The sequence below is a fragment of the Lutjanus erythropterus genome, chromosome 12 (assembly GCF_056507025.1).
Source record: "Lutjanus erythropterus isolate fLutEry1 chromosome 12, fLutEry1.hap2, whole genome shotgun sequence".
NCBI classification, from domain to species: Eukaryota; Metazoa; Chordata; class Actinopteri; order Lutjaniformes; family Lutjanidae; genus Lutjanus; species Lutjanus erythropterus.
Window position 1 is genome coordinate 10,248,904 of NC_139328.1, and position 141,713 is coordinate 10,390,616.

The 141,713-nt window shown below is 39.2% G+C and overlaps 12 protein-coding genes across 16 annotated transcripts in view; 6 read left to right on the plus strand and 6 right to left on the minus strand.

Annotated features, from left to right (window-relative positions):
- The first annotated feature begins 16,026 nt into the window (after positions 1-16,026).
- Positions 16,027-24,060, plus strand: parla (presenilin associated, rhomboid-like a). Of its 2 annotated transcripts, XR_014771682.1 has the most exons (11): positions 16,027-16,183; positions 17,701-17,884; positions 17,989-18,093; positions 18,184-18,316; positions 18,941-19,036; positions 19,184-19,333; positions 19,777-19,847; positions 19,938-20,039; positions 20,254-20,315; positions 20,405-20,502; positions 21,755-21,796. XR_014771682.1 is itself a non-coding variant. In XM_084732808.1 (10 exons), exons 1-10 carry the CDS (start codon positions 16,104-16,106, stop codon positions 21,912-21,914), a joined length of 1,179 nt encoding a protein of 392 aa, XP_084588934.1. In that variant the 5' UTR covers positions 16,027-16,103; the 3' UTR covers positions 21,915-24,060. The 2 variants fall into 2 exon arrangements, 1 of the variants encoding a protein (XP_084588934.1); XM_084732808.1 differs by lacking the exon at positions 20,254-20,315 and having other exon boundaries at positions 21,755-24,060.
- Positions 23,329-27,729, minus strand: extl2 (exostosin-like glycosyltransferase 2). The gene is made up of 6 exons (XM_084732809.1): positions 27,511-27,729; positions 25,731-26,182; positions 25,579-25,649; positions 24,796-24,911; positions 24,212-24,665; positions 23,329-23,888 (listed from the first exon to the last, which is right to left on the minus strand). The coding sequence occupies exons 1-5, from the start codon at positions 27,537-27,539 to the stop codon at positions 24,272-24,274; spliced, it is 1,062 nt and encodes a 353-aa protein (XP_084588935.1). The 5' UTR covers positions 27,540-27,729; the 3' UTR covers positions 23,329-23,888; positions 24,212-24,271.
- A 416-nt stretch (positions 27,730-28,145) lies between these two features.
- Positions 28,146-30,814, plus strand: LOC146317616 (uncharacterized). The gene is made up of 7 exons (XM_084732817.1): positions 28,146-28,221; positions 29,008-29,256; positions 29,377-29,481; positions 29,571-29,662; positions 29,824-30,006; positions 30,108-30,167; positions 30,502-30,814. Exons 1-7 carry the CDS (start codon positions 28,146-28,148, stop codon positions 30,595-30,597), a joined length of 861 nt encoding a protein of 286 aa, XP_084588943.1. The 3' UTR covers positions 30,598-30,814.
- A 907-nt stretch (positions 30,815-31,721) lies between these two features.
- On the minus strand, positions 31,722-53,111 carry rc3h1b (ring finger and CCCH-type domains 1b). 2 transcript variants are annotated; one of them, XM_084732804.1, is made up of 20 exons: positions 52,937-53,111; positions 50,575-50,992; positions 48,118-48,238; positions 45,609-45,848; positions 45,328-45,503; positions 44,855-45,055; positions 44,523-44,655; positions 43,719-43,837; positions 43,383-43,495; positions 43,022-43,267; positions 41,660-41,871; positions 41,012-41,421; positions 40,741-40,899; positions 39,878-40,033; positions 38,608-38,830; positions 38,390-38,474; positions 38,151-38,247; positions 36,883-37,104; positions 36,324-36,427; positions 31,722-36,210 (listed from the first exon to the last, which is right to left on the minus strand). In XM_084732804.1, the coding sequence occupies exons 2-20, from the start codon at positions 50,803-50,805 to the stop codon at positions 36,054-36,056; spliced, it is 3,405 nt and encodes a 1,134-aa protein (XP_084588930.1). In that variant the 5' UTR covers positions 50,806-50,992; positions 52,937-53,111; the 3' UTR covers positions 31,722-36,053. The 2 variants fall into 2 exon arrangements, with proteins under 2 accessions (XP_084588930.1, XP_084588929.1); XM_084732803.1 differs by having other exon boundaries at positions 38,390-38,477; positions 52,937-53,108.
- Positions 53,112-55,146: 2,035 nt separating this feature from the next.
- LOC146317618 (uncharacterized) lies at positions 55,147-70,435 on the plus strand. Its single transcript, XM_084732816.1, has 10 exons — positions 55,147-55,794; positions 57,129-58,304; positions 60,413-60,485; positions 62,333-62,485; positions 63,786-64,960; positions 66,115-66,265; positions 67,773-67,992; positions 68,566-68,678; positions 68,762-68,952; positions 70,242-70,435. The coding sequence occupies exons 2-10, from the start codon at positions 57,164-57,166 to the stop codon at positions 70,433-70,435; spliced, it is 3,411 nt and encodes a 1,136-aa protein (XP_084588942.1). The 5' UTR covers positions 55,147-55,794; positions 57,129-57,163.
- Positions 70,436-73,632: 3,197 nt separating this feature from the next.
- LOC146317619 (T-cell acute lymphocytic leukemia protein 1-like) lies at positions 73,633-77,946 on the plus strand. 2 transcript variants are annotated; one of them, XM_084732806.1, is made up of 4 exons: positions 73,633-74,083; positions 75,361-75,966; positions 76,375-76,493; positions 77,417-77,946. In XM_084732806.1, exons 2-4 carry the CDS (start codon positions 75,398-75,400, stop codon positions 77,938-77,940), a joined length of 1,212 nt encoding a protein of 403 aa, XP_084588932.1. In that variant the 5' UTR covers positions 73,633-74,083; positions 75,361-75,397; the 3' UTR covers positions 77,941-77,946. The 2 variants fall into 2 exon arrangements, with proteins under 2 accessions (XP_084588932.1, XP_084588933.1); XM_084732807.1 differs by having other exon boundaries at positions 73,657-74,083; positions 76,375-76,463.
- A 9,949-nt stretch (positions 77,947-87,895) lies between these two features.
- On the minus strand, positions 87,896-94,914 carry otol1a (otolin 1a). The gene is made up of 6 exons (XM_084732805.1): positions 94,637-94,914; positions 92,166-92,267; positions 90,936-91,408; positions 89,817-89,906; positions 89,598-89,669; positions 87,896-89,217 (listed from the first exon to the last, which is right to left on the minus strand). Exons 3-6 carry the CDS (start codon positions 91,384-91,386, stop codon positions 88,340-88,342), a joined length of 1,491 nt encoding a protein of 496 aa, XP_084588931.1. The 5' UTR covers positions 91,387-91,408; positions 92,166-92,267; positions 94,637-94,914; the 3' UTR covers positions 87,896-88,339.
- A 649-nt stretch (positions 94,915-95,563) lies between these two features.
- Positions 95,564-108,365, plus strand: ppm1la (protein phosphatase, Mg2+/Mn2+ dependent, 1La). The gene is made up of 4 exons (XM_084732870.1): positions 95,564-96,511; positions 103,490-103,664; positions 106,535-106,696; positions 107,262-108,365. The coding sequence occupies exons 1-4, from the start codon at positions 96,113-96,115 to the stop codon at positions 107,615-107,617; spliced, it is 1,092 nt and encodes a 363-aa protein (XP_084588996.1). The 5' UTR covers positions 95,564-96,112; the 3' UTR covers positions 107,618-108,365.
- Positions 108,366-113,785: 5,420 nt separating this feature from the next.
- On the plus strand, positions 113,786-115,798 carry arl14 (ADP-ribosylation factor-like 14). Its single transcript, XM_084732779.1, has one exon. The coding sequence runs from the start codon at positions 114,797-114,799 to the stop codon at positions 115,400-115,402; it is 606 nt and encodes a 201-aa protein (XP_084588905.1). The 5' UTR covers positions 113,786-114,796; the 3' UTR covers positions 115,403-115,798.
- Positions 115,799-122,876: 7,078 nt separating this feature from the next.
- zp3b (zona pellucida glycoprotein 3b) lies at positions 122,877-126,429 on the minus strand. Its single transcript, XM_084732478.1, has 7 exons — positions 125,965-126,429; positions 124,702-124,817; positions 124,444-124,547; positions 124,129-124,306; positions 123,551-123,668; positions 123,260-123,345; positions 122,877-123,168 (listed from the first exon to the last, which is right to left on the minus strand). Exons 1-7 carry the CDS (start codon positions 126,355-126,357, stop codon positions 122,877-122,879), a joined length of 1,287 nt encoding a protein of 428 aa, XP_084588604.1. The 5' UTR covers positions 126,358-126,429.
- Positions 126,430-129,317: 2,888 nt separating this feature from the next.
- Positions 129,318-132,563, minus strand: LOC146317624 (interleukin-12 subunit alpha-like). Its single transcript, XM_084732338.1, has 6 exons — positions 131,789-132,563; positions 131,604-131,690; positions 131,286-131,327; positions 130,514-130,621; positions 129,807-129,863; positions 129,318-129,588 (listed from the first exon to the last, which is right to left on the minus strand). Exons 1-6 carry the CDS (start codon positions 131,876-131,878, stop codon positions 129,457-129,459), a joined length of 516 nt encoding a protein of 171 aa, XP_084588464.1. The 5' UTR covers positions 131,879-132,563; the 3' UTR covers positions 129,318-129,456.
- Positions 132,564-133,340: 777 nt separating this feature from the next.
- LOC146317625 (schwannomin-interacting protein 1-like) overlaps positions 133,341-141,713 on the minus strand; it is a 13,902-nt gene continuing 5,529 nt past the window's right edge. For both annotated transcript variants that reach the window (XM_084732522.1, XM_084732523.1), the window contains exons 3-7: positions 136,180-136,297; positions 135,831-136,037; positions 135,247-135,370; positions 134,741-134,834; positions 133,341-134,604 (exon numbers count right to left, since the gene is read on the minus strand). In XM_084732522.1, coding sequence (XP_084588648.1) covers positions 134,553-134,604; positions 134,741-134,834; positions 135,247-135,370; positions 135,831-136,037; positions 136,180-136,297 — 595 coding nt within the window. In that variant the 3' untranslated portion in view covers positions 133,341-134,552. The remainder of the gene's footprint in view (positions 134,605-134,740; positions 134,835-135,246; positions 135,371-135,830; positions 136,038-136,179; positions 136,298-141,713) is intronic.

Genomic DNA, 141,713 nt, shown 5'->3' on the forward strand with positions numbered 1-141,713 from the left:
TGTTGATTCCACTAAATTTCTGTATGACTTTTTACAGCAGCTTGCATAAGTGCATCCACAACAGCAGTGCATTTACACTGATTTACCATACATGATGTAAATGATAAATATAAGTGAAAGGGTTGGTCAAGTCCTGTGGCAACAGACAAAACGGCCGAGTGTGGTTGTCACTTGTTGACAGTAACATGTACAAAGTAACACAAATAATGCATTATGGTTTTCAGAGATGGAGAAACTATTCTGATCCTTTACTTAAAAGTAGAAATACCACACTGTGGAAATAGTACAAGTCCTGCATTGACAGTGTCATTATGTAAAAGCAGGTATTATATTATAAGAAAAATGTACTTATATATGTAAAAAAAAAAAAAAACGAACAAACGAAACTCTAAAAGTACTTAAGGCAGAAAAATTAGCCCTGTGAGTGCTATAGTATTATAAATTGTGTAATTATTGTTAGTGATGGATCAATGCATGCACTAGATGTGTAAGTCACATTTCACTGCTGTTGTTGGTCAACTATTTTATGTATTGAGTTGTTTAAACTACAACAAAACATCATATTTTATAACATCGTATGTATGTTCAGAATGTAACTGAAGCTGTCTAATAACTGTCGTGTAGTAAAGTACAGTATTTTCCTCTGAATTACAGTGGAGCCGAAGTTTAAAGTAGAATAAAATGGAAATACTCAGCTTAGAAGCGCTTTAAAATTGTGCTTAACCACTGTTTGTTGTACCTGCTATAATTCAAAACTACAGACATCTAAATAAGTAGGCAAGTGCTTTTTTAAAAAAAAAAGTTAAAAAGTACATCATAATAATAAAGGAAACAAATAATTAAGCAAGCAGATTAGAAATACATAGAAGAAGAACAAAATTAGATTAAATGGGATGAATGATCATTTGAGGATCAATCTTGGCTACCATGTGAAATTAATAAGTTAGTTACAAGTGTGACTCAGTACTTATTGTTAGAGCATTACAGAAAAACAATAACATGTTACACTTGTGAAAAACACAGTACTATAGCACAAAACAACACTCTTGTAATGCATGGAGAAACAGAAACTCAAACATGTCAACAAGCATATGTGATTCTAAGTACACAAATTTGCCCCATTTAGTTTTGCATGTTTACTAATCGTGATTCAAAAACCCAAGATTCAAAATCTCACTATGTAATCTGGCCCAGAATGATGAGTGTTGCATCGAGTTGTCATAAGAGGCTAACTGTGTGCAGCTTTCTACTCTAGAGGGTGCCATAACACAAAGTACTCAGGCTAAAACAAGATGAAGAGAGACTGAGATTTGACCATGAAGCAGTGAGAAATGAGACATCGTCACTAGTTTTTAAAGTATTCAGATTCACTCAAAGATGTTTGGATTTGCTGTGTACCAAGATATTATTGTTCTTGAAGTTAAAGCTCTACTGTAGCATTAAATTAACACACTGCTTACAGTTTATCACCGAGCATTTTTTTTTTCACAAAATAACCTTGCACCATAAAATAACAACAAATTATATGGCAACAACTACCTTGGGAACACGCCCTTATAATGTATAATATATACAATGTGCATAAAAGGACGTTTTAGGTCAGCAGAATGCCTCAACAACAGCATCCATGCAAATAAGGAAAGGTCAGAGAGGAGTAAAGAGAGAATAAGAGGAGGGAGGGAGCTGGCATCAAACCCAGAGTCACAGATATGGTGATGGTGCTGTATATTCAGCTCCCACTATACTGTCCTACTGCAGAGCCAATCACCACTATATGCAGCGAGAGCATGAGGGGAAAAAAAGAGGAAAAGGGGACGATAGAACAGAGGGCGCAGGCAGGAACTACAAGCATTCAAAATCAGCTAAAATTTATAAGACAGATTTATGACCGAAATATAACACAAACACACAGGCTGTAAAATCACTTTATAGCCTTTATGTACAGTGTGTTTTATATTTATAGCATAATTAACTAGAGTTAGAGAACCACAATTACACATGTAAAGAAGGGCTTAAGAACGGCTTAAAATACAAATACTGGTTAGAGGTAAGGTGTAAAGGTTTAGGATTCATTTCTCTAATCTCCACTCAATGAAATTACATGAATACCAAAGCAAAAAGGCATCCATCTGTGCCATGTTATGAAGTAAGGAATAATGCACGACAAGGTTTCCATTATCAGGAATTAATGGACACCCTGCAGCCAATCAGAATGGAGGCTTAAGGTTAACCTTCTCCAGGTCCCAAACATTTAAATCATCATTGCCACACCAAATATAAAACTGCCCCTCCAACTCCACAATTAGTAATAAATTATCCAGTACTAACGTGAGCATTTTAAATATTAACCCTACTTAAAGATACACTATGCAGGATTTCCCCCAAAAAGCAATGTATGGAATAAACTGACCAACTAGAAGTGTGTGGCGTGTCTGTATTGGCAGAGACCCTGCCCTCTTGTTTTGTTGTATCTGGAACATCTGTGGGGTGTCAACCTTTGAGTAGTGATGTGTTACCCTCAGCCAATGACAGTAAACAGAGTCTGAGGTCGGGACTCAATAAAAATCTAGCGACCAGGTTACTGGTTGCTGTCTCCGTGTCCCTCTCTTCACTGCTCTCTGTCTGTGTCATGGACAGCGTTGGGGTAATTTAATTCCACTACTTTTGGTAGTAACTAGACATGTAGCCATGAGCGCCTTGAGCCCTTTGGTTGGGGGGGTACAAAAAATGCTGTCCTGTGTAATGGTGGTGGCGATGGTGTGATTTCAGCTTGCTCAAACACAGCTGCTCTCTCTGTCTCACTCACTGAGCTGGAGAGGAGGGGACAACTTTGAATGTTGTATTTACAAACAGCAACTGAAAAATCCTACATAGTACTTCATTTTTAGTTTCCTTTCATTTTGTACTTGCAGCTGCACTGTGTTTTCACAACCCCATGTTTAACTGATATTAAATTCTGGTATCCTTTCAGGAGAATATTAACTGTGAACAAAACTGGAGATTATTTGATTTTCAACCTAAAAAGTGCACGCAGCCCTGACATCCTCCACCAATAAAGTAAGGCAGACTGTATGTAGCCTGACAGGCAAAATCAAGGGCAAAAAAATAATTTCCCATTGCTTTGAGCACAAAGAAATAACTGAAGGTGACTCAGATTAGTGTAGCAACATTTTTTATCTGTTCTTCTCTTCTCTCATCTGGACTGTGGTGGCTGAGCAGCGAGAGGACAATGTTCAGAGAGATTTTATAAGACAATGAAGGGGGAAGGAAGTGAGGAAGAGAACAACTGGATTTTTAAAAGTCAGGGGCACATTTCTCCTGCAACCCCAGTGGAAATTATGCCACTAATTTCAGAAGTAGGATGCCCCCTCCTTGGTAGATGACCTGTCTTCATTCACTCAACATGTGTCATAACTACCTTGTCCAAAAAAAAAAAAACAAAAAAAAAAAGCTAACTCAGACGTGTCTGTGATGACACTGTGGAAAGATACTCAACAAGCCAGCTCTCATTTCACCCGCCTATAAATGTCAACAGAAGAGAGGTTAAAATATTCACCTTGTAAGGTGATACCATCTTTCAGTGTAACTGCAATAGAAATGTAGAATGTATTGCTATCAAATATTAAAAGACAATAAAAACAGATGCCTTATTTAGAAAAATAACGCATATTGACATTTGTACATTTTCTTCCAGATCACTTTCAATGAAAGAAAAAAAGTTGCGTGCTTTTAGTCTAAAAGTATGGTTTAATTTATTATTTCTGAATAAGAGGTTTGGTTATTTTTTTTTGCATTCAAAGCAAAACTACTGTATCTCAAGAATATTTAACCTCAAACTATTCAACCCAACAAATGCTTTGATGGCTTCATCATTACAAATTCATGCTGTGCAGCCAAGCATCGATCAAACATCATGACGCAGAAATATGTATAAAACAGTGCACAAAACATCTATAACCTGACTTTGCACACGATACAACCATTAAAAATGCATTTTAGATCTGATTGAGGTTTCACTGAGCTCATACACATATACTCTACATATACAGTACTGTAAGTTTTGTCAGTTTGTCCAACGGTGTGGAAAAATGATTTATCTAACATTAAAGGGCCACTCCATCTGGGTTCTTCTGTGGGTTTTTCAAATTATAACTCCTACTCAATCGTTAGCAAAAAAGTAGTGCCGTAGTTTAGAGTGCTGACGCCCTCCCTTCCCTCAGCCTTGGAGGTTTATATGTAGCAATGTCATCTTGCAACCATTTTTAGAGGGACTTCGGAAAATAGAATTCTGAAACCATAAAATATCTACCAAAATTTGATTGTGTGGATTTGAATACATGGGGAACACCACTGAGAAGCTACACAATGATAATAATACAATGATAATGACACAATTTAAGTGCAGCTTATGTTGTCAACAAAACTAATCTGAGTATAAAATTGGAGGGTGACTAAACTATTATGAATAGAGAACTGATTTATAATGACATAACGTGTCTGGGTCCTAATTTTAAATTCTTACATGTATTATATTGTTTATAAGTTCCCTAAAGTACCATACCAGTTGCATGTTTTAGCCCATTTACCAAAACTCAAAAATACTTTTACCATCACTGCTTAGTGGATTTTCTATTGATACTTTACTGTGTGCTGTGTTGCATGTTCCCCCTTCACTTCTTTTCTGTACACAATAAAAACTTGCTTGCCTGAGATAGAATCTGTCACAGTACAGACTTGACCTGTCAGACATGACGATAATAATGACAGTAGATGTCGTTCGAACTAAAAGAAAAAAAACAGAATGAGAAGAAGAAGAGCAACAACAACAAGACCTTTGATTCGGTAGAGGCCACTAAGATAAACACACACTATGTTGTACAACAGCACTGAGTCACTGCTGATGGTAACCACCATTTGCTGAAATGTCACAAACCATTCTCATATTCTGCAAAGCTACAGCACCGTGTGTGTTGCTAAAATCAGCAGCACCGCAAAACTGTTAATGGTTGCATTAAGTAAAGCTGCCAAGAATCTCTTGCAAAGTGACAAGTGTGCAAACTCGAGGTTAGGGGCTCAATCTGAGTACAACAAGACAGCAACAAGATACTTGTCACTGATAACATATCAGCAACGCAACATAAAGATACAACTAGCCTTTTCACTTCTCATGCACGGGCACAAGAGGTTTTTCTTGTGTATTTTGGCCCAACAGGGGTTTGCTATGTGTATATAATTGTGCATTTCGATTGGGCATGTATGTGGGCATCGCTTATAATTGTCTATATTGTTTCCTTTTACTAACAACTAGCAGAGCAAATCACAGCCAACAATGCAAAGAGATTTGTCATGTATATTGATGACAGAGGGAATAAGGAGAAAACAGAAAGAGGGAAAAGAAGGTGAGTTTTTAAATCATGCGATTGTCAAGCCTGCAAATATATAGAGAATAAGAAGCCAGAGGTTAAGATTGCTGTCGTGTGCATGGCAGAGAAAGAGGGGATTTAAAAGACGCGTGGAGCGAGAGGGAGTAGAAAGATGTGAAAAATGAATCAGCAGCAGCACTAAATGGCTGCGTGCACGTTTGTAAAGAGATTTTCCTCCTTTCTTAAAGAGGAGTGCATGAGGAAGACATCTGTGCCATGCCACATCTAACAGAGCACAGAAACACTGACATTAAACTTGATTTATCTTGACTTACACTGTGTATACAGCATGAAGGAGCCATCATGGCTGCATTAACCTGCTGGGGGGCTCCGGAGGACCCCTATTAACCCCTTATTCCTCCCTCTCTCAGTGCATTGTGTTCAGTATAACTATAATAGAATATTACATAACCCCAGGTTTAATGTGTGGTAATGCAGCATGTAAACTCAGTGTCAGTATCACCTTAAAACTAGCTTTTGACATGGATGCATCTTCAAAACAGGACCTCGAGATCAGGTAAAGCAGGTCCCACCTCAAGGCTTATTTATTATGTTTATTAAGTTTATTATGTCAGTGGATATTGTCCTTTATATTGGTGAATATTTCCTTAAAAAAAGAACTAAAAATTACATTTAATCTAATCATCAACAAACTAATGCCACACAGTGACCCTGGGTTCTGGGGGTCCCAGAGCAGTTTCCCCCTAGATGTTAATCCTGTGTTTACATTAGATTAGAAAACTTTATTAATCCTCACAAAGGAAACTATCTTGGTCACACATGCACAGCGACAAATAACAGATGAGACAGGCAGACAGGTCAAATATGAGGACATCCTGCCACAGTCACACGAAGACACAAAGTGACAGATATTCCTAAGGGACATAATTGTAGTTAAAGAGCACCAAATTAAAAAATATACACTCTATCAGTTAACTAGAGACCATCTTGTGATGGGATCACACACCATCCATGACATCCATCAACACACTGATGTTATGACTCATGAGTACTCAGCTGTCATTACTACATTATTACATGGTTGGAGCACGCCCATCTTCAAACTCCATCTTCTTTTTGATCTCAACTGCACACCTGTAAAGTTTCGTAAAAGTTAAGGCTGCTTTCTAATAGTCAATTTAACCTAGTCCCATGTTTTCATTTCTTAGTTGGTCACAGAAAACTGCTGCTAACTGTGCTGTAGCTGTCATTAGCATGTTAGCCCAGTTAGCGGTCCTATGGGATACAGCCTGCGAGGCCAGTGGAGGCCGGTTGACAGGGAATACAGCTGCTCTGACTAGACTCTGACTCCGAGGATGATGACAACACGGTGGGTTCAGGCAGGGAAAGGAGGTGTAAAGCAGTCATCAAAGTTATTTAATCCCGTGTTTTGAACAAGGAGACTTGTCGGAGGTTATACTGTGAAATAAATTAACAAAAGTTCAGTCTCCTGCTGGTTGTTCCCACACATACCGTCATTGGCCTTTTTTGCTGTTAGCATTCAACAAGCGGCTCGCTTCAAGCCCACAAAATATCTATTAAAATTTTTAAATTACTATCATAAACATGAGACAACTAGTTGACTTAAGGCTTGAACTGATAGCTGACTCCGAAAATATTTATTTTAGGGGTAGCCCTAATAAAAGCATCTTACATGGTGGTGATGCTATTATGTTAACAAAATCTTCCCAGAGATATATAAACACCTGCCAAGGTACTGTACACTGTGATAGTTCCCGCTAAAGTAGTTGGCTCCACGACCACATTTACCTGATGACACCACACACATGCACACACACACGCACACACTCACAAGGTGAAAACAGCAGGTGTTGCACCTAAAAACTGGATAACTGTGTGACATAAATAATATGAAATATTAAAATATAAATAAATAAGTCAGTAAATAAGCCTTGCTGTCACCACACAAGAGCCAGAGAGACACAAATACTGAGTCAGTGTCACAAAAAGAAACAGTGCAAACTGTTAAAGTAAGGTAGCTCATACTGTAGGGTCAGACTGAATATAACTTATTGAGTTAGCATTACTTTTTTATTGTCAGTATCAGACTTATAAGACCATTATAAATGATCCAACTGGTTTACATTGTCATAATCAGTGTTTTGTACCAGTTAGAATCAATGGTCCTGACCATGGCTCTGAAATATCAGAAGCCTCACAGTGCTGTCTATCCGTCTGTCTGTGTTTCATCTTGGATCTAATGTATTATTTAACCATGGACATAGCTACACAATGTCATCAGCTATACAGTCAGTTTAAATATGAACATATCGCCTGCTGGTAATAATTGTGGCAAGATATCGCCAATTGCTGATGAATGGGCTGATGATGGTCAGTTGGTCCCCCAACCCTGTGTCCAGCTTAAAGCGAACATGAAATGGTAAAATAAAGCAGATACCTGAAAGAACAAACAATGACAAAGAAGAGAAACCACTTCAAACCACAGAGATTAAGTTAGAAGCTACATAAATACTATGAGCTGAACACATAAAAACTTTCAAAAACATCTCCCCCTGCTCTCCTGCTGCACGGACATGAGTTGAGTCTTGAGTCTCAAAGGCTTGTTAGATGGGGAGAAAGGGGGACCATCAAGGGTTGGCTGCAGTGGACGAGACATCACCGCAGCCCGCTTGGAGGCAGGTTGGGTGCACTTTGGCCCCACACTGGAGAAGGTCCATCTTGGTTGCAACTCAACACAACTCAGCATGTTGTAAGTGGTAATGGAAATGCATATCAGCATGGCAAGATTTAAAAAAGTGCCAACTGAAAACCCCCAAAGCTCGTCTCTGATTGGTGTAACTGAGTGTGTTACAATTGCCCCCAGTCTCCCCTATTCCCTAATCACTTCTGGATTTTTCTTTACTGTAAACTGGGTAAAAACAGATCAGGGTGACCATAAGCGAGAAGGTTACCCTACTTAAACAAGGGCACCCTGTCCCTAATCCAAATATATCTAAAGAGAGAGAATGTGCCTCTGTTTTAGCTTTAACAGTCACCCCATGCATCCTTAAACGATCCTGCAAAACACTGCCAACACAACCACAACAATGAAGACACATGATGTTTGAGGGTGAGTTACATATTTTAGGCACTGTGCAGCATCTAGTGGCTCATGCAGTAGCCTCTGCATAGGATAAATTTATCCTATAGCTCTAAATAACAGCCCCCACAGCCTATTACCGGCAGAGTTGAAAAGCTTTGTCAACAACACGCATGCTGATCGTTGAGGCCACACCGCTGCCGCTGCACAGGGAATAGCAGCACATTCATCTCAACGGAAAAAAAAGTGGGGAGGCAGCAGTTTTTTGTCTAAATCAGCTGACAGCACCGATAGAGTGAAGGAAAGCTCCGGCAGGGAGACTAAAGCCGTTTACCATGCGCCACACTGGGGCTGAAAACAGTGTGATGCAGGATAATTTGTGTACAAGTTGCATTTCATGTGCAGTTTAGATGTTTTCCAGCATATTGTGCACGACTTGTGTTGATAAATGTGAAGTATACCCCGTGCTGGAGAGGTGTGAGTCGAGGCGGTGGACTGGGCTGCAAAGCCGGGGTACAGCAGCAGCAGCAGCACCGCTGCAGCACTGAAGCATGTGCTGATCTGTGGCCGGTTAACACACACATTCAGCATCACCCGCATCCTCAACTTTTAATCTCAGACTGTAAAAGTGCATCCCTGCTCTATTGCATGTGGTCTGCTGCATGCAAGTACTACAATAACAAAGTTAGAAGGGATATTTATGTGTTCCGCAGTCTGTGCACAAATATTTCACACAAATACGCAATGATACGTCCAAAAAACAACTTAACACCAGACAGAAGGAGCTCATAACTTATGCATACACAAACACGTGGAAGTTTCTTACCGGCGTTTTTATCACCCATGTCCCCTTGCGGTGCAGAAGTTGAAGATGCTGCCGACGGAGGCTGACAGGCAATGCGCTGCTTTGGAGCTGCTGCGCGCTTGTTTCTTCAGTTGGGACAGCCGAGCAGAGCAGCGCAGAGGGAGGCAAGTTGTTTGTTTCAAGTGATAAATGAGCAAAATGAGCTCCTTCTGACGAGGCCCCCCCCCGATACGACAAGGCAGCAGCGACGCTTGATCTCCTCAGAGAGCCCGTGTTCACCCCTCTGTGTTTGCAAGAGTTTCTGAGTAAGGTGCACTGAGGGCTCAGGTAAAGAAGGAGGGAGGGTTGAGACCTGGCGTGTGTGTGTGTGTGTTTTGTGTGTGGGGGGTGTGGGTGTGTGTGCAGGGGAGAGCGGATGTAGACTGAGCACTGTGTCTTGATGCAAAAGGAGCTTTTCTTTCACTGTTGTGCTGAAACACTGGAGCAAAGCAGGCAAGATTTTAATTTCCAACTGGCATGCTTACACTTTGTAGCCTATTGATTAAGCTGACAAAACAGTTCTAGTTTACTGACAATCAATTTGCTCCATTTAATGTGGTCTTGGAACTCTTCAGGTGGGTGCTGTTTCAATTTGTGGTTGTTGTCTTTGTTTTGTTTTGTTTTGTTTTGTTTTGTTGTGATAGCCAATGAGCATAATTTAAAAATGTAAGTTTGAGCAAACAATGAATAAGGAAATCATTGCATGTATAAAGTCCAGTGTGTAAGACTAAAAAGACATGAATTGAACATAATATTGATAAGTAGGTTTTAATTAGTGTGTAATCACCTGAAAATAACAATTAATGTGTTTTCAGTACCTTAGAATGATCTTTTTACATCTAGAGAGAGGATGGGTGCTCTTTCACTGAGGCAGCCATGTTGCACTGCCATAATGCACACTGACTTTGGATGCAGCCTTGAGGAGGTTTCACAGCCACCATAGGTTTCCCTACATGCTTGGAAGGGGAGAGTAAGGGACAAGGTATTTGCAATCTGCAAGCTCCCCACTAGATGCCACTAAATCCCACGCAGCCAGATACAGAATGCTGCTAATATTTCAGACCTTCACATCTACAACTAAGTCGTTCATAAAACAGGCACTGTGTAATACTGTAGAAATGAGACTACTCATAATGTGCCCCAAAGGGGGTTTATTATTAATTTTTTGCCGCATCGGCTCAAATTGCTGTGAGCTATAATGAGCCAGAAACATGAAACGGGGCGCATTAACTGTAAATGATGTGCAAGCACTTGGCAGGAAATATGAATCCAATCGGCCAGATGGTGGTGCTGTAAAAATGCACAAGACCACACCCCTCACACGTTAGTCCGAAACTGGACACACAAGTCCAGCGCTACCAAAAATCCTCTTGGACCATTAAAGTTCACTATGATACACTACTGCTTGCAGCTTTAATTTTGGCCTATCGGCTTATTGATTGCAAGAGGGCTTCAACTCGGAATTGCAGCTTGTGGCCGTAAGGCAGATGTTATTAGCAGCCAGGTGTCAGTGTCCAACTGACATAGATCATGACTTAGCGGAGAAAAATCACGACCTTTTTCTAAACTTAACCAAACTGCAGCTGAAGAGTGAAAGTCATAATAAAATTTAAAGAAAAAAACAACAGAAAAAACTGAGACTTAAAACTAAGACTACACAGACTTCAAGTTTCACACTGGACTCAAACTCCAGTATCCCACATCAGGACTTGAACCATTGTTATAGCTAAACTGTGGAGCTGCCTGTAGAGAGCCAAATAGCTGCCCTGTAACTGCTTTCACTCAGGTGCAAATAGACACTATGTTTAAGTGATCCATGTTGCCTTCTTTTCTAGACTTTAAGACAAAATTATTAAAGTTACACTTACCAAAATAAAAACGCCATGACACTTTTCAGCATACACTTTTCATTGTACACTTTCAGACATTTCAGTCTTTATCCTAAGTTCACAAAGTGCCAGCACACTCTTTCATGTTTTTCTTTCTTATTCTAAATTAATAATAAATAATTTCTACTTCCAGCCCACAGTGACGATCTCTGTCCTCAGACACCTGATGACCACCGTGCTGCTTTACCGTTAGCAAAGGCAGATGATATTTTGCTGAGAGACATCAATATTTAATGAATGAATCACAGATCAATAGCCGTGTCCTGAACATCTGACTCTTTATTGTGCCTGTTATTTGATTATACTGCAGCAGAATTCTGACAGACATTGTGTACAATATACAAAGACAGCTGCACTGTGCATTCACAATGAGCTGCCTGTTCCAGTGTGCTGTAATGGGTTTGTGCAAAAAGCTCTTGAGGAACTTGTTGTGTAATCAAATCAGTGTGAACTGTCGGGGCAGATATGTACACAAAGGTACAGTGTGTGCATGAGAGTGTGCTTCTCTGTGCACCTCTCATTTTTAACTCAAATTAAACAACGACAATGCTTTACTAAGACACCTTTTTATAAATACTGTTCATCAATTAGATCAGTGAGAGGTTGATGCTGTCACGCTGTGAGTCATCCTCTGTGGTATTTTAGGTAAAATAAACATGACTTTGCAGTAGTGGAGTTATCTAAAAATCACACTCAGTGTCCAGTCCACACAGCTCAATGGTGACAATCAGCTGCAGACTGCTTCTTAAAGGGACAGTACACCCCAAAATCAAAAATGCACATTTTTCCTCTTACCTTCAGTGCTGCTTATCCATCAAGACTGTTTTGTTCTGAGGTGCAGAGTTTTGGAGACATCACCTGTAAAGAACAACACATTATGTAATAATGCCGCATTATGGTATAACTTTACAAAATGTGATGAATTTTCACTTTGTGTAATAACACCCATATTTTGTAATAATAATATGGTGTGTTATGTAATAACCAACCAAACTGGATGTCTTCATTCATAAACGTCCTTAGGACATTAAAGTTTTATGCATTCTTAGTAGGAATCATAGTAAATCAAAATTAATTTAACAGGAAAACAGTTTCAGTCGATTTGTAGTATCTTTCATTGGCCAAAACTACATCAAGTGTCACTGTATTCCACAACTTAATAGAAACTGTACTTGAGAGTTCATAGAAACATAGAAACTGCACAACACTGAGTGTTATACTGACACAAACATCTGAGTCTCTTCTTTTTATGGTTTGAAGAAAGTATGATGAAAACTTGATTTTGAGGTGAACTGTTCCTTTAAAGAATGCCACAATCACACACTGACCACCAAGTCTCCAAATCTATACAGGAAAAAAAAAATAGAAAACAAGTGACAGTGTGGTATTATCTAACTGGCCCATTGATCCGTGTCTTAGAAAGCTCGTCGTCAGCACTCTGATGGGACGCTATGATAACAGCTAGAGTTTCCTCTGATGGTATAAAAAGACTGTGCTGCTGGTATTAGATGTTTCAAACCTTTGGGGCTGAAAGAGAAGCCTCAAGGCCAAATGACGTTCAGCATCACGCCTGTGGATCTGAATCACGGCATGCTGAAGTTTCTTTTATCATTCACTTCTCTATTTTAGATGTAGTTTCAGTAAGATGAATGAGTGTCCTACAGAAATGACACGTTACGGTCCAGACACCACACTTCCTGTCACATGACCGAGGCCCTGCTGCCCTGTCGCCGACACAGGCCGAATCCTGGCTGGCGTCGGTTCACAGCAAATCGATGAGAGGACCTGAAAGAGGACACCACTGCTGGGGGGAAAAAAAATGCCCTGCATTGATCAGAGAGAGGAACCTATAGTCCTCTACGGATTCAGCGGGAGATGAATGTGTGTGTTTGTGCGAGGGCTGTGTTTGCAGCATTGTGTGGCTCTTTTGCCAAAATCCAAATCACAAACAGCTTCTTTTTTTTTTCTACCTAAGTTAACTTTTGAGGCCGCTTAAATATTTATGATTCTCACCCCTTTTTTGTCTACTCTCCTCCCTCTTTCTGTTCCCCACCTCAATCCGTCCTGTCATCCCTCCCTTCCCTTCTCTCCTCTCTTTATCCCTCCTCCTCCTCCTCTCCCTGTCCTCCCCTGCCCCAGACCTGCACCCATAGGATATCATCTAACTTGGCAGTGTGTCCTTGGGTCCATACAGTGGCAAAGGCATATTGTTCTCCTTTCTTTGTACACTGTATCTTTGCCCTGAAACCTCTCCACACCCCCACTTCTCTGTAAAACTATATAATTTCCCCGCAGAAGTGGTGATATTGTATTATAATGTCTCCATGGGACACATCGCCTGCCTCAGTTAAGATTAATTACCCACCTTCTCTTAAACTTCTTTCAGTCTTTTCCAGCTCTATTACAGCATTTCTTTCTGTGCATTATTGTCTATATAAGCTAAAATAGCCCAGCGAGTCAAGTGCAGATATTGCATTGGAGGGGAGCCCTAGTTACTCTGCAGCCACTGCAGTGCAGCCTTCTCACTGTAAATTCTACCTTCTTCACCTATTTCTGGAGCCACTGGCAAGCTTATGAGAAGTTTGTGGAACTTGTCCAGATGCCAATAGCAACACCTAGTGTCATCAATACTGTTCAGCCAAAGCCCAAGACTCCCACTACTTTCTCTGTGGTTTTAATGAAAACAAACTTCAGTCTGCTTACCAAATGCTTTAATAAGAAGAAGAATAAAAAGAAAAAGAATCATTAATTATGATTTTGCCGATATTTTGACGCTCTGAAGAATACATCATGTCTCTCCACGCTCTTTGCAGTGCTCTCACTTTCTCCGTCTTCTTTTTCTCCTCTGTGCTAAAAGCTTTTGCATCCATTTTCTGTTCTTTCTTTCCATTTTCTTTAAGTAAAAGTAGCAAAACAATAATTCTTGTAAGAAAAAGTCAATGAATGATACAAAAGGAAAATTTTTACAAAGTTTAGGATAATTTCTTCCTGTTCATATGGATGCATTTGTAGAATGTTTTGTAATTGACTTTCTTTCTGTTTTAGTTTTGTTTGTTCTGTTTATGTTTTGTGTCGCTTGGGTTCTGTTTTCCCTTTCTTTTAGGATATGTATGTCTGGAAAAGCTGAATAATATTGATAAGACATTTCATGATTGTATGTAGACTGAAAGAAAACCAATTCAAACATGTAAGTAAGTACAAAAGTACTCAGTATTTCAGAGTGTGATATTCCTATATGATATTATCATATTGTTTTTACTGATCCGTGCTCTACATACTGTTTAAGGTGATACTAATAACATTAATAATGGCTCTGTTGTATTCAAATGTCCCACTTAGTCATGTCAGTATGTCAGTATGACATGAACAATACCAGGACCCTGAAACTGAAGCCATCATTTATTTTATTTATACCTGTGTTTTTCCTTTGTCAAAATGTGGACTGTGAAAAAGGCCTCTGTCTCATATTTTACAAAGTGAACATTAATAACAGAAATGTTCATCTGCATAGTCACAGGCTGTCAAATAAATGCAGTGGAGTAAAAAGTACAATATATCCCCCTAAAATGTAGTCGAGTGGAAGTATAAAATAGCACAAAACTGAAAGAAACAAGTTAAGTACATCAAAACTGTACTTAAGTTCATTACTTAAGTAAATATCGGTCTGTTTAGTTACTTTCCATCACTGTGACTTTACTAGGCTGCACTTATCACATCTGATAAATCTATACTATATTACGCCACTAGGGGGAAGTGAAATGCCACCAATGGAAAAACACAAATATGTTGTTGTGTCTGCTGCATTCAAGTTCTCCTAGCTATTATTTCAGCGTAAGAATCAACTTTATACTCGGCCATACAAGAAAGTTGGCACTTTGGTTTCCAGTAGCTCTCAGTAAACATTACCGGAAATGGAGAGTTAAATACATTATCTATATACATATTACACTTTTACTGTTAACTGTGTGTATATACTTAAAAATAGTACAATGGCACAAGGGTGTGTGGGGTTTATATTATAGTAGTATAAGTAATGTTGGCAGGTCATTTATTTAGGTATAGCAGAGTAGTAGTAAATATGTATAGTTTATGCACAGTATACATAGTCTATACATTTACATGTGTATGTATGTAGGCTACAGTAGATTATCTGCTCAGATCTGACAATAAATAGATATTGTGTAGGCTTCATGTTAATGCAGTTGCCTGCTATTTGCTATTCTTAAGCTTCACAGGAACTTTATGTGAGAATAATAGTTATTGATAATGTATAAACAGACATATGTCCAATCAATAATGTTAGCAGCATGCAATGTCTATATACAAGTCAAGTCTTTCTGTAAAGTGTAAACACACACAAATCTTGCAAATAAATAAATATTGAATTGATAAGGATCATTGTAATGTTGTATTTGTGCATTTTCACACTTTGTTTAATAATTAAGTAATTAAACAAAAACAATATATTTTTACTTGTAGCTAATACAAACAACCCCCTGCTTCTAGGGTTATCATAGTGTTGTATGTTTCTTTAGTTTTAACTTTTATTTCGTTTTCAATTTTTTATTTTTTTTTTTTACTTTAGTTTCAGTGAGTTTCCAGAGTATGTTTGCTTGGGCCAGTTTGATTTTTAATGCTGTAAAATGTTTTGATTCGTTTCAGAATTAGTTTAGTTTGTTTTAAAAATCTTAAATTGTATGTTTAGTTTTAGTTAATTGTAATAAACCTTCCTGCCCCTCCCCACTCCTCCACAAAAAAGTCACCTTTGTTACAACCAGAGCTCTTGTGTGACGGTCAGAAGTCGGAGCTTTTAGCGGAACCATTGAACGCAGCATGAGCCCCAGCCTGTCAGTGGGAGGGGCTTCAGGCAGGAGGTCATCACAAACATGGCGTGGAGAGGATGTGTAATGAAATGGGCCAAAACACAGTTCATTAGATGCTCCAACACCACCTCACGAAGCTCCAGGTGAGTACATTTAAAACTACGGAGGCCGCAGGGTCTGAATAAACAAGAATATCACCGACAGGACGGTGTGTGTGTGTTTATCTGTCGACCAGCAGTGTGTGGTTACCTAACTGTCATTGTACAGACAACCACGGGGCTGAAGAAAGTCTGCCCTGTTTCATTTATTCACCGTAAAAACATGAAAGACCGTTCCTGTGTTGTCTGTCTTTTACTGTTCAAATTAGCGGAGCTGTTCGGCCACCATATTTAATGTCTCGCTTTTCATACTGCCTGTTGTTTACCCTAATGAAAGGGTAGCCTAATAACAAATAGTTTGAACCAACAGGCTAGGAGTCAATGTAAAGTTAGGTTCCTGGATGCTATTCACCTAGAACAGATACAACTATACATTTTACCCGACAAAAAGGTGTTATTCAGGGGCGGATTTATTCATTTGAGGGCCTAAGTCAAACACATTCTTGGGGCCCTCCCCACCCCTGCTGTCCCCTTTTCAATCCTCAGACAAATAAAAAGTCATAACAGTAAACTTTAATTCATGGTGATGATGAATTAAGGAGTCTGATCAAGCTGCTCTGCAGTGGTACAGTAGTGGATACTTCTGTATCTCTTGGCAGATAGCAGTGGTGTGAACAGGCTGTGGCTGGGATGCATAACACGTGCGTTTCCAACCGGTTCTAGAAATGAATACTGAACAAAATAGGAATAAAAAAGATAATATAAATAGCTAAGTAAACATCAATTATTTACACCTGCCAGGTACCTCCTCTTGTCCTCATAAATATTCTCCATTGTGCTAAATCTAAATCACCCCAAGTGATGTTTTCCGCATTATATTAGCTGTTCAAAAAAGTTTTAATATCTGTGTATATCTTCCAACCAATATATTGGTTCTAAATATAATACAATAAAACTATTAAATACTAAACAATAGTTTCATCAACTACATAATTGACAGATTAGTCTACAACTATTTTGATAGCTAATGGGTTAATAGTGCAAGTGTTTTTTCCTGCTAAACTGCCAGATATTCATCGTTTCCAGCTTCTCTGTTGTGATGGTTTGATGGTTGGTTTGATGAATATGTTTGGGTTTTAGACTGTAGACAAAACAAGCTATTTGAAGACATTACCGTGGGCTGAAGGAAAGGGGATTTTCCACTATTTCTAAAACTAATTTTCATAGAGTTGAATCAACAGCTCAAGGCAATGTTAACATTACAAGCTTCCCGGTTTTCACTGCAGGACTGTTTGCTTTATATCGTTGTGTTGTTTATATCGTTGTTGATTATGGCCATATGCTAAAATATGTTGGTGGAACAGTAAAGTGGTTATACTACTGGTGTTGCTGGAGTTTTGACCTCTTCAGCGTTTTTCCCCTTTCCCATTTATCTTGGAAGCAGGTGAATTTGTGCCAGAAACCCTGACTCTCCATCTTCAAATTGCTTTATATTGTGCAGAGGTTCATGTTATTCTGTGTTTTTACCTCAGTGTCTTTTTGTTTGTTTGTTTTTTTTGCAGACTGAACCCCTGCTACCAACAGAGGTGCGGTTTCCGTCGAGAAGCCAAAAGGTCAGATACAAAGAAAGGAAATGTCACCCAAGAATCAAAAGTCTCACCCTCTGAGGCTGGCGCACCAGGTCCTCCGCCTCCTCCCAAAGCGCCCAGGCCGACACTCTTCAAACCGCTGATGTTCACAGTAGGGGTAGGTCCTCCTGTTTGTCTACTAGAATAAGGGGAAACAGACACATGCCGTATTGAGGTTTGGGACAGTATGATGTTGGTGGTTGTTGTCTGACTCCATGTCAGTTTACAGGCTGCTCCTTTGGTGCGGCGGCCATTCTGCAATATGAGACCCTGAAGTCGAGAGTTCAGTCTGCAAAAGATGAAGAGGAGGGAGGAAAATTGTTACAGGTGACATTTTAATGATTAAAAACTGCCATCTCTCTTCTCCACTGGTGTCAAACAATGTCAATAATAGGTTGAACCATCATATATTACCAGGGCTCGCAGGACATGGCATACTGGCATGACTGGTGGAACCAGCTGTCCAGCTTCCAGCGACAGCTCATCCTCGTGATGTCCATGGTGGACGACTTCTGGAGCAGCCTCACAGAAGGACAGAGGACCGTCACTGGTAACTTGTTTCAGCAACACAGACTCATTTTGTCCCAGCGTTTCTGCAGATTTCATGGCTAGCATCGACATCTCTACATGTGTTTAAAGGGATAGATCTGATTGTTTGAACTGGGGCTGTATGAGGTACTTATCAATAGTCAATATATTACTTACAGTAGATGCTGGTGGGCACGTCCCCAGTTTGGAGCAGCAGTGAGGAGTGCCAGCATGGAAGCTAAGCGATAATCTGCTGTGGACAGGGTCAGCAACAAAAAGTATTTTAGCTAATTTAAAAAGGTCCAACATCAGTTTAATTTTATGCTAGATTTGAAATATTCAGACAGCCTTTTCTGATGGGAAGCCGCCATTTAATGAGCCAAATATCGTTCTCACCAAACCAACCAAGCTCCATAGGCGAAATCAGTCATTTTATGCTGCATATCACGGGAGATGCTGGTCTACTGCTGCTTATATCTGTTACTTTGTTTTTGTTATTGTGTGACTTCACTTTATCCAAACAATCATTTTAAAACACATTAATAAGTACATCATGCAACTCCACTTCAAATGATCTTGGCTATCCCTTTAATTATAATCCCACATTTCTTTATAGTCAGGATCTTTCCTTATTACTGTTTCCCAGGAATCATTGCTGTAAATGCTGTTGTCCTGTGTTGCTGGCGGATCCCTTCAATGCAAAGAAGCATGATTAAGTATTTCACATCCAACCCAGCCTCCAGTGAGTTTACCTGTTCTACTCACTTTCTGAAAAATTAAATAAGTAGTACAAAGTGCCTACACAAGGACAATAATGGCATATCATCATTTTCTGAGTTATCCAAGGGCATATTTAATTTTCTGTCCATTTTTCTCTCCCCCCCACCAGAAACACGTTGCCTTCCCATGGTCCTGTCCTCCTTCAGCCACTACTCCATCATCCACATGGTGGCCAACATGTATGTCCTGTGGACATTCTCCTCAGGGATCGTCTCGCTGTTAGGGAAGGAGCAGTTTCTTGCAGTCTACATGTCCGCTGGTGAGTCCAATAAATAACATTTGATTGAATAAAAATCCAGTATTCAAACAGTATTAGATTTATCAAACCCAAATCCTTTTTAATGTCTTAAATAATCGTGTCAGACACTGACAATAATAAGTGTGTGAGCCTGTCAAAAACAAGCACTTAAAGTGGATGTACTTTGAGCTCAATTTCCCTTCAGAGGGCTGCAGCGCTCTCACTCATTGCTGGACCAATTTCTAAACTTGTTTTCCTCTTTAGTCACTTGGACACAAAAACATGGGAAAATAGCATCCAGGTTGAAAAATGTCCAAATGTAGTATCTTAACAGGTGGAACCATTTGGTAAAATATATATTCATTATGACTTAGAACATGGGAAATTAAAGTAATGAAGAGATTAATTGAGTTTTTTGGGAGAAGAACGAGTCTTAACATCTCTAACATAATGTGTATTTTCAGGTGTGATTTCCACTATGGTTAGCTACATGTGCAAAACAGCCACTGGACGTCTCCATCCATCATTAGGAGCGGTAAGATATTTGCTGAAACTTTCATACAGCGAAACACAAAAGGAGGACGTCAATCCTGATCTTTTGACTGATCTTTTGTTTGATCCACAGTCGGGTGCTGTCATGGCTGTACTGGCTGCAGTCTGTGCAAAGGTGCCAGAGGCCAAACTAGGCATCATCTTCCTCCCCATGGTCACTTTCACAGCAGGAAATGTAAGTGGCGTGCAGTATGTGTGTACATTAGTTTTGTATTTGTGCGTGTGTGTGTGTGTGTGTTTGCATTCTCAGCCTTGTATGTGTGTTATGGATGGTTTGAAAAAAAAATGCTCGTTCTGTAGATACACACCTCTGAAGGGTAATGTGAAATAAAAAGTTCACACATTTAAAAGCGTGTTGTTGACATTCCCATGTTGTGTTTTCGCTGCAGGCAAGAGATGTAAATCTGTGCATGAACGAAACGGACAAAGTCCAGTGTGTGTGAATGAATGTGTAAGTATGCATGTCTGAATGCATGGCAGAGTGACAGTAGTCAGTTTAGAGCAGTGCATTGTGTGTAACTTTAGGTTCCTTGTCTTTAGGCTCTGAAAGCACTCATCGCCATAGATACAGCAGGGCTTATAATGGGATGGCGGCTGTTTGACCACGCGGCTCATCTTGGCGGAGCCCTCTTTGGAATGTGAGTGGCTGATTACTTTTACATTGAAAAGAATGATTTAATGTATTTATGGTTTTTCGTAAACAACAAAGATTCAAAAACTTTACAGATGATGTATAAACGAAGGGCCGTAGACAAACATACAAAAGTGTTTGATATCGCAGAAGAATGTCCTTAAGGAGTTGGAGTTATAAGCTGAGGTTTAAGGGTCTTAAATTGTTTTGAAAAAAATTTAATTCAAAGACGTCATAATTCCATGACAGCATGGGCAAACTCCATCTGCTGTTGATGCAATCAAAAGCTCAGGAACTGATACTAAATGGACCTTGTGGTGAGATTGTTTAGCACATTTTTCTCAACTTGTACTTGTAGTTTGACAAAATAGTTATAACTCAAGGCAAGTTTATTTACACAGCACCATTCAGACACAAGGCAGCTCAAGGTGTGTTACTTAAGCATAGAAATATATTAAAATAGAACATTAAGAGAACATTAAATTGCATTTGAGATCATAAAAACAAAAGCAAAAGCAAACAAATACAAAAATAAGAGTTACAGGTTATCTTAACAAGATGTTGCAGTAAACAGTAATGTTTTAAGCCCTGATAAGACCTGCTAAACAGCTTTTTTGCCTCACCGATATATCGGTCAAACGATGATATTGGCCTGTCACAGCTATACTGGTATATCTATCAGTATCAGCAAATATGTTATCCAATATGTGCTTATATAAAAACTTAAAAAAAAAAAAAACATAATCCAGATTTTTATTTTTAGCTTTATAGGTAGTATTTTGTGTGTAACTGGTATTTTTTTCTTAATTCAGGTTGAATATATTTTGCTTTATTTGAGTGTTCCTTTATTATAATTATTTATAAAATACAGGTGAAAGTTAACTGTTGGAATGCATTGATATCATTCTGGAAAATACCATTTAATGTTAAACTGTAAATATCCTGCCCCTGTTACATATCTTTGTCACAGGTGTTTTAGGGATTATTGCAAAAAAATGTTTTATAGTATGTATTCTATATCCTGTATATTATATTCTGTTCAAATACTACTGACCAATATATCAATATAATGTTTTTTTAACTCCCTGAATGTTGACTGGATGATTTTAGGCATATTGATGTAGTTGGCAGTCCAGCGCTTCACTGCTTACAGTGGTGTAAATCTTAAAAGAGGATGTTAATGGGATTTAAATGTTGTTTGGTGGGATCCTGTCCTGCGGTCACCACATTTAACCATCTCCATATATTGTGTCCTACAGATGGTACGTGGCATATGGTCACAAACTGATCTGGAGGAAAAGGGAGCCTTTTGTGAAGCTGTGGCACGACATGCGCTCTCCAGGTGCTGGTGGATCCAGGCCAGGAGGCGGGCCTGGGGTCAGTGGTGGTGGTGGAAGTGGTGGACCCGGAGCACAATAAGACTCTGCAAGGGCTCTCGGATCCTTTTTGAAAGAACTGGAGTCCAGAGTTACCTCAGAATATGCAAGGACACGTTTATCCTCCAAGAAGGAGTCGGATGTTATTGTTTATTATTAAAGATAGTTTTTCATTCAAGATCAGTAATGAGCATAAGCTGTTTTAAAGGTCTGCAGAGACCTGGTCAGACCTCACACCTGGTGTTGCAATCCAGATGTTTACTGTGTTGACTCAACTTCTGCTGCTCTACAAGTAACACCTTCAAACTACAAAATATTATCACTCTCCTACCTCTTAATTATCTGAGGATGTTTAACCTTCAGCCTTCATGTCAAATTTTTCCTGTTCATATTATTTAAAGTAACCGTGTAAGCCTGGCAAGAAAAAACAGAGTGCTGATACAATTTAAGGGGTGAATCATTTGGTGAATTCAGTGTAAGATACAGTCCTGTGGGGCTGGTCTGATGTGGTTATTAAAATGGGAGTTTTAACAATAATTGACAGAATTTCACAATTATTTAATGAAAGAGGATCAGTCCTCACTGAAACAAGAATTTAGCACATCATTTTTGATAGGTGGGAACTTTACAATGTGCCACAGACATTGCAGGGACCTTGGTCTTTAATGGCTGGACAACATTTGAGATGGGGGAAAAAAATAGAGCAAAGGTTTCACGTGCATGTCTTGCACCATTACTTCTTCATTCCTTCAGTATGTGACCTCTGTTAACCCGTTTCAAGAATCAAAGGGACAGTTCTGATAATTTTAAGTGGGGCTGTATGAGGTACTTATCGATAATCAGTGTATTATGTACAGTAGATGGTGGTTAATATGCCCCCAGTTTGTAGATGCAGCAGGAGTATTGGTGTAGGGAAGTAGCAATGTACTGCTGTGGACAGAGCCAGCAACAAAATATATTTTAGCCACTTAAAAAAAAGATACACGTAACAAAATCTATATTATTTTAAGTGTACACTATATTGCTGCCTCGATCTGTTGACTTATACTATTGTGTGACTTTGGTGAGTTTGAACTAACCTTTTAAAAGACTTAAGTCACACAATAACACCAACAAACTGACAGATGAAAGCAGTGATAGACCAAAAGCTCTTGCATTCTGTGAAGTAAAACTACAGATTTTGCTAATGGAGTCTGGTTGGTTTGGAGAGAGCAATATTTGGCTCATGAAAAAGGCTGTCTGACTGCGAGGTAAAGCGGTGGAAATATTCTAAATATAGAGCACACAAACTGATGCTGACCACAGCGGTACATTTCTGAGCCTCATACACTGTTACTCTTACCGCTTCCTTAAATACACTGATTGTTTATAAGTACCCCATACAACCCCTATTTCAAAACCAAACACTCTCTTCAACTTTTATTAGCCTAACTGATTATTATGAATTCATTTACCAATTCTGTTCAGAGAAAAAGTGTTGGCTTTATTTAACTGAATCACCTGATACAGTCATTCAAACTTGACATGTGCACACATTTAAATGAAACAATTGTCCATGCATGTGCAAACAGATTATGTTAAAATTCACATAATACGTTTATAATAATTATATAAATTCACACTTTGGATGGAATTTCTTTTTGGCCAGAAAATCACTAAAAAAAATACCTACATCTTCTAACTGTCGCTCAGCAGAAAACTGGCACGTTCTACAAACAATAATCTAACTAAATCTGAAAGAGACGGCAGCCGTGCTGTAATTTATGGTAACAAACAAGACAAACTATCAGCAGATCTAAGACTGACACCTGCTGGTTATGAAATAACTGCACTACAGTCCACTGAGAAAGCTGTATTTGATGAAGGAAAAGCAGCTTTGGTATCAGTACACAAATACCTTCATCAAACGTGGACGTTTCGTCAGACTGGTCCGTGTGTAGAAAACTCTTAAACTGTCCTTGCTGTTATCCAAAGGAAGACGGTCCATGATTGTCCTGCTGATGCCACCATGGTGAAACTGCTCAGTGTCAGGAAATTTAAAAAAAAAAAGAGAAAACACAGAGCGGATAAACACTAAGCCAATATGCTAAATATTGTTCTGAAAACAGTTTTATTCTGTAAATTACAACTGTTTTTTGCAATAATTTTTGACTGTCTAAAAATTAAATGCTGGTTTTACATGACTTAAACTATAAAATGTGTGCTTGCATTCATGTTTATGATTACAGATTAGGTAAATGATGGTTTCCAGCCACAGATCACATGAACATGATCAGCTGTACACCGAGTGATCAACCAAATCCTAGACATGTGATGTGTTATTAATTAGCACAGACTTACCAGACTGCTACTTGAGTCTTTCTTCTTTCAACCCAAAACAGTCAGTGTTGTGGCAGCTCCTCAGCCTCTACTCTTGTGGTTGGCATAGCTGGGGAAGCCAAACTGGGAGACCATCAGGTTGGAGAAGCAGAGTGGCATGAAGCCATAGATCTGTGCCAGCCTGTTCAGACAGTAGGATCTCTGGAGGAGGTGTTCAGGGCGATGCCACATACCCTGGTACCCACTGCTGGCTTCCTTCTCCAGGTTGCGGAGGTCCACGGGTTTCACAAAGACCCCAGAGGGTTTGTTACTGCTGCCTGCAGACCTCAAATACAGCGCTACGGCAAAGTTTGTGGCAATGTCGTCGCAGTTCTGCGTTTCATCTACCAGCGCATGCACTGCCTGAGGTTGGTCTTGGAAGAGCTGCAGGTAGCGGCGGTGGAAGAATGCAGCACCGATTAACACCATGGAGTATCTGCAGAATATGAGAATGAAAAAAAAAAAATAGCCTTTCTCATCAAAGTAATACCAAACCAAACAAGCAGCCAATAAAATGCACTGAATGTGGAGCTTTATGGAATTATGACAACAGAAAAACAACTTACTTGTCACCTCCAGCTGTTTCTGGGTCCTGCAGTTCGAAGCTGCCGTAACTGTACACTCCCCCTGCTGTTGAGACATGTTTCCGTGGGACGAACCCTACAATCTGGTCAGGAAATTGCTGTGGAACAGAAGATACAACTCATATCAATCAAACTGTGCATGGTGCTGTTAAAAGTACCACATAATCAATTTTTAACTGCAACCCCGGTTCAAAAAAGTTGGGACGCTGTATAGAATGTAAATGAAAACAAAATAACTACCTGGACCTATATTCAACTGAATGCAGTACAAAGGCAAGATATTTAAAGTTCAAACTGATAAGCTGAATTTGATGCCTGGCTAAAGAGGAAAATGACCTTCCAGACTATTAACAGGTTAAAGCTGAAAAGCCAGCACCTGTGACATGTGTAACTTGCACATCTTTGAAAGCAGCATTACTGCTTAAAGGTAATATACAGGTTATGGAGCAACATATGCTGCCATCTAGATGTCTGTTTCAGGGTCCTTGTGTGTTTTTACAAGTGTTACCACAGTGTTGCACATTGTACAGCGCAAAACACGACAACCCTGGACTGTTGAGCATTTCATATATCAAACAAGAATGGGAAAGAATTTCACTATAAAAGTTTCAACAATTTGTGTCCTCACAAATCACTGCATTCTGGTAGATGGCAGAGTCTGTGCATATATCATATGTCTGTATGAGTCTATAGTGTATGCCTTAAAACTTTCAGAATTTATGCAGAATTTGTCACTCACATCTACATTGTCGGTGAACTTATTACCTTCCAAACCGAGAAAGCAAAACTGATGTCAGGAACACTGACCAGGGTGTCATCATCCAGCATCAGGACAGCTAAGGATCAAAGCACAAATCAAACCAAAGCCACTGAGAAAAGCAGATAATTACAATATGAAAGCTTAGAGATAAACTGACCATCAGTATCAATCTCAGGAAATGGCTGCAGTCTGTTGCGCATTCGATTGCTGGTCTGCTCCTTGAAGACCACGGGGACCGGATGAGGCCCCAGAGAGTTCCATAACTTCACAGGTGTCTGCTCTCCAACGTTGTTCCAGACTATAATAATCCGCTGAAGATGAGGCACTCCCTGGTAATGGTTGAGGAGTTTGAGCAAAATGTCTGTGCGGTTGTAAGTCTGGATGATGACGGTGAACCTCTGCTCCTCCTCTGTGCTGTCGCCACGGCGGCCCTGTGCAGGATTATTCAACTGTTGAGCGGTCGCCCGGCGTAGAACTCCCAGCACACCATGGCCTCCCTGGTCCTCAGCAGGGGGCAGCAGAGCTGTCAGGGCTGCACCAACCAGGAGCAGCAGCAGGATTGGCCAAACTAAATAGGTTCGCCTGAACCCCATGCAGCAGCGGGAGACCCTGCATCATAGGTGGGACACAGACATGCAAGAAATACAGTTACAATATAGTTTTGTCCCTCGAAGTTGAGGTCAATTTAAGTAAAATTGACTAAAATTAGCAAAATAACCACTTGCACATGGCTTGCTGATCAAAACTGATGAGTTGATTCTCAGTTTTGTCATGTTCTTTGCAACTTCTAAACATTTTTTCATCATTCAAGCCATCACATGAAAAATGATCCATCCATTAATTAGAATCTGCATACATACATGTATATTCCATAACTGTTTATGACACAGAATATGTGTGATATCTGCTAAAATGACCAATGACCTGCCAGGTGAGCGATGAACTATGAATCACAATTAAGAAAAACATGAGATGTGATACTCAGAACTTTATGATTAAAATCTCTGGACAGACCAACAAGAGCAACAAGATGTCCACAAAAAAGATTAGAACTCGTAGTGTTATATACTGTGAGGAGCAACTTTACTGAAGTACTGCAGATTTTTTTTTTCATTGTTACATCTTTTTTTTTTCATGGATGTCACTTTGTGTCACATTTTTCCTGCTTACAGTACATGTTACATATTGCTCTACAAATAAATTTACATATATATATATATATATATATATATATATATATATATATATATATATATATGACTTTTCTATGTACTACAGTATTCTACAGTATTGACTTTTCCCAAGTAAACTTTTTACACTTCCTGCAAAAATCTTACTTCCTAAATAAAACATTTTGACCAGAATGGCTCAGGCAATGACAAATTTACTGACACAATAACTTTGTTTTGAAGCATAAATTAAATGTTTTGGATGAGTAGCTACTTTTGCAGACGTGCGTTAGAGTTGGGATGTCCCATGAAACAGCTGTGACAACTGCACTTACAGTTTAGAGAATCTTAGGACTGTTTCAAAAAACAAAATGAAGGAAAAAAATAATAAAGTAGTACTAGCCTGCTGCATATAAACAATGCTGCCAGTGAGATGTAAGTAAATGTTGTTGATTGTAGAGGGATAAACAGATGAAGACACAGAAAGACTCACTAGGTCTATTTTCCTTACAAAGTGAGTCCCAGAGAAGTTTTTCTTTAGAGACAGAAGTCCTACACTGCTTCACATACCGAATTTCTTATGCAATTAAATCTTAGCTTGCACAAGAGCGTCCTTGTATGAAAACTTTACACTATAGTATTACTTCTTTAAATATAAATGACGCCATGTTTAGAGTTTACCGAGTTGCCAGTTGATAAAGAGCTACTTCTTTTAATTTGGAACGGTTGAAGTGATCATTTATTTCTTTCGAGTAAATCAAAACTCACCTCATCGTGTTGGCACTGCAGACAAACATTTACTCTACATGGTCGCCATGTTGGCTAACTCCAGCCAAAGAGCCTAAAAGCAAGGAGCGCGGGCACACTGAACCGCAAAGTAGTGCGAGAGCTCAATAATTAACCGCTGCGTTTATGAATAACCCTTAAAAATTGCCAATAAGCTGAAACAATGAGACTTTATGTTTGCATTTTCATAGTGTCGTACGTCACTTTTTAGCTAACTTAGGCGCATTTTATACCCGTTGGTAGCCGACGCCATCTTTGTTGGGCTGAACAAACGGACTGCCCATTGATTTGAACGTCATGTCATTTGATCTTCCGCTGGAGTCACATCTCCACCTGTCCCAGAGACCATAACGCTGTTTGAACGGAAGTCCACTCATTACAGAAAATCTCAGGTTCGTGTCGGTGCAGTGATTGGAATTGGTAAATTAAACTCTATTACATTATTATTATTATTACTATACATTAATGCTTTGGTGAGCTGCGAGTAGACGCAAAGGATAGCAAATGTGTCATAACAGGCTATGTCACAGCTGTTGTGTGACGTTAGCAGAGCAAGTAGACGATGAAAACTAACTTGTTTGTTGTACTTGGTTTTGCACAGGTCTGTCCGGGGGACCATGTCCTTCAAAACAGTGCTGAACTGTCCTACAGTCCCGCTTTCCAATGGTCTGCAGATTCCAGTATTTGGATTAGGTGCGTTTTTCTATGGCGAATCATGGTCATTTTTAATCTGGCACGCATGTTATCCTTTATATGTAGTTTTATGTCTGGCGAGGAAATGGAAAAGTTAACTCTAAAATTATATTAGCGTCCATCATTTAGTTATTTATGTTTAAGAAGCCGTAATCAGCTAGTATTTAAACTATTTACCCCTTAAAAATACTCAGATTAATTAACTGATTATCTAAATAGCTGGAAACTAATTCAATAGTTGACAGCTAATTAATTAATTGCTGCAGCTCTAAACATTCACACATACAAAGTTCTGTCTTTCTTTTTCTGTGCATTTTACTAGATATGTAAGTCAGTGTAAATCCAGGCTAGTTACAGTTGATAACTTTTAAAATAACTTCTTGTGACATTTGCTAAAACTGTCACTGTCCTTATTGTAGTATGAGACAGATAATATATGAACAATATATGAAAATCCGCTGTACCTGAATGAAAACAACCAATCAGAGCCAGCATTGGTTCATGCTTTGGGTTTGACTGATTTTTTTTTTTTTTTTTTTTTTTACATATTATCTGTCTCATGTACTGTCAGGATAAAGTGACAACAAATATGACATAAAAGTTGTGTTATATAACTTTTGCTTTAACAATGTGCTGGATATACAGTAAATTTATGTTCATGCAGGGTGTTGGCAATACTAATTGTGGATATGCCAACAAACAACAACAAATAAAAAAAGAACAAAAACCACAGACCTTAAAATTTTAACTGTTTATATTTTGTCTCATAATTTCTCTCTATACCAGGAACATCACATCGTGGTGGATACTCTCATGATGCTGTTGTGTATGCACTCACTGAGTGTGGTGTGCGCCACATTGACACAGCAAAGCGCTACGGCTGCGAGGAGAAACTGGGTGAAGCTATCAGAGAAAGTGGGATACCACAAAGTGATCTGTGGCTCACTAATAAACTGTTTCCCACGGACTACGGATACAAAGCTGCAAAGAAGTCCTGCCTCGACTCCTGCTCAGCGATGGGGGTGAAATATTTTGGTACGGACTGTTATGATTGCAGTATCACCCATCGTCTTCATCTCTTCACATCAGATGTAGTTTGTTGTCTACTTGTCTTTTGCAGTCTTTCATTAAATCACCACCTGCTCCCTTTTTCAGATTTGTACCTGATGCACTGGCCAGCACCAATGCAACCTACTGGTTCCTCCAACAGGGAGATGAGAGCTGAGACCTGGAGAGCTTTGGAGGAACTTTATGAAGAAGGTACAGAATATGGAAGATCATATCAGAAAAAGCTTGACTACATCAGATATCATTGTGATGTAATAGTAATGACAGAGTTGTCACTGCAGGGGTGTGTCGTGCTATTGGGGTGAGCAACTTTCTGGTTCACCACCTGCAACAGTTAAAGGAAGACTGTTGTGTTGTGCCACATGTTAACCAGGTAGGTTTACTTTTCCCAGAAACACGCAAAGTGACCTTTCCTAAGTCCCACCCTTTTTCATTCTATGCTCCAACGAAATTTGAGCAAATTCAAAGATGATAAGAAAAAAAAAGACATACATAAAGTACCTTGTCTATGTGAAAAATGTTATGACCCATCAGGTGGAGTACCATCCTTTCCAGCAGCCCAGTCACCTGATAGAGTACTGTCGTCAGGAAGGAATTGTGTTCGAAGGGTTCTGCCCTCTGGCCAAGGGTCAAGTCCTCAGCAACCCAACTGTTCTCCAGATAGCAGAAAAGTACAGACGCACTCCTGCTCAGATCTGCATCCGCTGGAGTATTCAGGTTGTCACTTTTTTCTTATATGGCCCTATATAGCACATTGTGTCTCCGTGTTTATATTTTATTTTACTCATAATGCTATGGTTTTCCTACTTTTCCTTTAGAATGGAGTTGTCACGATACCAAAATCCATTAAAAAGGAGAGGATACAAGAAAACTGTCAGGTGGGTTGGAAATGCATTGCAGTTTTTGGTATGATTACACATTATCCTTTGTAAAAACTGTTAAAAGTCAAGTCAAGGCAAAAGGTTAACATACAAAATCTGTATCTACTCTGGGCCCAAAATAAATTGTACTAAGCAACTGAGCAGGATGCTGTAGGCTTGAAGTGAAACTGACAAAAAAAAATGGATTCCTACAGACATTCTGCAGGTTTTGTTGTCAGTAATGGAAAAATTCATGGCAATTTTAATGTAATTGCAGGTGTCAAGCTCTTGCTTCATTCTCTCATTTCACCCTCCTCCTCCTCATCTACTCTCTCTCACACATGTACTGTAGGTGTTTGACTTCCAGCTGGAGGAGTCGGACATGGCCTCTTTGGGAAGACTGCATGATGACAGACATGTGTCTTGGAACCCAACAGATGTGGAGTAATGAAGGAGCTAAGCAGCTATTGACAGAAGGTTTTAGTTCTCTGTTCTTTACATTTTGCCTTGAAGGAGACTTTATGATGTTAATCTCATCGATCTCAGCTGCCTTTTTTGTAATTACACAGTGATCAGATCAGTTCTAAATACTAAGTATTTTACATTTTTATGTCACACTGAGGATGTGAGTTTGTGTTGATGAAGGTTACAATAATGTGTTACTGTAATCAAGTAGTTCTTACATAGTTTTTTCAAGTCTGTACTTTGATTTTGAAATAGTACGTAGATTACATGGTGTAATGAAGTACAAATAATAGTTGAGTACTGAGTACGAGTTGAATTAATACCCAAGCCTTTCATTTGCAATTTTGTGGCCAATCAGGTTATGTGATCACAGATTGGCCAATGAAAACCCGGACATATGGACATATGACCAGTTGACTGCTTCCTAAAGATCTGAGGGGACTTTATATTTTTCCAAGGAGTTCAGGAATGTATTTTGTTCCAAGATCATTGAGTGATGAATTCATTGGGTGAAGTGCAGGCCAGACCATGGAAAAGATTCATACACAAGTAAAATATCTATGATATAATATAAATGTGATCATGTTTTCTCATTAAAAAAAAGTCTAGGTTTCAAAAATTACATCCAGTTATTCTGTAACCTGGTCAACAGGTTTAGAGAGGCATGAACAAGTTTAAACTTAAAAATAATGTTTGTGCTCATGGCACAGTTTTATCGTCTTGTAAGGCTTGGAGCGATGCCTGTGAACTAGTTCAGGCAGAGAACTCTAACAACACATGACAAGCCTCACTCACCACAAACATCTAGTAATCACATCCAATTTGGCAGCCTACTTCAGGTGCAACATTTCTCATCCCTCCCAATACCCTCAACCCTGAAAATATTTTACATGCTTTAAAACCAAAAAAGGCCTTGCAACTCCCGAGTGAAGTGACGTGTGTTAATGTTTTTTCAGTTCATGCCGATGTGGGAAAAACAAAAATTACTCATTAAATAGTCACTTAATATAAGACAGAAAAAAAATGATTATCCGACTTCTTCTGTTTTAAAGTTTAAGGTCTATTGAAAGTTGAACTCTGGTAAAAATGGAAACAATGACACAAACATTCTGAGTTAGCAATATCATTTAATCTTTCCCCCTCAGCTTAGAATCACTGTTGTACATAAGTTACACTTTGTTTTCTCAATTTCACAGGTTCATTTTTTTCTCTCTTCAAACTTCCAGTTTGACCTCCCTCTCGTATCAAACGAAAAAAAAAAGCAGATTGTATTATACAAAAATGCAAACCAATTTTCACACAGTGAATTCTCTTACAAAGTCATAAAATGGCGTAATAATGGCTACATCCACATTGGAGGAAGATAATTCTAGACATTCCTTAATGGAGTATAATATACATATAAAAACTTCTTTTTTCTTGCTGAAATCAAACCTGTACCTTAATTTAAGAGATATTTTACAAGGGAGTAATCATATAAAATAGCCATTTGCGAATTTCCCCAGAAAGTCAGGGAATAAAATGTGAGCCTCAAACAGCAGTAACAGAGTTCAGTGGTCAAGGGTGGGAGTGGAGGGGTTAACTGGTTATGTAAATCAGGGGTAGAGGCAGCAGTTCCACTCAGAAACAAAAACACACAGGAGATTGAAATGAACATCTTTGCTATTTACTATATAGTAAACCACCCCATACGTCGTTGTATGTCAGTTCTGCTAAGCTAAAGGCGTCGCTGGCTCATTCCGACCTGCAGGGACCAACCAGGTAGAATCAGCACTGTGATAGTTTTGGTTGACTTGCACTTAGAGAAACAACATATTGAATTAACACCATTACATGTTGCCAATTCATGGAATTACAACTGCAGAATTAAGCCAATTGCTTGCAAATAGAAGAACAAAACTATTGTGTGAATGTCACTAAGATACTCGTATAGCTGTTGACTACACATCAGGTCAGATGATGTGTTAAAGACTGTAAGACTTGCAGGTCAGTAAATTCACTCAACTATTGCAGAACAAAAGAAAGAAAAAGAAGCTCTAAACCCAGCTAGGTCAACATTTCCTTAAAAAATAATAAAACAAATTAATATGATTCAAATCTTGAGATTTGCATTATTGCAGTTTTGTTTGACATTTCCAAAAAAGTTTTGGGGGAGGGGGGATTAATAGAGTCCATCTGTATGAATAAGTCATGCCAATTCAGTGTTAATTTAACTATTTTTGAGATCATGCTCCTGAAGCAGACAAGGTAGAGGAGCACTGCAAGAGGATTTAAGGCCAACCTTTCATCAGAAACTTCCTGAATATCCTCTTAGGGGACAGGGGTGGGAAAAGACCCCCAACACTTTTCTAATACCTCAACACTATCACCCAGTACAGCACACTTTGAGGAAAAAAAAAACAAAAAAAAACTTAGGGTACATTTTCTACAATACAATCTAGCACACACAAAACGTCTCCATAAATTTTCCAAAGTTACAGAATTTTGTCTTCTTCGGAAGCATAGTCTATAAAGAACATCTTTGTTTGAACACAAAAGATTAAGTGAACACACATCAATGCGCACAGAAGTCCTTCGTCTGGGAAAGGATAAAGTCTGTGTTGGCAACCAGTGGACAGAGAACAAATCAAAAAAAAAAAAAAAATTGCTGATTCTAAGTAGAGATCATTTAATATAAATGCTGAGCGAGTAAAATAAGAGGTGGCACATTAATAGTGCTTTAGTATATTAATGTATGTATACATACTCATATGTATAAGTGAGCTGTGTACCTAAACAATAAATGTAGCGAGGAGCAGCCTCCAGGAGCAGCAGGCTTGAAGTGTGGTAGGAAAATCTGAACAAAACAAAAAAAACAAAACAAAAAGAAAAACCCCAAACATCCACTATCATGGCGCTTACAAATTGGAAGAGAAGCCCATCAAACAACCCAGATGAGGACACAAAAAAAACATTTGTGTCTTTATTTATTTGACTCATCAGTTATCAGGGATTTGTCAAACTCTGTCAGTTTCTCAGTACCCCTCGTCTGACCAAAACGAAGGCTCTGCATTGAACTAAAACAACTTCTTGACCCAGAGCGTCTCCTCTTATCCTTCAACCGTTCAAACACAAGGACTCACTCAAAAAACTGTCACCGATCATGCTAACTGTTTACGAAAGGCAAAGAGCTCTGTGTTGAGCATCAGCGGTAAACAATTCACATGATGGAGAGAGAGTAATAATAGTGGCAATGGTGGTGATGATGACAAAAAGGTGCAAAAAGTAAACAGAATATTAAACAACTCACCAAAAAAGATGTAGAAATGTATTCAAATCTGCTATTTGTGGACAGCTATTTCAAAAGAATTTGTTGTGTTTTACCCCTAACACCAATATCCTTGGCTGTAAACATGATTTCAGAAGTGCTGTGAAGCTAAAAATGCTTCAACAGTTTCCTTTCTAAGGGTACAACAAGATAAGTTTGAGTTTGGCTTGGCATTCAACCATTTCATGACAGAGAGGAGGACTGTGTACGCATTCAACTGAGCTCTGTAAAGCCTTCGCTAGGTAAGCCGCACACCCCAAAATCGTAACAACGTAAAGCATGAAAAATAAAACAAAATTAAACCCAAAAAAAAAAAAAAAACACAAGGGAAGGCAACTTCATAGAAGTTAGGAGAACAAATGACAAGATAATCCCAATGGGGAGGCCTTTTGTGTGGCCAGATGAGAAGCTCTGAGGAGGGAAATCCTTACTTACCCCTGACGTTATACGGTCAAATTTCCGCTCATTAACCTGAGGCAGAAAGATGTTCTCTCTCTATCTCAACCTGATCGTGTGCATTCAACCCCCCAAAAAGTATTTTGAGCGTGCTGCGAAGGATTTCACAACATAATCGGCCTACAGAGCACAGGCGAACCAAACCACATCAGGTCACACCACAACCCGAGAGAAGCACATAGTAGATTCCCTTATAGAAAACATGTGGAAAGCTCATTATCAAAAAGACTCGTTGCAATCTTTAAAACAGAATGCTTCAATTAATTAAATATATAATATACTGCTTTCAAGTATGAAACAGACATATGATGTGTTCATAAAATGCACTAATAAAATCATACTTCTCGTGGCAGGCGAGGACGTGCATGTGGCGCAAAAGTGATTTCTAAAACACCTTGCAGCTACGTTTCAAGTTGAATACTGGTGGAATACTGAGATGTTTTTCCCTCCTCAGACCATCTAGATCTGGGCAACCACGTTTTTTTTTTTTTTTTTTTACGATTCTGGGGGTGAGTACCAAGCGACACACTTGTGTTATTTCCTGCGATACCATCATAGATCGTCAGATTGCAACAAAAGTGGTTCCTCAGAGTGCACGTGCGAGTGCTCATTAAGCTGCTCCTCTGTATCTAACCGTTCATCTGCATGCTTGCCAAAAATATCTTTTATGGGGAGGATCATCAATCAAATAACTTGACTGTGTTTTGTGTTTATTAAAGGGATAGTTCCGATTATTTTTAGTGGGGTTGTATGATGTACGTCTTGATAGTGTATTAGCTAGAATAGATGGTGGTTGGCATGTCCCCAGTTTGGAATAGCAGAGTACCACCAGCATGGAAGATAAGCAATGTACTGTTGTGGAAGGGGACAGCAATAAAAGGTATTTTAGCCACTTTAAAAAAAAAGGTCACTCCGAAAAAACAAAAACAAACAAACAAACAAAAAAAAAAACCCAAAACAAAAAAAAAATTAATTATCAGTATGAGTGTACGCTACATTTTAGCATTTAGACTATTTTCACTGCTTTACTTTGCCATCAGACAGCCTTTTCTGATGGGAAAACAACAGATATATAAGCCAAAAAATGGCTGTTTGTTGATGAATGAAAGCAGTGAATATTATTATGATAGTGCACACTAAGACTGATTTTTTTAAGGTGGACTTTTTTAGCTGGCTAAAATACCTTTTGTTGCTGACACTGTCCACTCCTCTCTGTGTCTCCGAACTAGGGGCCTGTGGGATGGCCTCTACTGTAGCTAATACACTGACTGCTAGTACCTTATACAACCCCATTTCAAATAATCCAACTATCCCTTTAAGAATAGCCTATACCCTTTTTTTAAATGAAATTGTAAAACCACTGTCAACATCACCACCATTTTCTCTTCCAGATATATCTATTGTGAGCCTTGTTAATCTAAACTCCCAGTACAAAAAAAGAAAAAAAATTAACACACACGAGAAATGTTATTATATGCCCTGGTTTCCAGGCAAGGAAAGTCATTAAAAAAAGCTCATTCACAGAACAAAAAGAAAGAAAATTCATATCACGGCAGATACTGCTCATCTTCTAAATAGAATGGGTGTATGTGTGCCTGTGCATGCTTTTCAATTGAGCATCTTGAGTGTGTGCATGTGTGTATGTGTGTGCGTGTGTGCGTGTGAGTGTGTACTGCCTAAGAGCAGGAATGGACGACGCCATTCTTCTGCATCTCTGAACCAGTGGCACCTGTATCAGAGCACAGGCTCAACGCAGACGTCTTATTGGTCAGTGACAGCATGGACCCGCTCACTGCACTTTCTTGCAGACTGCTGGAGCCATTCGACACCTCGCTGGATTCAGGACGGAGAGAAGAAAAGACCTCAGTGAGAACAACAAACAAGCGAATAATGAAAGACATGAATAGTCAGGACATACACACATATTTAAGTATGTGTATACTCACCCCAGAGCCAGGGAGATTTCTTCCAACTGAGTCTTGTGCTCTGGTTGTCCATTCTCTGCAGGTTTCATCTTGTACTGCTGGACATCATGGGCTACTTGGTTTTCCTGGTTTGGAGATGCACAAAACATGTTTAGTTTCTGAAAAGACCCCCAGCTTTATAAGCTGTTTCCACATATACATATAATAGGCAACATCTTGAGAAGCTTTGCACTTTCATGCATGTATGTATGTCAACAAATATTTAAATATCATCATACACTCAGTATATCTACCTCCATTAAATAATCACAAGCCATGAACGTTTCAAACTTCTTAACAAAATAGTCATATGATCAGTATGTTAATGTTATGTTTTGATTTTGGGGGGATCTGAGGCTGCATGAATATTGTTTATTATATAATATTTATTATTATGTCATTTTATGTATTTGACAGTTAAATGTATTTAGTTTTTTGGAACTTAAAGATTCCATTTTGAAAGACTGTTAGTTTCTTTCAGCAATACACAGTCATACTACTACATCCCCTATTGTTGTTCAGCAGCCCACCTCCCCCTTACCAAAGCCATCTCACGGGTCCTCTTTCCGATCTCTCTCTCCACCTGGTGGAGCTCCAGGCTCAGCTGTTCACTGGAGACAGCTGTTGTACTCGCTCCCCCTGCTGGCCACTTGGCCTGTTGCTGCTGCTGGGCTGCTGCTGCTGCCTGGCCCTGACTGGGCTGCACAGGCTGTCCTGCCAACGCACTGGCCTCCCTCTGCAGCAGCAAAGAGTTACTGGCAGCCTGGAAGAGTGGGACAGGAAATGAAGAGGATGAGTGTACAGTCTAGCTGTTTACACCTACATGTATCTGGTGATCCGATCACAAGTGGGCAGCTTTAAGTACAGGTGTGAATGCATCCAAGACACTAATATGACTACGTTCTTTTAGCAGTGTGCATGCAGTGAGTCCTGGGCCACACTGAAGGACCGCCTACTCAACCAACTTCCTGTAAGCACACCATTTGGTTCACTGTAATGCAAATTACATGTTTGGGATCTGTGCCAAGATAAGCAGCAGATGTTTGAGAACACACTGTCTAACCGATCAGACCATTGAACTAGTAACCGTAATACCCCCCGACTTTTTGAGAGTTGTTGAGTGAGGAGAAACTTAATAAACAGCTACAGCAAATTCGGCAATAAATGCAAAACATTAAGTTCTTTCTTTCCTTGTTAAAACAGTGTCAGTCAAGGCATTGCTCTACCAGTGGCTACTCCTGCCTGAAGTCTGTCAACCTGCTAACACTGAGCAGCTGCTTGAACATACTGCTTTAACTGATTTCACTATGTACACTAAATTTATGAATAAATACTACATTTTACTGACAGTAAACTTGTCAAATTTTACAAATACAGTAAACAGTAACCAATATAGACTGCTTATCTTTCACTCTTGGAGAAAGTACCCAGATTTCCTTAAGGAAATTTCCAAATAAGTAATAAGTAATAAGTAATAAGTAAGACTTCAAAGAAACTTCATATACTTTGTGAAATGCTGTCTATGACAAATTTTTAATTATTCTTGTAAATGTGACTAATGCTATATATTAAGCTTCTTCTGTCTCTCATGTTCCATGTTAATATCATCTATAAATGGCCTAATCAGTTTTCATATTAAATGAAAGCAAGGCTGTAAATGCAAAAAATATGAGGAAAAAATATGAATCTCTTTTCTGACTTCTTTAAATATTTTACAAATTTTCTAAAGTTATTAAAGAATTCATCACATTATTTTCTGTACTTTCCAGACCTTTGCAGGTCCTCTTGTTATTCAGAGAACATACACACCTCCATGCTTCGCATCTGGGTCTGTTGGTTGATCTGCTGGTTGACCTGCTGCAGCTCAATCTTTAACTGTTCTCTTTCTGTGGCTGGCATAGGTAAGCTATGAGGGTGAAATACAGTGAGAAATTTAAATAACAAAATCACCTTCGGCCACAATCTGTCACTTAAATACACATTCAAATATTTTCCTAAAAAGTCCAATCAGTATTATCATCAACAGGAAAAACAAACACGAGCCTCACCGCTCACTGAAGTGTCCCTGAGAGGCGGAGGCAGCTGTGGGGTATGAAGCTCCACCCCATCCTCCATGGCTTCCATATGAGTATTCTGCTGTAGATTAGGCGGCAAAATAGTTGTCAGAAATGGCTTCAGTTACAAACAGTAATGATTAAATACCACAATTATGTGAAATAATTCTGTAAGAGTCAATCAATAGGTGATCGTGTACATGGTCTCTTACCTGGCATGGCCATATGTTTGGAGTTTGGGTTCTGGGGAGTGGAGGCCATAGCCTGCACAGGGCAGGTGGTCTGGTAGCCCGTCTTTGAGGTGCGGGAGATGGCACCGAAGCGTGACACGGTGGGCTGGGGGCCGAACGGGATAATAGGGTCATCATCCTTTACTTCTGCACCCCTCCGAGGAGCCTCTAGTGATGGTTCCCTCAGACCCTTAGCTTCCACATTCTGACAGACAGAGAGAGGAGAGGTTAGGGAAGCTAACACTTGAAACTGAGAATAAACAAAGACTGCTGACAGAACAACAGCTGGTCAACAAACAAAAACCAAAACATCTACTACCAGACCAACGATTACTTTCATTGTCTGTTAACTTGTTGATTATTTTCTCAATCAATCAATTAGTTCATTGGTCTATAAAATGTCAGAAAATTGAGAAAAATGTCAATCAGTGTTTCCCAAAGCCAGAGGTGACATCCACAAATTACTTGTTTTGTCAATGACCCAAGACAGTCAGTTTATTGTCACAGAGGACAAAAGAAACAAGAAAATATTAATATTTAAGAAGGTGCAATCAGAGAGTTTTGACTGGTTTTCTTAAAAAACAAAAACAAACAAAAAGAAACCACTTAAAGCAAATTATCGAGTATCAGAATAGTTGCTGTTTTATTGCTAATTTAATAATGGATTAATTGTTGCAGCTCTAGCGACTCTTGTGTCAATATGAACTGACTTTTAAAACCCAAGTCACCCAATAAGACAAACAACATGACAATAGTCAAGCAACTCCAATCAATATTATCGCTGTTATCTTAAGCAATCTGGTTGCTTTTGAAGAGAAATATTTGGCTTGTATAAGGGTGATTTCCATTCTCAAAAAAGCGGTCTGACGGCAGTGGAAAGCAGTGAAAATATTCTAAACATAGCATACACTTTAAAAAATCCATCTAAAATATTATTATCAGTTCAAGTGCTGAAAATACATTTTGTTACCGACACTGTCAGCAGTTAATTGCGTAGCTTCCATGCTGGCACTCTTCCCTGCTTCGCCGAAGTGGGAGTGGGCCAACCATCTACTGTAGCTAATACAATGACTCATACAATGCAATTTCCAACAATTACAACTATTCCTTTGATCTTGTTGGACCGTCATGAGTTACGAGTTTCAAGCGTCACCACTGAGTCATTCAAGACAGCATCCCTATGCATCATTTCCCCGTCCCTGATGGGAAAATACTGACACAGTTTCTAACAGAGTTATCCATCTGAACTCACCATCATCTCCATGGTGCCAGGAACCATAACGTCTTTGGGCTTGGCATCCTTTGAGCCAATGTAGGAGCCAATGGTTTCACAAGACCAGGGAGAGTACTGTCCTGCATAGTCGGACTCTCTGCATTTCATGATGGTTTTGGAGCTCTCCTCGCCATACTGCAGAAACACAACACAAACAGAGAAAGCACTGTCACTAATACTTACAAATATTCACAGTCAACTAATAACTCTTTTGAGCTTACAGAAAGGCTGTTATGGTTCACTAAGTAAAACTAAGCGGGGGAAAACAAACTTTTTAGTTAACTGAAATAACACTTGACTTCAGCATAATGAAAAAAGTGTATTGCGTGCTTACAAAGCTAACTAAAATAAAATAAAAATATACAGGAAATGTCTTTGAAATGTCAAATTTGCCAACACAAAAAGAATGAGTAGGCACTGGTGCGTATGTTTATAGAGACTGGGACGTCTTCATGACTGTGAACCTTCACAAAGTGTTGTGTTTGTATTGTAATACTTGCTCTGAACTTCTAAAATGATGCCCCTGACAAATATCTCCCACGCTACAATAAAAAAAGTACAACTAATGCTGAAAGCTATGAAAACGAAACTAAAACTAAACATTTTAAACAATAAAAACTAAAGTGAAACAAGCAAGCCTACTCTGGAAACTAACCAAAATTTAACTGAATTGAAAACAAGAATTTAAAATAAAATTCAAGATAAAAACTAACTCAAAAACATAAAACTATAACAACACTGACTTGTGGTTCCTGAATCTTGAATTTAAATATGTCTCTCAGTTTAATGCCTGTGTACAATATAAACCAGTCTCAGAGACGTATGAAATTGACAGTGCTAACCTCTGGAGGGTAGTCGCTGGGGAAGGGATGAGTAAGAGTTGGTGAGGCAGCAAATGGTGGAGGTGAGATGACCTTCCTTTCCTCCAGCTGGGATAACAGCTCCTGCCGACGTCGGTGCAGGTAGTCCAGGCTGGGCTGTGAACCACTATATGATGGTCCCTAAGACACACACACAGGAATATTGTTGCTCAACTGATAGCATTTATTTTCGTGTTTTGTAACTACTTGGAAGGTTACAGAGAGTTAAAGGGGAAATGCTTAAATGACTCACCCTGACATAAGCCCTCATGGGTGGAGGCTGAGCACCTGGGGGATAGTATCCATCTGGAGGATATCTATCTCGAGCGCTGGGCTCCTGGTGGTAAAGGGAGTTAGCCTGTCCTGCTGATGGCGGGGGGACATCTAGAGGCGCAGGACTCATTCTGACCAGGCCGTCCCTCTGAGATGGGTAAGGCTGTGGGGGAGGTGGTGGGCCAGTGTAGGTCCCGTGGCGACCTCGGTCATGGTGTGGAGGGTGAGGGTAGGAGAACGGTGGACCAGAGTGAGGGGCCTGGTAGGGGCGCTCTGGAGGGCCGTAGCCAGGGTAGGGGTCCTGGTAAGGGGGTCCTGACTCACTGGGTGGAGGAGGATTACGCATGTAATCCCGAGGAACATACTGTGGTGGCTGTGGGTAGGGGTACCCTGAGAAATAAATGGCAGATTATTATTAATGTTTCTGTTTTCTGGGGGGTTTATTTTATTTTTTTGTCTATCATGTAATGTGTCCAAGTATTTTTTAAGGCACCACACAAATAAAGTGCATTATTATTCCTTATTACTCAACCTACCTAAATGATTTCTCAGTACAAAATAAAAAGGATAGCAAATTTTCATACACACAGAAGCGCACTATGCAATATTCAGTTTACTTGACCCTTACCCGGTGAGTATTGTGGGGGCTCATACTGAGAAGCAGAGGGTGGAGCGCGAGTGTCATAGCACATCTCAGGGAGCTGTGGCTGGGGGTACACTGGCGAACCTCTGGCTACAGCAGGCATGTGCTTCACGCCAGAGAGGTGGTCCGCTGGCATCCTTGGGTGAGTCATGGCATGAGGTTGCAGAGGCATACCGGGTTTGGGCACAGGGTCCAGGCTGCATGAATAAATTGAGAGAGAGAAAAAAAAAAACATAGGAGTTTTATAATGAGCCCCTAACATGTATGCCAATTAATAACATTCATGTGCCGTAGAGTGCCACGACTCTGCAGGCTTCTACTTCAACCAAATACAAAACCTGGTGATGTTCTGCTAGCCACAGCTTTACATGCAAGCAAATTTACAAACTAATGTTCACAGTTCGTACAGGCATCTATAGTTTCTATTTACAGTGCTGCAATGAGTGAATTGTTTTAAAATGTGTGGATAATTTAAAATGCATAAAAATCTCATTTATGTTACATTTGTAATATCTGGGAGTAGATTAACTGTTTGTTGCTTACTAGTAACTACCTACACTTTCCTTTTGACACTCTCTTGAGAAGGGAGTTAACCTTAGGTCAGTCAGGCAAGCAGAGAGTGGGCCACTTTTTTTTTTTTTTTACCTCTTCCTCTTTTTCTCATTAACAATTTTCACTTGGATTTATTGGAGTAACTCTTCTGCACCACTCCAGTAGTTAACTTTATCAAGTGCCTGTGCATTTTTTTTATGTGGATTAAGGGAATTATTAGAACATCAAGCCAAGGCTTCATTCGGTCGAAGCCTACATTATTAATCAAAAGATAAACTCTGCATCGATTACAGGAATTTGGAAACTTGAAATGGTTGATGGAAGAAGGACCTTGCACAGACGTTATACTGTTTTGGGGAGAGAGGACAACAAGTTGTATCTTGCGAGCACTGATCTATTCCAACTTGACACAGCCTGGTGTTTGCACCAGGTTGAGCTGTCGACAGCTACAGACAAAATACAATAAAACAAACAACAAAACAGTCTGTATTTTCAAATCCAATATTCTTCCCTTTGATAAATATCACAAATTCTATTTCAAGTATTTTAATTTTGCTTTATTTACAGTAATGTGATCATATAATTCCTCAAGAGTTTGGTTTCATGAGTAAAACATTTACAGGTTGAAACAAAATTTTGGGATGTACAGAACCCTGCTCTGTTAGATTTCTCTCCAAAAATTTTATTCAATAGTCTGAAGTGAAAACTAGCGACAAGAAACATAGTTAGAGTCCCTCAGAAAAAAAATCTGCACACTTCATTGTACGTTTGTTGCCAAATAACGTAATCACTCACGCGTCAGGTGGTGATCCTGGGGCACTGGGACTTCCTCCGTCCATCTTGATGGGTTTACGCAACAGTTCATACGGGACTGTGTCGGTGCTACGGGCAATGAGCTGGGGCAGCGAGGGTGCACTACTACCATTTGTGAGGGGCGAAGGCTTCCGGGTCACTGCTACATCAAGAGGAAGGCCATCATCTGGCATGAGCCCTCCTGGGCCAGGGAGGCGAGCTGCCAGGCGCTTGTTCATCTTACGATACCTGATGAACATGAAAGGCAGCACAAAATGTATAAGAAACACCGTGTGGTGTGAAAATGATTTTGTTTTAACAGCAATATTCAATTTTAAAACATGTTGATATTTGTTAGACTCACTTCTCTAGTTCTTCCTGAGAGTGAGCAAAGGTGCAGCTGGCTCCACGAGGACAGCCTCCCTTCTGCTTCATGTCACGACACATGTATGTCTTGTACTTGCTGTGCTGAGGAGGCTAAAAGACAGACACAAAGTATTATTGGAGCAGACAGCACATATCTTTTTGTGTCATTATGATTAACCATTATTTAAGGATGATGCCTGGCACCACAACTAACAGAGCTGAACCCTCATTAGTTCTGATATTAAACATTACAGTTACGCTTTAGTCCAGATTAACTAAGCAACATGCAAGGGATGTGTCCAAGTTCTTTCTGTGGTCCAGTGGACAGACTCACCTGTTGAGGGTCAGCTCCTTTCTTGCTGTGGTTCTGGATGAAATCCACCAGGCCATGCACCACTGTTTTCACTGCTACCAACCCTTTCTCGAGCTGCTCCCATGTGGGAGGGGGAGCATCTGAGGGGAAACAAATGGACAGATGAGAAAAACAGACTTGTATTAATATTTTAATTGATTGTACCCATTTGTCTCGGAGATGAGTTGTGCATGGGTTGTTTCACAGAGAAACACAACTGACAGCACAAAGTAACATAGTACCACTACAGACAACAACTTCCTCCACTAAGAGGCTGCAGGGCCGAGCAGTCAGTTACCAAGCAGTGATTCTGGAGTAGGAATAAATTAAGCGTCCTGTTCAAGAGACTGTTAGCTGTTTGGCCTTTAAACTGAAAGACAATCGAGTTAAGGAAAATTGGTATTTGAGTCCATACAGTATGTGGTAGTGAAACTTTAAAAAACACAACATTATGATCAAGAAAGCATATGAATGCCCCATTTTTCATAATGGTGCTTAAAAACTGTTTCCATATAGACATTTGGAGGACATTTGAAGACATTTGGTAAATTGAAAATATGGAAAGCTATCATTTGAGGGTGAGTTCAAACTGTAATGTAACAGCTGGGCTCTGGCCAAGACACTTCTTCTTTTGAGCCAATTCATTAGACAAGCTATACTAAATTAACAGGAAAGATATTAGGGAGTGTTAAGATGATACAAAGGCTGTTGTTTGGATTCCAACTCATAACACTGAATCACTACACATATACAAAAACAAGATTCCAGAAGTAGTTTTGTTCTCACCAGGACTGGGATCAATGTTGGCCAGAAGTTCCAGGTGGGGTCGCAGCCTGTTGAGGTTGGCTGGATCTCCGGTCCTCTGCAGTGCAATCGTCAGCTCCTGAACACTCTGAGCAAAAGACGCTGGGGTCTGCAACTATGCCAAAGCAGGAAATAAAAAAAAGGGAGTAAATGCTTTGGTAGGTTTATGGCAGACATAATGTCTTTTGTAGAAACAGCCTCTGATATGAGATAAAAAAGCTACAATGTATAGCGATCATCAAAAAAATATACCAGTATGTACCATGAGGTGGAAACAAACAAACAAAAAACAAACATTTACTTCTTTCACACACCTTATCTATGATTGACTGCATGTGTGACTTGTGAGACTGATCTCCATATAACAGAGAAGACCACTGGTCAGGTGCGATGCGCAGCCCACCCTCCATGGCAATCTGAACTATCTGAGAGTCATGCTCACGCCGCAGAGCCTCGTAAGTACGGAACTCCTCTTTCAGCTGCATCAGGGATGAGTCTTCATCTCGTTTAGTCACCTAGGTAGCCACAGAGTAAAAATGGAAAGAGTTTGGGGTTTTTTTTTAGTTTTTTTCCTCTGTTTGACTTCTTCTGCTGAGAGCTTTTTATAGTTTCACTACTTCTTGATAGCTGCCAGGCAGTGTAAAATTTCCACTAGGGGAACAACACAAAAAACTAACCACAGACATGGGTCACATGTATGAGACAGGGTCACTCTAATACCACATGATGTACACGATTTGTTACAAAATGTATGAAAATTTCTTATGCTTCTTAGTCAGTAACATACCTTGAAGCAGGAGGCCCTGTAGAGGAGCTGCACCACATGGCCTATGCTAGTCTTAGAAGCCTGTGGGAAGCGTGGCTCAAGCCTCTGGACTACAAAGAGAACCAACACCTTCCTGGACAGAGCAGAGCCATCCTCAAGAGCAAGAAGGACCAACTTCAGAGCTTCCTCTTGCATGGCTGCGGGAGGAAAAACACAACCATGACTGACAGCTGATTGCCAAAAGCAAACATTTACAGCAGACAACAGCAGTCTCCCTTCACAGGTAATAGAAAATCACCTACCTGGGCCCAGAAACTGACATCCTCGTGCACGGACAGCAGCCCACAGGTTGGAGGAGAGCTGCTGTGGATTCTGGTGCTGCAAGATGAGTTCAGTGACAGTTCGCTCACCCAGAGAGCGGGCGGCTCTCATGGCTCTCACACGGCCCTCCTCCTCCACCAGCTGGCAGTGGACAAGAGTTACCAGTTTCCTCTGCATGGGTCGACTCAGCATGCTCTGGGCTGTGCTGCTCAAACCCACCCCTGGTAAGAAATAAGACAAGGCGACTGGTAAATAAAGGGAAAATACACTCATTTGCCTGTTTACAACTAGAGTAAACTGATGCAGTCTAATACAAAAGTCCTGCAATAAATCCTGCATAAATCATTTCAGAAAGCTGCTGATTCAACTTCACAATCATTTTGCAATGATGTAGTTTGTTGTGCTGTTGCATTGCACAGACACATATCTGTTATGTAGCTTACCCTTATTGGTATAAATTGAGAGGACAAAAAATTGACATCATGTCATATCAACGCCTCTCTGAAGCAGAATTTGAAAAAATAAACTGTTACTATTATGTAATGCTAAACATTAAACTGTTAATATTACTCAATATTAAACACTGGTGTGTTGCTTCATTTTGGGCATGAACCACATTCGGTCCATCAGGGTGAGGTCTATCATGCTTAACTTCCTTACAGCATATGCATACATCAAACAACATTCATAGGAGACCTTGATGTAACTATGGCACACATGGTTTCCATATAGTAACTCTCACACCTCTATAAAAAAGAGTTAACCCCAGCTACTTCCCCTTTTGCAGTTCCCCCGAGACATCTTTTGAAACTCTTGATCTGTTAAATTTTTATCAACAGGGAATTACAGAAGAAACTGCAGACACAACACACACCTGATTACACAAATGTGTTTATACCTAAAAGACGTAAGACTGTTGTCAGAAGATGAAGTTATTTGTAGGCTACAACTCTCTTTGTTGATACAAGAATGTGTCGGCTTTGTTTTGAGCACCCTGCATGTTTGCCATCCAACAAAGCCCGAAGGTTCAACAGGATTACACTGTTAAATGTTGTTGTTGAACAATAAGGTGGAGACTAATGGCAGCAAGTCTAAATGACAGTGTTATTATGTTTCATTTAATTTATGATTCAAACTATTTTAAATAAACTGACAAAAAATACCTAAGTTACTCAAGTTAGGCTGTGAAAAGAGCAAATTCCAATTGTTTCAATAAGAAATAAGCTGTTATAAGCCTTCAATTATTAATCAGTTATTAATCAATCATTCAGCATTCTTACCAGTCAATCAAGCATATTCAATTGGCATGGCCAATGACTGAATAAAAACTAATTAAATGCTTAAAATTTGCATCCTTAATTTTCACATTACATTCAATGTGATTTTAACTTGATTCTGTGATTGAATAAACTGAATTTGAACGTTATATTTTGACATTCTGTTATTAGCTTTAGGTCAACAATATCTAGAGACTTTTAAAAGCCATTATATCTTTCCAACAAGTCTCCTCGTGACACACACAGATGTTCTAAATGATTAATCAATACAAAGAAAACAACTGTGACCTTTGAATATTATAGTTTTGAAAACAAGTTATGGCGTCATTGACCAAACCAAATTTGGAGGGGCCCTTTTAACCCTCTCCTTCAAAATATAAATTCATTTTTAAATAATCTGAACAAAAATATAATTAATGGTATATTTCTTTAAAGCTGCATATAAACAACATAATAAAATCACACTCAAATCAATTTTCAACATCTAATTATAATCACTTTTTTAATCACAGCTATTAAGATATGTCTCTCCACCATACTGAAAAAAAAGGAAGTTCTGCTTTTCTATTTTTAATGACATCTCATGTTCAACAGATCACTGGCAAGACTTCAAATCAAATGAGCTGATTCAAGCACTAACCACAGGACTCCTTAAAGCCTGATAAAATATTTGAATCTCTTTTTTTTTTTCAAATCCCAAACATGGCATGAATTACATTATACAACGCTAGTATGTACTATATCTACCTATAATTCAACCTATCTGACATATCTGCAATGTGTAATTTAAGATGCCTTCAAGTGGTGCTGTGTTTACGAGAGGAGTCCATGTGACGACCTAGTGATAGATCATATTATTGATCATATTAACAACTCTGTCAGTGAAGATTTTCAGACAACAACAAATTCATGAGTTTTAATGCTTATGTTTTTAAAAATGTTTGTCCTTATGGAAATTACTGATTACTGTTTTACAACCATGTTTTATTCCCCTTTCTTGTTCCTAGCCCGACATTTTTGCACCATTTTTGAGAAGCAGATGGGCCCATGTCCATTAAAATCCATGTGAGAGCAGAATTCTCACATCTTAAACCATGTGAATGCCAATAATATATTGCGTTCTTGACTTCCCATTTCAAAACAACATCCAGAGGTTAATTTAAAGGTCTGTGAGCATAAAAGTAACAAGCATGTGTTTGTGTGTGTTAAGTACCTCGGGTGTTGCTGAGAGGTTTGAGGTAGAGGGCCAGCTCCTCCACACACTGCCTGGCCTCCTCATAATGCTGCGAGTCCTCTGGACTGGTAATCAAGGCAACTGGCTGAGCCTTAGGAACCTGCAGCAGAACACAGAGGGGGTAATAATTAGGACAACCCATAGCGAGAGCTGAAGCCTTTTAGCACAATTATATCTCAACAATGATGTAGTGGAACACACAGTCATCATTTTCTTTCTGTGATCTAATGCAGTGTTTCTTTAACTTTTTTTCCTGGGGACCCACTTTTTAACAATGGAAAAACCACTGTGACCCAGTTCACATTTGGCCTATCATGAAATCTCTGTGCATAACTGAACATTCCTGACCATTTACCGACATTTTCACATCACCTTATATCATGTTGATGTGTTTTACTGAAAACATACACATAATAATATATAAATGAGTGCATTTAGGCTGAGATAACAGACCATCTCATTGTTTTTAAACAAGACAAGTACATAAATGGTTTATAAAAGGTATACTGCAGATTATTTGCAGAATATCTTCCATAATTTTTTAATTATTTGACAACACAAAATTTTTTTTCTCTCTGGAGATGCCAATGTATTGGCTAAAAAACGTTAAACACAGTGCACAAATTTATTAATATCAAACTATCTTTTTGTGTGTGAGGGTTTGTGTGTCAAGTAATTTTTGGCAGAGAAAAAGTGAAATCATATCGTAAAATGTATAAAAGTCAAAGAAGATTTTTGTTTGTGTTGCTATCATCCTACTATCTACTAAACAACATGTCCAAACTACAACCTTGAAAAAAAATTGTAAATTTAGTATGAACACAATCTTCATCTATACTGATCTGTCAAGTATAATCAAACATGTCATTCAACTTTCCTAAGAAGTTCTTTTGGGGCACAACCCTTTTCTGATGCTTTTGTGATGTTTACAGGAGTTCACTCAAGTAAAACTACTTAGTTAGTGATATTAGTTTTCCCCAGGCCTTCCTTACACTCAGGGTAAGGGAATATGAAATTTAGATTTGACTACCATGGACAATTACTGCATTGCGCTCAAGGCTTCTGCTCCATTCTCTGCACATGTTATGGTTTGTTGAACTGCATGTATCCCAAATGACAAAGATAATAACCACAACTTTAAATAGAGCCAATGCACCAGAGAGAAGCATTTCTCATCTCAATATTATGAAGAGTACTGTCCAGACCTGCTCTATATGAAAAGTGCCCCGATGTAACTTCTGTTATGATTTGGCTCTAAATAAATAAAATTGACTCAACTCATCATGTTTGTATTTTCAGGCTCGCATCATGCCAATTTAAATAACTACTGGCATTCAACAAAACTATCAAAAGAACTCACCCATCTTCAGTTTTGCTTTGATACTGACCAAAACGACCTGCAGCTCTGGGGCATGTCATTGGATAAATTTATTCCCATAAACAACAAAGGTACAGAACTACAATAGCAACTTCCTTTTCTATCAGGGTATATTCAATTGATAGGACACTGCACCCGTTTAACCTGAAGGGGTTGGAATCTGCTGGGGCCGCAAAATTCAATTCTGATTCTGAGGGCTATGATGCAATTATAAAATGATCATCAATGAATCTTGATGCATCAAAATTTAAGCCTTTAAACCAGGGGGTGCCAGTCAGATTATATCCATCTGCAGTTGCTCATGCTCAGCCATCCTCACCAAAGCTCGAGAAGTAGCCTAGTTTAGAAAATAAACATGACGCACATCATTACATCCATTATGATTCATCAACAAATTGATTCAGATGTAAGGAAGGTACAGCCCGGCTTACAACGCATTTACAGGTGATCATAATGTGATGATGGGATAATGTCATAATATGAGAACTGGGTTTTAAAATTCAGATTATTATTATTACTTCTGATTATTTCCCCCACCGCTATGAACCTGTATGAGCAGAAATATGAAAGGCACTCAGAAGATATAACAGTCATGACTGTATCAGACACTTAACGGGCTCACTGTCAGTACACAGACATAATCCATCATTATACAGAGTATACCTGGAAACTTGGCCGCCAAAGCCAAAACACCATTAGCTGTGCCTCACCCTGTTGGTCAAACAACGCCTCAGAGACATACTGCTTTACTGATTGTGCCAGCTCTCAGTCAACCAACAGACTTCAAGTGATTGCTCAATGACTGGAGTGTGACTCATAAAGGAATCTCCAAACTATGCGTATCATGTAATTGCCTGTGTGTTAAACTCTAATAAAGTCCATAAACAGTAATTACAGAAAACGTCATACTGACAAAGTACAAATGATATCTTAAAATGCTCCAATACTCAAACACACACACACAAGCTATTATTCTTCACCAAAGGCTAGCATCAACAAAGGCTCTGTATAAATGTTGTCAACAAAAGTGTACAAACACACAAAGGCACGAGTCTTACCTGGCCTCCCACCAGTTGCAGCAGGGCTGTGTTGACAGGTAGCTGCTCGATGTCTGTGCTGATGGCCGTCTGGTCAAAGGGACAGGCCTTACGGTGCAACTTATTCAGGCACATCTTGCAGACAGTATGTCCACAACCCAAGCTGATGGGCCGGCGAACAGTCTCCTCAAATGTCTGTGTGCAGATTGGGCACAGCAGGAACTCTGTCCATTGTGGTGCTTGCACTGGCATGGTTGTATGTGGATGGGACGAGTGTGTGTAAATGTGTGTAAGCTTTAACACAGACAAAAAAAAATCAAATAATATATATATTTATATATGGAAGATTCCACTGGAATCAAGAATTTTTCTTCCGAACTCAATCGTTCTTAAATGTTCTCACACATTGTGGATTTTGGATCACATCGCGTGATAAATACTGAAAAAGAGAGAGAAACATGTGAATTAGAAGAATTGTGCAAACATTGACCAAGTGATTAAGTGATTAAAAAACATGGCTGTGTTGTGTTTGAATGTATCTACAGCTGAGAAATACAGTGAAGGCAGTGGAATGATAAAGTGGGTTTCTCATATGACTACTGATACTTAACAACATTTAGGGCTGAGCAATAAGGCTTAAAAATAATAACTTGTTATTTTTAGCCTAGTCTACAACATATATCGATATACATATTTTCTCTAAAATAAAAAAACATAAATCCTCAAATAATGCAAACATATGATAATCTTACAGAATATGATGCACTGGTGTAGATTAAACTACCTAACAGTAAATAAAAGTTAAAATTAGCGCAACCATTAACAGAAGTAAAATGCACCATATATATTAATGCAACAGTATTATTATTTCAAAAAGATCATATATAATAGAAAAGCACTGACAGGGAGCATTTTACTACACAATTACAACTTTAAGTACATGGAGAACTTTTACTTGCAGACAGTAAAGGATGGACAACATGGACAAAATCAAATATCATAATATTTTGGACCAAATATCTCAGTGCTAAAACAATATTATTGGGATGCCTATTGCTGTTTTTACAGCATATTAACACATTGAGATTTTGTTTTGATAGGTATCAGTAATGTTGAATTTAATGACTAAGTGGATAAAAGCAAATAATAGAACAGCTAAAACAGATTGGTAATTTCAGAAAATTGCATCACTATACTCTAATGCTGCCTTTGAAACCAGGAAAAGACAACACCACCATATCACGATATAACGAGATCCAAAATCTAAGACAATATCTAGTGTCATATTACAATATTGGTATGATGTGGATATTCCCCAGCCCTAACTACAGTAAAAATAAAAAATCTATTCTCTTAAGTCCGTTTGGTTTTGACTGCTCGTCGGTATTCGTTTTACGGGCAACACGAAACAAAAATAAAAAGAAATAAGAGATGACACAGCACATATTTGTAAGATACAGTGGAAACAAGCGACGGAGAAGGATCAAAACAACTGCTGTGTGGCCTACTTAGAGGAGCTGGTTACCACTATGACTGTGGACAAAGGGTCCTGAAGAGGCTAACAACCAAGTCCCTCTGCGTTATCTTAACTTATCATGAAGCTAACGTTTGCTATCATAACTGGGTAACATTATGCTACACTCACCTAATTTATTTCTGTTAAACGTGTTTGCTATCACGGCTGCAATCTTGATGGTAAACTCAGTAATGTTTTATTTGATACTGAGCGATACGTTAGCTAGCTAATTGTAGGTAACGTTAGCTTACTTTTAGCAAGCTAAGCTATGGGTGGCTAGCTTGCTAGGTTGGCTAGCGAGCAAACGTCGTCCGTTAAAATATAATTCCGTATAATCAAAATCCAATCATTGTTTGCTCATGATACAGTTATTATTGAAATAGTAATTATGAGTGGGAGTCCGTAAGACTGCCAAGAACATTAGTTACCATCTCGTGTGTTGGTCAAGGAAACGATAGCTAGACGAAGCACAGTGACACTGGAAAGTGGAGCCATTTGACTCTGAACAGCGAGATTATGTAACGCTAGCATCCGAAACTACCTAGCAACCCAACTGCCTTCAAAATGTATTTATTCTCACCAGATGTACTAATTCACTTGTAATCAAAATGTTTAAACTCAGGAGTGGTCACATTTTTCGGAAACAGCTAGGTTAACTCTTCTCGTCTGACTCAACACAGCCTGGCGAACAAACCTTACTCCTCCCTCAAGTAGCAGTTAGCTTGTTAGCTAGCCAGCGAGCTACCTTTCGTGTTAGCAACAACTAACCATAGCTATGCGTCATTAATGTGGCTTAAAACAAAATATGCAACTTATACCATTAGTTTCCATCAGAATAAATAGATCATTGTTGTCGATGCTACTCACTCATTCCAAAAGCCTTGGAAGATTTTCATCTTTCTTTAGGAAATTGTTGCGATATTTTCTTGCCATGTCGACTGTGCAGCTTAGCTGCTGCCGAGGTTTGGGGAGGGTGTCAACTCGACAACAGGCTCACTAGCCGGTTACAGCTAGCTGAGCAAGGATGTGTGTGTGTGTGTGTGTGTGTGTGTGTGTCTGTGTGTGTGCGCGCGCGCGTGTCTCTGTGTTGCCAGATTGGTTTGATGTACAAAGATGATAAGGAATGCCTAAATATTAACTATAATAAACATTACAAGTGAATCAATAAAAAAAAGCAGCAACCGTATTGCGGTTCTCGACCATTTTCAATATGACATAATAGTAAAACTCTCTCCTCTGCCTTAAATTAAAGAAAAATTAAAGCAACGGCTCAAATAACAAAAAATAGGTATGTCCTAACTCGGTAAACCGCAACAAGCCTTGACATTAATTTAAATTTATTTAAATTTAAAGTGTACATCACGCTTGAATGATGTAGAGATTTTGTTCTTTGGAGGTTATATGTAATAACTTCTAGTATGGTTGTGTATATGTCCACATCATCATTATAATGGTGATGCCGTATATATGTTATTGGTATTTTAATGACAATGAACTGTGTGACCTTAGTGTAATTTAATGTCCTTAATGCTCGGGTAGTATTGTTCACCAAACATTCGTGCCAATAGAGTGAATTGAACTGAACTGAGAGAGAGAAATACATGCAATCCAATGCACTTATGAGGCAAAAAAAATAACAATGTTGTAACAGTGTTGTAATGTTGCAAATAATATGTGTGTGCTCAGCAATATATTGACATCATATTGAATCGTGATAGATTTTATATATCATTATATTGTCATATGGATAAGTGTTGTCTTTTCCTAGTTTTAAAGGCTGCAAAGTGATGTGATTTGTCTGTTTGCCTTTACCCACTTAGTCATTATATCTACATTACTGATGATTATTTTTAAAAAAAATCATTATATTAATATTTTGTGAAAGCACCAATATTCATCCCTATTGCTGCAAAATATTGTACCCCTTGGAGTACCCAATATGTTGTCAGTCACACCCTACATAATCAGTGATTATGTATATCCACCAATCATGATAGGTTTTCTAGCTGTATCACCCAGGCCTAATATGTGTGTGTGTGTGTGTGTGTGTGTGTGTGTGTGTGTGTGTGTGTATACATATATAGGTATATATACATGGTGTGTTTGTTGTCCAGTATTGTTTTCCAGAGCATAATGCAAATTATTTTTTATTTTTTTAGTTTATAGGCATCATTTTATGTATATTTGATACTTTTTTTATTTAAAGGTTTATTTAACTGTTTTTGTTTAAAGTTATTCATATTACTTAAACTGCAATTGCAAGTTCACTGTTTCTGTGCCCTGATATCATTTTGGATTTTACATATATATATAAAGGCTAAATAAAGAATATCAATTGATATCGGATTTTTTTTTTTTCTTCCTTCCTGGTATCGACAGTGGAATCGACCCTCAAATTTCAGTATAATTCGGGCTGTAGTTGCAAGCATACAGGTTTTTGATTACAACATACACATAACACTGCAGCTAGTGTGTGTTAATAGGGCAAGCTGCAACAGGTTGGTAATGAGATAACTCATCTCCTCTCCGCAAAATAAATAAAAATGATGTCATATCGTATTGTTTAGTGACTGGATGTGCTTGCATATCTAAAACAATACAATTTATCAATATAGTTTTAATATTCTGTAATTTTTAAGCTTTTTAAACTCATGATAATGCAGCTAAAACTCTGTCCGCTCAGTCTAACTCATTTTAACCCGCACAAAGAAACCTCAAATCAACCAAATAGACGGAAAACAGTCCAATCTGGCAACACTGGTTTCCTTGCGCGTATCTGTATGTGGTAATGGCGCCCTCTACTGGCACTGAAACAAACGCACAGCAACGACACATAACTGAGCAACATCTGTCAGAGGCTGATCACATCTGGGGACTGTGACAACTGGCAAATAGAACATTGTCCCAATTAGGTTGATTGTGCACGACTGCACACGTGTGAGTGTGCACACGCGTCTATGAAAATACACACACGCACACACAAACACAGAAAGAGAGGGAGGGAGTGAGCTGGGGTGAATTGAGACAGAGGGAGGAGGGTTCAGCTGTATTGACAAATAAGAATCAGCCGACAGTTGTTTTTACGATGCAAAATTTGGCCTATATTCTCCAAAACACATCATAGCCGGCATCCTCACATTAGAGTCATCGAAATATCTCGGAAATGACAAGAGACTGGGGGTGTCCCATTTAGGCTGAAGCCCATTAATCCTTTCTAGTTTTATTTTTTCTTTTCTCTTTTTCATTGGCTCATTACTGTGTGCAGGGAGTTGGTGTGTGTGCTCTGTACTTACGCAACAGAGAGCTTCACTCGGCAGCGGGTTTGCGAGGCAAGGACGAAATTAAAGCAGACATTTTTGTATTCCATTTTTGTCTAATCCCACTGATTTCTGAAGGGATTACCGGACCAATCATGATTGAGAGGCCGCTGCTGGCTCGCCTGACTCTGCCTGGACCGGGAGCTGCTGTGTAGACAGAGAGGGGAAGCACGGCACAGGGATCTGGAGCAACACTGACAAATGTGATTTGGTTTCCTTTTTTTAACCGGAGGGGAAAGTTGTTCCGTTTTCTTCGACCTGAGGATGCGCGCTGCAAAATGTGCACAGTCTGGCGCAGGTTTTTGTAACTTATATTTGTGCAGTTGCACCTGAATTTATGGCAACTTTTCTATGATGGTCAACGCTGGAATTGTGTTTTAAAGGACACCGTCTTCACTAAATATCCAGGTACACTATTCATATTGTGTGTCACTCCATTTATGTAACTAAATCTAGTTTAACTGAATGTGCTGCGAGGCTTACTTTGTTCATAATGTGAATTATATTCGTTAAATTGGCTTTTTGCAAGGTGTTGTCAAAATAATCAACATCAAATTTAAACAAATTCATTTTTACCAAGGCTGAATAATTAATTTATCAGCTTTCTTAGTGAACAGGTGATGATCTACAGAGTAAATTTTGTTTAATATTATTGGGATTAACAAAAAAAATATATATAACATAGTTTGTTCGTGCAGGGGGCTCAGTTGCAGGCAGCAGTTGCTTATTCTCATTCTGAAGGATTATCCTGTCCAGTGCAAAGTAATCAGTGGATAAGGCAACGTGACTGAATCCACATTACATATCTCTTCACCAGGCAGATCAGATAGAAAGAAGCCGGTAGCCAGAGATGTAGAACAGATGTAACAGACATGGTTGTGTCGTGCATATTTTAAAAACTTGTTTTTTTTAATCTATTCTCTGTAAAAACAAACTAATATGTGTGTGGGCTATACCTTTAAAATTTTAAGTTAACTGAATTTGAAAAGGCAAGTTGAGTTTTTTTTATTCGAAACAAAAAACTTCTAGTCAAATAAACTTGATACTACTTCAGTTGTAAGAGAACATGCTCAATAAGCTTATGATATTAGGTTACTGTTCATTCACACAGATTAACCAGGCAGATCAGATAGAAAGAAGCCAGTAACAGAGACGTAAAACAGATGTAACAGACATGACTATATCTGAATGCATTTAAAAACCTCATTTTTTTTTAAATGTACACAAATCAGTATTTGGTATGCCTTCAGTTTTAAGTTAAATGTATTTAAAAAGACAAGTTAAGGACTTTTTTGTCAATATTCGATGCAAATTATATTTTCTAGTCAGATAATCTAGTTGTACTCTCAAACAATGCATGCTACGAAGTCTGCTGATCATATTTCCTTGGAAACACAATTCATTCAACATTCATCATTGAACTCCTTCCATTCGAGTTAAAAGACTTCCAGACCTCCAAAATGAGCACTAGAAATTTTAAGTTTGATCAACTCAAATAAATAAAACCTGCATATTTGCATTATGTTCATGAAAAAAAAAATCCAAGTTTCCAAGTACATTAATTCTATTTATTATTTCAAGTTAGAAGACTTCAAGTGAGAAGAACTCATGTCTAACAGAAATGAACTGTTCTGATCCAAATGTTTAAGTTTACTTAATTAAATAAACTTGTATATTTACATTAAATTCATAAGAAAATATTGATAGATTCCACAAAATTCCTATGTGATTTTTTTTTACAGTGATCTGTCTGGACTCTTCTGTGCATCACCAGCCAATGGAGGAGGAGAAGGTGGTTGAAAACATCCAAGCACAGTCCAGTTCCCCTATTCCCGCTGGGCTTCCTATTAACTGGGGACTCATCACTGGTCCTGTCCAGCCTGTTCTCCCAACACCCTCTCTGAGCACCCAGCTTCCTCCTCCTCAGAGTTCAGCTGTGCACGCGCTACAGACCAAGGTGAAGTCACTCACACAGAGAAGGACAAGAGGGAGAGACAGAGAGAAAGAAAGGTTGGACACAGAGGTCTTGGTGAGCAGTCCAGCTGGGCAGATTTCATCTGAAGTCCTCCTTAGACAGAGGCCCAGAGGAAAGGCTCAGTTATCCTTGCCTGCTTCCTCGTGGCGATCTGGTGCTGCAAAGGTCTTGAGCAGCAGTGATGAAGAGGAGGAGGTAGAGGTGCAGGTCAGGTTGGAGATCCACAGCCCTCCAGCTGAAACACAAGGAGATCAACTGTTCCAGGGTGGAGAGGACACTGAAGAGGAAAGGTCAGAGAGAAATGAGGTTCAGCCCTTTGGACTCAAGGCGGGTACCAGTCTGGAGAGTCTCCTGTCTGATAATTCGAGCAGCAGTAAGGATGACCCGTCCCCTCCTCCTCTTCCTGTGCTCTCCTGCTGTCCTATCACCACCTCTGCTTCTGCAGCATCCTCCAGTTCTTCCACCACGTCAGTTAGACACTGGGCACCACCCAAGGGCTTCTGGAGGGTGGCACGCCCCGAAACATTGCTTCTAAACGGTGTCGCCCCTAAGAGCGTCGCCTCCACCTTACCTTTGAAGGACTACACTCAGACAGAAGCGCTGTCAGGGCCTCAGAGGAAGTCCAAACAGGCTGACACAGTCACCAAGAGTGACGTGGGAAGCATGGTGGATGGCAGCGATGCATCCTCAGAACTCAAACAGTCGGACAGTGTGGAGGGCTTCCTGGACAGGTGTGAGCAGAGGGAGGCAGACAGCAAAGGAATGTGCAGTTCAGACAGCTGGGAGAGCATGTCTTCACAAAGCGGAGTACTGTCTGCTGATGAGAAACTGAAGGTGAAACAGAGGGCCTACGCAAAGTTGAGAGGAAGACAACAAAACTGCAGGGAGGACAGGGAGCAGAGTGGAGGAGAAGAGACGACATACAGAGGAGGGGATTGTAAAGGTAGGCTTCTGAGTGAAACCTACTCAGTGATTAAAGGACGGAGCCATAAATAAGAGAGCTTAGCAAAGCTTAACTTTCATATTTTTTTATTAACATCCAGCATCACACACATTTTTCTCTAAACTTAACCAGGTGTTTTTTTGTCCCTAAACCTAAGCAGATCTTACACATTGAAAACATATTTAGCTTGTACAATGTGCACAATAAAGAAATGATGTAGACAAATCTTGTGAGAGTTTTGCAGATCTTGAGTTCCTTTCTAGACATGGCTGAGAGTAACCGAAGAAAAGTGTTTCAGAGTTTCCCAAACTCTATAACACAACATTCAAAACATACCATGATCTTACCAATAAATGTGAATGTGATGTTTGTATCATATAATTTGCAAACTTAGGTAAATCAAATGTTAAGGTTATCTTAGCGGTTAGCCACTCTCTGCACTCAAACTTGCAGTGAGCTAAAAGCAAATTTCTCATCATGTGAAAGCGCTTTATTCTGCACATTGTCTCTCTGCTTTTAAGGTATGAATATACCGTTGCCATTTTTCTTCTGCTGTCCAAAGTTTAGATGACTGTCAACTTAAACTTACACAAAAAAAAAAATGAAGTGAAGTGAAGTGAAATGAAGTGAAAAAAGGAAGTTCACCAGGGAACCAAGCTGGCTCAACTTCGTAGTACAGAGCAAAAAAAAAGGGCGTGATTTATGAAGGGTCATTTCTATCAAAACTACTTGGCTCCGATAGATTTCTCACTTTATTGTTAACATAATGCAGCACCTGCAGGTATTAATAGAAGTCTACTTTTTCTTTAAAAGCTTGACTTAAGGGTTTGAGAGATCAACCGGAGACCGAGTCACAGATAAGATCCCCTCTCCTCATCTTGAGGTGGCTTTATTTTTAGTCCAGTGATGAAGGGATTGTATTACATAGAAGGACAAAGTGTTATAAAGCCTCTGACTGTAACGTTAAACTGACTACTGAATCTAGACTATTACATCCTTGTGTGAGTTAAAAAATAAGCAAAAACAGACATTTGTTGATCTACTTCAGACAACAGTCCACACTGGTTAAATGGCAGGTTGGTGGCTCGGTGATAGTTTTATATAACCATTTGCAGCTTCCCTGTTAAGTGCAGTGAATGCTGTTAGCTGGTAACTATGTTGTGACTAGTATTTTCTGCGGCTTCAGAGCTGAGCTGGTCTGTTGCCATTATGAGTAGAGATGGAAAATTCAGGTCAGTGCCTCAAAATAGCATTTATACATTATAAAGCTTTTTATTATTATATTATTTATATCATTTTGTCTGCTTAGGACACTTTTACAACCATTTAAAGTTCCTCACACAAGCCTTTTGTCTGTCTCCACATGATGGTGTATAGAAATGCAGTATGTAACCTGGCTGATTCCCAGTGTTGAACAGATGTCAGATGTGCAGATGTGCATGCGGGTGTTGCTATTATTAGCAGTCAGAGCAGTGGGGGAAGTGTCCCTGCTTTTGTATCAGTCTGTCTGTGTGCTAATGGATGTTTTTGTGTGCATGTACAGGGACAGATTAAGTATTTCCTCATACCCTGTATTAGTAATACTGTATATTGTGTCCCGTGTTTGTGTCAATATCAATACAGTGCAAGACATGTGAGTAAATAAGTGAAGATCAGGTGATCCCCCCCCCTCTCTTGTCTCTGGGAAATCTGCTGTCATCTGTCCCTCAGTAGTTGCATAACCTGTGTTTTATAAAAATGACATTAAGGATAAGTCAGGGATAACCTATGAGACTGTCACTGAATCTAATGGTATGAAAATCCTTATGATAATACAAAGACCCAATTATTTTAATACCCACATGTCCCTGTAGGCCATATTCTGCCTGATGGCTCGCTTGGCAGTGACGTTTGCCCAAAACAAGCATTAAGAACTGAGCCATTAGTAAGAATAAGACACCATGTTATATGAATAGTACACCAGGTTTAGCCACATGTAGAGCGAAACAAATAGAGAGAATCCTTGTTTTGTGGGCTTAATACCTTTACAGCAGTTTTTAAAGCGTTTAAATCAGAGTTGTATCCATATCAGATATGCTGAGATTTGTACTTTTCCTGTTTTGTGCCAGTCGCAGGTGCCCATGGGGTTTTGGACAGCTCAGACTCAGCCATTCTTGCTCAGGAGCTTGAACCCTATCTGAGGTGAGCAATGCAATGCTTCTTTATGTGCTTGGCAGAGGTGGTGACACATAACTCCTATGCACTATTTATATCCTCTCCTCATAAATTCAACTCTTACAGATCCACTTGTGGGAATTTAGAGTCTATTTTTCCCCCAGATTGAAGCAGCCTCAGCGTCAAACAAGCTGCCAAGTTGTGTACAATCAAAACAAACATTGTGTCAGCAGGGTCTAATAACTTTCAAGAGGTGACGCAGGCATGAAATAGGATATATTCATGAGGAAATATAACTGTCAAAACTGAATATTGATGAAGGGTGATATTTTACCCAAATAACATGAAATGAAGCTCTTATTTGCAAGAAAGGGAATAAATTATTGGAACTGAAACACCACACAAAAACTGTGACTTGTAAGTCACTGCAAATGAAACAAAATAAATAAATATAAATAAATTTGTACAACTGATCAATAAAGACCCAAAACTTTTCAACATAGACTTATAAGTTATAAAAGCAGTAGGTAACCACTGTAAGGAAACCAGGATCGGTAAGATGCGTTCATGTTTGACTAATACCGCTAATACCACACAATGTGAAAATATTCCACTCCAAGTCCTGCATTCAAAAGTTTACATAAGTTAAAGTATCAAGTATGTAATATTATGAGCAAAATTCTCTTAAAATGTATGTATGTAATGTAACATGTACTAATTGCGTAGTTTAATGGTCCCTGTTAGTGTTTTACTCTTTATTAATGATATTAATATTACTGCTGCCTTAATATGTAGGTTGCATAAGCTGGAGATGTTTATGGCTGAGATAATTTTAACCAGCCTACTTTATATACTGTTTGGTGGCTTAATCTGTAGCAGTGCATTATATTCTATAAGATCATTCTGTTTGTAGCAACTTTTTATGAGCTCGGAAAAACAGCCATGTTTTTTTAATTTAGTTTTTTAAAGGTTGATTTAGCCTAAGATGTAAGAGAATTAATTAAACCCATAAAGAAACACTTAATTCAAATTCAAACTTTCCAAATTTGGAGATGCATGGTTTTCATTTGACATGAAGGGCATGAAAAATTGCAATTGAAAAACACATGTAGGGGAGAAAAAAGAATATTTGCCTCTGAGTTGTAGTGTGGTGGAAGAATTGAATGGAAATTACTAAAGAAAGTTCCTCAAAGTTGTATTAAACTTAAATACTTAAGTACAGTATCTGAGTAAATTTACTTAGTCACATTCCAGTGCTGATGGTAAAGTGTATTATAGTTATCTTCATTATAAACTACCGATTAAAACAGCTGCACATGGAACCAACACAGTCTGCTAATTATATTGTGTTTGTCAGTGTTGGGATAAAACACTGCCATGACAAACTGTAATCTATTGAAATACAATATGTTTTCCTCTCGTCCCCCCGGAGAGAATGAATCACACTCAGTCCATTACAAGGATAATCCACATGGCTGGTGTATCATGCTATCTTTATCACTGGGCCAGGGGATAAAGACAAGTACAGACGATGAAGCACAATGCAGAGCAGCTTAGCTGCTGGGCGTGAGGATAGATGGATGGATGACGTTTCTCTCTGATGCTCACCACCAGTGCCACGCCCCAGTCTATCTATCTGATATTACATAAGGCAGCTTAGGAAGACACTGCTTGAAGTCAATCTGTGGGGAATATGATGTCGCTGGATATGTCACAACATACCATAAGCTTTGCACATTTAAAGCCATCAGTGAATATTAAATTTCACTCAAACACATGGTGATTTAGCCTAGTCTCATCATACATTCAACTCTGTCCATCCCCTCAGTTTCGTCACCAAAATGATTCATTTTTCACTTTTTCTTGATCATCAGGTCGCTTCTTGTCATCAACGATGAGCTTCCTCTGAGCCCAAGGCATGAGCAAGCCAAGCTTCTCCTGGAGCGAGCGCGACTCAAGGCTCGCTCCAATCACATTAAAGGGGATCGCCCCTGCAGACGCTCCCACTCTGATCAGAGAGCCGCTGCGTAAGTGGGCTGCATCTGCATCTTCTATGCTGCTATGACATCTTTTCACAAGTTAGATGTTAGAGACTGTGAATGTCCCACTTGCGCCTCACAGTTTTGCATATGCCTGCATGAGTATGAATCAGTGGTGTGATAAGTTCCATTTGCTGACAAGTTAATACCTTTTCTGCAAATTGCTCTGTTGCTACCATGGCCTGTGCCTTTTAGCCTCCTTTATCTATTTATGCCTCAGTTTCCCAACCCTGTGTCTCCCTTATCTTTCTCTCTGCTTTGCACTTGGCATGTTTTGGTAAAGCAAATGTTGCATAACTGAAAATAAGTTAAAGCTTTGCAACCTGGCTGTGATTTGCAATTACAGAGGTGACAGTTTTGAGAAAGTGTTTGGTGTCATTCTGTTTATGTAATAGTGTATGTGTCACACATTTTGTTCCTGAAATCCACTTATGTCAGCAGGATGCTTTCACCTGATTTAGAATTAGGAGCATTTGCAATGAATCCTTCATTCATGACTGCACATCTTTCTAACCTGTTGTGAAACCTGTGGCAACAACATGTACTGTATGTCTCATTGGGATTTATCCTGTCATTCATTTATTTACTCACCAAAACTCTGGTGATAGGCTCTTTTATGTACCTGGACTGTTTCTTAGACCAGTTGCCGATATTCGGTTTCACCTTATAACCAGTATGAATGGGTAAACATATAAGCATAGAGGAGCAGCCTCATATGCCCCATCCCCTCCCTGTTGCTTTGCATTTACACTGGGACCTTGTTCTGACTAATTTACTTAATTAAAGATTAACCATGGCAATTATTGTATGGGAGCGAGTAAAATTTGACTTTAGGCAAGTAGATTTCTGATCCTCTTGCTTGACTGGAAAAGTGAAAAGAAAACATTAACGTTAAACCCTGAGAGCTAATTGAAAATCTGGCTCGACATTTAATAAATAGAAGCAGGGATTTAAAATAAAATTCTGTTTTTTGAAACTTTTCAACAGATTGCTTTGCCAAAGCAGATGGAAAAATGTTCCTTCTACAGTTTTAGGACAGTTGGGTGAATTGTCTTTGGAAATTTTATGCATCATTATAGGATTAAGATATTAGAGATTAAGACCATTTCCCAAATCTTTAATAGAATTGGGAAAGATAAGCGACCTTCTTTAGATAGAAGGCTAATTATGCTTTCATTTTGCCTCACTTTTAAAAAGTACTAGCTCAACAAAAATTAAATTCTCCTACTGACAAAATATCTGTTGCTTTAATATGCTGTGATATGCACATCTGTGTTATTTCTTGCAGAAAGAAGCAGCAAGCTGAGCCTCCACCTCCAACATCAGTGCAGAAGGCTGTTCAAACCAAAGAAGACCTTCCAGTTCAATCTGTACCTGGCCCCCTCCTTGTCCCCAATCAAAGAGACACTTCCCCCAGTGACCCAGGTGGCCGATCCAGACGCTATGGTTGCTCACCCACACGGGTACGCTTCGAGGATGAATCAGAGAAAGAGGCAGAGTCCCGTTACTTGGATAGAGTGAGACAGCGGGGCAGGCCAGGGATGCCCAAGTCCAAGAGTAAAGAAAGTACTACAGACTCGAGCAGCAGCGGTTCAGAGAGGAGCAGAAGCCATCGAAGTGTCTCTATGCCGCCTGCACAGAAGCAAGAAGATGTGGTTGTCAGTGTTGAACCAACAACAGTGATTAAAGAGATAATAGTGTTGGTTAAGAAATGTGAGTCATGTGGCTCTGTAGTCAGGGAACCTCAGCCAGCCTCGTCACCATTAGAGCCACAGAACGCTGAGCCGCAGCATCCGGCAAACCCTGAGGACACGAGGGGAAAAGCAGTTCCCCACTGGGTGCCTCCAAACAAGCCAGAGCCAAGTACTCGTCCCAAAGCTCCTCTAACTGTCACTTTTGCTGGCGCTTATGTGCTGGGGGAAAATAAAGAGACTAGCACAGGGTGGAAGTCATCAGGGTTTGGGAAACTTAGGCGAAGGAGCAGGAAAGGAGAGAGTCGGCTGGAGTCTGGCCACGGCCCTTATGGTCCGTCATGGGCTCAGCGGCGTAACTCAAATCCCAGGAACAGGGTCAACTTGAGCAGAGCTGTTTCCTTCGCCCCAGGTAGCCCCATTGCTCTGGAGCCCTGTTTGCTTGAGGCCTCTGGTGGACAATCACCTGCCCCAGCACTGCCTATAAAGTCAGCCCTGAAGTCAAGTTCAAGGAATCGCTCAGCTGCAGGTCAGTCCACGGTTCAGTTCCAGATGACTTCAAATCAAGGAGGCGAGGGAGGATCCCAGCACTCTGGCATCCTGGACTCTCTAGAGGCAAGAAGGGAGTCTCCAGTGGCTTTAACCCAGGGGACGCCTGCAGCAAACAACCCAGTGCCCTGTATCAGGCCCTCCACCCTGAGGTACTCCCCAGCCAGGCTCTCCTCTGACCTGCCATCTGCTGATCACTGGGATGCCACTCCAGATGGAACAGGTGAGTGGTCATTGAAACGTGCAGAACCATGGACAGATTGGTGCTATATTAAATCTTAAGTTAAAATAGGAGGAGTCTAAAGCTGCGTTTCCACCCAAAGTACCTGGGAGGATTGTTGCTTGCATTTCCATTGCTATCTAACTTGTGAAGATCAGGTAAAATTAAAAAGTAGTGCCCCCCAAGCACGGACTTTTGGTAGGGTAAAATAATGTTCCTAGAATTTGATTTAGACAATGGTCCTTGCAATGGAAATACACTTAGTTCCTCCAAAGGATTTTAGTCCTTGGGGAAAGTTCTTGTGGTGTAGTAATTTCTTTTGGAAAGCAAAACACAAAATCTCTGGATTACCTGTTTAACATAATTTAACATAATTCATTGTATTTATAAACAGACTGGCAGAGGTAAGGCTGATTATACAGTATTTATCTATCAGAAGTTTGAGTTTTCAAACTAGTTTCACTTTAATTACTATAAATACATCATGTGTTATGACTTGATTTTATATCAGATGTCTTTAATAGTAATGAAATAGACTTTCAGTGTTAAATCATATCAATATCTTTGATCAGACTAATATTTTTTATAATGTTTAACTGTTTGTGGGGAGTTTTTCTTTGTCTAAACTGAGGGTCTAAAGGGTGTACAGTCTGAAAAGCACCTTTGAGGCAAATGTGGGATTTTGGGCTTTATATGTATATGAAGTGACTTAACTTGTATGTGTTTAAATATCATCAAAACTATACATAAAGTAAAATATACTTCCTAGAAGTAGGAAGATCGCATAGAGAGTTCAGCACCTGGAGGAAGGAGAAGTCCTCAGATCCATCTCTTAAGTAGTATCACCACAGTTTACTTATACTGTAAACAGTCCTGCATATAATTAACAGTATTAACGGCAAAATATACTGAAATATCAAAAATAAAAGTGCTCACTATGCAAACAAGAATAGGCAGATGAATTTTAAATATACTGGATTATTATTCTTTATGAATTTTATATGTATAAAGTGGCATTTTATATGAGACCTACTTAATTCTCATGAAGTAAAATACAAGTACCTAAGGTTGCACTTCAATGCAGTACTTGATTACAGGAGAGAATATTTTAGAGTGATTCTCTGACATCAATTCAGTACATCCTTTTCTACCAGCAGGTCTGAGTGGAGACCTTGGTTCTGGTCCCGAGTGTCGTCCTGCTCTGCGGGGCCTGGCTATGTCTCGCGCTGAGGACCTCAGAGCAGAACTGTTGAGAGCAGAGCATCTGAAAGCTGAGGCCATATGGGAGGAAAACTCTGATGGCTCCAGGTAAGCCAAGATAACAACGCTCATGTCGTAGCTTAGACAATAAATCCCTTGCCCTCACCAACGCTGTTCCCAAAGCGACCTGAGCGTGCCAGACTGGTAGCAGTTAGGAGATTAAAACCCTGACCTACAGTCCACAGGATGTTATTGTTACAAATATTCTGTGAACAACAAGACAATCCTGCCCTCTTCTGGTAATGAAAAGCCTTACATGTTAAGGCCATTTATCACAGAGTGATGAAACCATTAGCAAAACTACAGGAGTGCAATGCTACCACAGCTAAATCTGCAAAGTTTTTAATCTTTTTTTTATATAGTATAATCTCAGTGTTCTTGCAGCTGCATTGAATAGTGCATTCTAAATAATTTAGATTTGATTTTACCCCAGATCGCCCCCAATAACTGAATTTAATTCCGACTGCCACTATCATATTCAAGTTTCAATAAATGGTCTTATTACAGTGAAATGGCAACTATTAGGACTGATATCTTCTTCACACATAAATACAACAAGATATTTGATTATTTCTGTGGACTTGAAATCATTTTTTATTTCATTGCCTTGCTGCACTGGCATTTGTCCTTCATGCCCTTAAAAACTGACAACACCTGAGGCCAAGTGGCCTTGTCCCAAAAATGAAAAAATTCAAGGTCTGCCAGTTCTGTCTGCATAATATTCAAACAGAACAGGCAAAAATAACACATTTATACTGCTTGCAAAAAAACTGCTTATTTTTTAATGGGTATGTCTGTAAAGGGGAAACTTCCAGGCCATAGAACTAGTTTTCATTCATATATTTTGAGGTGAGAATACAACACAAAGGACCCCTTTGAAACTGACCATGCTGTTTTTTTCCCTCGCCAAACTTTAGCCTAGCTTTGGAGCGTTATTTGGCCCTCTTTCCAACAAGACGGCATGACGTGGTTTGTGCCAATGGATGCCTTAGGTCCCCTATTCCCAAACTGGGACACATGTACCCCCAGGGGTGCGTGAAGTGATGTAGTGGTACACACAAAAAAAAATCCCAAAATACAGGCACAGACTGTGTGTGGAAAACAATTCGAGACTCAGCCTCTGTCAAATTCAGCCAAACATTGCAGAGTTGTAAGTGTGCTCTCAAACACATCCTTCTCATTACCCTTTGTCAAGTATTTCTCCTAGTGGCTTCTATATAGGCAGGGTATCTATGTATGTGTGAAGGGGTTTACGAACATGAAAAAAAATCGTATAAGATTTGGGGGTGCATACTCGTAGCTGGACATCTGAAGTCGTATGGTGCTGTAAAAAGTTTGAGAAACACTGCCTTAGCTCATCTAACTTCATATGATACCAGTATCTTCACGCTTGCTTTAAGACTTTAACACTTAGGCCTGCTCAGAATAATAATCATTTTACCAAATGCGCTGTGCTTGGTAGTTTAGCTGGGGATATAATTGTGTCTACATGATTAAAATCTGAGTCCATATTACCATCTAGTTAAAAAATATGAACTAAACCTTTGTTTTACAGAAAGATGGATGGACGGCCAAAGCTCTTCCTGCGTCGCTTCTTCTCCTCCATTGGTCTAAACAGTGTCGGCAGACTCGTGAAAGGAGGGCGTTCCAGCAGCATGGAGCAGCTCAGCATCCCCACTGCCCCGCGGGTCAACTCTGCCTCCCCGAGCCCCACACGCAGACCACAGCCTACCATCCGTATTCAGAGAACGCCCTCACTGCAAACCCTGAACACGGTGAGCCACGACGCCAAACATTTTTTATGCCATGTTGTGTTTTGTTCAAACTCCTGTACTGCTCTTTTGTTATATTTCACCACATCAAATAGAGGTAGTTTTTACCTCAAAAAGGCGGGTTGTAGGGAGAACACATCATATTTACCTGTCTTTAAACTTCCAGTTCGGCTTTGAAGTACCTTTCTTTCACTATTTATTTGCCACAATGGACCCAACCAATACTTTGAAGTATTACCAACCTCTCTGCCTGACACTGGGAGCACAAATAATGCATTCCAAGTTGTCCGTGTTTCCTTCCACTTTATGTGGAAGCCAGCCTTTTTGTCCTCTTGGCAGCTGCAAGAGTACACAAAACAGATGTAAACAACTTTCTGCTCCAGCCAATCACAGCCTCTATTAGCATAGCGCGCGTGTGTGTGTGTGTGTGTGTGTGTGTGTGGTGCCAAACACACACTTGTTAGTTTTAGAGGGCTGTTAGAGCCAAAAAAAAAGGTTTGGTTCCAAAATCTGATCTGGTGAATTTTGCCAATATGAAAAACACAATTTGTTACAGTGCCGTTCATTTGCCACTAGGTGCTGCCACTGGCCCAACTGCGCAAAGCCTCCTCTGTGCAGAGTTTAGAGAGGAGAACAGAGCGTTCAACAATACTGGGAGAGGTGCAGATACCATATGGCCTGGCGCCCAGGTAGGTGTCAAAAAGAAAGGAAAAAGAAAGCAGAGAGAAAAAACACATACTTCATCAGTTAAGCTGAATTTCTGCTGTTACAGCCCCGACAGCCCTCAGATCGAGCTCCACCGGGCCCTGAGCGTTGAAGATGTGCTTGCCTCCAGACTTGCACGTCCAGTCGGCCGGGTCACCCAGGCTTTCTCTGATGGGACCCTCCTCCTGGAACTGGTCAGACCTCCAAACGGGCCCTTTGGTTTCGTCATCTCAAGGGGCAAAGGTCGACCGGACACAGGTAATTTTTCTAATCCATGTTCTCTTCATGTGCACTGTCTTGTGGAGGTTGGTTTTGCAGTTGTTTAATTTAGGTGGTTTCTTTATTCCCTTAGATAAGTGCCAGGTTGTAGACCTTTCTCGCAGCAGCCATATTGATATGAAAATGTAGGCTAAACACAGATGTAATCAATGATGATAATTAAGACGCTGTGACTCTCACTTGGTCTGAATGGAACAAAACTTTAATTAGTCATTAACAGTATTCACCTACTATTTCACAGAAGTGGAAAAAGTACACACTTTTTTTTTTTTTTACCAGACGCACAAACACGTGTAAAAAAGGCTCTGGTACAAGTAGAACATCTGATTCAACTTCCTTACTCAAGTCAACTTGAACAAAGTAATGTATAAATATATATATAAAAGCACAAAGTGGCCCACTGATGGACATTTCTATGGGCTGCTTCTTTGTAAAGCTAAGTGAACCTCACCTTTTCCCCACGGGAGAGTCTCCCTCTTTTGTCTGCTTTGTCTTGTTAAGTCTGTTGTGTGTGATATTCACCAATGGACACACAGAGGAATCATCTTTTCTATGTGTTGTTGTTTGGTTAAAATCGGTCTTTATGTCGGGAAGGCAGTGCTAAATGATGCAAAATAAAGTTAATGAATAATTCCCCTCAAGTGCATTAAAGCTAAAGTAAGAAGCCTGTTTTGAAAATGTCAGGAGTAGAAAGCATTGATACTTGTCTTAAAATGTAGGAAGTAAAAGTTGACAGAAAAATAAAGCTGTCTGTCTCTTTTGTTGTTGCTGCTGTCATCAATACTGCATTGCATTGTGGGATATATATGTCAGTGTTTTGTCCAGTGCTTGCACACTACAATATTTCCCCAGGAAAAGTATGCACCTCACACACTTTTGGTTTCATATTAAGGTTTCAGACATGCTAAAAAATCTTTTTACTCCTACTGAATAGAATGTTAGCAAAAGTATTTGTACTTCATTACTCCCCACCAATGCTATTTCAGGTTGTCTGCTGTAAAAAAGGTCTGTTCTTCACTATATTGTTCATCTTGAAAATAGAATAGATTAAAAAATAGAATTAAATGATTTGCATTTGGCTTTACTGTTAAAAACAGTAAAACTGGTAATCAAACATGGCAAAATATAGGGCCAATTTAGCAGAAATTCCAGTACATATTCAAGTTAATATATCCTTAAAATGTTTAATGTTGTTGCTGTCAGTTATACTGAGTGCAGATTTGTCTGTTGTATTGTTCACTGAACACAATCTATTGTTTCCTCCCCAGGTGTATACGTAGAAAAGGTGGGTGACGGAAGTGGTGAGGGCCCCTACACAGGTCTCCTCGGCATTGGTGATGAAATTCTACAGGTGAATGGGGAGGCAGTGGCTGGCCTCAGTCTGGACCAGGTGACGCGGCTCATGACTCGGGAGAGCATCGCTTCTTTGCGGATCATGCCGACTCGGCGCATCCAGCGCTGACTGGGAAGATAGGACAGATGGCGCAGAGCCATTTCTGTGGCTGTAATCCACCACTGCAAACACTGCTGAAGGACTGCAAACTGTAGTAGATGTGTGATAGATATTTTTAAATGGCTGCATAGGATAAAAAAAAATCATTAGTGCACACACGTTAAACTATATGACATTGCAAGGGACTTGGAGTTCAATGATCAATCAGCAAATTAACCAAATGGCAAATCTAAAACCAAACATATCCATTAGTAGAGAGGACCATGGTAGGAGTCTAGATTGTGATTTTAATACAAAGTTTAGACTAGAAATACTGATTCAAATCCAGCATGACTTACATACATCTGTTTTTTATGGTCACATTTGTATGAATACTTATAATTTAATTCTTGAAGTAGGTGAATTTTAACCTCATTTAAAAAACTTTTTGACTTCAGTATTTGTGACAATAAAAAAAACTTTCTCATGTTTGAATTGTGATTTATTTTGTTTTTTTGCGGTACACAGTAGAGAGTATGACACCCTAAAATCTTAGTAAGTGGAACCATTTTTTGTTGCATGTTTAAAATGTTGCACAGATCTGTTCCCATTAATTTTATTTCAGGTGACTGACATTTGTAAAGGTGTGCCACAAATGCCATCTTGTCCCATGAGACCCTCGAGCTGAAGAGCTATTTGCACAAGCATAAAAAACATTTATTAAATAAAAAGGTGCCCTCCATTGCACTGCATTTGAACTGCATCACAAATTACGTCTAAACAAAAAAAAAAACAATTAATTTCCTCTTTCGTTTTTGTTCTTCAGTGGATCACATTTCCCTGGTGCTCTCTGCACCATCCCTTCATTTTACTTGTGCTGTATCATCTATCGCTTCATGAGATTAAGAATGGTTTGCTTCTAAATAAAAATGTTTTATTTTGTCAAACTTTTATTGATGCCTTTTTTTTATTATGCACATGTGCCACAAAAATGGTCACACAACAACAAAAACCTTACAGGTGCATGAATGTACCACCCTACAATACAACTACCCTTATAAATGGTTTATAATTCGGTTATTAATTAGGTTGCAAACGCTTTATAAATCATTGATGATCTGTTCCAACACATTAGATTAAAAAGGGCAATGGTGACCAATTGCTTGCCAAATGGTGAGCTCAGTCTAATCTTTACTGTTCAGCCTCAGATCTCATTGCTTGTTGAGCTTATTTTGTTTTCTCATCAGCAACAGTTTTAACCGTCAAAAAGTTTGGCATATCAAATTAACATGGAATAAATGGTAGTAAGTCATCAAAACATGGTGATGGGTTGTATACTTTACAATCAGGTATCAGGTTAGTAACTCATTAGTAAGACTAATTGGATCTTGCCAAATACTGAGCCCATATCAATGTATGAAAACTGTTATAACTTTGTTATTAATGTTTATTAATACAGTGTCCATAACCTAATTAATAACTAGACTTGGACAAAGAAGTCATTATTTGTATCTGTCTCTGTATTCAAGTAGAAGACCAGAGGTTGCCATGCTTTATACTAGAAACTGTGTTAAATTGGGCAAATGTTTTATTTTCTATCCTAATATTTATTGGAAATGCTTTTCTTATGCCTACAAAGCAGCATAATAATTTAATATTGACATATTATTTCCATATCCTCTTACTATACTTTTCATCTCTCTCTCTTTATATATTTTTTAAAGTTATTATTATTTTTAAGTTTTCAAAGTTTTATGAATTGCCTGAAGCCTATTAACACCTTCCCTTTAGCTAGGGAATACTGAAAGATCAGAAACTGAAAAAAAAAAACGTTTTTATTAATCGAAAGATTCTGTTATGGACTGGAAACAGAAACTCTATACAAGTAGTTGAAGGGAACAATCTTGGCGCATTAAATCAGTGATTGATTAAGGTACATGCAACCTTTTTTTTTTTAACACTGCCAAAGTAATCATGGACCTGATTTAATCTGAATAACAACGACCAACTTCAGATAGAAGAAATATCTATTTCCATCACATTGTTCTGTTTTCCTTAATAAAGCATTATACCATTTCTAAATCATTGATAGTCTTATGGTACTCAAAAGGCTCACAATTTAATCACAATGTGTTGTATCCGTTTAGCTAGATGCATTTGAAATGTTTCAACACAGAGAACAGTTTCAAATCATTAATTTCTATTTTCTATTTTCTCAAATTGACAGGTAAAAAACCCATAAAACCGCAACATCCAGTCAGCCCAATTAGGCCCATTGATTTGCAAATTTTAGATAATTAATTTGAACCCCAAAAACTGAGTGCTCCCCACCAATAATAATAATAATAAAAATAATAAAAACCTTGGCAATATTGCAGTTTCCTTGAAAGATGCTTAGAGAAACGTTTAAAGGGATTATGTCAGGCTGCTGTTGTTAAACACAGGATGCAGGATGATGGTCGTGACTGCTCCTTCAACAGGTCTTTAAAAAGGTCGTGACCAATCGTGGTGTTCAAAAGAGATATTAGGATTAAAATCTATCTATCTATCTATCTATCTATCTATCTATCTATCTATCTATCTATCTATCTATCTATCTATCTATCTATCTATCTAATGATGCAGGCTGCGCTTTATAATTTGCCATGTCAAGATTTTATTTGACTAAATTTCTATGATTTTTTTTTCATTCATAAATTTATTTGACTAAAAAGGAAAAAAAATACAGTGTAAAATATCCGTTATTAGGATGTACCAGCTACCATTTAGTCTGTCCTGAACGAACTGTGATAGCGTTGCTGCTCTTTTATCAGATGCGACCAGGAGCCGATAGGCTTTTATCTCCCCCAGCCATGACTCCCACGTGGCCCCGAGGGAACCGCCGTCCGAGGGCCCCCCCAGCACAAACAATGACACGCAACACCTAGCACATTTATCTGTTTATTTAATTAATTATTTACGAATCGATAAATAGTTATGTCCCATTCAGTTTAGGCATTGTTATCACCATCAACCCCCTCGTCATTTTTTTGTACTGTGGGCCTATCACATCCTGCCCCAAGGCGCAGAAATGGATATGGAGGAATGGATATTTTGAAGATAAAAACTAAAAACACACAAAGATTGAGAACTCTCGGCTATCATCAGTTATCTTTTTTCTGGATAAATGGGCTTAGCAAAAAAAAGCCTTTATTGAAAATATAAATAGGTCAAAAGCTTAACCTGCGCTTTTGTTTCTTTCATTAAAAAAAAATTAAAACACCTCAACTATGGCTCAGGATACAGTCTACTACCTCACGTTGTTACAGGCCGTTGCGCTGTGCCTGTTTGCTTTTTTTTAATGCTTTGCCCTCCACAAGCCTATATAGCCCACGACAGCCAAATAATAATGAATCATTTCATAAATAATGGGTTTAGGGGCTTATCGGGAATGAAGAGGCCGCTGCCGTGCGCTTATCTCACTCGGCCACATTGCGGCCTGTGTTCCGCTCCCCATACTGAGGGAGCGCACTGGATGCGGCGAGGAATAACTCAGCTACACACACACAAACACACACGCGCATACACACACACACTGCTCCACAACTGGCAGAAAAAAAAAGAAAAGCCTCAGACATGGATGACCCACTCACAAAATGGCTCCACTTACACAGTAACATCAACAACACGGCTGGAGCGGTAAGTGCAAAAAATACATCTCTTTCTTTAAACCAAGATATTCGTTACTCCCGAAGGCTGTAATTGGGATTCTAACGATTACATTTTATTAGTGTTATGCGCGAAATATTTAGCCTATATTTTCTGCTATTGTCCGATCGGATGGTGAAGACTGTACGGGATGTAATAACGGATGCGAGGCCTACTGCTGAAGAATTCCCATAAATAAAAGTGCGCTTTTTTATTAGCCGTCTGTTATTCGTTTATAATAATATTCTCACGAGATTTTTGGAATTAATTAGCTACTAAAACACCTAAAACTGGTGTGTGGTGTGTTCAATATGACAAGGCTTTGATGTTCGGCTCTAACAACAACAGCACTGTGGCCTACACCACGATAAAACAAACAAAAAAAAATTACACAACCTGCTCTGACATCTGTGGCGATGAAAACGATCAGGTCCAAGTGTTTTTGACGCCTCGTAGGTTTATTTCTGGATTTGCTGAAGGCAGAAAAAAAGGAGGGATTTTATTTCGACGAAGAATGGATAGCTGTGAGCTCTCTTCGTGGTCCTGGCATCCACAATCTCTCTAAAATAGGACGATCATTTCACAGAAAAAGAAAACGAAAAATTCGCTTTCACCATGTGCGAATGTGTAGGTTAACAAACATTTAGATACGAGCTTTTAACGGCACAAACTGTGGTGAAGGCCAAGCAAGCTTTAGATAAGAGTCATGCAGAAACCACAAGAAAAAGCTCGTTGTAAATAACAAGTTAACGTTTAAAAATATTTCTAGCACAAAATATTTAATCAAAATATTTATTTGTGGCAAATAAGTTTTAGATAACATATTCATATTCTTCATAAAAATATGTCTTGCTCCACATTTCTTATAAAAAATGTCCAATTAAGGTAAATAATCAGCCTGTAAGGGATGTATCCTTGCCTGTTTTTGTGGTTTAACTTTAAGAAAAGCTCTCAAACCTTCAGCAGCTCACAAAAATCGTAAAATCCTCGATAATTAAAACATTTCCTAAATTTAAATGTCCTTGTGAGTGTCCTAAAATATCTGCATTCGTTTTTTATCTTTGTAAAATATCGAAGAAAACGTAATAATAACAAAAATAATCAAGCAAGCAGCTCAAAGCATATTAGTTTTCTTTCTTGCATGGCTTGTTTTAATTCCATTAATAATAATAATAATGGGCTGTTAATTCCCTGTAGGCCTTGTTATTTATTTAGACTGTTACCTATTGTTCTGATCATTAAACTAATCGAGGAAAAATCTTATTTAGGACGTAGTGGACTCGAGCGAGTGGTGACGGTATAAAAATGATGGAAAAGCGGCAGCCGGAGCTTTGTCCTGGGAGTCCTGATGCAGTCCAGTCCAGTCCTGGAAAGCGAGAGGACTCCATCATCATCTCCTCCTCCAGACAGAACGGATGCAAGGAGGACGAGGAGTCGAGGCGAAAGGAGGAGGAGGAGGTGGGGGAGAAGGAGAGGAGGGGAGGAGGAGGAGGAGGAGGAGGGCGCTGCTTCAAGGGGGTTGAGGAGACGGATGACGTTCCTCTGCAGAACTCGAGCAACGGGACCAGCATCAGCATCATCATCAACGGCGTTGCCAAGGAAACTGCCTCTCACAACGCCCTTGACCTGAAAAGGGAAGTGCCGGTGATCGAGCTCTCCAGGAGGGACGCTATAAAAGCGGTGGAGCAGAGGACTGAGAGCCATTTGGTGCCGATCACGGAACTTCGCAGACCTCCACCACCGCTGCCACCGCTGCCGCCGCCGCCGCCGCAACGAGACGACGCTCGAATGGTCCAGCTGAGCCCAAACGCGTTCCCTGTCCCGGCCCGGGCGATGCTCTACAACCTGGCGCAGCCTCTCGCCGCCATCAACAGGTAAAGGTGGAGACAGAAGCAGGAAAATCGTGTAGTTTCATTAATGCATTTGATCGTTGTGAGTGTTCAATACAGAAAGTTGTAAGCCTGATTGGCTGTTAGGCCCTGCAGGAATATGGCGCTGTAGTGTGGAAGAATGCTTGTAATTGTAGTGTAATTAAGTTTACCTTACGTTGACATTATTTAGTATGTATATGCATGTGTGACTGAGAGAATTAGCCTATAAATGTGTGTTTATGAGTGTGTGTGTGTGTGTGTGTGTGTGTGTGTGTGTGTGTGTGTGTGTGTGTGTGTGTGTGCTCCTGGTGCATGAGTGAAGTGTACTAAGGTTTATATGCAGTGAATGGATGCTGAAATTCCTGTTTCTCATCTACCTGTGCACCTTTTGTCTGCTTTCTGTTACTCAAGTCTCGGAGGGGAGTCGGAGCAGTACAGCATGTACCCCAGCAACAGGGTAAAGCGCCGCCCGGCGCCTTATGAGGTTGAACTCGACGAGGGTAGGCGCATTTTAGATCTTTATAAGTATGGTAAGATGCACTTCTGCTGTGTCCTCCTTCTGCCAATGTAGTCCCCCCACTAAACGCCCCCCCTCCTCATCTCCATTGTCATTCATCCACTGACATGGATCTACACTGTACCTAATCTAAGTGTTGCAGAAGATGCCTTGCAAAAAATAAACACAAAAATTCAGCTTAAGAGGAATAAATGCATCATAATTCATAGCATCAATGAATGCTGCTAATCAGAATGTCAAATACATGTACCTGTTTGCCATTAAAGTAAGCTCTTTTCAGGCGGATTTGGGGTTTATTTCATTTGAAACATCCTTTCCACCGCTGCCCACTCACTGCCATATACAGGGGTGGAGGATGGGGGTGCTGCTGCTGCCTCCATGCCAAGGTTTTACTGCAGAGTGGGCTGAAGGATTAAGATAGACTGGGTGTGTTCCAAGGGCGACAATAGCCTGGAAGACACCATTGTTGGGGGGTGGGAGGATGTGACTACCTGCAGTGGGGCATTTTATCATACCTAAATAAAAAAAAAACCCAAAAAAACATAGAATATGGAGTAGGGAGCAAACAGTCTCCTCAACATTTGCCAAACCAATCATTTATCTTGTATCATATGTACATAGTATTTGGCACTATGCATTGCGTATTCTACAAATTTTTGCAAGTCTCTATTCTGCTCCATCACTTAAAAATTCATGGTTGTATGGAGGACAATTTTGCAACTTAATTCTTTAGGATTATTAAACTTTTTTGTTTTCCCCAAACCTCAAAATGTGCATCTGTTCTCCTGCTACTACTTCTTCCATTTTATTGATTATATTGCTTTACCGCATTATCTGTTTCAGCTCTGCATTTCACGTTATTTGTGTGTATCTGTTTCCTCTCAGTGCCTCCTCTCCTTACTCGTCTGTCTCTTTTCCTCCCTGTTCCTCTGCTAGCTGGCCAGCCAAAGATTGTGCGTCGTATCTTCACAAACAGTCGTGAACGTTGGCGGCAGCAGAATGTAAACGGGGCGTTCGCGGAGCTTCGCAAACTCATCCCCACTCACCCTCCAGACAAGAAGCTGAGCAAGAATGAGATCCTAAGGCTCGCTATGAAGTACATCAGCTTCCTGTCCAACCTCCTGGAGGACCAGGACGGAGGGAGGAACGTTGGCAGCACAACTGATGGGGAGACGGGGCTGCTGGTTGGGGCCCACGATGGGGGCCCACAGGGTGGACCACATCAGGACACAGTGGTGGGCTTGGCCCGGGACGATCTTCTGGAGACAATGTCGCCAGGCTCCAGCTGTGGAAGCCTGCCTGATGGTGATGCCGAGGGCAGTCCGGAGAGCTTTATGGAGGACCAGGACTCGCCTCCGGCTCCGAGGACTCTAACGGCATCACGTGGGCCCCCACTGCATCTAGCTGCTAGGGATCTGAGGCGCAATGGACGCCCTTTAGATGGCTCCAGTCGCCGATGATGCTGACGCCAAAAGACCACGGACACAACACCTGAGACTAAAAGAGAGGGACTAAAAGAGAGATGGATATGCTCAGGACCTGTTAGCTTTGAGTTGTCAGTGTAGGAAGCAGAAATCGAGCTCCGCATAGTGAGATTGTGGTGGATCATGAGTATGCTCCTGTCTCCACACTACACCTGAGGCAGCACTGATGGTTTGATTGGTGATCGATCAGTTGAATTTGATCAGACAAAAGACTTGTAAATTCTGCATGTCTCATGTCTTTGACTGACCTGCGGATTCCTTGTTTTCAAAGTCCAAAGACTGGATATTCTGAAAAAAAAAAAAAAACACACAAAAAAGTAATAAAGAACAAACAAAACAAGACAAAAGCAAACAAAAAATCAATCAAGAGACACTTGGCAAAGATTTTCGATGTGTAATATTGAAGTTTTGACCAATGATACTATTGATTACAATATAGTGATAGATCCAAGGTGCTTGCAGAGTGCTGCAAGTAAATACTTCTTAAAGGGACAGATCTCCCCATAATCAAAATGACATACTTTCCCACTTACCTGTAGTGCTATTTCTCCATCTAGATAGTTCTGGTGTGAGTTGCACAGTTTTGGAGATACCAACTGTAGAAATGTCTGCCATCTCTAAAATATAACAGAACTAGATGGCACACACGCCAAAAAATACTATTGAAAAACTGAAATCAGTTACTCAAGAAAATACATAGTAGGAACTACTTTCTTTCAAGTGGAAAAAGTAGAAAGAAAATAGTTCCTATATGAGACTGCCCACAACAGGGTCTGTGTGTTGTCTTAGGTAACTGGGTCATGATGATGGTCTAGAAAGAGACATTGCTGTTGGATTTTTCAAATATGTTATTTGGTGCTTTGAGCACCACCAGCCGAGTGCCATTTAGTCCCACTATATTGGACAGGACAGACCTCTTTATAGCCGATATCTCCAAAACTCTGCAATTCACACCAAAGGAGTTTAGATGAATGAATAGTACCACAGGTACGAGGAAAAATACGTGTTTTTGATTTTGGGGTGATCTGTCCCTTTAAACATCAATGAATAAACCCTGGAGATTTGTGCCAGATGAATTTGATGTGTTAGAATAATGACACAAGAGTAAGTTTGCCTCAGTTGGAGGCCGTAAATGAACCGACTGGGCTGTATTGTACCCATGCAGTTGCGTCTGTATTGTAAATAGCATTATATTTCCACTGCACAATGTAACAACAGTGACTCGAGTTCAAGTCATGTGGTTTAAGATGTACTGTAGCGTGTTTGTCAATGGGTTTACTAGCAAAATGGTCTTTGATGAGACAGGAGAGACGGGACGAGACGAACTCAAAGAGTAAAGCGAGCAACTGAACGTAGTACATCAAATGTGGTACCATTTACTTCTGTTACACTTTGGTGATGAGAAAATGACACCAAATATGGCAACAGACAGTTAAACAAATTTCACTGCCTGGAATGAATATATCTATTTGAAATTGCTGTGGAGGTACAAGACATGCAGTGTTTCTTAAAGTGTACAAAAATATGGGTCGTATGATAACATGAAATGACTCATGCAGTCCTTTTGATATGAATGTTTCAGTGTTTTTTTAACTGTAATGCAGTTGTAGTTTAGTAAGGTACACAAATAAATCCCTTCATTGCCGCATTTCACATACACACCTACAGACACATGCACACACAGTGTTAATATCATAAAAACACCAGCAGTTTTCTGACAAACGCAGTTACATATTGCTCACTGTTGTTGGTTATTCTGCTTTTTCAGCAGGACCTAGTAGCCTATATTGGTACCTTTGGTAACTATGGTATTTTATGAATTGCAGTAAAGGGACATTGTACGTTTGGTAATGACATATTTGTTGTATAATAGCTGTATCTATAAATATATCCAATGTTAAATCAATGAATTTTATACAAAACCCCTGAATAAAACACGCAGAGGAAAAGCCTTGTATTTGATCTCACTCAAGCATGGTCTTATTAAAGGTCCAATGTGAAAAAGATTTATTGGCAGAATATGGAAAAATGGAATATAATTGTTGAGTTTTCGTTTCCTGATAATGTAGAAGCGCACAGATACGTCATTATTTGTATTTGTGTCTGTATCTGAATCTGTATCTGTTTAACCAACAAAATTATCTGTCTCTAAATTCAGACAGGAGACCAGAAATGAGCATGGTTTATACTGGAAACACGTTAAATTGGGCAAATGCTGCATTTGTAACTTATTCAGTGGCACTGCAATTGTTGTGCCCTCAAAGCATCAAAATGATTATATTATTGGCATATAACTGATTATGAAATATTTCCACAACCTCTTACTCTATTTTACATCTATCTCTTACATTTTTTTTTAAATTTTGAACTAAACTGTGTTTTATGAACTGAATCTCACCACCACCCCTTTAACTGAACAATCAGAAACTGGGGAAAAAAAGTTTTGTAAAGTGAAATATTCTTTATTACACTGGAAATAAGAACACACAGTAACGTGATAGTACAGTAAAGATATAAAAATTATCCTTCACATAAAGTAAATAACCTTAAATTGCAATGATGCTGTGTTCCTGTTTCTTGATGTGTTAATCTCACTGGGGTTCACAGTGCTAGAATATTATACATATATTAATTTAATAATATAGTATAATATTAAAATTGAATACTTATTTATAAAGGTACTTAAATAAAAGCAAAAAGCTGCACTTGTTACTTTTTGAAAAAAATAATAACAACTATAGTTGGACAGAAGAAATATCTGTTTCCATCACATTATTTTTCCTTTCTGAATAACATATTTGAATTCGGGTGCATTCCTGTTGGGTGAGAGTCTCTTGGCACCTCATGATTTGATTTGATTCGATTTGATTTTGATTCAGGGGGCTGCAATTTGATTATACAACAATTCTCATTTTTGATTTCTATACATGGCTCATTTTTTTTGTCATTATATGTCTACACTCTATTTAAAACATAGCATACTTGTAATGATCCATTAGTTTAGTTTGGCTGTAGATAACCACTTTTTTGCATTTGTGCATTGTTCATTTCTGAGGACGTACACATAAAGAACGTAGGATACGCAAGGTAGCCATGATTCAAATGCCAACACTGTACTTAAGAGCAAGTATATCCCCGTCTTTAGACACAACTTGTATATAGTGTGACTCTTGTCCAGGTCCCCAAGCCAAAATGCTTCATACATTAGCTTTTAAGCCCTGGGAGTGACGGTCGGATTGTGTTCAAAAAACTGAAGTAGCCTAGTCTAGAACGCAAAGACATAAACACACTAACATCCGTCATGTTTGATCACCCAAGTGGTTCACTGATTAATATTCATTCAAGAGAGAATTGCGATGCGTCAAAAAACCTACTATTTCATATCATTATGGCTGCCATGAAAAAAATCTGTTCTTATTCATTCAGTTCAGTTCCTTCACTGTACAAAAACTAAAATATGATACATTTCTCCACATTTCATCAGATAATAATATTTCATATATATCATACACTAATTTTATACTATTGACATACTTATTACTTCATAATTGCATAACCTAATTGACAAATTCCTGGAGGCAACTGTTTCTCACCTTATCCGTACAGAGTGTATAGTTAAAACCACAACCTCCCTCATGAAACTTCCCCAATGAATGCTGGAATCCTCACTTCCCCCCCAACAAGTGACAACTTCCTGGAGAGGTTAACGTGGCTCGGTGACCTGCAGGATATCCTGCCATTGTGAAAGTGGTTTTGACAGCCTCCGCCGCACTCGTTTGCACGCTGTTGTGTCTGTACGCATTGTGAAACAGCCACACTGACGGAGACTCCCCCACGCCGCCCACCGAAAGTTATTCACTTACACAATTGAAAAGTTATGTGGTTGTTAATAAGAAATTAGCAGAGTGGTTGCAGCTTTGCCACATAAACGCTACTTTTCTGAAGTCCCTATGCAGCAGACTCTGCCACCGCCACCAGTAGCAACTGCTACTACAACAGCAGCAGCTCTTAGACGTTTCTAAAAAACTATAATTGCTTCCAGAGAGCATCAGAGACATCCAGGTGTTTGGAGACCTCTCCTGTGCTCTGCTCTGGCTGTGCTGGGACTCACTGAGGGGCTCTCTGGGTTAATGCCTGCCAAACGTTTACCTGCTTCAGTGTTCCCGACCCTCCAAAAACACACAGACTCACAAAAAAGAGAGGGATACAGGGGGTGTATATGAGGGATTGAAAGGGAGGGAGTGAGACGAGTGTGTGTATGTGTACATGTTTGCGAGAGAGCAGGCTTAAGTGAGTGTGTGCGTGCTCGCTCTGCATAGATCTGTGTGTGTGTGTGTGTGAGGTGGCGTGCGTGTGTGTATGTGTGTGTGTGTTTATCAGCTCAGTGCAGATGGGTGGCAGAGTGGCTCTTGCAGCCAAATGATTCAGTATGCTAATGAGTTGTTATCTGTGCTGCTGCAGGAACAATATACTGTCTTTCTCACAGTGGGAATCCAGCCTGCTGGGAACAGATTACACTGCACACACCGCCAAGGTAGTTATTTATATTTTCACACAGAGTAGTAGAAAATACATAAATGCACACACACACACACACACACACACACACATTCACGGATAGGCCTATAAACAAACAAGCAAAATAACATTTTAACGCACACACACACCACCACCACCATCACCACCAACAGCAGCATAAATAAGATGGAAATTTGAGGTAAATGTATGTCCTTCACCAGTAGATGGAGATGTCATTCTGGGCTTTCCTCTTTAACAGGTTTCAGTGTTACATTTCTATTCATTATTCCATATAAAATATTACATAAAGTTACCTTAAGTTCACCCAGAATGTTGTTTTTTTTTTTTACAATCAACAAAGCCTCTCCAATTTAGCTTAAAAGACCCTGAAAAATAAAATCCTGCCAGTCTTGTTCAAAATGATGAAATCAGCTGCAAAATGATCACCTTTAGTCACTATCTAACTGATACCAAAATGGCACTGTTGCTATGCATAATTCACAAATAATATTTGGTAACATTTTATTTATAATCATGGTTAAGTTATCTTCTTTTGACTTTAGACACATTTGGTCATTCACCTGCTTTTTAATTAATCCAAATAAAAAGATGAAGGTAAAAACAGGTCTCTAAAATATCATCCTCCTGTGTTTATTGTATTTCATGTTATAACAATTATTCGTCTTCTTATCAGCCACTGGCTACAATTGTGGTTAAGTGGACACTCCAGACTGTGTGTCTCCCTCAGGAAAAAAGAGAAAATATACATACATGTCTTGTGGAGCAAATTAAATTAAAGAAAAACTGCAGGTCATATGTATCCTTGTATTAAAGACATGCATACATGCCAAAGAGTATTTTAGTGTATTGTATGTGTAAATAAATATGACATCCCCAAATGTACACCCAGTTAATTGTTTAATTGTAATTTAACTATCAATGCGAGAATAATTTGACATATATAATAAAATTAAAATAATTCCATGTTCAAACCTAGGAGGGTAAATGCATGCTGAGATAGATAAGTGATTTGAGAGGGAAATACTTCAATAAACAACACCAACAGAAGTCTAATTACCTTCCTTTGCAGTGTCTTATTACTGTAACATATCAAAATGAAACACACACACAAAAAAACTTCTGGTCATAAATGTAGAGATCAGCTAGCAATGTAAATTTAGTCTTTTGGTTTTCTTATTCATGAAATATTAATCTTGTCTTGAGCATCTTTGTGTTAAAAAAGCATCCTTATACTCACCTAATTTAACGTGAAACAAGATATAAAGCTAAAGTACTGCCTAAAAATGGCACACACTGCTTAAAACATAACAAAATTAAAATTAGAAAAATATATCTCTTACACAGTAAGGTTTAATACTTCTATATGAGGAAATTGTATGTTCAAGAAAAAATTAGTAAGGACTAAATCATTGTTAGAGGTGTTTGATATCTATCTATGACAAAATGAAAACATGTACAACATTAAATGAATTTAAATTAAAATTTAAAAAAATAAATACTGAATGCATATGGGATGGATGAATAGAGATTGCCCTTGTTGTGTTTTGAATGTTTACTATCGTTTAATTTGATTCATTGGATTGGGGTCTTTATGGTTGAAACCAGGGCAAAAGCTGAAATTGTTACATGAAAAAAATGTAGGACTTAATAAGTATTTGGTGCTTCCTTCTCCTTTCCAGACATGAATTATTTACTGTGATTTTTTTGTTTTGTTTTCCCTTGCTTATGTGTTAAAATGTTACTTGTTCCAAATAAAATCTAACATAATGTAAGATAAGATACAAATTTTCAGTGATTAAATATTTCTACTCTAAATGTTTAAGATTTCTCGCCAAGTTAAACAAAAATAGGCTTTTGTCTTTTCCCGATACAAATCATTTCTGATCACCTAAATATAATCTTTATAACAGTAAACAACAAGAGATGACTTAAAACTAGATGATGCAGTATGCCTGCTTTGCTTTTAAAAATAAATCACAACATATAAATGTCTCAGAAAAGTCTTAGAGAAATAAGATACTAAATGCAATGTATCTATTATACGGATTGCTGTTGTAGGAAAATGAGTTATTCTCATTTTTAATTTGGAGACAGGTCCTGACTGTTGAGAGTCTAATGAGATATAGCATTTGTAAAAGTCAGTGCTGTTTTTCATTGTACATTGTGGGTAATTTATGGTGCATTCATCGCTCTCTCTCTGCTGCAGAGGGTTATCCCACTGTTCAGCGCTAAAGCAGCCAATCTGTTGTTATTATGCTTGTAATGTCAGTGGGGCATAATTTTTTACTTGTATCAGCTGCTGGGTGATGTTTTTTTTAAACCCATATCAGTCTTATGCGCTCCTGTGGGTCTGAATGACCTTTAGTGCCTTTCATCTGTGCTGATAATTAGAGAAACAACAAGGATTTCACTCCTGTTCTTCAAACCTGATTCTTTACTGTACTGCTTTAAAGCGTAGTAAATAACCAAATTCACATAATGAACCATATTCAGGAATTTAAACAAGTGAACAAGAATGGCAAGTGGAGTGATAAATCGAAGGTCCAGCATACAACTTGCTGTGTAAATGGTCCCTACATTAAACCTTTGGCGTCCAGGTTGATTTTGGTCAAAATTTTCTATTTTTATACAACCCACATGCATGGTAGCCTTTGTTTCAGATGTAAGATGCCACAGGGTTAATGTAATTTCAAACCTTTACAGTCACTGCAAACAAATATTTAATTGAATCACACTTACTCAAAATGCATGTGATTATAATGGGGTTACATTAAAATATTCTTCTAGGGTTTCCTGGCAGAGGTCTTCACTCTGAATGACCTCTTCTAGTTTGTTTTGTCTTTGTAAAGAAAAAGGTTATGGGTTGGGACTAAAAGCACATCAGCCAATGCACTACAAACCATGAAGATGAAATATTTCAAACCTTTCATCTGCATGTTTGTAGCCAATAATGTGATTGCAAACAAGCCAGTGAAAACCATGACTCTGCAGCATTCTCAGAACAGAACAGGAGTAGAGACTGAAGATTTGGAGAAATCGAAAAGCTGTTAGATTGAATGATAATGCATTCAACACCAGCAGTTAAAAAGTTACTAATGCTCAGATACCCCTGTATCTTAGTTGGTAGAGTATGCACCCCATATACTGAAGCTGTCAGTGCTCTGCAGCGTCCGTGGGTTCGATTCTCCCCCCCTTTCCTAACTCTCTGCAGCTGTCCTATCATTAAAGGCTCAAAGCCTGAAAAAAGTAACTATTAATCTGAATAATTTTTGAGAAGAATACTTTATGCTTAAAAGGAGAGTTCATCTCCAATTCATAAATACATAGTTTTCCAACAGGTTGGCTCAGCGTTTTGTGCAGAACTTCAAACAGACTTTGAAAGCTTCCAGAGGAACCGCAGCTGTGCAGCAGTGGTTTGACACGTTCCTCTTAACTTATCATAACACCCCCCACCAATGAATCACCAGCTAAGCTGTCCCTGAAGCACAGGCTACACTCTCAGCTGGACCTCCTCTAACCCTGTGTGGCTGGAACAGTGTACCGATCCCTGTGTTCCCAGCAACAACACCGCCCAAACCACTCCAAGACTCCTTCATGACTACTGAAAGGGAGAACATAAGGTGTGGTAATGGCACAAACTGGATCAGTGTCATACAAGATAAATGTTGGAGCACAAGCAGTATGGAAATGCCATGTGGACCAGATATCGCCACAGTCCGAGTTAGCACACCAGGAAACAGCTGGCTCAGCAGTGCATTCTCCAACCAGTCTCCCTGTTTTGCCTCAACCAAGTGTTACACCTCGCCCAGAGCAGAAGGGAAAGTTAGTTCCCTTTATTGGCAAGCTATCTGAAACTCATCACCTCACTGACCCACCACAAGCCAGAGCCAAGAGATACTCAAGTTTCAGAGAGTGGTAGACACTATCTAATGAGGACAGCCATGACTAAACCACCTGAACGTTACCAAGCTAAGTGAAAGGACTGAAAGAGTTGTGCAGTGACTTAAGAGACTGTCTGAGTTCCAAGAGTTACAGGTTCTAACATATACATACTGGTTAGACGTTCATTGTTTTATTTTATGTAAAAAGGAATAATACTCCCATTCCCTTACTTTGTGTAAACAAAATCTAAACATTGGTTTAGTTCTAGCAACATATGTAAGTTGGGAGGAGATGTTATGTATGTATTGGTTAATGCCCAAGTATTATTTGTTATGGTGAACACTAGCCGGAGCTCTGAGCCCTCGTATGACAGTCTGTACTTTTGAAATGTGTTTGTTTTTACTTCAGTAGAGTTAATCTGAAGCTTGTGTGTCCCTGTGTGTCTCTCGGGTGTGTATCGGAATTGTTCGCACATAGACTCATAAGGAAGTTACATAACACTCAGGAAGGAGTCTCTCATGGACTCCACACTTGTGGAGCTCAGCAGACAGTTCCTCAAGTTTGTTACTAACTTGCTGAAGGACTGGTCCTGGCATAGGCAGAGAATCTGAATGGAAAGTCAATAAGAGGAAAATGTGAGTCACACAAGTCAGGACGAGGGATAAGGAGTCAAAATAGCTTTGAGGCAAAATTCATATCATTTCCCTGATTTAAGATCATTTATGTTGTTTAAGCTCAATCACATGAATAATGTGAAGGCAGGGTTTCTGCAGGTCCTTAAAAAATCTTAAAATGTCTAAATAATGTGAATTTTGGGGCTTAAAATGTCTTAAACATTTAAGACAGTAATAAATACAAAACAAAGCCAAGGTTGAACCAATAAACACTAATGCAAACTGTGCAGGTACCTTTTTGCCAGTATGGACGTGAAATAGATCTTCAAATACATTGACAATGGTCTTAAAAAAGTCTTAAATTTAACTTGTTGAAACCTTCAGAAACCCTGGAAGATTTAAATGGATAACACACTGCAAAGGGTCACAGGCGGGAGTTAAACCAGCGGCCACTGCAGAGGACTCACAGCCTCAGTACATGGGTTTCATTTAACAGTTTCCTCTAGTGGAGCAATTTGCTGAATAATTAAACTTAAACTAAACCATAAATGACATAAAATTCAGTCAGTAAAAATTCAGTCATTACACTATAACATGGCATGAGCATGAGGAACTGGAATTTTTATGACTGTTTCATTAAGTGGCAGTTATTTCATTTAATGCAAATTTGACACATTAACACTGTTTATGTTTTAACATGACATTAAACTGTCATAAATAAAACCTTCTCAGTGTATTCACTGATAAAAAGACAGACACCTCGAAGGCTTTCTCTTGTTGTTTTGCAGTCAGTTAGTGAACAAACATGTTGAATCTGAACCCTGTTCTTTTGGACTGTGCTATTTGTTCCATATATTGTTGATGGAGATATCACCTCTTTTTCATTACTCTCTCTGTTTCCAACAGTTGTCATCAGTGCCTCTTTACAAACCCTGGACACCTTACACCCTCTAGTGGGAACAAAATGCAATCATGGATTACTCACTTCAATTGTTTCCAATTGTGTACTGGCCTCACTGACACAGAGCTTATCTGTTCTATAATTGCAGTGACTAATGTCTTATAAATTAGCTTCTAGCTCTGTTTCTAAATAAATAAAACTCAAGGGTCATCCATTTCAAGCGTAGCCATTTTTAATGCATTGTTACAAAGGACTGAAGTGCATACAGCAGTTATAACCACGCCTAATCCATCTCCACATACAGCAAAGCAAGCAAAGCATTTGGTTTGATTAGCAGGAAGCAGATAGTTTCAATAATTTGACGAAGCAGTGCAACAGGCTGAAGGTTGTGCTGTCTACTAGAATTTCAAGCTCATTCGGGGTCAAAGGTCGCAGCCAGTCACACGTTTTCCATCGTAGTGGGTTTGGTTTTCGGGTCAGGGTAAAGCAGGAAGCCAGAGAAGGTGCTGTCGTCCTCGGTGCTGGAGTAAACTCCGTTCCAGTCTCTCAGCGTCTCCAGCCACACCTGGTCGCCTTCACTCAGCTGCAGCAGGGCGAGATTGGATGCCTGATCGATGTCCTGGCCGTAAAGAGAGTCCCGGGTCCGCAGCTTCCGTTGCCCGTTAACCACCAGGGCAGCTCGCACAGGCCTGTTACGCACAGTGATGTGGTAGGTGAATAAGTAGACCCCCGAGTAGGTGACATTGAACTTGCTGAGCGCAGGGTCCCAGTGCCCCTCCCCATTGTAAAACACCTTATCAAACTTCACAGGCAGGCCTGGAGGAGGGAAGGACCTGCTCGGAAACAAACCCACACTGAACGCAGAGCGGACCTGCTCGACGCTCTCACCTCTCTCACCTTTGGGGCCCCGAGGCCCACGCCCACCTTTGACTCCCCGCTCCCCCCTCAGCCCTGCCATGCCCCTCGGTCCTAGAGGTCCTGGGGGCCCCCTGGCACCTGTGTCGCCCTTCGCTCCTGGAGGCCCCGGCTCCCCCCTCTCTCCCTTTGCACCATCAGTTCCATTCACTCCTGGGGGGCCCGTCTCACCCCTCAGACCGCGCTCTCCCACATCACCTTTCTCGCCTGGTAAACACTCGCCTGTGAGTCCCTGTTCACCTTTCTGACCCTTTGTCCCAGGCACTCCTGGGGGACCCATAGGCCCCTCTCGCCCAATGATGCCTCTCATCCCATCCAGGCCAGGCACTCCTCTTTCTCCCGGGTCCCCTTTCAGACCAATGAAGCCACGTTCACCTTTCTCTCCTCTGGGGCCTGGATCACCTATAGTACGTAGAAAAGTTATATTCACATAGGAAGACATGTTTTAACTGCAATGCTTTCATTTTCAAATACAATTATACACTTGCATACGGGTGCATTTATAAATATTTTATCTAATCCAATTCAGTATGATTAAAAAGGTCATAAAACACCTGAAAAACCTCATATTTGTAATCTAGCCTTTCTTCAGTTATTTGGTGACTATGCTATGTATTCGCGTAATGTGCAGCTAGTTTGCAACAAAATTTGAAATGGGCTTGGGGCCTTCAGTTGGGGCTACACTGATTTTTGGCTTTCCCAGACGAAAGATGACCAACGTGAAAGAAATGTGGTGATTTCAATTTTTTTTCAACTTAAGTTCACTATAATAAACTACAAACCTTTCTCTCCTGGTTTTCCTGGGATCCCAGGGGCACCAGGAACACCCACGGGTCCTTGATCACCTTTTTCACCTGTGGTAGTTTTGATAAATAAAGCGCAGAAAATGACATCCACAAAGTACTTATACACAACAGCGTTTTGCAAAAAAGGAGAGAGGCACAGATACAGAGAAACAGAGACACATTCAAAAAGTCTCCTTCTGTTAAGCCTCGTTGTACCTATGTCGCCATTGAGTCCGTTGGCTCCAGGTATTCCTACTGGTCCTGGAGGTCCTCTGGGCCCTGTCTCTCCCTTCTCTCCTGGTAACCCTGTAAAACAGAAGGGAGGATGAAGAAGGACAAACTGTGCAAAAAGCTAAAAAAAAAAAAAAAAAAAAGCATGCACATCCAAAAGCGATAAATACTAGGTGCTGGACAGAAATGCACTTCAAAAAAGGAAAAATAGAGTCTGCACACTAAATACTCCCATGATCATATATTACTATTCCACCATGTGATGTTTCAGGTACAAGCCCTTCTTCAGATATGAGACAAATTCAGAGACACAACTTACAACAACAAACTATCCAAGGGTCACCTAACAGGTCATGTGATTAAAAGATGATAAACCAGAAAAAGAAAAAAATAAATAAATAAAATGGTGAACACAGTAAGTAGTTCAATAAATATAATGGATCCTGTAAGTATAAATCATAAGTGCAATATATCCTTTAAATATAGCATAACAAAATCATCATAAAAAAAAACATTGAGACAAGAAAAACTCGCTCAGCACATCAGTAACATTAGAAATAACAGACCCTTACTGCAGATACTTGCCCTGTTTTTCTGAATCAATGAGATGATTTTTCATTTTAAAAATGCTCTTCTTGCTGGATTAATGAAATAACTTTGTGAAAAAAACCTACTCTGTTTCTCTGAATTAATGAGATAATTTTTCATGTAAAGAAAAATTGCCTCTGCTTTTACTGAATTAATGAGAGAATTTCTCATGTAAAAATTGTTCTGAAGCACTGCCTTTGGCTCAACAGAAAAACAGAGCCATTTTTTAAAATGATCTCATTAATTCAGAAGAACAGAGCAAATTTTAGTTTTGCAATTGAATGCAATAACGTTGTCTAAAAACACACACAGAATCCATAGTGAAAATACACAATGAATTCTACTCTATGTGCATGTGTAACACACATAAAAGGTGTGAAACTCTCCATAATACACTTAAAAAGATACACTTACCTGTCAGGTTAAAGTCCGTGTATAGCAACAAGAGCTTCAAAAAACCTGAATATCACTTGAAGGACAAATTCTGACTTCCTAAAAAATAATGATCCACCTTACCTACAGGACCCCTCTCTCCTGGCGATCCTGGGGGCCCTCTCTCTCCCATGGGCCCTACGGGGCCTCTTTCTGGTGGACAGCACTCACAGAAGTTGAAGAAGCACTCATTGTAGTCAAGGGTGTAGTTTCCATGGGTGTTCCCAGGGGCCGCTATGGCATCGGTGTGGAAATCAGTAGGGTAAGTGTCGCTGGAGTAGGTGGTGCTGTCTGTAGGGGAGATGGTGTAAGCATCCATCATCACGTCAGTCGTCTCGTCCGTGTGCATGCCAGGGGAGGATGTTGTCGTGGTGGTGGTCCGTCCGAATCCTCCACCTCCGCCGCTGGCCCCAGCTCGAGGGGGCTTCTTGGTGGTCTGAGGTCTGGGCCAGCGTGTGGTTCTGCTGCTGGAGGTCAGCTCAGCCATCAGTACCATGAGGAGAGCGGTCAGGAAGATGAAGCGAACTGATGGCATTCTGAGGGCTCAACACAATAATCTGCAAGGCAGAGTGAAAGTATATATAATAGTGACATAAACACTTGCGGTGTCCGAAGTGTGTCTAGAGAAAAAACACTTCAGAGAAGACACAGCATAGTTAACTGGCCATTGTATACAGTTGATACCATACAGATTATCTCTCTAAAAAAAAATTGAAATGTCAGAGCATAAAATCAATCATCTGTTGATTTTCACAAATCAAGACTCAATAGTCTAACAATTTCATAACCATTCATGTTAAAAGAAAAGTGAAAAATTGAATAATGACCTTAAAATCAAAAGTCAAATTGAATCGTGGATTTGAAGAATCATGACACTCCTACCTCTAACACTTAAAATGTAATCGATACACTGGGAGCAGGTTCACGTATTGTCACATCTTTGTGTCGATGCTGGAGACAAGTAGCTCCAACAGGAGCAGCTGTAACTGTAGGTTCTTTATGTGAAAAGACAAACTTACTTCAAACCTAGAAAATGATTTGATTTATTTACATGTGCATTTGAGTTGCACGTTGAAAAATGACCAAAACAAACTAAAAATTAATTGTGTATGTAATGTTCATCAGTGTGACTGAAGAGCGGTTAGTTCAACTTAATATCTTAAGCACTACTGTTAAACATGCCTTCTCAAGTACAACTGAATAAATATGAAGTTTATCTGACGATCTGAATCATTACAAAATTACCTCGGCCTGTAAAATTTTGACACAGTCTGGCCACTAACAGTTTCTAATAAAGCAACAAGTGCATCTTACCTGCTGATGTTGATAGTGTTGACTTTCATTCCATCCCCTCCAACTAGTGATGGATGCAGCTGCCTCCTTCCTTATATTGTCCTGGTAGCTCAACTTCTGCATCTTTAAGCCAATGAGTGAACAAGGGACAGAAACACTGGGGGTTATTAGGAGGTAGGTGGGCTGGCAAGAACAGATTACATGACTCCTGAGGGATATGAAATAAAGCACGTTGTATACAAGGCAAGACTTTATTCTTTGTGATATGGGATATGATTGCAAGGGCCCGCTCCTGAAGAGCTGTCCGCACACACACACACACACACACACACACACACACACACACACACTTTGTACACAAACAGCAGAAATATACGGTTACACACGAAGATACACGTCCGCAGAACATGTTTACACACAAACCGTGAATACACACAAGCTCACACATTGTTGTTAATGACTAACATCTCATATGAGAATTAAAGAGTGCAACACCACAGTCACTGACCACACTGTTTGGCAGCACCTCAAAGCAGAAAATGGATCACCATACACCCAGTGGGAGAGGGATCGATGTCCCAAAACAGGCGGCGTGGCAACATTGATCCAACATTTCCTTGATCTGACCAACCAAAAGAGCCCAGTAAACCCAGTAAGCTTCATGGAAACCTGCTCCCACTGAACCAAGCTTTACGCTTCTCAGAATGTGTCTTAGATGTAGTTTCAGCCTCTGACATGAACTCTGAATGGTTAATCACTGGTTGCCAAGACTGAAGAAGAAATCTGACAAGGAGCCGTATGACACTGAACCTGACAAAATAATAGACGAACAACTCTGAAGAAGACAAGGTCGAAACAGGAAAAAGGCAGAGAAAATCAGTGTGGACATCTAGCTGAAGTTATAACCTGACTAGAGAGAGTCTTGCAATGGAATCACACCGGCCATGACACGTCAACATGGTGATGTCTGAACAACGAGTACTGCTAGTCATTAGTACATTATTAGTATGTATAATGTCACAACTGTGTAAGATGAAGTCAAGAAACAAAAGACCAAAATGAAGTCCAAGCTCAGGACGGGGGACCCAAAGATGAACTGATTAAATTTTCGTGGTCAAAGGTCATATTCACTGTGAGCCAGGGACGTAGTTTGGTAGGGCCCACCGCCACGGCGGCCTTGTTTTTGTCGGCCAGGCTCAGGTCTTCACTCCAGAATCTTTCGGACCTCTCCTTTAACAGCAGCTGACACAAGGTAGGTGCTATTTTTAATGACAATAAAACAGGCAGGGTCATAAGAGACATTTGTGCAAATAATTTTGATTAGAATTATATTCCAGTCTTTATGTGAAGGCTTTATGTTCACAGCAGCATCTTAAACAGTTAAAATAATTTGCTGAATCTGCCTCACGCATTTATCTCAGTCTACCTAAATCCTTCTAGCTTCTGATTGGTTAAATCAGTCACATGCCAGTTGTAACCAGGGAGTGTTGTTGTGAAGCTGCTGAAGTAAATAAAAGTAATTATGTCATTTTGCTGTTTCTTCTTTAGAATAAACCAACCAGCACACAAACACTCACATTACAACTGTAAGAAATGTCTGAGTGTCTCATTTGTAGTTTTCACAAATGTTATTGGAGTTATGGACCGCACCCATGTGTGTGTGAAGCCTCTGTCCAGTCTGCACAAGGCAGACTTCATCATTCCTCTAATCTCTGGTGTAATTTGGCTCATTTGAAGTGTGGTTTTAAGTCTCTTGTTTATCTCAGACAGTATTAAAATACATGCTTCACCGTAGTCCACATCTACCTATAGCAGGTTTACACGTGAATGTAGTATTTAAATTATTTAATCTTTATCTCTGAAGTTGAACTGAACACAGGAGCTGCCTGTAAATGACAGAACTATGAGTGGTGTGTTACTCCAGAGAGCCACCAGGGGGCAGTGTTTGATCAATACAATGACTGTTGTAACCAACATCTGACTAAAGGCTCACATTAATTATCGAGTAATAATTATCTGTATTAAATCCATAATTAGTCATTATTGTGTGGGGCCATTTTGTTAGAATTTAAATGCAACTTCCTGTGAGTGTTTATGAAAGTATTCTATTCTATTAAAAGCTTGGTTTATATTCTATACCTATCATATTCTATTATTGATTACACTTATTAGATCCGAGGCTCAAGAATCCATAAGTTTACTGTCACACTGGTTTTAAAGTACAACTACATGAAATACTTTAACTTGTATGTTCCATAACAAAACAAAAGAAGCTAAATTAAGTAATACAAGACACAAGAGTACTAATAAGACAAAAAATACTAGAATAAAATGCGTATTATCAAAATAAAAAATACACCTATATTGTGTAAGAAGATATAAATGTAAGAACAGATAAATAGCTTACAGGAAGTACTAAAAAGGTTGCATACAGTTATTGTTAGAGTATTGCACAGGGGTTGGATTGCGCTGTATGATATGTCATATCTTACTAAATGACATCATCATTTGATTCCGCAGGCAGCGTCATGTTTTGCTCGTCCGTCGTATGAGTTTGCAGCTGCGCACTCATGTCAGCGCCGACTATATTTAAAGAAAGAGCCATGTCAAGTGGGCCACTATCCTCAACCACTTCCGCTACAGACTTTCAAAGTAAAGCTTTAAAACCTTCCATCCCTGGTGGAAAAATATACTATATATAATCATCAATAAACCTCAAGCGTGTTAATGCAGTTTGCTGTTTTAGAATAACTTATTTTGTATTTTAGTTGGAATTAAATTCTAGAAAAGTACATTTTAAGTGGTTTTAGTGTACTTGCATGTGCTAAAGTTTAACAACTTTAAGCATACTTAGCACACTTAACTGTGTAAACATGCTTAATTAATGAAATTAAAGTTTACCTTGTTTGTGCTACTTTTTAAATGTATACTGAAGTGCAACTTCAAACAAACTTCTTTTGAAGTGCACCGTTTGTAAACATGCTTACAAAAGGAAAGAAGACAAATTAAAGGAAAGAATTAAAGGAAGTGCTTGAAAGTTTTTTAAAAGTAAACTGAATGACCACTTTTAGTATTTGGAATTTAGTATACTTTTTAATAGTATTCTAATGCACAATTTAAAATACACTTACTATAAGGTACACCTCTTGTAAGTATATGAAATATCACTGTGAGTATTGCAGAATTAGTGTATTAATTTTAAGTACACTGAAGTTGAACTCAGAGGTACCCTTTTTTTTTAAAGTTCACCTTAATTATACTTTCAGTTAAGGACAAAAATCTAAAAGAAAATCTATAAGTATACTTGGAATAACTTTTGCTTTCTTAAATTATATTTCTGATACTGTTTTTTCCTCTGTAATTATGCACCTGCTCCAATGTTTTGTTTTATTATGACAACCACAGCTCACTTCCTGTCTCAAAGTTGCCTTCTCTCGGTCATCTGACACAGCTCAAAAATGGAGGTGTGTGTGTGAAGATGTAATGTTGATGCGGAGACTGAACAGACACAAATCTGAGAGAAGAAACGGGGTCAACGGCGGAAAAGGAGGACACGTCCAAGTCACATCGTCGACTCTCGGCCTCCTCCGGTGACTCCCATGTCTCTCTCCGGGGTGGGTCTAACCCAAAAAATCCGTCATTCAACAATGGGCTGTGGGAGCTCGGCTCAACTCGGAGAATCCTCTTGCAGCTGTTCGGAGACCCGAGGATAGGACCGAGACATCGGACCGAGTCAATGAGGCTGGCCTGTCCCGCTTTTGTCCCGTGTCTCCGGCTGCCAGTCGCGCACCGTGCGTAAAAGCGGTCCGAGAAGAGAAGACAGGCCACCAGGATCTGTGTAAATGTTGAAATCCAGTCTTTGTCAGCCATCGTGGTGGTGAATCGATTTCTCCATAGTCCCCCTGAGCGGATGGAGTGAATAGTGCAAAAAAGGTGGAGAGAGACAGACTGCAGTTTGGTTGCGTGTGATGATAGGAGACACAATGACGCTCCTGTCTCTTCTGGGTCGGATCATGCGTTATTTTCTCCTCAGGCCTGAGACATTGTTCTTGCTCTGTATAAGCCTGGCGCTGTGGAGTTATTTCTTCCACACCGACGAGGTGAAAACCATCGTCAAGTCGAGCCGGGATGCCGTGAAGATGGTGAAGGGGAAAGTAGCGGAGATGATGCAGAATGACCGGCTGGGAGGCCTCAGTGTCCTGGACGCGGAGTTCTCCAAGACCTGGGAGTTCAAGAACAACAACGTAGCCGTGTACTCCATACAGGGCAGGAGAGATCACATGGAGGACCGCTTCGAGGTGCTCACCGACATCACCAACAAGAGCCACCCGTCCATATTCGGGATATTTGACGGTCACGGTGGAGAGGTAGGCTGGGAGGGACCGGGTTTTTATCACAGTGCGTTTGTCTGGAGCCAAAAATCTGCTGCAGTACATGAGGCAGCATCATCGGGATTCAGAGCAGGTACAGAGACAGAGAAGTTTAGTTTACAGTGCTCTGCTAAGACTTGACAAGGTGCAGACTACTTTGTATTACATTTGAAGAAAACTTGAAATGATGTGTTCTTTATGAGACAGTATTAGAGCCTTTGTTAGAGCATTATTAGATTTTATTAGAGGGCAATAAAGGTCACATTTCAGTTTAGAGTACAGTTCTGTTGTAATGTGGCTATAATAATTACACTCTAATAATGTCTAAGTGGGAAATAAGACACAAGTTTACAGTAATAAGCTTTTTACAGTGGGATATAATACACTTTAGATAACAGTACAGTTCTGTTGTTATGTGTCCCTATTTGGCCTTTAATAAAGTCTAATAAGTGATCTAATACGATTAAATAAAGAACATCTTATTTATAGTTTTTATCTAATTCAATACATAGTAGGTCTTGTTTTGTCTAACTGGTGAACTGTAAAATAAAGTGTGACCACATTCTTTAGGAAGATTACAAAACTCAAATTTATCTGGCATCAGAAAATATTCTATGGTGGGACATTAAATTGATGGAGAAACATGGGTAGGATAATGTCACTATAAACTCTCCATTCAGCAGCATAGAGATGCCAGGTTTCTATGGGAACACAAGTATTTGTACTGGAGCACAGACATACAACACTTCACTTCATACTCAGACGATTTTCAAACAGACCCTCCTCCTCCCCTCTTTGTCATTGTATTCTTTTGTGTCAACACCTCCTCCTTCCCCGCTGCCAGTCAGGGAGTTAACTTGGGATCTATCACAAAGAGCTTCTGCTGAGTGTGTGTGTGTGTGTGTGTGTGTGTGTGTGTGTGTGTGTAGGGGGTTTAGTGATGTGTGCGCAGGATCTTGCCTCCGCTCCCTGTGTGCTCAAGGGTCAGTTGTTTCTCATGGCTGCCTTCAGACCACATGTCTTGGACGCCATCTGTTCCACAACCACTGTCCCCCAGTGGTTCCAGTGTAGTTCACTGAAACCACTGTCCCCCAGTGGTTCCAGTGTAGTTCACTGACTGATACTGGCTTTTGTTTTAGAGCCCAGTCTTCATTATTTCACATTCTTTCTTTCTTTCTTTATTTATTTATTAGTACAACATGAGCACAGATATTTAGATTGCAATCAAACCTACGGTTACTGTAACATGAGAGTCTGTTGGTGTTCTCCTCTCTGCATGGTATTATCATCATTATTGTATATTATACATATATCATATGTCATTGTTGTGAAATGGCTACTCAGTATACTTCACCTAAAGTATACTTTTGTGATATTTGGAGACTCACAAGAGAAAGTCTTGCCAAAATCAAACCAGCAGAGACCAAAACAACCTGATCTTCAAGTTCCAAAGACACTGGATCACTTCCCGTGATGCAAATGAATGCTTTCTTTGGTACACCACTCCCTAAACCTCCACTTGTTTCAAACTCCATGGCCCGACAAAAAAAAAGGAAGAAATATGAAGCCCAACCTGAAATAACCCCGACACCACATTGGCATCATCAGGGTTTGCTTTGTCAGACTTTAGAAAGCTTACAGAACCGTTTTCACAGGCTGATAGGTGAACTTCTAAATTTAAATAAAGTGTAACATCGGTGGAGTGTCCCTTTAAGTAAAAGAGCGTTGAGGTCTTAGCTATTAATCTGGAGGTTTGTGTAGTCTAAAGCACTGGCTGTATTGGCATTTTTTCTCAGTCTTTCAATCATTTGGTCTTAAAATGTCAGAAATTTTTCCATCACAATTTCCCAGAGCCCAAGGTGACATCTTCCAACTGCGCATGCTGTCCAACCAGCAATCCAAAACCCAAAGATATTCAGTTTATTGTCATTGGTGGCTAAGAACATGTGCAAAAATTCACATTCGAGATTCTGGAAGCAGTGAAGTTTTGGCTTTTTTGCTTAAAAATTGCTTCAGCTCTACACTTTAGGTGTCTTCTGTTCTGATTACGTCTCTGCAGCAGAGCTAGAACAGGGAGTTTTCTAATTTGAATGCAGTTATAGTCTGAATCCTTTTAACACATATTCACCAAAATATTTTAATCCAAAAACACTTAAATCTTGTGAAGAAGCACCCACTTTCAAGCTCTGTACAGGAGTGTTCTATGTAACTAAAAGATTAATGGCATGTTTATGCAGAGTTACAAAGTTTCCACATATATGAATGAAATCAGAATAATCAGTTTATGTCCATAAAAACACAGTGGGAACTGACCGTTCTCTTTTTAAAAAGACTAGTTGCGAGAGTCGCTGTTGGATTGTGTTCAATCACGGAGAGGAAGACAACAAACAGAGAGTGGAGGGTGTTTACCCATCTGGGTTACTCTGTCTATTCCTGTCTCATAAACAAATATTTATCCTTCCTGACCGTCCTGACATCTCACTCTGTCTCACTCACTCTCACTCTGTCTCTCATGTGAGCCTGGCGCCCCTTCCTCTCTGTCTTTAGTCAAATATGTATCTCTGTGTATTACGTGTGTTCATATGTGCCCCTCTTGCATATTTTTTTTACTTGTTCATGTACTTTTTCATCTGTTAATCCTTCAGTAGTCACCAGTGGTGGAAAGTGACTGTGCTCTTTTACTCAAGTACTGCACTTTAGTACAAACTTTAGGTACTACACTACAGAGTGAAATATAGTAGTTTTTACTTCACTGCATTCGTTTGACAGCTCTGGCTGCTTGTCGGTTAAGATTTTTATATAAAACCTGATCATTTTATAAAATACAGCTAGTTGAAGGTTAAAACATGTACATATGTTGTGTCTCATATGTGCATGAGTTGTTGAAGGGACTCACCCTCTCTAAACTTTTCAGATGGTTTCATTTACTCTAAATAATTGTTAAAATCCCAGAGAGATCAAATTTGTTTCACAAGAAAACAAATGTTAGGGGAAAAAAGTCCAAAGTATCAGTAGACATTTCTATGGCAGAACTTCTTTCCTCTCCCATTAATCATCTCATGACCCTGTGTCTTGTGACCTTTGTAGCGGGCCGACCCTCAGGCTGGGAACCACTGAACTAAACTACAGAACTTTACTGTATGCGGTTGTTAAAGGGAAGCTTTAACTTTAACTGCAAACACGGCATTCTCCTGCTGCACTACAGACAGTTTTAGTTTTCTAGCCTCTGCGTTTAGGTAGCCAGGGGTCATGCTAGATGATTATTTTTGTCACCTAATGCTATCCTCTGGCCAACAAAGTAATAGCTATAGGGTAGGGTGGTGATAACACGGCAGCATGCTGTATGCTGGGTATCAAAGGCACATCTGCAATGCTTCCTGGCACATGTAGGCACTGCTGTACAACTTGGCAAGCAGAATAACTCAGTTTTTTTGGTCAGTATAACATGCACTGAGGAATCCATTCCTTCAATTTGTTGCATTTGCCATCAATATTGACTGGACATCCACAATAAAGTTCAGAAGTTTCCTTTTAAGACTAGCGCCACTGAACGCCACTAGCACACTGTTACATCAATACTGATAATCATCTAACATCTAATTTTAGAGCTGCAATGATTCAGTTAATTTGCAGATTCATCAGTCAGTTGAGAGAAGATTGATTCCCAGCTATTTTGATAATCGTTGAATAATTTCAGTCATTTTTCAAACAAAGATGTCAAAGATTTTCTGGTTCCAGCTTCGTTAATGTGAGGATTCGCTACTTTTCATCGTTGTCATTGATGACAGTAAATGAAAAGTTTGGGTTTTGGATTATTTGTTGAACAAAAGAACCCAACTGAAGACATCGCTTAGGGCTCTGGGCAGTTTTTTTCACAATTTTTAAATTGTTAACTGATTAACTGTGAAAATAACAGATGTTGTCAGATTAATCGATAATGAACATAATCATTATTTTCAGCCCCATATAATTTGTATAAAAAGTACTTTAACTTTTGATAATTAAAACACATTTTGACACTTCAAGTACATTTTGATAATCCCACTTTTATGCCAGTAAATAATCTCCCTAATTCTTCCATCGCTGGTCGTTACAGTGAAATTGGTTTTGGACTCAGGAAGAATGAGTCACTATGACATCAACCTCAGTCACTTTTGGCTCATTAACATCGATACACAGACGTCATCCTGAGATATGGAAACCCTCAGTTCCATACACACACAGTTACCAGTCTATAAATTAAGCACTAACAGTAAATGTAGATAATAAATTAGTTGAGTTGATTCTAATGTTAAGGGTCATTTGCAGAAGGCCGTGTTTACCTTCTGGGACTCTTGATGCTAATGAAGTTGTCGGGAAAATTTACCACGTGTGTGAATATCCTTGAACATTTATTAGCCAGTGCATTTTTATGCATTTTGGCTCTACTGTAAGCACACACACACATGCGCGCGCACACACACACACTCTATATTAAATAAAGCGATGCTGCCAAACCAAACATGTCCAGATAGGAGATGCTGTCTCTGGCAGTGCAGTGTGTTCTGGCTCTGAAAATATGCAGGAAATTTCTCAAACACGTCTATGTTTTCTTTTTTTTTTCTTTTTTATACCTAGCCAGGGAGTTATGGCCCAGAATTATAAAAGTCAGCACAAGCTGCTGCTCCTCTTTTAACATGATTTACTGAGACTATTTGCTGCCGAAGCAGGAAATTTAACAGGCTTTCACAGTACTTTGCTGTTTAAAATTGAATTTATAGTTCTGCACAGACTCAACGGGAAAATGGGAGCTGGCAAATGTCAATAATCCACAATACAAATTAATGAACTTTCAATAAAGGGGGTCCAATATTTTACATTCACTCATTAAATCCTCAGACAGTGAAATATTTGAGTCATTTATGAATTCTGTAACTGCACTGGCGCTGGCATTTTCAGCTGTTTACGACGAATGGAAATTTACACTTGAAGCTCTTTTCCTGATCAAGGCTCGCTGAGTGCCTCTCTCTCCAATTAAATAAATGAATGAGTGTACTTGTCCAGCAAAAATGAAAGAGAGGAGGGGGAGGGCGGCTGCAGGAAGAGATGGTTTCACTCTAGTGATCATTATTAGGAATATCGCAATCTGGGCTTTACTGCATTGATGGAAACAGGCAGTTTTAGGTGTGTGAGGATAAAATGCAGCAGGGAGGTTTAAAGACAGGCTGTGTTTTAGCAGGTATCAGTCAAAACGAAAATGCACGAACACATCAATTAAATACTTTAGCACTGAAATGTCAAAATCCAAATAAATCTCACACTGAATTCACACAAGTTCTCATAATTGTGCAGCAGAACTGTTGTAGCACATCGGCAGATGAGAAAGCAAAAACATGCAGATAAAAGAGCCCCAAGTGTCCTAATTTCAGCGAGGAAGTGAAAATATGAAATATGTAGTCTGTATATTCTGTAACCGGGGCATTAAGATTGTATAAAATTGTCCCATTTAAGATTTGATTCGACAGCATTAGCATAATGGAAATCTTGGCAGAGAAAATGAGGGAAGAAGCAGATAAGTAAGGGTAGTAGGAGCGGAGGAGGAGGAGGGCAAGTGGGCTGGAGGATGAGGAGGATGTTCAATAATTCAGCACAGAGCACCTGCTGTATGAAACGAAGAAAGCACTCCTCTAAATGAGAGTCATATTGGACCATATAACCCGGCAACGATAATGTGAAGTAATAACTTCACATTATTATTTTATCTGTGCTGGTGACGTGTCAAACTGAGGATCATAAGCCTAAAAATGTGATGAGATGTTTACGTATAGCACAGTGCAGCCAGGTGAATAAGAAAAGCAGGTTTTTCTCAGCACCAAAATATCGTTGTTTCTTTAAAACTGTATTTACTGAGCTTACTGAGCTTTTGTTTGCTATGGCAAACATGTTTACGATCATGAAGTTGTGTTTTTGGCCACCTGACAGTATTAACCCTTCTTTTAGCTCCATTTTAGTCTCCACCAACCCCTGACTGAATCTCATCAGTGTCTAAATGTTTTACTGTGTTCACCAGTGTCATTAACAGTGTCTGTTTGCTGTTTTGTGCTGGGTGGGTAGTGCACAGCAGCTTTATTAGAGCTTTTGGCGCTCTAATAAAACTAAAGCAATGCTGACAAGTTGGGGTGTCACAATGACTGATTTGATTATATTTAGCACTGGTGACTATGCCAATGTTAGACTAACAAGTCTTGTTTGCAAAGATAAAAGGATTAGTGTTTTTATTCCCTGACAAATGTTATTTACATCTTCAATTTCCTCCTTAAAAAGGTATATATGCTATCAAGTGTGATATAACAGCAGATAAGCCACAAGGTGTCATCTTTGAAGTTTTGTTCTTCAGTAGAGATCTGTTCCAGGAGCTGCAAGTAGGCAGGTGAGGAGAGAAAAAAAATACCGGTAGCTTTCAGGTATTAAAATTGAAAGGTCATTTCTATCGATTTTCAAATTAATATTGAGCTTGTGACAGCCCTACTTACGAGAGCTGTCAGAGTGAACCGTAACAGTAAAGTCAGAAGCTGAAAAAACAAAAAGAAAAGGAGCTGAAAGGCACTGAACTTTCTTTAGAGCTGAGGGGAACTGCAGAGTCAGGTGTTAATTCTCTGCGGGTTTGTCAGTATGAGCAACACCCTTCACATTACTCACAGTCATTTAATCCGTCGTTCATATTATAGTCGCTGCAGCTTTAAGCTTTATGTGATAATTTATTTTAGCTATTTTAAACAATCTGAAGTGAAGTAGGAAAAAATCATCCCATGGAGAAGTAAACCTGCACTGTTTTTAAATGTTTTAAAGTCATATATGTAAGAGTTGAAAAAACTGTTGCAGTTGCCTTTGCATTACTGAACTTACAAACTGATCCACAAATGATTGACACTTTATCCTTACTTATCCACCTTCCACTGTCTAATCCCCTCTGTGTCCCCCGTCCCCCCCTTCCAGGCTGCAGCTGACTATGTGAAGGCCCACCTGCCAGAGAGCCTGAGGCAGCAGCTGCAGGCTTTTGAGAGGGAGAAGAGAGAGAGCGCTCTCTCTTACGCCAGCATCCTCGAGCAGCGCATCCTGACTGTGGATCGTGAGATGCTGGACAAGCTCTCTGCCAACCACGACGAAGCAGGTCAGGAGGGGGAGGAGAGTGGTGGGAACAAGTGGATATATATACACATGTATGTGTGTGTGGTGGTGGTGAGGCGGTGGGGTGGGAGGGCACTTTTTGAGCCAACAGAGGGAGGAAAAATCTGACTTTTGACATTCTTGGGAAAGCTGGATGAGTGTTTTGGGAAAATAAATAACCAGCTGCGATGTATAGTGAAAACACATCCTGAAATTCCACCCACACAAATAACGTAAACAAATATTTAACAAAGTGTTAGCAGACGTGTGTCTGTTTGGTGCACACAGTTTTAATCAAAGCCTCAACATTTGCATGAGTTGTTCTGCACCTTTGTTTTGGTCAGATGTTGAAATTCTGTCTTCAGGTGCTCAACTCAGCTAAAATCTCACAACTTCCTGTGTAATATCCTCTCAGCACAATGTGTCTCAATGAGACCACAGTGTTGTAACATTATGCTGCTGCACATTGCGGTACAGTGGAGTGTAGCTGATGCACTGAGGTGAGATTCAGAGCTACAGTCCAGATTGATCAGTTGGTGCTATTTGATACGTCAACCTCCAGAAACAGTTTTTCTCTTCATTTTTTTTGCCCTATTGTTTTTCATTGTTTACTTGTTTGGTGACAGTCTGGTATCGACTCAATTTACAATATTAAAGAATATCCACTTACTGTGTTTACATGCACAAAATATTCCACTTTTAGGTCTTATTCTGAGAAATGCTTTGGCTCAATGTGAGTGTCCACCCTAAAGTGTCAGGACCTGAATCCATGCTGTCTGTGACCAAGGAATAACCTAAAATGACAAATATTACAAGACAATTACATAAAAGTTTAAAAAAACAAACACAGGTACACATATACACAAATATAAACATATTCAGTCAGAGGTTACAGGGAAAAAGTTCCATAATGTTTCAAAAGCTCAGTATTTTTGTTGTTTAGTAAACTGAGTAATTGAAGTAAATAATACAGTTAAAGGAGAAAAGATGAACTCTCAGTTGGTGATTTAGAAAAGTTATGTTTATAAAAAAAATTGTTGCAAATAGAATAATTAGATAGAAGAGATATTCAAGAGCATCATCTTCTACGAACCGTCCTTTTTTTGCCCTTCTGGGGTTCCCCTGATAACCCTGTTATGTCACAGCGCTATGAACAGTGGGTAATTCCCTCAGGCAAAGACTGCAGAAATGTAGGAAGTGAGCATGAAGGGCCTAGAAAGTCTGTGAGAGAGCCCTCATGCACTTGACGATTTGACAGTGGGACGGCCCTAAACCCTTGTGGATTTACTGGGACTGCGTCTCCAAGTCTGTGAGGGTGGACGCTGGGACTGAGCCAGTATTCCTACTGAACTGTTTACACGTCTAGTGAAAATGACAATTCCACGTCTACGTGCATCTGTGCATTCAAGGCTAGACTTATATATTTGCACATATCCAGTCGATATCCATGATTTCATAATGTTTACAAGCGTGTGTTTCTCCTTCCAACCACAAATGTGGGCTTTTCTTTTGCGCGTGCTTCTCTACCTCGGCCTCGTAAACTGTTGGCTATGTTTGTGTAGAACACACAGGGTTGACTGTAAACGGGCTGAGATAAGATAAGATAAACTTTATTGTCCGCAATAGGAATTTTGGCTGGACAACAGGCTGCTCCCAGCTGCTGTCATCATGAAGACAAAACAGCATCACAGTGCAAAACATTGCACCACAAACAAATAAACCAATGTATGTACACCCAAACACAATAATAAATATATGACATACATTTTAAGATAAGGAATGGAAACATAAAAAACATAAAATCACAATTTATGCTGCATAGAACCGTACGGAGGTGAGGAATGAGCAGGTTATTTGTCCAGTAGTATAATGGATGGAAAGAAAGCTTGAAGTGGTTGCTTTTACGTTTACATGTGTAAAAAAAAAAACAATAGAGATACATATTTCAAATGCACTGAACCCTCAGAATAATTGAATGTGCTGCTTACATGATTCATATCAAATTCAGGAATAGTGGAAAATTAGCGAGCATGTAAACACAGTCAGTGGAAGACCAGTGATACTCTTTATCAGTTTGTATGTATTGTGCTTCTTTACTGTCGGCCAACAGGTCAACAAGATCCTCAAATAAAACTCTCAGTTCTCTAACTGGTCTCATCTGATCACCTCATCATCTGAACTTTCCACAGTTCATTTAAAGCCTTTTTTTCTTCCACAAATCTGCAGATCACATTTTAAAGGTCAAACATTCCTTAATTTATGTCATCCTAGGTTGTTGTACATGTACTCTCAGCCTTGGGCATTATAGCTTAAGTCAAATCATTATAAATCAGTGCATTTATTGTGGTGTGGAACATCAATAACAGTATAATAGCAGCAGATGTTATCATACCAGAGAACTGCTGTCAGCTCTCTTGACATTTTCAGCTCTGGAGATAAATCAGCTGAAGTTTTGGTCGGCTTAGACTCTGTTATGTTATCCCTCTGTTACCAGGGTGCTTAAATATCACATTAACCAAACATGAACTTTCTTTCTCTTATTTGCTTTTCACAGCTGCCATAAGTAATGTTTGTTTTGTTTTGTGGAATTTGTTAAATTTGGCATCGACTGTGTTCCTAAGTACCTGTTATTGTTTGATTTCATTTGCAGCATTAGAGAAGTGTCATAGCAAACAATCTGATGCATCATCACAGGATAGAAAAAGTGTGATGATGTGGAAATCCCCGAGCTTCTGTTGCTCCCAGAGGCCTAAAACAAACACAAAACCAGCTCTGATCAGGGACTGTTTGTGAAATTTGCGGGACATTTACCAAAATGTCAAAGCCAACGGCTTTCTCAGCTGTTTCCTCTTTCTCTTTCACTGTCCCACGCAGGAACGACATGTCTTGTAGCGCTGCTGTCGGATAGAGAACTCACAGTGGCAAACGTTGGAGACTCTCGGGGTGTGTTGTGTGACAAAGATGGGAACGCTGTCGCACTGTCACATGACCACAAGCCGTATCAGCTCAAGGAGCGCAAGAGGATCAAGAGAGCAGGTAAATGACTGACGAGAGAAACAGGCCTGTTACATAAAGCACATACTGACTGCACCTGTGCTGCACTCTCATGTGGTTGAATTTGGGGTCCTTGGCTGCCATCTGCTGGTGAAATTAGGAACAGCATTGTGTTAAACAAAGCACAGGGTCAGATTGTGGCATCTGAAATAGATTCCTAAGCTGTGTGATTAAAGGATTTTCACAGGTTAGCTTTGTTAATCAAGTTATCTAAAACTAATTCAGTATTTCAGCCCATTATGTCCACAAATAGTCATCAACAGCTTTTCCTTCATTAAAGGGATAGTTCAGATTATTTGATGTGGGGTTGTATGAGGTACTTATTCAGAGTCAGTGTATTACCCACAGTAGATGGAGGACGACACGCCCCCAGTTTAGAAAAGCAAAGAGTCCCTCTTTGCTTTTCTAAACTGGGGGACAGCACAGAGGTCAAACAATGGAGTGCTGTGGACACAGCAACAAAATGAATTTTAGCCACAGAAAAATCTAACTATCCCTTTAACAGATCATCAGACTCAATTTTTCATTCTAATTTCTTCTCCTCCAGGAGGTTTCATCAGTTTTAATGGCTCCTGGAGAGTCCAGGGAATCCTGGCTATGTCTCGCTCTCTGGGGGACTACCCGCTGAAGAACCTCAATGTAGTCATCCCCGATCCTGATATTATGACCTTTGACCTGGACAAACTGCAGCCAGAGTTCATGATCCTGGCGTCCGACGGCCTGTGGGACGCTTTCAGCAATGAGGAGGCCGTCCGGTTCGTCCGCGAGCGTCTGGACGAACCCCACTTCGGCGCCAAGAGCATCGTCCTGCAGTCGTTCTACCGCGGCTGCCCTGACAACATCACTGTCATGGTGGTGAAGTTCAAAAGTGGAACTGGCGGGAGCAACAAGGCCGGGGAGTAGGTCAGGGTCAGGTTTAGAGCTCAACATTGTGATCAATGTTTTCTATGATTTTCCCCATCCTCTGGATGGAGCTGCAAGTGTGATAGGGGAGGTTCAAGTATGGACAGTGAGAACTGTTTTGACAAGTGCACACACATTCAGACATGCACACACATGCGAAAACACATAGAAAATTAAGTTTTATTTTGTTTGTAAGTTTCTGATTGAGATAAGGGCATTTGAACACAACACAGATCTCATAAATATCTGCCAACGTAACAATGAATACATTAAAATACTGAACCAATGGTTGAGATGCATAAACACAAGACAAACGGGGGATTTTTCTCCTAACCAGCACACATTAGACTGTGATTGATTTACTACTGTTTACTGTACATGCACGTGAATGGTACAGCTCCACTGGAGGCTTCTTCAGAGGAGGCTTCAACTAGTGCCTACTCAACAATTACTGTGCAACTACAGGAAGCTACTGAAAATGAAAGTTTGCGGAAAAAATCCACCCTGCTTGCTGCATTTTGATGATGCTCTCAAGTATTGTATATGCATCTGTTAACATTTCTGACCTGGGAAATTCTGTCAAATATATAAAAAAAAAGACTCCAGTGGATCCATACCTTTATTTAACATGAAATGATGCTACACTTAAAATCTAACTTTTGAGTATCAAGAGTCGCTCCCTGCAGACTTGAGAGGTCGAAGTGAACCATATGAAGTTTCATCCTCTGGCGTCTAGTCAGTTCATGCTTTTTACAGTCTAAAAGTGAGTCATCACAATAGATATGAGCTACCTTAAAAATTGCATACTTTTTCTTTTTACTTTTAGTGCATACTGCAGCTGCTCTTGCAAAGTATGCACTGTTGTGTGCAGTATTCCTGTAATTGGTGCTTGTGCTGTGTTCCACACAACTTGGAACTTGAAATTTCTGACCTCTTACTCGAAAAAGTCCCATGGAACAACACGCAAAGTTCAGTCCATCTACCCTAACTTCACCAACACGAACGTTATTCAGTAGCTGGTTACAGTTCCTCCTCGTTTTCATTTATATATATATGCAAGGAGGCTTCACTGTTGAGAGTTCTATTGTGTGCACACTCAGTGAAGGTGTCATGTTTTTTGGTTTACTTTTGGTATCATGCATCTGGTAGGCTTTGAGGTTAGAAGTTAGAGATCGCAACAGCGACCTGACAGGAATTTAGCAATCCGAATTCATCATAACAATGCAGCTTAAACTTAGACCCTCTTGTTCATACAACCGTCGCCGTCCGTATCACGAAATTTGAAGATTTAGCTGTCATCTTTCATTGTCGCCTCTAACCCTTGTCAGTGATTTGTTATCGGCCTGTGTTCTCTCGGTGGCTCAGTTGATCTGATGTGTCTCTTGCTGAGCAGAGGATTGTGGGTCAGAATATGCAAAAAAGCATGCTGGCTTGCAAACTGTAAAATGCAACCAAGTGCAGCAAGTCATCCTGTTTTTTCTGGCATAGCCTACTGCATTTGACTTACTATGCATTTAGACATACTAAATCTTTTTCTGGCATACTAAATAGTAAGGTAGTAAGGGTATTGAAATGCACCCCTGGAGTTAAACCATAGGCGTTCTGATTGGCCAGCTGCTGTGTGTTGGCAGGACTCTATTCAGTCACAGCTTCAGCTACTTTTTAGGTCGCACACAGCCTTTAAATTTAAGTATTTAAATTTAAGTAAACAGAAATGGAAACTCTGAGTGTTTAAGCAGGAAATTAAAGAATTGTGAGGTGAAAAGCCAAGTGATTTCGAGTGTGCAGAGGTTTAGTGGTACTCTGAAGATAGATTTTAAGTGGAGTTTCCTTTAACACACAACACATGAACACATACACACACAGAGAAAAAAAATGCACTTTTCAGATGTTTATTTTTTGGAATGGTGAATTCTTACATATCAGACAATGTAAACTCTGTACATCCTCAGTAATACAGGAGGGTTTTAATGTATGTAGAACCTGATTTAGTTCCTGAATTTCACCTCTGGGTACGACAGAGTTGTTTTAAACCATCTGTATCAGGGCATGTGCTTTGGCTTCTCCATGTTCATGAACAAAGTACACACAGTACAGTACGTCTCCATGGACACACTGGTGGCTGCCTTTGACCCGGGAAGCACACGTAACAGGAGGCGCGACAGCCTCGCGCGGCCCTGCTGCCATGAGAAACTAAAAGATGACATAACATGAACTGTACAGCCGTGGCCTGAATGCTAGTAGCTCGTAATCTGATCTGCTCATGAAGCAATACAACTGGTGTCAGTGACAGAAACAACCTGTCAAGAAAACTTACAGTAAAACATACTTGATTTACTACTGTTTTATGTTCAACTACTTTTTTACCACTGTGTTTCATGATCTTAGCATCAGTTGACAGGAGCCTTTTTTTTTATTTAACAGTTTACCTAATGCCTTATTTATTGTTGAGGGTTTTTTTTTTGGATGTGTCTGGCGGATTTGCCAAATCAGAATATTTTTTTTTCTGTCCTTCTGTACATGAGCAGAAGTTTACAATAAATTAGATACCATCAGTTAAATTTGAGAAGCAGTCCATGATTCACACATGTTGAGCTGATGCTCAGTGTAAGAAAAAAAAAACAACTGTAAAAATCTGTATGTAAATTATCAGTATTAAACAAAGTCTTTCATCTTAAATCTGTGTCCCCCTCCAGTCTTTATTATCTCAAAGACCTGACCTACATTAATTGTGCAACCATGCTGCTGACCACTATGGAATCCCTGAAAGGCAAATGAATGGACCATTTTCTAGGGAAGCCCTAAAATCTTGGCATTTCAACCAGATGGGCAGGAAAGTAGCAGTGCACAGCTTCAGCAAGCCACATGACTGTTTCAGCCTGCGCGCACTATAACATGAGATCAATGCATGTCAAGTATGAAGCATACAGTATAATGTTACGATGGCCTACTTGAGCATTTATCAGCAGTCAAGTTAAAGTCATTTGAAAATCTGGTAGGAAGTCTAGTTGTGGTTGCAGCCGTGCCAGCAGCACAAAGAGTCAAAATATGCATCTATATAAATCAAGAATCACCAAAAACAAAATCTTAAAAATGGCATGGCATCAGGCACACAACACTGTGCCTAATAAAACAAATGACTCCATCTGCTGGACGACTGTAAGAAGTACAATATACAAATCTACTCAATTAATGTAATGGATCTGTATTATAATAAAATATATTTAAAACAACTCTCCACTTATGAATTGCACAAATATATGTTTTTAATATAATTTCTATTATGTGGTTTCAGACCTATCTATATGTAACCACATATGCAATATCTCACTACTATATACGTACAGTAAGTAACTTAAACTAATAAATTATCCAGGCAAATTCATTTTGTAGTATTGTCTTGCTCAAGGGTACAACAAGAATAGCTGCAGAGGAAAGGAATGAGCGATGACGAATGTTCTTTCCTTCTGCTTTTTAATTACATCTCCAGGAATCTGAATCAGTCGTATTATTACAATCAGTTACCGTCACAAGAACCTGTTTGTTGTAAATCAGTTTGCGATCAAAAAGAGATCAGAGTGAGGATAAAAAAGAACATGTGACGTGCGTGTGAGTGTTTCTGGGATGCCTCTGTGCCTCTGTGACTGTCGGACCCATTATTCCATTCCATAAACCATACCATAACTCTGCGCTGTCGCCTGCAAGACAACTCAAGGGGCGCAGACAGCTCGGAAGCGCACGACGATGCCAAGTTTAGTGACGGTCTGTGCCAGGTGGACAGACTCAAAATAGCTCTGACACGGACTGATCCAAATGCCAAGACCCACGTTACAACATTCAGGCGTCTAATAACCATAAAGTCGGTGCGTCACACTATTGCTTTACGGGAACTCTTCGTTCTGTAGTATTTGAAGGATTTGGCACACTTAAAGTGAGACAATTGCTCGCAGGCAGCAGAGGAAGAAACTTGTCTTTTAACGAACTCAGACACAAGCAAGAATTAAACAAATTTTATTTGGTTTTTAATACCCTTGGATCCTTGAATTAAAGTGACACTATGGGACAACACGGCTCCAAATCCACCATGGAAGCGCGAGTGATTTTCCAGCGCTTTGGTTCAGTGGAAATGTGTCAGAAAACGGACCCATGTTCCACTCCAGCCTCCGCTGTCCGCATTCAGAAGAGGGTGACCAACCAAGCAGCCTGTTTATACCCTTGCAGCCGGGCAATGGAGAAGTCAACAACCCATTCTTGGCCCCAGAGTCGCTGTGACGCCGGGGGGCTGGTGTACGTGATGGATAACCCAACCGGTGGCGTGTGGGTGAAGCCGGGAGAGAAATGGAGCAGATCTTGATCCAAAAATGAAGTCTTGAGAAGAAATTCAAACGAGTTCTTCGCTGGAATTAAGTCAAGCACCCAGTGAGTGGATGCATTAAGTTTTGACGTCTTTCGAGCAGCAGGATGATGCAGCAGGATTTAGGTTTCTGCGCTGAGACGCGCCTCTGAGGCGCATCCTCCTGCAGCGAGTGGAGTCGAGGTTAAATCGTCTCAGTGATATGGAAGATGTGGCTGCTGGACTGATGACTGAGAGTTATTGATTTAGTCTGTATGGGACATTCATATACTCAGTGTCAGACTGCATGAGAAGAAGATGAGAGGAGCTGAAGAGTGCCATGCGTCATGCGCACCGTGATAATGTGTTTTCTTTGGAAACCTAGTTGTTTGTGTTTGTTTGTGTCTGTGTTAGTAAGACTCAATACACGTAACTATTTTTGGAAAAATGTGTAGATCAAATTAAAGAAGGGAGCATGGGTTAAGTCACTACTGAGAGTTGGATAGCATCCACACATCTGCATTTTAAGTTGTGGGTTGTAAACACAGTGCACCTTTAGCCACTGTGTCAAGGTGAAAACTGCCTCCTTCCAATGGCTGACCAACCATGATTTATTTTTCCTTCCTTTTTATTTGACTGCATCCTCTTTTAAAAATATATTTATCATTGTATGTAATGCCATATCACAAATAAATGTTTTGCATTTAATTTATTCTTTTTTTTTTTAAATATTGTTGAATGTGATGGACTGGAGGTCAGTGTTGTTCTGAATGTTTGTCCAGGATGTGTTTAAATAACTGAGGGGTGTCACAGCAGCATTATGTCCAGGGGGCTGTTTTGTTTTTTGAGAAGCACTGGAAACTTCGATGGAGTTTGAGGAAAGTGGTTGAGTGTCTGACGGAAACATCTACTTGACATTTCATATTTCTTAAAAGCGGAAGTCACGGTTGGAATGTGTAAACTGCTCTAAATGTATGTTGAAATCTTGACAAACTGTCACCAGTTGAAATGAATAATTTAAAGACTTAAAACACTATTGCTTAATTTATTTTACTACATAAGGGAGTCCAACAGTGGTTCAGCAAGAAAATGTATTTCTTTCTTTGTCAGGTGAAGTCTGGATATTGATCCAATGTTTACATATTGATTGTCTCTTACAATGAGGCAACTTTTGTGTTGTGGAATGAGTGTGACCCACAAGTGAATATGTGATTTAAATTAAAAATGGATTTTAAGGCAAATGATTGTATCGCATGTGTGTATCAAAGGCATGTGCACCAGGGTCCATTATAACAAAAATAATCACTCTTTACAACCTAATCCTCTTTAATTCAGAACTGTTTTTTTTTAGTAAGAATATATCTGATTATCCTTTCAATGTACTTTGACCTCACCTATCAAGATACTTAACAAATAAGGACTACGGACTGGGGTCACAGGGGACACCAAGAATAAACTACTGCAATCATGGCAAAATGTTAACTTATTTTTTTCTTCTAACATTATTAGCTAAGTAATGTAATCTGAAAAAAAAAACCAGATTATTACTTCAAGAAAATAACAGTGAATTTGCACATTGTATGAAATGACAACAGACAACAGAGCCTGATGAAACCTGTGTCTGCTGCATTTGTCTGTCTCCGTCAAAATGACTGTGCCTCTTGCACATTGTGGGATGGGCCCCACTAATGGGACATAGAACCATTGCAAGCAAGGGTGTAGATGACAAGGGAAAAAATTTGGAGTGAAACTTGGTTGAGTAAATATGATTTATGTGGGGAAAATAAACCAACAAGAATTTGCTGACACCATATAATGATGACCTTATATCACTAAAATTAAACTCAGATCATTTTTTATCAGTTGCTCCCTCACTTATTATAATGATTGATTTAAAAAGAAAAAAGTGGGGTGGGGCATGAATGTTTTTCAGCTTCTGAAGTTTGGCATGCCAGAAAAAGTTTGAGAATCACTAAAGAGCAACAAAGTCCACACTGGCATAAGACTCCCACCCCAAAAACTGGGGTTGAACTCTCATGAGAAGGTTTTTGTGGATTATGGATTACATTATGATCTTTTTCTGTTTTCTGTTGCGGACCGGTTAGGCTTCGATTACAAAAGTGTTTGGTTTGGGAAATGATCATGGCTTGGGTTAAAGCAGACCTTTAACCTCATGTGAGAACATGTTAGACAGCCGTTTCTGTGAGAAAGATTAAAGACTTCTCCCTTGAGCCCCCCACCCCATGATCTTGACTGATACTTTAAAACTGGACCCATGGCAAACATGAACTCAATCAATAAATAGTTCCACATATACAACTGCATGGGTGGAATTGGGTGCTTCTGATTTGGGGTTAAGACCCTAATACATTGATGTTTTTAAAAAGCACTAATTAAAACAGAAAATAATTATATGAAGTCATTAGGAACAAAATAATTGACATAAAGGTATGACGAAAATCATACTGCAGGGATCTGCAGGTGAACCAGTTGATCAAATTATGGTTAAAGCATAATTTAAATATCACCTCGGATAACCTTTTTTATCTGCATCCACGTTGTCATGGCAACAGATGAATATCATTGGTATCATAAAGGCAATAACTTTGCATGACTCCATTTATAGACTCCAGGTAAAATAAACAAGGAAAATATATTTGGTTGGCACATACTTTGCCCTCTGTTGCCTTATCTCTGAGCTGTGAGCTACAGTCAGCATGGAGCTAATGGCTGATCTATTAAACTGCGGGCCACGCACTAAGCAAACACTGCCTGAAAAGAGTTTCTATGAGAGGAAGATGTGACTGTCCCACTTGAGTTGACTGTCTTAATCTGTCCACCTCACCATGGGACTGCGAGGATCCAAACTACCAGAAGCCCAGGTCCTCCTCCTGGGTTTGGACAACGCCGGGAAGTCCACTCTCCTGTACAAGCTGAAGCACAAAATGTGTGTGAGCACGGTGCCCACCATCGGCTTCAATGTGGAAATGCTGGAGGCGAAGAAGAACGGAAAGAACATCTACCTGACCATGTGGGATGTTGGTGGTCAGCGACAGATGCGGGAGCACTGGGATGGTTTCTACCAGGACTGCGGGGCGGTGGTGTTCGTGGTGGACAGCTCGGACAGGGGACGGCTGGAGGAGGTGCGCAGGGAGCTGGAGAGGACGCTGAGGAGCGAGCAGCTGCGGGGACGTCCTCTCATTATCCTGGCAAACAAACAGGACGTGAACGGCGCTCTGACCGCCACTGAACTCAAAGACGGATTCAATTTGAGGAAGCTCTGCTCGGCTCGGGACTGGTTCGTCCAGCCGTGTTCCGCAAGGACTGGGGTTGGAGTTGAAGAGGCGTTCAAACGTTTGGTCCAAATGGTCAAACTCCCGTCAGACAACGGGGCGATGAAAGAAAACATCAAGGACACAGTGCACCATCTTAAAGCGAGTACCAGACATTAAATTTTATTTATATGAAATGCGTTATTTTTAAACCATTGACAATAGGTTTAATTTTGAAATGACTTAGCCTTAATATAAACTGATTTATACCAACAAGAAATCATATTTAAAGACATCAGACCTTTTGGTTAAATCTATACATTTCTTTAAGTTGAAACTACAGACACTTGCAAACTACTTAAAGGACCAATGTGTAGCATTTAGTGGCATCTAGTAGTGAGCGTGCAGATTGTAAAACATCTTGGCTCACCCTCCCCTTCCAAACTTGTAGGAGAACCTATAGAGGCCGCTAAACTTAAGACAAATGTGAAAGGCCTCATCTAGAGTCCATGTTTGGTTTGTCTGTTCTGAGCTACTGTAGAAATATGGCGGTGCGACATGGTGACCTCTATAGAAGAGGAGAGGTCTGGATATTGATCCAGTGTTTACATATTGATTGTCTCTTACAATGAGGCAACCTTTGTGTTGTGGAATGAGTGTGACTCAATGATTGTATTTCGTGTGTATCAAAGGCAGTGCACCAGGGTCCATTGTAACAAAAATAAGATACTACCAAGATACTAAACAAAAAAGGACTACAGACTGGGGTCATGGGGGACACCAAGAATAAACTACGACAACAACAGTTCTAATTTTCTGGTGATTATTCACTAATGAAAACATAGGTGGAATATGCAAGACTGTTTGTAAATGAGACAGGGACAGAGACACAGAGAGTGAACTAAGGTTGAAAGCATTGAAATAAAACATTTTCTGATTGTTTCACAGTGGTGACGTACTAAAGCACAAATAAACACACTTACACCTCTGTACAATGCCAGACATACAGCCACATACATCCTCAGTCTGATCTGCTTGTGTGTGTCCATGAGTGTAAAACTGTTTCTGTAGCTCTCACGGGTGAAAGAGACACAGAATGCAATGTAACCTTTGGCTGCTGTGTTTATATGGAGTCCTGACCTGATAAGCTGCTTGCTAAGCAAAATATGAGAAAATAAGAAAAGGTGTCATCTAATGAATCATGTTGTTTTGTTTTCTTCTTGGAAAATGCTGCATAATATGCCTTTAACAGAGCTGGCCAGTTCTTATGATGCTATTATGAAAACCACAGGAAATACAATATACCATGAAGTCGATTACTGTGCATTTAAAACCACTGCTGAGTCCAACAAACACACGGAAATGATTTTACATGATTCACATTCACACTTTAAATTATTAACAGAATTTGATTAACTTACACATCCACAGGCATTTACATTAAGCTCTTGGGTTCATAGAGGCATCTCACTGATACCACCAGGGGTGCAGTGGAGGGTAAACCAAAGTGAACTGAAATGAAGTTTGAAATGAAGCTGAGAGTTTATTCATCTATTTTCAGATCAACTGTGTTAATAAATGAATGGAAACAAGGTGGGTAAAGTACAGTTTACCCACCCAAACTGTAGTTTGCACCTCTGCATTCAGCACTGCACCCCTGGATTCAACATCGGTATCATCAAGATGAGCAATTAAGATAAATACACATGTTTTTGGTGATATAGAGAGTGTTGGCGGTGGTGAATAATCCCTTTGCCTGGTTTTAAGACTTTTTCACAATAAATCCATCCAGCCTGTAGTTGTAAGTGTTGATAAATTGTTAATATTATTGTTTGTTTGTGTTGAATCTTGATGAATTAAAGAGCCTAAAAGAAAAAAGCAAGAGGCAGGAGATACAGAAGCATCTGCACCACCAGATTAAAGAGCAGCTTCCCTCAAGCTGTGAGACTGGACTCATCACCAGCACTCTGCCATGTGAAATAGTTTGTTTTATGTTTATCTCTTCAACCAATCTACTGTTTATAATTTAAATGTTCTTATGAGTAGCCAAGAGGAAACTGCACATAAATTTTGCTGCACAACATAAATTGAACTTGTATCTGGTAATGTACACCAGCCAAAGAGATTTTCACGGCTTAATGAGCCCAAAAGTTGTTCTCATTAATGGTTTATTACTGATTTATAAAGCATTATCATGAATGTTTTATTAACATTAGCAAATAAAATATGCCTTGTTTGAAAAAATGTAACCACACTTGAACACGCACTGACAAATTCATTGGAATAAATGAAGCAATGAGCAATAAAATCGTTGTCCAGAATGCAGTTCTAGGTCAAAGACATCTTGCACAGAGACACACACTTCAGGCTGCTTCATGGTGTATAGCCTACCAGACAACGTCCTGGGCGAATCGCATTAAATATCCCCAATAACGATATAAAATACAATCTCAAATCTCGAATCTATTTGTGCTACTGAAGATTCAATTCATCCAGCCCACGCCCTTGTCATGTAGTCTGTCCCATGCTGGACTCCGGCCGTCCTCTGCTCCCGTCCCGCACTGTCTCTTCATATGTGGGCAGCCGTTTGCATTCATCGTATGAGGGCAGCTGTGCAGCAGCAGCTGGATCCCTGGAGCTGCTCTCCGGCGTGCAGCTGTCCACCAGCGGCTCCTGTGATGTGGTAAAAGGTGGGTGTCCACTGTTCTGCGGGGTGAGCTGCCTGGATCTGGAGCACAACACTCTATGGACAAAATATCCCACAGCGAACAGCAGCAGCATGATGAGCACCCCGGAAAGTTTGCGGGTGACCATGGCGATGTTGTAGTAAGTCTTGTCCACGAACTGTTTGCAACAGGTGACGGCGGTGGTGTCGTTTCCCTGCACGCAGCAGACCTGCTCGTCCCGGCAGATGTCCTGTCCGCATCTTCGGATGGAATAAACAACCGTGCGAGCAAGAAAGCAAACAGTGAACCCGATCAGAGCTTGGCATCTGCAGAAAAGCATCGCTGAAGTGATCCGGCGAGTCGATGGCGCAGCTGGGAAACAACAGGAAGCAGCCGAGAGATTTCACTTGTGGATGAAACTCAGACAAACGCGCTGGTTGAAGCGATGACGCAGAGTCATCAACAACCCACCGTGTGCTCAGAGGACATGTCAAAATACTGACGAAAAGAGGGAAAACCGTCAATCAAAACAAAACAGTATGTCCACATGTCCACTCACTGAACAGTCAACACTGCAACTGCAAGAAAAAGTCAATAAGCTTGATATTAACTAATAACTGTACTTCTGTGTTTCCCTGATCGATAATGCACTTAACAGATGTATTGATGCCGAGCAAAAATATGATCTTTCCATTATGAATCATTACCTTTTATCTCATATTAACTCTTTATCTCATAGTTCTGTCTTTTTGTTAATCTCAGTTTCGTCATTTATTTCACAATGACTTCATATCACACTATGTCGACAATTTATCTCATGACTTACATCATAATTTCAACTTTTTATGTCATAATTTTGACTATGTAAATCTCATAATTACGTACTATCTCATAATAAGGGCATCTGATCTCAGAATTACGTCTTTTTATTCAGTAATTTCGACATTTATCATAATTATGACTTAATCTCATAATCTCGACTTTTTGTCATAATTATGACATTTGTATTGTCATAAGAACATTTATGTCAGAATTATGACATTTTACCTCCATCTCTTAATTATGACTTTTTAAATCTAGTAATTCCTTTAACCTAATAATTAGGACATTTTAATCTCAGACTTATTGCATAATTTCGACATGATCAAATAATTATGACTTTATCTAATAATTGCAACTTTTTATCTCATAATTTCAACATTTATATCTTCATTATGCCTTCTTTTTTACCTCATAATTCCTTTTCACCTCATAATTAGGACGTTTGCATCTTAGAATTGTTGCATAATTTCGACATTATCTCATAATTATGACTTTTTATCTAATAATTTAGACTTTTTGTCTCATGATTTGAACATTTATCTCACCATGACTTTTTAACTCATAATTATTAACTCGTTATGACTTTTGTTTATCTCATACTTTTGACTTTTGTAACTGGGGCTATAAACAGAAGCTGGATGCCTGAAAGTCAGCATGTGCTTCATTTATTGTGCACTTAGCAGGTGTACTGATAATTGATTTGTATAATTATGACTTTCAATCTCATAATTTCCTACTTTTATCTCACAGTTATGACTTTGTGTAATAAATATCACTTTTAAATCTTAATTTTGAGTTTTTATCTTACAATTATGGCTTTTAAAACTGGGACTGTTGGCAGACAGCTGGATGTGAATCTGAATATGCTAATAAGGTTGACATTAACTCATAAGTGGACTTCACCGTGCCCTTGATTTATTATGCACTTAGTAGGTATATTGATGCCATGCAGCAAATCGTAAACACAGTCTAACAAACAATGGCTTGTTCGTTTCATATGGAAGTAAACAGGCGCCCAGGAAATCGACCAGTCGTGTCTGAAGCATGGAGAAATGATTAATCATGAAGGTGCAGTGGGGACAATGAAACAAGCCTCCTGATGTTTGAGGACCGTGGACAGCGCTCGACACGCCCACCGAGGAGAAAAACAAAGAGGGGCGCTGTCCGACGTGCTGACACACAACTAAACACAAATAACACAAATGTTCTCGCTGGCAACAGCACAGAGAATTTCCATTTGCAATATTAATACTCGTGTACATTAAGGGGTCAAGCCAAGGCCTTCCTTAAAAGGCTGCAGTGGTTTGGTCAACGTCCATTTAGTCTGATATGAAGCTGGCAGTGCTCAGTGTGGAAGCCTGTTCACACACACAGCAAAAGCAAAGATACCTGACTTTTCTCATGATTTCGTCTTTCTCATAATTACGAATTCTTATCTCACTATTATTATTGTCGTTGTTAATGTCATAGTCACTACTACTTATGACTTTCTCATAATTTCGCCACATAATCGTCTTTTTATCTCACAATCCCGAGTTTATCTCACAATTATGAAGTTTTACGTCAATTATAACTTAATCACATAATTGACTTTTTGAAACTCAGAATTATGATTTATCAGTCACCACTTCTTTATCTCATAGTTTCAACTTTTATTTACCTCATTATAATTTACCATGGGAATATTTTAAAGCTGAAAGTGAGATAAAAATAATTACCATTTATTGATCATTCTTACTTCATATCTGACAATCATGACTTTTAAATTCATATCTTCGACTTTTTAAAATCTCAGTTATGACTTTATCCCCCAGTCATGACTTTTTATCTCATAATTAGCTTTGTAAATCATAATCTTGACTTTTATTTCATAATTATTACTTTCTACCTCATAATCTCAATGTTTCGATGTCTCAATCATTTCTTTTCACATAATCTTGACTAATTAAAAAAAAAAAAATTCCATGATGAATTAGCTCACAATTTCAACTTTACCTCAGTCTCAACTGTCTCATAATTACTTTTTACCTCATAATCACAACTTTTTACTTCACAATTATGACTTACCATGGCGATATATATTTTTTTCTCTTTTACTGGCATAAATTGGCTTCCACAGAAGTGATGCCCCTGTCAACTAGTTTTGCTAGAAGTCTTACTGAAGCCTTGATAAAAACCACAACAGCAGCACCGATTTCTTTACTCACAACACCCAGCAATGAGCAACTTTTTACGACTGACCAAAAATTCTGAAAATAATGACCATATGGATAGTTGTCAAAAGAAGTCATTAGAGCTGTGTCTTATGATTTCACTGGATGTGGCAGGCAAAGCCAACATTTTATATTGCATCATATACCCTCACAATGATTAATCAATACTGTGACTACAGGATAAGTAGGTTGTGGGTAGTAATGGAGGGAAGTGCTCCCTAATAGCATGTCTGCTTTCCCCCATAGTTCAAAATAGCTGGTATTATGTTAGATGTATCTTCACAGTGGATGTCAAAAGGATGCATTGTTTGTGTATTTGTGTTAAAATACACAAACACACAATGCATCCACTTCGGTAGCTCAGGCCTAATGACTTTGAGTGCTTAAAACCCAATGCTAATTAAATTGTTTGCTGAAGACATATCAAGTTCTTGGGAGATAACTACTGGATGCTGGATTTTGTAAAGATCAGATATCAAATAATTGAGATTATTGTAATCCTCATGTGTTTTGTGCAGGGTAGGTGCGACGACAAAAGCCATGTTAAAGTAAAATATTTATTAGAGCAAAAAAAAAGTAGAGAAAATACAAGAACTGTAACAAAGTAAATGAAAATATTTGAAGAGGAAAATTTTTGTTTCAAGTGAGGTGGTATATTGAATTATGAGATTTATGTCTGTATTCACAGGAGTTGTCAGATGTGTCCAAAATGTTTGTTTGTCCTGTACAAGGCAGCAGTCAAATTCATTTTTTTTAACCCTCAACAGGCTTCACTGTGCTATTCTGAGTCTCAGGTGGTTTATGGCTGCTGTTTGGTGAAAGTGCTGTTTTTGGGTCTGTTGGCCTTGTGTCAGTTCTGCTGGATGACAGGACAGTAATGGGTCCCAGCTGGATCATTTGCTCTGTAAAACAGATCATTCAATAATGTAAAAGGGTCTTTTATAGCCACACTATAGTAAATAAACAAACATGTACATTCAAATAAGCCTCTAGTTAAACAGAATTGTAAAACAAATCCACTTTGATTTCACCATTTAGTCTGAATGAAACAATATGCAAGTTCTGCCAGTAGGGGGCTCTCTGACATTAAAATAAAAGATGCTTTTTGATGACGTCGCGAAGTACATGGGATCATGGGAGTTGCTGCCTTCATTGTTGAACAATCACCACTGCCAGTGAAAACATGGCATACTCAGGCAGAAATCATGTTCATGGACGAGATCATGTTCATTGTCCAATTAATAATTAAAGGTTTATCCACGTTAGGTCATGTTTGCAGACTTCCCTGCTCACTCATGTATCTGACAACCTCCACTGTTACACTGAATAAATTATGGATTTCTCCAGGTTTGATCCATTCGCACAGAAAAGATGGACGACACGTCTCCCTCCCACTGTGCAAAAATGAGGCCAAGAAACCCTGGATACAAGCGCCAACATCTTTCTCGGATGTCTTTTGGAGTCAGAGTCTGTGCAGCAGTGGAGTTTCAGTCACTGTATTGATGTACCACCAGCACAACCAGCCGACTCAATCACGAACAAGGCTCAGCTGTGTGATGACGTGAAACCCCCTTTTTATAGCATCAAATAACTAAATAAAACCAAACTGATCAGACAAAAATGAACACTCAAACAAACATCGAAGTGATAAGAACTGTGTAAAATGACAGAAACCATCTTTAGGAGAAATGTATTTGATGTGTACTCTGATTTTTTTTTTAGTATGGCCCATGTCCCCTCTGTTAATATGGAAGGATTTATGAGCTATACTGCAGTCAGCCACCAGGGGGCAATCAAGAAGGTTTGGCTTCACGCTGTCCATCTCTATGTAGACCAGTGATTGATTTGGGATAATATATGTACACAACTGACCAAAATATATAACATAGGTCTTGTGATTTTAGATATTTTAATGCTGAAATGTTATATATTATGGTGAATATTCTAGCAGATTCAGTAAATGTTGTACTCACCTGCTTTGTGCGCTGCTCCTCTCTTCATCAATCCAGCAGAGGACTGCTGATATTTGTTGTGTTGGCTGTGGTGCATTCCTGGACGAACACGGAAATAACTGGCTGGGCGTTGTTCAGGTCTGTTCCGGTCTAAACTCTCCTGGTGAGTCGCGGAGGGCCATGCTTCGGTGCTCATGGCAGTTTTAGGAGTTTCTGTGGTCTGAGGCTCCTCAAACCGATGAGAGATATCGCAGCTTCTGCACACCTGGTCGTTCCCATCAGCTGACCTCCATCTGGATGAGAGGCAATTTTCAAAGTTAAGGAAACTTAGTGAGATCATCTGCTGCTACTGAGTGTAAAATTACTGCATTATTAGTATTGTACCTGTTGTCAATGAAAGAGCAGGCCCTGTTCTGAGAGCTGACAGTTAACATGACTGGAACAGCCTTGACGTAGCACGTTATGTAGACCTGTAGGAAAAACACATTTCATATATTTAACAGAATAATTTGAACCAAGCTAGGTGTATGAATAGTGGAAATCACAAGAGATGCCTGAAAGGCTATCCCAGTCATTTACTGGAAACTATAAGTGAAAAAGGCTCAATGTATTGCACTGGCATGCACTTTAGACCATAAAGCTTTAATAGAAAAACAAACAGGAAAATGCACCAACCTGATTGCTGGACTCCAGGTAGAACCTGAAGGCATCGAGCTGAAACCTCAGCTTGTGCTCTTTGACTCTTGGTAGGAAACGAGAGCTGGAGTTTGTCAGATAAGCATCAGCAAGACATCTGTTAGGGCAGAAAGAAAATACAAACAGTGGGAATGTGCTTTAAGAGAAATCACAAAAACTGCAACAATAATTCTGACTATAACATCTTCATCTTATAGTCGCAGGTTGGTGCTGTTGGGCTGCATGACAAAGAATATGATAAAGAAAAATTATCATACTGCAAATATTCTGACAGATATTGCGATTGTGATCCAATTCACAATTAGTAAGAATGATTAGTTTTGCATTAAAATCTTCATCTTCACTGAAAAAACTATTACAATCATGGTGTGATGTTTGTTGGGGTCTGTGCCAACATCACCACTGTAATTCTGTTTCGTTACATTTTTCCTGTATCAAAAAAAATGCAGCTTCTGCCATTTGGAAACTGCACTCAGCCATATTGTGAATTTGATCTTGAAATGTGGATCATTTGAGCAGCCCTAGGCTCAGGTGCCATTTTAAGATGTGGTGCTCACCCGTGATGCTCAATGAAGTCGTATCTTAATGTGGCCTCTGCATCAGGTGTTGCCGTGGCAACACAGTGGTCAACATACACCCGCAGAGGCACGTGGTTACCAATGACGGCAGAAACTTCGACATGCATGGGGTCACCCAGGAAGTAAGAATAAGAGCCCCTCTTAAACAGCCAGTCATCTGTGAAGATGAGATAAAAATGAAAAAAACATTCAAGAAATAATTCTAAAAGAGAAGAATCAATCATGAAATCACTGTAGCATAATATTCTGAAGATGCATGATAGTATAAAAAGATTCCCTCAATCTTTTTAATACCAGTCATGAGCAGCAGATTAAAGTCTATCTGATCCTCTGCTGAGTCCATGGAGACAAAAGGAACCCAGGTGGGCTGCAGGGAAATACCATCCACAGCATACCTCCTGGAAAGAAGACACCTGGTTACAGCAACATTGCAGGACTAATTCTTAGCATTGTTCTAACGTCCAACAAGGCTGAATGCAGGAATAAATCCAAACAACTGTTCAAACTGGTCCCAGTAGTAAACACAAACAAAGTACTGAGTCAAAGACTTACTTTTCGTAGTGACATTCAACCGGAATTGTTGCACCATCCAGTCTAAGCAAACCATCAGATGAAGGTTCAGGTGAGTAGACCAGAACATTAGAATAGATTATCTTCTCTTTGGTCGACTGAAAGGAGCAACGTTAACAGTGTTAACTCACAGACTTTGTTGTGAGCAGTTGTTCAAGGAAGTAGTTCCTACTAGGGATGAAATGGCCACCGGTTTTAATTGTCATTAAAAATGTGTTTGATTACTGCACTTTGAAAAACTCACAGTAAATATTGACCAGCATCAACTCAAGGTTTTCAGTATAAAATCTGGGGAAATTTCAGCAAGCTCATTAGCATTTTTTAAACATTTTCAGCCCATTTTGACAATACCACAGTGATAACTGATATCTCCATAACTCTACAGCTCAAACCAAGAATGGTCCTTCCAAGTTTCTATTCGGTAACCCTGCCACAACGTTTTTAGGACATTTTGCAAATGTTTTTGTTTAACAAACATTCCCAAAATGGTCCAGTAACCACACAAAGTTGGGTTAATTCTTGTAATGTTTTTGTTTTGTTTGTTTTTCTAAGAAACTTTCAAAGGGCTTTTCTTCCTTCGTGGTAGTAGTCCCAATCTGGTTCAGCTACCTTATTCAGATCTGTTCTGAGCATTTCCACGAAAAATAAATTGCTTTAGGAAGTGAAAAGTTGATTCTCAGCTGGGAAAAGAAAAGCAAAACAACACAAATAGGATTTCTTTTGGAGGGGAAAGCAGATGTGTCATATTTTACAGGTTGTTGTGCCTTGTGCAGCACCCTCTCTTGATGACATCTTTGATTATGACGGATCTGTTCAAAACTGGTGGAAACTAAATAGCACCAAGGTTCCAAGAACCTCGAGCAGAACCGCTTCAAGAACCAGAGCTAATTACTACCTTAATGTAACCATAATGTTAGATTTACAAAACAAAGATTTAAAAAACTTGCCATTTCAACATCTATGGAGCGTTAAGGGGAACGTAACCTTCCTGTAATATTCATTTAACCTTCCTAAAATGTTCTGGGAACATGTTTTCAGCTTGTCAGAAAAACTTCTTATTTAAACATCTAGGGAACCTAAGGCATGTTTTTTGATTTAGGGGTGAAATGTCCCTTTAATCACTCCATCCACTGAACACCTGACACTGAATGCGTCTTAAGTTAATAGTAGGCCTGCATCAGAAACCAAGAGAGTACAAACTCGCCTAAAAGAGCAGAATAATAATAATAAAAACATGATGCTTACTGATAGTTTAGTCCCACAGTCCATCAGGTGGGTCTGCAGGGTGAATTCCTCCTCTCCTGATGGGACTGCTCCACATGCGCTCCCCTCACTGACCGACTCCGAGCCCAGGCGGAGGTGTCTGCTGTCCACCCGGAGGCCTCTGTCAAACACGTCCGCCTGCACCACCACCTCCATCGAGTCCGGGTGGCAGCGGACCGCCACGGGTCGAGGCCGCGCGCTTTGCTGCTGTTTGACTGTGGATAATGGAGACCGGATGTTTTCATGAGTCCTGCTCGTTGGGATGTTGTGGTTTGCAGCGCTGGGGCCTCGGCCGTACACCACCCGGCTTTCTGAGAGGATGAAGAATGAGATAAGGAAGATAATCCACCATAAAGAGGTTCTCTGAACGTCCATTCTTCGCCGTGAACACGCTAGGAAGGAGCGGCGGTGTCCTACAACCTCTGAACATATCACCACACCTGTGAGTAATCTGCACACCTGGACTCACCGTTTTACTGATTATAACCGTCTTTCACTCAGCGTGTCTGTTTAGCGCTACTTTAAACGTGTTAGCAAGTGTTTAGCATTTGTAATTTATTAAGAACATTAGATAACTTTTGGCAGTTTGGTCCTTTGCCCCAACTAGGCCTAAATAATGCTATAAGTTAAATTGTCCACTAGGTGGCACCACAACTGCAAAAAAAAAAAAAAAAAAACAAGTCCAGTTTGTTACCTCAGAAATCATTTTCATCATCTCCACGGTTTCAGTGAATGTCACTGAATTAAATTAATAACTGAACTGAATGAATAATATACTTTCAGTTTAGAGAGTCTTTCTTTTTCCGAGTTTGTCCTGAGCCATCCATCTAATCATTCAATAAATCATTCAAAAGAATTAAAATTAAAAATGTATATTAAAATTATTACTTAAATAATCTGATAGTAATACATTTTTTGGAAATAAAATGAAAAAAGCGAAAAACAACACTGAATAAATGAACAGATATGCATGGAAAGTATTTATTTGTAGATCAACCAGTGTATAATGTAAGAATATAATAAATAGTGCAGAATAAAACAAATCATTGATGAATATCATAGCCTGCAAATACTCTATAAAAAGTTGTTTAACACATACCTTTGACAAATAAGTTATGAGACTACGTAAATATAATAAGAATGTACTGTTAATGTAAAGTTATTAAGTGTTTTGAAGTAGATTATTTGAATGTAACATGAAATGCAACATTTTAAGAACATTGCAATTTGATAGGGAAGTGATATTAATACACTTTGTATAACAATGTTAAAATACAAAGAACTTATACAGGAAAAGGAACTGACTGCAGATAAGATCCTCTTGAGTTAAATGGGCTGCAGAGAGAGCTTTACAAACGTTATTTGCTGCAGGTTTAGTCTCCCTAATTTAAATGTGTAACATGCAGGACTTTAAAAAAATAATGTATATGCTTATATAAAAATAAGGCCTTTAAATCATCATTTATGACCCACTAAAAGTGTGTGGTGGTGTCTCTACTTGCAGAGACCCTGCCTCTGCCTGTTTTTTTTCTTATTTTCTCATTATTTTGCTGTGTTTGGTACACTTTACCAAACCAAAGTGCTGCTATTTGACACTTGGAGTGAGACTCAACAATCTTTCTGGTGCGTTTAGAAATAGCAACTGACAAATCTTGCTTCAACCTTTAAAGTCAGAGGATGTTGATGCTGAGCCTGAGAGTAAGTGATTTCTAAGTAAAAAAAAAAAAAACACATTTAATCTATGCTAATATTCCCTAAAAATATGCTGAGTCAGAGATAAGGTAGTAAATAACAGAGCTGCTTCTTGGAAATATGCTAGTCCAACTTTACTTGTCATTAAATATCACATCCCTATTAATGAAACTAAAATGCTTTTAAGAAGGGTGCATTAATAATACAACGGGTTGCAGAACACTGCAAATGTTTTTGTTATGCTACATTTTTGTTATACTGGTACAAATTCAAGAAATGTTTCACATCCAAACTAGCCGTTGGTTTTCTTCTGATTTCATCATGTCACCACACTTCAGAAACCAAACCTGTACAACCTTATGTATACCACATTACAGGGGTTTACAGACTGTGAATTGCACCTAACCAGTTGTCTTAACTTTGTCTTCTTATCAATTCTATTGTAGAGAGTATTGGTAATTTTAAAACATGCTTCTGCTCATGCATTTGGTTTTGTGACACAGGCGCAGCAGTCTGATAGACGGTTTGTGCACAGAGATATTTCGCTCTGTCTGTCCGACTCTGTTTCACTTCTTCAGTAAACTGTCTCACTCCTTTTCTGTGGCAAGGACGTCACAGGTCTCTCACAACCTCAGCAGCCACAAATCTCATTTGTGCCATTTTCTCTGAACACGGAAGGGATGCAAGTTGTATTTCACTTTCAGAGACGTTTTATAAATAACCAACACCGCTTGTACTTTTGACACATATTTCTCAAAGTGCATAATTCCCAAAAAGTGCCCGACACTGAGCTGAACAAGTTAGAAAATTCAGTTCAGAGAATTGAATCATGAAAACATCAGTGTTTTATCTGGTCATTTCCCTGTTAACTCTTTGCTATTTGTAAACTTACAGATGTTATTAGTATTTCTATAGATGCCAAGCCTCACCCTACTATTAAATATTAATTTGATTTAAACCCCAAGTTGGACACTTAATGTCTTTTTAACTAACTTTCACATCCTTCTGAATATCAAAAGAATTTTTACTGACATTATTATTATCACCTGAGAGTAAGTTGACAATTGGACAATTGCACACTGGACTTTCCAAACAAAGCATGAACAAACACTTTGTTGCATCCTGTTTTTTTTATGTCCAGAGTTGGTTACAGGAAAACACTGTAGATCAGTGTATAGTCCAGTGTCAAAATACCACAAGGAACCACAAGGAAATTTCATGATCATGTATGTTGTTTGTGGTTGCAATAGATTAACCAACAGTAACGGTCAAGCTCTTATATAAAAGGAGGAAAGTCCAGTGTCTGAATTCAATCAATATACACTCTCTGGGACGTCAAAGTGACACTGCAGATTCTCTTTATCAAGGAGAATATTTCTTAAATCATCTTACAGTAATACATTTCTTGGAATTAAAGAAAAAAAAAAGTGTATAAATGAACAATATCAACAGGATTTATGCTGGGAAAATATTTATTTGTTTATTCTGACAAACAAGTGAGTAATATGACAATAAATAGTTGAAATAAATAGTCTAGAATATCACAAGTATCATCAATAAATAAATAATCTGCAAATACACTTTAAATAAAAAGTACGTTTATGCACCATTTTGATGTTAAATATAAGTTATGTGTCACATAAAAATAATAAATATGTACCTTTAAAAAGTTACAGAGTGTTTTGAACTGGATTATTTGAACGTAGCATCAACTTTTGATGTAGTTTATGTCATTTCTATGTCAGGCTCTCTAAGAGCACTGATCTGTTAGAGCTCAGCGATTCATTTAGTGTGTTCACCAGAGTTCAGATATGAAATGGCTCTGTTGATGGTGATGGTGCGGATGTGGAAGCCCTTCAGCACTTTGCAGAGGCTCAGTCTTTCGTCGAAGGTGTTGGAACGGTCTGCAGCAACCTTGAAAAGAAACACGGAGGAAACATGAATGATTTATTATAATTAGACTGTGACTGTTATTCCAAAAGTTTGAACCAGATGACTTGATCCTGAAGAAACAGGTAAAATACAATAAAACAAAAAGGCAAAAATGAAGACATCAAGATAAATAACATATAAATCAGAGTAAATTTAATAATAAATAACACACCACTGGTGTGCATTAAGAGATCTCTTACCTCTGAGGCCATGTCCTTTGGCACCATGTTACCATGTAAAGACCAGGTAAAGCAGTTCTGTTGAGAGCAAATTATTCATTTTTAATGTCTTTAACTCCTGTATTTTATGAGCAAGTAAATATTGCATGAGATGTGGTTATTGTTCTAAACCAGGGGTTTTCAAAGTCTGTGACTGTGGGCCTTCCCTCAAACAAAGTCTGGAAAAAGTTCCCTTAGATCCCGTAAACACTCAACAATTGAGCAGATATAGTCTAATATTGCCTTTTTGCATAACTTCAAACTACACTGAATAGATAAAAAAGGGTCTGTCCAAAGACATTTATTAATTTCTGACTGTGGGAAAGTGGGAAAAGCAGTTAAATTCCCCAGTCTGATTTATGTTTTTAACAAAGTCACACACATTCAGACCATTTCATGTGCTCTCCCACCCTGAGTAGGTCACCCTCCTGCTTTAAAAAAAACCTCTGATCTAAACAGCTGATTTCAGTCATACAATTATCTCTCACCAGAAACCCCCATTTACACCCCTAAATTTTCAGTTTTACATGCATTATATAGGCACATCATATCACAAACAGAAGAAAGAACTTATATTGGGAGATCTGGCCTGACAGTCCCTCAAGACACAACCGGTGTTACTGGTATTACTTAAGCTGCAAATGGTATTAAACAACTGAATATTGTAAGTGTAATGTAACATGTGTTACCTCCATGAGGTCTTGGAGGTTGCCGCGTAAACTGTGAAGAACTGGCTGAGCAGACAGATAGTTGTAGTAGTAACGCAGATCCTCTCCGATGTTTGTCAGACAGGCTTCCTGGATGAAGAAACAGCAAAGACAATCTTAAAGACGACATATAGTACATATAAGTATTTGCATGGTGTGTATATACTCCCTGAGGTACACCTGTAAAATCCAGTGCAGTCTAACACAACATCCCTGTCACAACATGTGTCTTTACATGTTGTGGTTTTTATTGGCCAGTTTTAGACTGATTGACTAACACAGACAAAAGATTTGTGTCATTCAGATTGTAAACCCACTCATTAGTGAATTATGATTTTAAACGCAACTAATTAGTTTACATAATATAATTTATACTTGAGCACGAGTAACAGACTTGAAAAATAAAAGTACCCAAAGATTGACTTAATTACTGTAATTCGAGTAGTTGACATTAATTGTATCCACAATAACTAAAACATACGGTCTAATTAACACCTCTGTGACAGCATCAACAAAAAAAGATTACTGGCATCATAGGCATTGGCAGAACATTTGTATTGGGTTGCATTAGACTGTAGAGAACTATCTGATAAAGTCTGAACTATGAACAAAATACAGTTGCAGAAGGTTGTTTCCTCCAACTTATACTTAATATGTACATTTTTAAGTCAAACAGTTTGACTTTCGTTAAAAGACACAATGTAGGAAAATAAAACTGTAAAAAAAATACGTATTAAAGTATAATTCAACCTACCTGATCAAATTCTGCCTTAACAATTCCTGAGCATGCTGATTCCTGCAAAGGAAAAAAAAAGTTTTAGTTATACAGAAGCACAACCAAAAGTTTAATGTACCTGGAGATAAAATAGGGCCGTATGGACTTTTTGTTTGTTAGTATTTTGTCACTATGTCATGTTTCAACATTGAAAAACTACAAAAAAATACTTTATTTTGCTTTATTGTATTTAATCTTTATCTAACCAGGAGTAAAAGACAGCAGAAGACTTTTTCAAGAGTATTAGGGCCGAAAGCAACAGCAGATAACATGATTATTCCACCTTTCATCATTTACCTTTGGTGCGCACACAGACATCGTGTTAGTCTCCATGTTCAGCTCCACACTTTGCTTTTCACAGTCAATTCCACTGAACAGGTCATTCTGAGGACACAGAAAGAGATTTTTTTTATTATAAATTAAAGACAGATTAAAGATCTCAATGTAAACATTACTCTTTATTTATTTTGCACTCGGCTTACCTGTGCGTTTGTGTCAGTGATGTTCTGTAGTGTGTGTAAAAGTGTCCGTGCGTACGAAACACAGGAGTCCGTCACTGGTCCTTTGCTCATCACCGGCACAGACTGGCTGAGCTGCCACAGAGGACAGCTGAGCACCAGGAGCAGCAGTGCAGGAGAGAAGTCTGATGAGAAAAACACAAATAATTAAATAAATCTTCAGTTTCAACGACTGTGTTACACAAAGGAAAGACCGTCCATCCAGGGTTCATTATACTCACAGAGCTTGACGAGAGGCATCTTGGATAAGACTGTTGATTCAGCTTGTTTGGTTGTAACTGACCAAACTCAGACACCTTAAGTGTTTTATAGTTGTCACACTGATCAAGGGATTCCCCTCAAATTACAACAGTGTTTTGACACTTGTAACTGTAAATTGGAAGTACACAGTCAGGGTTGCATGATTTTTTTTCCCCCTACAACACTGAAGCTTTAAGTGAAACTGGAATTGACACACACACTGATGAGTAATGCTCCTCAACCCCGGTTGTTGACATTTCCAAATAGGACATAGTGAAAGCATAATGTTATATGCCAAATCTCACCTTTGTCCAGTTCATCAATAATCATGCTTAATTGTATTTAAGTGCCAGACAGAGAAAAATATATCAATTACGTATGACATATCGTACTGTATCAGCATCTGATGGAAATTAAAAATCCATTTTTATTAAATAATGACGAATTTTGATAGAAATTCATTCAATATTGTTTGTTCAATGTCATACTGAATTAGAGATATCAGTGATCAATAATTATTAATTGATTAATCTACATTCAGAATTTAACTTATTTAAAATATATTAATCAATAAATAATCAATGCTCTAGAAATGGCAGAAATTGTGCCTCATTTGACATTGTTTTGTCATTGTTGAATAAGGAAACTTAATCCTAAAACAAGAAAAAAAAACCTGTGGTTGGTATCTTATTATTTATTAATTGTTGATTGATTAATCAGTTGTTGGTATTTCCAACTATCGGATAAGGAAAATGCATAAAATTTGCAACCCTATAAAAAATGTTTTTCATGTGTGTACAGTATTTTTAGGGAAAAATATTCTGACAGATTCATCTGTTTTAACAGGTTTTACATCCTAGAATAATACAAGATGTACAATAGCCTAAGACTTAATAATCTTAGATAGTCTAGACTTAATAATAATAATACTAATAATAATAATTTGGGTCAGCTGAGGAGCGTAACACATTTATTTTTGTGCCCACATTCTGTGTTGTTCCCCTTTAGTTTTTGGAAATCCACAGAGCTCGGTTACATTCTGTAAGTGTGAACATGAATATGAATGTGTGAATGAGCAAAGAAACTTGCCCTTTTGTGCTGCTCTGAATATGTGAATGAGAGCAGACTCACTTTCCCAGGTTGCCCTCGATGAAACCTTTTCTCCGTGCGTGTGTGTGTGTTTTGTTTTCCAGTAAATAACATGAATGCACACGCAGTTAGCGCGAACATGAAATGCAAATGACCTGTCATGAAAAGCAGCCAAGTATAAACAAAATTCACATTTAAACATTTATTACTGGAGTTTTCTTTTCTTTTTACAATCATAATACAGTACATTTATCAATGAAGCATACAATAGAAAAAGAAACTTTGTGTTAAATGACATTCTTAAAAAGGTGAGAGTGAAAACACTTAAACACAGCCAGACGACGAGGCCTGTTCTTCATCCTTTTAATAAAGTATCTTTTAACATTTACATACAATATGTCCATAAATCCTCTGAACACATAAAATAGATATATGTTTAGGCTGTGATTTATCAATATATTTGTTTTATATTTACCTTTTTTTAGATTTAGTAAATTGAGCATAACAAAAAAAGACTTTGCATACTTTTATTTAGGGGCTGTTCATGTCAACATGCCTCCACTTTTGCATTTTCTATCTCTATTATAATCAGTAATACTTTTTAACCCACATCTTGCCTTTTTGTCCATTCTACCGAGTAGATAAAGACATTTGACAAATACAGATTTTCAGAATATTGTCCATTAAACTCTAAAAGCATCTTTAAAGCAGTTTGAAACTGTAGCAGCCAACGAGTTACATCCAATTTTGTGTCTAAATGAGCGTTACAAGAACCTCTGTGAAGCTCCTGCCGCATAAACACCACTGTGAAGCTAAGCTGCAGATCAGCACAGAGGGTTTATCATTTTCTATTGCAACAGCTCAGAGAGTAGATGTTTAATAGTGATTTCCAGTGCAATGACACGGTGCTCAGTGCAGTGAGATAAATGATAAAGAGGTGAACAGAACGTGTCTACAGATGAACTGATTGACCCTCTTGATGTCTTGAGACAGGGGAGAAACGAGGCTTGCAGGCGCTCTCTCTCAAAACCCAGCATCATTAACATGTGTGAGTGTACCGTGCAAAATCATGAAGAGGTAAATCAGGGTTAGGGATGGAATTATGTTGAGAGGATTCCCCTAATTCTGTGGAATATGGCGCGATGAAAAGCCTGCACAAACTCAACCGTGTCCATACCGAGAGCAGTGATGACTCAGCTTCGTTTAGACGTCCTTTGACAACGTCCTGTGGTGCTATACATTATGAGTGTGTCTGTGTGTTAACATTACAGTATGTGGTGCATTAATTGATCCAGGAACAGTCAGCACAGATGGAGCCTCATTAGTAACACTGGTGACAGTCCATGGAGCGGGAGGTAAAGATGGCGTGCAGACGGACACACGTGGAGATGAGATTGTTTTACTTAGAGAGAGCCTTCTCCGCCTGGTGCCGCTGATGAGTGTGAGCGTGCCTGTCAAGACAAAGACAAGAAGTGCGTTAGCGTGAGCTCAGGACAGACAGTACAAAATACATTTGCAGCAGAAATTGAGAATCTGGCAGACGCTGCAGATAGAAAGAGAGAGAGGTGAGAGAAAAGGGAGATTCACCTGGTTAGGTCCTCTATGTCCACCAGCATGGCGTCCTGCTCAACATGCAGCTCGTCCCTCAACAGCAGCAACTGCACCAGCTCCTCATTCAGACCTGAGTTAGATTTAGGAAGACAGGAGGTGAAATGAGAAAATGAAATGAAAAAAAAAATGATCTCATTACAAAATCAAGCAAGCTGAACAGCTTGTTTTTTGTCACTGAAACACAAAAAATGGAGCAAACCCCAACAATTGGCACCTCTGTAGCATCTGCAGAGAAATTATTATTATTTCCTACGTAAATCGGGTCCTGACCTGATGGTTACCATGGTTAACAAACAACTAAGATAGGATCTGCAAGTTAGGAAGGAAATTGTTAGAAAATGACCATATTTTCACCTACAACTTTTAAATTTCTTTGCCCGTTTTTGAGGTTGATTGCTCCACTTGCTAGAGTATTTGTTGCCTTCATCGAATTCTTGCAGTGCTGTTTGTGTCGTACGTGTGCGTGCGTGTGATCTACTCACTCTGAATTTGTGAGTGTAAGTCATTTGTGATGACTTGCAGCTGTCCCAGACTCATGTCCCTCATGTCCCCTCGCCTCAGATTCCTCTTCATCAAGCCCTCGCTGATGTGGGGCAGATGGGGAAGCTGCATGATGTAAACACACACACACAGGTGATTACTGCACCGTTAAAATGTGCAAAATAGCTCATAATGTGAATGAAGACTAAAACAGTATCAGTTAATATTATATCAAAGTCAGCTGGACTGCTGTACTTATCTGGGTTTGCAAATGTAATTTTTTTTTCCATCAGCAGCAGGACAAATTGGCTGCTCTTTGTTTATCAGTGTCAGGGGATTTCTCAGAAACAAACAAACAAATGCACTTAAAAATCCTGACCTGACCATGTACTGTAAGTCCCTTATGTAATTTGGTATTGCGCTGTGTTTACTGTAAGATGAGACTATTTTTATCTTCCTCCGTCCCGTATGGTATTGCACAATCCGGGATCATCCCCTAAAATGTATTTTTCATGGACAAAGGAATAAAGACATTACACACGTAACCAGACATCCTCTGATATGTGTGTCTCACTCTCTGACTAACCAGGTCAGCCACAGGTGAGCGTCTATGCAGCTGGATTTGCCTCTCCACCTCCACCTGCATGCGGGCCATGGGTCGAGCCAGAGCCAGCGCCACCCGGGCCTCCTCCTGCAACCTCCGCTGCACCCTCCAGAACCCGCCACAGTCATCTAGCGGGTCCGAGTCTTCCTCCGCCGTGTCTCGGTCCGATAACGAGGAGCTCTGCTTGCTCTGGAGAGGAAGTGGTGTGAGTGACACCATGATGTAATGTGGTTCTCGTATATGGTTACAAAGAGCAGTGAGACTAGTGGGAGACGAGACAGAAACGCACACAACACAATACCTAAACAGAGACTGTGTAAGCTGTGCATACCACAGGTGACAGCGGTGTGTCCAGACTGGTCTCTGTCCTGCTGTCCTCTGCATCACTGTCTTTGTCACTGCTGCTGTCATTCACAAAACACACTTGCAGGTTTACCCCACTCTGCAGCCTGAGAGGAAACAGACAAGAACAAGGAGGAAATGTTGATTTTCAGTTAAAGACACTGAAATTGTCTCTAAGCCAAAGTGAAACTGAGTGAGGGAAAGGGGAAATTACTCTTGATTTGACCTATTTTGTTTGCAACAAAACAACAAAAAACAATTTAAATTATATAGATGGCAACATGTAGGACTTGTTAGGATTGTAGGCCTTATATTAATCCTCAACAACAAGATCCTCAGACATTTAATATACAACGATGAGGACAGAAGTGGAAAGGCCAGAAAATATTTGGGCATAAGGTTCAAGCATTTGCAGAATTCTAATGAAAACGTGATTATTGTAATTTCCACCAAAAAAGCAAAACTATCACCAAAAAGTTTGCTAGATCTCTATAATGCACAGTGCGTCATATGCCAGATTCCACGGGGTATCAGATGGATTTTTTTTACAACACAAGACACGATGAGCACAGGATGAAACTGCTGTTTTTTCATTGCAAAAGAGGCATGTTTTGTTTTTCTTTATCACAGCACCAGTGGTGATTTTTAAAACTCACTTTGAACACATCTTTGTTACACCAACAAAGATTAATGATGTCTAAGATTAGTTCTAGTCAGAGTTTAGCAAAACTGTTAAAAATGAGTAAATCCAGATTTAAAATGAAGCAGAGCACTGTTGCGTAATTAAAACTAATCTCAGTTTAGTAAATCCAAGTTTAGTGAAACTGAAATTAAATAGCATTAAATCGATATGGAGTTGCTTACTTACCCACATTAAAATAAATAAATACATTATTTGCTAGCTAAGTCTAGTTTGTCTAGTGACTCTGATAGCTTGAGTTTAAAGTTTTCAAGCAACAGAAATAAATTTATTTCAGGTTTAGAGTAAAAACTAAACCAATGTTTAACCAGAGGTTTAAATTTAATCTTTCTTAATTTTAAGCCAGTTTTAGTTTGGTACAACATGATTTAAAGTTAAACCATGATTTAATCTGGTTTAAAAAATATCCTCATTAGTGCAACTCAGCCATAATATCATTAAAATAAAGGATCCCTTTTTTAAGATGCAAAACAAATGCAAATGGACACAATGACAGGTATAGGGGACCAAAGACAAAAACATTTTAGTGTCAATTGATGTGGAATAACGTCAGAATTATTACCGCTGTTCATTGAAGCACTAAAAAAGGATGCTCCTGTCCACATACTTTTGTGTATTTTTGGTCTGAGAGTGTGTTTCAGTCATGGTTTGGGCTCTCCCCTTAGTTCCAATTAACAGAAATCTGGTTGTTACATCATATAAGTAAATGTCATGATATAATGGAGAGCCTCTAACCTCATTGTTAACAGTGTGGGGATTATTCTCTCCTGTTCTGGCCATATAAACCCACTTACAGTTTCACTTAGATGTTCGTCTGAGGATGCTTTAGGAAAAATGAGATGCATAAAATCACATCAAGTACTTCCTCAGGATGTTGTAAGGGTTTGCCCTTAGCTACTTAAGTATTCACTGTATGCGGTGCTACAAGGTCGTCATTTTCCTTAGAAAACTGGAAGGGACTCATAACAGACATGGCATGAGAGACACATTTTTTTGAGACAGGGAAAATTCCACTGGACTAGCAACTTTGTAACTAGCCAAATATTAACATAACTGCCTCATAAGATTAGTTGTTTTTTTTTTTTTTAATCATCAGTTTCTCTTGATTCCTGTCAAAGTCTCATTTCTTGCTGTCACTGTAATATTTTTCACAATTCTTCATTACTTCATGTACACACAGCAGATTTCTCACACTGGCTCCATCCTTACTTCTTGCCATATGTTCTGCTTGTGTGTATTTGTTATGGCTGCTGGGTTAAATTTATGTTGGATTAACTGCTTGTGTTTTCCGTTTTCTTAAAGGAGAACAACACTCTCATCTTCTGTCTGGTTTGGCTGTCTTTTTTCTTTTTCTATTCCCTGTGTTCTTCCAGTTTATGGATGCTAGATAACACAGGCTGACGACGTGTGTTAGCTAAGGCTAACAACTGACAATAATGCTGTCCAGTGTCATTAGAATTATGCGAGTAAAGCATAAACTGAAGTGCATCCTGTATGTGCTGTTTTATGACAGTAACTGCAGTGACAGCCTCAATCTAAATACTCAGGCAAGAGGCTTTATGCAATGCAATGGTCAAACTTTATGCGTCTGTACTGGGCCTCATCCCCAACCTGACCTGAATGGGAGCAAACCCCTGCAGCCAGGTCCCAGTAATGTAATGATGATGATGTAACACATCGCTGCCCGTAATTTTAGAATGATATATTAAAGAATTACATACACAGTTATGTTTGGTGTCCACATACTTTTGGCCATGAAGTGATGTCAGTAACGTCACAGTGTGTGTGTGACCTGATGAAGTAGGAGGAACAGCAAATTTAAGCAAAAATGAAACGACCAGCATAACAGTTACACTACAAACCTCAGCTTTTCCAGCTCGAAACACAGTTCCACATCACGATACTGTGACTGAAAGAACCTAACGACCCAGAGTAACCTCCCCTGCACGACCATGAGAACAATAACTAACACAACACCTCGCAAACTGGTGGTTTTGGAATTTCCACCCTAAACTAAACCAGGGAGGTTGCACCTTTACCTCCAGGCAGAAAGAACTTCCTCTAACTTCTAGGCGCGGGAGTGTGGATAGGACCATTGCTTATTATATTGAAAGGAAAAAGTTGAAGTCACTAGAGGTTTAAAATGCCATGGAAAGAAAGCTGTTGTGAGTGTAGTGGCTTTGGTTAACCAACTTCTGTCTGATGTAATGCGACTCATTCCACTACGTGAGTGTGCATGTGCTTGTGGGCATCCAAAACCGCAACAAGAGAAATGAAATATCAATTTCATGGGAAAAAATTACTGCTTTTAGTTTAATTTCATCATGTCAGTGAATGTCAAATTCAGTTGATTGTTAAAAAATCTATGAATTAAACTGTATAAAGCTGAAATTATTAATCGATGAATCTATCAGTAAATTGAAAGAAAATCAACTGCTAACTATTTTATTATGTATTTAGTATTTATTTATTTATTTTATTTAAAGGGGACCATTAAAATTTTGATAATCAATTGATCATTTCAATCGATTTTCAAGCAAAAGTGTCAAACCTTTGCTGGTTCCAGCTTCTTAAATGTGTTGCTTTTCTTTATTATTTATGATAGTAAATGATGAGTCTTTGGGTTTTTGACTGTTGGTTGGAGAAAATAAGCAATTAGATATTTTTTTGGCATTTTATAGATTAAACAATTAATTAATTGTGAAAATAAAAGTAGACTAATCTATAATGAAAATAATTGATAGTTGCTCATAATTGTTGTTATACAGGTTATTGCATGTCAAAATACAGGTGATTCACAAACTACTAGGTTAACAATATAAACAGTACATCAATTAATGGAAGACTAATGCACAAAACTTAAAAGGAAAAATGCAGAATTATTGTGTAAAAATGACACTGATTAGGATTTATAATATGAAATATGTGTAATTTATAAAATATTTGTTTTTTGATTTAATTTTTTTGTTCATTTCTAAACCAGAACACACCATTGTACCAAACAAAAATTCACAATTTCAAATCATTTAAATAAGTATTAAAAGCCTTCAAAATCTAAAACTAACAATACTGATATTATAGGTATAAAACTGTGCTATTATAATCATCTATATATATTTTTTTTATTAAAATGTGGCCATTTAAAGTTGTGTCCCAGTTTTCTTTCAGCTCTGTCATATTTTTACATAAACATGATTTAATCAGGGATGAAAAATGTTAACTATACCTTCAGGACCCCTGGTGTGAATTCTGCTCAAGCACTGGTAAGATTTCTACCTTTCAACAAATTCATCAAATAATATTTTTATCACGTTTCTCAACCATAATATCGACTACTCCATAGACCTTCATCAAAGCTAAATAAGAATTACGATTTAAAAATGTTTTTTTTTGATCAGCATTAGGAAAACAACTTAACAACTTAACAAGTTGAGTTTAAATTTGATATTTTAAAATATATAATTTTCCCAGAATAACTGGAGTTAAAATCAGAACTTCCTCAAAATATGGATTTGCCCTAATTCTTAAGAATGAGTGAAAAATAAACAGCAAAGATATAATTTGTATATATAATGTGACAAATGCCCAAATTTGTTGACATTTCATGATTTTGATGTCACAGTTTTCAATGGGGAATACCTCATTTAAATATCTAAATCCCACCGTGAGAAATTGTGTCTCATGAAGGCATCACTTTCTGTTTCAGTGCCTTATTACGCAGCAGAGGTTAACCACTGTGCCACCGTCTGTGTGCCAACTCTTTCCATACTTGTTTTCTTTGTTCTGCTGCTGGTAGTAAACTAGTTATTGTTTAGTCTGATGTCAGTTTCCTTGGATTAACTGTGGCTTTCAGGGAAACCCTTCATTTTCCTTTTGCCAGTCTGCCATTTGCATGTGAGTCACTCATTCTCTTCCTCTGTTTGTTGCCGAGTCTAAAATAGACACAGACAGAGTTGAGATACTTAAACTCTGTCACTGCACTGTGCAGCGGTCTGTGACTCACTGTCTGTTACTGGACTTCCACTAAGGGCCCACTCTCATTTACCATCATTTGCACTTGACTTGAAAAAGCTTCCTCATCTTTATTATTTGTCATGCCTGAAAGTCTGAAACTTTATCATCAATATTTTGACTTTATTTTCAAAATTGAAAAAAACAAAACAGACAAAAAAAAGATTTATTTTTCCAGATATCTGGCAATAATACTGAAATCTTATCTTTATTCTCAACATTTCTCTTGAAATTCTCTTCTATAAGACAAAACTCAAGCTTGTTACAGATACTGAAAAAGAGGCGACTGACTTAAATGGAGAACATTATAATGCTGTGCTGCATACAAGAGCTATAAAAACAGTTCCTCATGGTATTTTTCAGATAATTCAATGTGTTTAGATTTTTTTCTATTATTAAAGAAATAAGAGAACATCCTCAACCTATGAAGAAACACATATTCCTTCAAAAATAATCTATAATAATAATGTGGCGATACATCATGGTCAAATCTGCATAAATATACACACAAAAGAGGGTTAGACTCATATATTGGTTTAGCAATATGATGACAGGTATATAATAGACCTTTTTCACAGAAGCCATATTAAATAGGGTGAAAACTGGTGTTAGCAGTTGTACTAATTAAGGCCCCATTCCATTTAGCATGTCAGAGCCTTTCCAGTCAGACAACATGCACAAAAGCAGCACCCAGACGCCGTTTGACCTGAATGTAACGGAACCATATTTAGTATCATCCTCACAATCTCATGTCAAAATGGCTGCTGTGAAAAAAGGTCTTAAAATTCTGAAAGATTTTAAAAATAGATTAA

What these genes read in the sequence shown, in the direction of transcription:
- rc3h1b (XM_084732803.1), bottom strand. Translation starts at nt 50,805, where the DNA reads ATGCCAGTGCAAGCACCACAATGGACAGAGTTCCTGCTGTGCCCAATC. An exon ending in TGCAACTGGTGGGAGGCCAG is followed by an intron (nt 48,239 to 50,574) that starts GTAAGACTCGTG and finishes GTTCTGCTGCAG; the next exon opens with GTTCCTAAGGCTCAGCCAGT. An exon ending in ATGTCAGTTTCTGGGCCCAG is followed by an intron (nt 45,504 to 45,608) that starts GTAGGTGATTTT and finishes TTCCTCCCGCAG; the next exon opens with CCATGCAAGAGGAAGCTCTG.
- zp3b (XM_084732478.1), bottom strand. Translation starts at nt 126,357, where the DNA reads ATGGACGTTCAGAGAACCTCTTTATGGTGGATTATCTTCCTTATCTCA. An exon ending in TAATCTGCTGCTCATGACTG is followed by an intron (nt 124,307 to 124,443) that starts GTATTAAAAAGA and finishes TCATCTTCACAG; the next exon opens with ATGACTGGCTGTTTAAGAGG. An exon ending in TGCTCTTTCATTGACAACAG is followed by an intron (nt 123,169 to 123,259) that starts GTACAATACTAA and finishes CCTCTCATCCAG; the next exon opens with ATGGAGGTCAGCTGATGGGA.
- LOC146317619 (XM_084732806.1), top strand. Translation starts at nt 75,398, where the DNA reads ATGATGGAAAAGCGGCAGCCGGAGCTTTGTCCTGGGAGTCCTGATGCA. An exon ending in CCTCTCGCCGCCATCAACAG is followed by an intron (nt 75,967 to 76,374) that starts GTAAAGGTGGAG and finishes CTGTTACTCAAG; the next exon opens with TCTCGGAGGGGAGTCGGAGC. An exon ending in TTTAGATCTTTATAAGTATG is followed by an intron (nt 76,494 to 77,416) that starts GTAAGATGCACT and finishes TTCCTCTGCTAG; the next exon opens with CTGGCCAGCCAAAGATTGTG.
- extl2 (XM_084732809.1), bottom strand. Translation starts at nt 27,539, where the DNA reads ATGTTTGTCTGCAGTGCCAACACGATGAG. An exon ending in TGCAGTGCCAACACGATGAG is followed by an intron (nt 26,183 to 27,510) that starts GTGAGTTTTGAT and finishes CCTATGATGCAG; the next exon opens with GGTCTCCCGCTGCTGCATGG. An exon ending in GAAACAGCTGGAGGTGACAA is followed by an intron (nt 24,666 to 24,795) that starts GTAAGTTGTTTT and finishes CATATTCTGCAG; the next exon opens with ATACTCCATGGTGTTAATCG.
- ppm1la (XM_084732870.1), top strand. Translation starts at nt 96,113, where the DNA reads ATGATAGGAGACACAATGACGCTCCTGTCTCTTCTGGGTCGGATCATG. An exon ending in TTGACGGTCACGGTGGAGAG is followed by an intron (nt 96,512 to 103,489) that starts GTAGGCTGGGAG and finishes CCCCCCTTCCAG; the next exon opens with GCTGCAGCTGACTATGTGAA. An exon ending in CAAGAGGATCAAGAGAGCAG is followed by an intron (nt 106,697 to 107,261) that starts GTAAATGACTGA and finishes CTTCTCCTCCAG; the next exon opens with GAGGTTTCATCAGTTTTAAT.
- LOC146317616 (XM_084732817.1), top strand. Translation starts at nt 28,146, where the DNA reads ATGTCCTTCAAAACAGTGCTGAACTGTCCTACAGTCCCGCTTTCCAAT. An exon ending in GATTCCAGTATTTGGATTAG is followed by an intron (nt 28,222 to 29,007) that starts GTGCGTTTTTCT and finishes TCTCTATACCAG; the next exon opens with GAACATCACATCGTGGTGGA. An exon ending in GATGGGGGTGAAATATTTTG is followed by an intron (nt 29,257 to 29,376) that starts GTACGGACTGTT and finishes TCCCTTTTTCAG; the next exon opens with ATTTGTACCTGATGCACTGG.
- parla (XM_084732808.1), top strand. Translation starts at nt 16,104, where the DNA reads ATGGCGTGGAGAGGATGTGTAATGAAATGGGCCAAAACACAGTTCATT. An exon ending in ACCACCTCACGAAGCTCCAG is followed by an intron (nt 16,184 to 17,700) that starts GTGAGTACATTT and finishes TTTTTTTTGCAG; the next exon opens with ACTGAACCCCTGCTACCAAC. An exon ending in TCCATCCATCATTAGGAGCG is followed by an intron (nt 19,848 to 19,937) that starts GTAAGATATTTG and finishes TTTGATCCACAG; the next exon opens with TCGGGTGCTGTCATGGCTGT.
- otol1a (XM_084732805.1), bottom strand. Translation starts at nt 91,386, where the DNA reads ATGCCATCAGTTCGCTTCATCTTCCTGACCGCTCTCCTCATGGTACTG. An exon ending in CGGACTCAATGGCGACATAG is followed by an intron (nt 89,670 to 89,816) that starts GTACAACGAGGC and finishes AAACTACCACAG; the next exon opens with GTGAAAAAGGTGATCAAGGA. An exon ending in AGGAAAACCAGGAGAGAAAG is followed by an intron (nt 89,218 to 89,597) that starts GTTTGTAGTTTA and finishes TACGTACTATAG; the next exon opens with GTGATCCAGGCCCCAGAGGA.
- LOC146317624 (XM_084732338.1), bottom strand. Translation starts at nt 131,878, where the DNA reads ATGAGCAAAGGACCAGTGACGGACTCCTGTGTTTCGTACGCACGGACA. An exon ending in TCACTGACACAAACGCACAG is followed by an intron (nt 131,691 to 131,788) that starts GTAAGCCGAGTG and finishes CTGTGTCCTCAG; the next exon opens with AATGACCTGTTCAGTGGAAT. An exon ending in ACCTCCAAGACCTCATGGAG is followed by an intron (nt 129,864 to 130,513) that starts GTAACACATGTT and finishes TGCTCTCAACAG; the next exon opens with AACTGCTTTACCTGGTCTTT.
- LOC146317618 (XM_084732816.1), top strand. Translation starts at nt 57,164, where the DNA reads ATGGAGGAGGAGAAGGTGGTTGAAAACATCCAAGCACAGTCCAGTTCC. An exon ending in TGCCACTCCAGATGGAACAG is followed by an intron (nt 64,961 to 66,114) that starts GTGAGTGGTCAT and finishes TTCTACCAGCAG; the next exon opens with GTCTGAGTGGAGACCTTGGT. An exon ending in CAAAGGTCGACCGGACACAG is followed by an intron (nt 68,953 to 70,241) that starts GTAATTTTTCTA and finishes TTTCCTCCCCAG; the next exon opens with GTGTATACGTAGAAAAGGTG.
- arl14 (XM_084732779.1), top strand. Translation starts at nt 114,797, where the DNA reads ATGGGACTGCGAGGATCCAAACTACCAGAAGCCCAGGTCCTCCTCCTG.